The 134,434-nt window shown below is 42.5% G+C and overlaps 1 protein-coding gene, 1 long non-coding RNA gene and 1 other non-coding gene across 5 annotated transcripts in view; 2 read left to right on the top strand and 1 right to left on the bottom strand.

The window, feature by feature from the left end:
- The first annotated feature begins 13,141 nt into the window (after positions 1-13,141).
- On the top strand, positions 13,142-97,960 carry LOC137205296 (uncharacterized). 2 transcript variants are annotated; one of them, XR_010934087.1, is made up of 7 exons: positions 13,142-13,820; positions 14,106-14,311; positions 70,901-71,011; positions 71,894-71,989; positions 72,817-73,077; positions 88,574-88,643; positions 96,583-97,960. It is a non-coding gene; the product is annotated as an uncharacterized lncRNA (long non-coding RNA). The 2 variants fall into 2 exon arrangements; XR_010934088.1 differs by lacking the exon at positions 71,894-71,989.
- Positions 97,961-106,767: 8,807 nt separating this feature from the next.
- LOC137206293 (U5 spliceosomal RNA) lies at positions 106,768-106,883 on the bottom strand. The gene has a single exon (XR_010934607.1). It is a non-coding gene; the product is annotated as a U5 spliceosomal RNA (small nuclear RNA).
- A 4,254-nt stretch (positions 106,884-111,137) lies between these two features.
- The window catches only part of LTBP1 (latent transforming growth factor beta binding protein 1), a 424,099-nt gene continuing 400,802 nt past the window's right edge, over positions 111,138-134,434 (top strand). For both annotated transcript variants that reach the window (XM_067703302.1, XM_067703301.1), the window contains exons 1-2: positions 111,138-111,615; positions 112,674-112,744. In XM_067703302.1, the coding sequence (XP_067559403.1) occupies positions 111,146-111,615; positions 112,674-112,744 (541 nt within the window). In that variant the 5' untranslated portion in view covers positions 111,138-111,145. The remainder of the gene's footprint in view (positions 111,616-112,673; positions 112,745-134,434) is intronic.

Raw genomic sequence — 134,434 nt, 5'->3', positions numbered from 1 at the left:
CACCAGTAAACTAAAGAAAGAGAAATAGCCGGAATTCGAAGACCGCTGAAACCTGCATTCTTTGTACTTGCTATGTTGGGGCTAGAAAGAACTTCCAATGGTCAGCTGATTTCAGTCTTCTCTTTCCAACAATGGGATACCTGGAAAGATTGCCTTTCATTGTTTATAAAGTTTTTCAAGGAGAGAAATTCTGTGAAATCTCAGTTAACAATTGCCTGTGGTCTGTTAAGATTATTTAGGATTATTTGATCTTTATTTTAATAAATTCTTTGTTGGCCTTTTTCCAAAGAAGCAACATAGTAAATGGGGACCCTAACTGCAAAGGAGTTAAAATAAACCCAAATGGAATAAGAAATCACTTCCCTACACCCAAACCCAAAACTCAGGAAGCTTGGAGAGTTGATACTGAGTCTGGGAAGCAGCGCCATGGGGGGTGTGTTGAGGGGTCGTGAGTAGAGTGGTGAGGTTCAGAACTGCAGAATCCCAGAGTGGACTTTGAGGTTCCCATGTAGGGGTGGACAGCTTGGCCTTACCTCAGATGAAGCCTCAGTACAGTAATGAGGACCCCAAACATTGAAAGCACTGACTTATTTCACTTTGGTGTATTTTTTTTTTAGATTTCTTTTTGTGTTTGTGGACCATTTTTAAAGTCTTTATTGAATTTGTTACAGTATTGCTTCCGTTTTATGTTTTGGTTTTTTGGCCCCGAGGCATGTGGGATCTTAGCTCCCCGACCAGAGATCGAACCTGCACTCCCTGCATTGGAAGGCAGAATCTTAACCACTGGACCATGAGGGAAGTCCCCGACTTATTTAATGTTGTATCAAGGCTGTTCTCTTCATGCTGTACTTGTTTCTGTTGGACATCTATCAGTGTGCTTTCATAAGCAGAAATGTGAAGAAATGGTATCAAGTATGTGTAGTAAATTCACCTACTTTCCAGACTACATTCAAAGATTGTGACATAAGCAGAGGTATGGCCAAGTTTGGGCTATTTGTGACCATTTATCCAAATTATGGTAAGTCTACTAGGTTAAAACCCTAGGTGAGTCTGATGAAAAGTATTCTTTTTTCCTTTTTCTGTTTGTATAACATTCACATTCATCTAAGTTGGTGTTTAGATAAGGTAACTCTATTTGCCAAGAGTGAGGAATAAAACCTGTTAAGTGGGTGCAACACACTTCCTTTCTGCCCGTTCATTCAGCAGGCTCTATAGTGAAATGGCAAAGAGCCTTTATTGAAATGGTGGGCGCCATGCTGTGGTGATACAGATGGATTTTTCACAACGTGCAGAAGTGCTTATAAATAGATAGGTTTCAATCAACAAGCAGCTTATTCAGGCATGTGCTCAAATATAGTAGCTGCATTCATTAGATAGACATTTCCACTAATCCCAAGACTATACTAATAAAAGAGTAATCCTTTATGGGCTAAAGGTAGTGCTGGCTTGCTTTTAACTCTTAGAGAGTCTTTCACAGACCAAGGCCTAATAATAATTGTAGCTGCATTCGGTTTTCACCAAGTGGACTATAAAAGCTGAGCTTATCTTGAAATTTTTTCTTTTCTTATTTTTTAAAATTGCAGTAGCTTAGTGGACAAAGAGGTACTTTTTTACTCAGGATATGCAGCTCACAGCAAAGCCAATTTAGAAACCAATTTTGTGTGCATTTGTGTGTGTGTTCTCATTACTTTATTATAAAGTGCCTTCTCTTTCACCGTGGTTAATAAAGTGGTTAATAAAGAGTTCGCTTGAGCAGATTTTGTCTTTCCCTTTGACTTTAGGATAAATAACAAGTTAATGTCAATTTTGAGGAGATTTGCAAACTCTTAGTAGAGTGGTTGGACTTTCTATGTGGACCTTTTCGGGATTGGATTTGTCCAACAAGGTCTTCACTCCTCCCGCACTGTTCAGAGCTAGCTGTAATTAGTTCGCTTTGCACAACACTAAAATTTTTCTCTTGCCAGTGATGTCAGATCTGCCTTCCTTTTTATTATTCTGACTTTTTATAAACACAGTGACCTGTGAGTCAACCACACCATCTCTTGGCCGTGTGCCAACATTGTGATTTATGAAGAGGGACTCCCGCCAAGTACTGTGAGGCAGAAAGCTGCTATTATGAAAGTGGTCCTCTGAACGGTAAGTATCAGCCATTTTTGAATCTTTTGTGGTGTTGCCAGAAAGGGGTGGGGGGAGGTAAATCATGTTAATGTTGTTAAGGAGCTGACCCATGCATTGCTAACTTTTTCCAGACTGAGGGCTCAAATGAACATGAGCATCTATAGGCATACAGATATTATTACACAAAGCTGCTCACAGACAGAGAAATGCTTCTTGAAGACTCTATTACCATGGGACTTGAGGAAGTCCTTAGCCTCTCTGTAAACTGTCAGTGATCCATATGACAGAGATGTTATCACAAGATCAATTGGGAAGATGCATGTGGAAGTGCTTTGAAAGTAAAATTTAATAGAAATACAAATAAGAGTGTCTTAGAAACCACTTGGTAATAAGCATTGATACAGCCTTTTCTGTTCTCCATTGGGAGCTTAATGACATTTAGTGCTGCTGGACCATGATGCCAAAGTGTCGTGATTCTCAGCATTTTCATTCTGTTGCAAACTTTCCATGTTTCTGGGCTACAGGTGTGGATAGGGGAAGGGAAGAAGGAAAGACTGTGATAGATTTTTATAAAGTCAAGGAGAAACAAAACCAAGTTCCTATCATCAGGATTTCTTGGGTTGGTGCTAGGAAAAGGAAAGAGTAACAGTGATGAGGGAGAGTAGGCAGAACAAATGGTGAAATGGGGAATTGGCTGCCTAGGATAAACTCAGGGTTAGAAGACCTAGATTTAAGTCCCAGCTTCACCACTTCCTAGCTGTGACCACACCTGAGCATCTGAACCTCTTTGGGTCTCAATTCTCTCAACTATAAAATGCAAATAGCCTACAGACCAGACAGAATTGCTATAGGGGTCATATCAGATGATGTGTGCAAAGTGTTTTGTGAGCAACTGAGCACAATTAGTTCTTGTTATGATCAAGAGAAAGGGGCATTGTGGATGGTCTTTTGGGTCCCAGGGACTGGTGGAGTCCCTGGATGGGGGCATCCAGCAACTTGGCTCCAATTTCTGTAATCCCTGTGGGGTCATGACCCTAGAGCTTGAGAAACAATACTGCAGAATTGTTTCCAGTCTTCTGTGTGCCCTTTATCACTCTACTTACTGAAATCAGTTTGGCCTATAAGATGTCTGGTGCCAGGGTTGATAAAAGCTGTCTTGGTATTTTTACAGCCGTCTGGCCAGAAAACCTGTTTATGCCCCAACAGTTCTTTTTCACAAAAAAAATATGTAGCAGTAGCAGAGCTAGAGTGTGCTTCATATGCGCAGTTGGTGCCCTTGATCATAACCAGTAGGAAACAAGGTTATTTATTTTGAGGGGGTGGGTAGGCATGCCCTGATTAATGTTCACCTTCCTACTTTAATAAATTACACACGTGTTCCTTCCACGTTCATTGTCAAAAAGTTAACAAGCTAGAAGAAAAACACTAAATCACCCAAAATCGCACCCCCATACTAGATAACCATATTAACATTTTTCTGCATATTCTTCTAGACTGTTTCCTATGAATGTGCACATACACATCTGAGAGAGAGAGAGAGAGATAGGCTTTAAAATTTTTTTTAATTAATTAAGTTTATAATTAAGCACATGGAAGTAGGCCTGCCTTTAATATGGTGGGGCTTTGAGCCAGAGTACAAATGGAGGCCCACATACCATATGTCTAAATTATTTAAAAGTTATAAACCAAGCTAAGAAACTGTTAAATAAAATTTGTTTTGTTTTTTGATCTTGACAAATATTCCTTCATTCTGACTTGGAAGGGCATTTAAAATTTTTTTTTATTTATTATTAAAAATTTTTATTGAATGAAAGATTGTTTAAATTCTATAGTGCTTTACAGTTTCCAAATGTTTCACACACATGATTTCATACAATCCCATAATAACTCCTTTTTTTTCCCTACCCCTATATTGCCCCTCCCCACTTCAGTCTCCCCACTGGTCACCAGTAGTTTGTTTTCTATTGATATATCTGTGAGTCTCCTTCTTTTTTGTTTTATTCACTAGTTTATTGTATTTTTTAGGTTCCACATATAAGTGGATATCATACAGTATTTGTCTTTCTCTGACTTATTTCACTTAGCATAATGCCCTCCATGTCCATCCATGTTGTTGCAAATGACAAAATTTCATTCTTTCTTATGGCTGAGTAGTGTACCATTGTATATATATACCATGTCTTCTTTATCCATTTTTCTGCTGATGGACACTTGGCTTGTTTCCATACCTTGGCTATTGTAAATAATGCTACTATGAACATTGGGGTGCATGTATCTTTTCAAATTAGTGTTTTTGTTTTTTTCAGGTATATACCCAGGAGTGGAATTGCTGGGTCACATGGTAGCTCTATTTTTAGTTTTTTGAGGAAGCTCCATACAGTCTTCCACAGTGGCTGCACCAATTTACATTCCCACCAACAGCGTACAGGGCTCCCTTTTCTCCACATCTTCACCAACATTTGTTATTTGTGGTTTTTTTGATGATAACCATTCTGACAGGTGTGAAGTGATATCTCATTGTGGTTTTGGTTTGCATTTCCCTGATGATTAGTGATGTTGAGCATCTTTTCATGTGCTCAACATCTGATGAGCTGTTGGCCATCTGCATGTCCTGTTTGGAAAAATGTCTATTCAGTTCTTCTGCCCATTTTTTAATCAGGTTGTTTGTTTTTTTGATTTTGAGTTGTATGGGCTATTTATATATGTTGGATATTAACCCCTTATTGGTCATATCATTTGCAAATATCTTCTCCCATTCAATAGGTGTCTTTTTGTTTTTTCAGTTGTTTCCTTTGCTGTGCAAAAGCTTTTAAGTTTAACTAGGTCCCATTTGTTTATTTTTGCTTTTGTTTCCTTTGCTGTAGGAGATGGATCCAAAAATATATTGCTCTAGGTTATGTCAAAGAGTGTTCTGCCTATGTATTCCTTTAGTAGCTTTATAGTATCTGGTCTTTCATTTAGGTCTTTAATCCATTTTGAGTTTATTTTTGTATGTGGTGTTAGAGAATGTTCTAATTTCATTCTTATAAATATAGCTGCCCAGTTTTCACAGCACCACTTATTGAAGAGACTGCCTTTTCTCCATTGTATATTCTTGCCTCCTTTGTCGTAGATTAATTGACCATAAGTGCGTGGGTTTATTTCTGGGCTTTCTGTTCCCTTCCATTGATCTCTGTTTCTGTTTTTGTGCCAGTACTATACTGTTTGGCTTACTGTAGCTTTGTAGTATAGTCTGAAGCCAAGGATTGTGATTCCTCCAGCTCTGTTCTTCTTTCCCAAGATTGTTTTGGCTATTTGGGGTCTTTTGTGTTTCCATACAAATTTTTTAAGATTTTTTGTTCTGGTTGTGAAAAATGCCACTGGTAATTTGATCGGGATTGTATTGAATCTGTAGATTGCCTTAGGTGGTATGGTCATTTTAACAATATTAATTCTGGAAGGGCAGTTTTAAAAATTGAATGATAGTTGACTTACAATGGCGGGTCATATTTTAACTTAGAATATTCAAAACCTCAGAATTCCAGACCAGAAGAGGGTGGTGCAGGGATAGTCGGCCCTCCTTCAGTGCACCCTAGTCTTCTGGGGCCTCTTGTATACCAGTGTGCACACCCCAGCACACGTCTCAGGTCTATCATACCCCCCACAAACAGTTATAATGCTACCCCTCAGACCTAGGGGTGCAAGACCAGAGGCCACTCTACCCTTGGGAATATAGGCCTGGGAAAGAGGTCTACGCAGCTCTGTGATGCAGGCTTTGGGTGTTTGGGCAGGTGATTCTGGGGTCTCAGTTACCTAAGCATGGCCTAGAAGGTGCGGGTAGTACAGGCTTTAGGTAGGCATGTCCCTTTCTCTTGGTCCCATGAGTGAGGGGTGTCTGTAGAGGGACAGAGAGGGACCCGTCAAAGTGAAAGGTCAAGGCAGAGGCCCCTCTTGACTGGTTTTAAGGGAGGTACTGATAGGAAAATAGTGTCAGACATAGGAGGTGTTGAAAGGAACACCTATTCGCCAGTCATTAATTTTCCTTAAAAAGAAACAGAATTTCCTTCCACATTCTAGGAAGGAGAAGAACAGGAGGAATAATTTAGCATCTCTACTCTGTGTTTACTCCAGTGCAGGAGTGACTTAAGGAACTAGACAAGTTCGGCCCTCCCTCTCTTCCTCTCTTCTCCTTCCCCCTCCCTCCCTCCCCCGTTCCCCTCCTCACTTTCCTGCCAAAAGAGGTCGCATTCTCTTCCCACCCCTGCTCTCAATGGAAGCACAAAAAGTCAAGGCCCAGCCTTGTCTGAGAGTTAGCCCCCCTCTTAGTCTCCTTAATGGGGCAGTAATTCTGGGTTGAGGAATGTATCTGCTCTGTAGTCCCAAACTCTTCCTTTATGGATCAATCCAAGAACTAAACTTCAGAAGTATCAGGAGGCCCGAATGTGATAACACATCAAAATAATAAAACTGACATTTTAATTTCCATCTGTCTGAGTCCAGCATCATCAGTACGTTAATTAGTTTCAAAATCAGTTCAGAGAGGGGAGGGGGGAGTAATTAATTAGAGGCAGAATTCTTGGATTCAAGCCCTAGCTGTGTTCAGTGAGTTGTCTAGTGGATTTTTTTAAGCATGGTGAATTTTTAACCAGGGCTGTGAATCAGAACCACCTGAAGAATTTTACAAAAACCAAAACACAGGAAACAAAAAAATCCTAGATTCAAACCTAGGAGATTTAGATCCCCTAGCCCTGAGCAAATGTGTTTTTTTAAAGCTCCAAAGATGATTCTGATACTTGCCTGTGTTTGGGGATTGCTGAACATAATTAAGCTTTAGAAAATGAAAATAATTCCTGTATTGCTTCGTAACAGACTGTTGGTAAGGATTAAATGAAAAGAAAAGCACTGAATGCTAAAGGTCTCTCTCTCTATATATATAAAGTATTGTTACTTCTATTACGAATAATTATTTAGTATTACTAGTATTAATAATTATCTAGTATTATTAATTACTACAGCTATTAAGTAATGTACATTTGGAACAAAATATAGTAAAATAAATATCAATGTTAATTGCCAACAATATGATTAGACATCCAGAGAAACCCATACTTAAAAGAACTGAATATACTGGATAAAACATTTATTTAAAAATTCCTTTTAAAGGGATGGCTGAATTGGTGGGGAAATAGGGAAATTCTTGGTGGTCATAAAGCATGAATCAAGAGAAGTAAATAAATGCTAAAGGGGCTGTGTGCTCTGAAAGCATCTACTAATTCCTGGGGGGTAAACTTAGGTATTAATGGGCTGAGCGTGCTTGGAGACATGGGACAAAACCTAGGATCCATTTGAGTAAGAAGATTGGCTCAGGGATCCTCTGTATCCGGGACCATCCTCCACGAAAAGTGTAACAACAGTTACAACAAAAACTCACTCCATAGAGGGACATTGATGGAATATTTCTCTGTCTCAGACTTGGCTCTGGGTTAAGGGGGGAAAAAAATGAAAAATCTCTTCTCTGAAAATTCTCTGATAATTCCTAACAGCAAGGCTGCTTAATATTGGAATTCATACTCCCTGTGTGGGCCTAAAGACAAAAATTATATCTGGCCCACCCAGATTGATGTGCCACCAGATATTTGTGATAAAATAAACCTCTTTGGAGGCATGCATTTTGAACACAGACCTCAATGCATTATTCCAATAAGGTTCTAAGGAATAAGTATTCACAATAAAAAATAAGAAATGCAAATATGTAAATGATATCCAATAAGGGATTAATATCCAAAATGTATAAAGAACTCATATAATTCAACATAAAAATAAATCCCAATTTAAAAATGGGCAGAGGGGGACTTCCCTGGTGGCGAATCCTCCTGCCAATGTAGGGGACACGGGTTCGAGCCCTGGTCCAGGAAGATCCCACATGCCTCGGAGCAGCTAAGCCCGCGTGCCACAACTACTGAAGCCCGCATGCCTAGAGCCCATGCTCCGCAGCAGGAGAAACCACCGCAATGAGAAGCTCGCGCACTGCAACGAAGAGTAGCCCCCGCTCACTGCAACCAGAGAAAGCCCACATGCAGCAACGAAGACCCAATGCAGCCAAAAATAAATAATAAATAAATTTATAGAAAAAAATAGGCAGAGGATCTGACTAGACATTTTTCCAGAGAAGAGAGGTACATGAAAAGATGCTCAACATACTAACCACGGAAATGCAAATCAAAATCACGGTGAGATATCGCCTCACAACTGTCAGAATGGCTATCATCAAAAAGACCACAAATAACACATGTTGACGACAGTGTGGCAAGAAGGGAGCCCTTGTACGCTGTTGCTGGGAATGTAAATTGGTGCAGCCACTATGGAAAATAGTATGGAGTTTCCTCAAAAAAACAGAAATAGAACTACCATATGATCCAGTAATTCCACTCCTGGTATTTGAAGAAAATGAAAACACTAATTTGAAAAGATATTTGCACCCCTATGCTCATTGCAGCATTATTTACAATAACCAAGATATGGAAGCAACCTAGTGCCCATCAATAGATGAATGAATAAAGAAGGTGTGGTATAAATATACAATGGAATATGACTTAGCCATAAAAAAGAAGGAAATCTTACCATTTCATGGATGGACTTAGAGGGTATTATGCTAAGTGAAATAAGTGGGGAGGTAGTCAGTAACTATGTAATATCTTTGGTGACATAACTAGACCTATCATGGTGATCGTTTTGAAATGTATAGAAATAATGAATCACTACGTTGTGTAACAGGAATTAACAGTGTTGTGGTCAATTATACTTCAAAAACAAACAAACTTACAGAAAAAGAGATCAGACTGTGGTTACCAGTGATGGGTGGTAGGGGGAGGGGGAACTGGATGCAGCCAGTCGAAAGGTACAAACTTCCAGTTATAAGATAAGTACTAGGGACTTCCCTGGTGGCACAGTGGTTAAGAATCTGCCTGCCAATGCAGGGGACTCAGGTTTGAGCCCTGATCCTGGAAGATCCCACATGCCACAGAGCAACTAAGCCCGTGCACCACAACTACTGAGCCTACGCTCTAGAGCCTGTGAGCCACAACTGCTGAGCCCATGTGCCACAACTACTGAAGTCTGCACTCCTAGAGCCCATGCTCCACAACAAGAGAAGCCACCGCAATGAGAAGCCTGCATGCAGCAACGAAGACCCAATGCAGCCAAAAATAATAAATAAATTTTTAAAAAAAGATAAATACTAGGGATGTAATGTACAAAATGATAAATATTATTAACACTGCTATATGTTATATATGAAAGTGGTTAAGATAGTAAATCCTAGAAGTTCTTATCACAAGGAAAAATTTTTTTCTATTTAATTTTGTATCTATATGAGATGATAGATGCTTACTAAATTTATTGTGGTAATCATTTCATGATGTATGTAAGTCAAATCATTGTGCTGTACACCTTAAACTTATAAACTTATACAGTGCTGTATGTCAATTATATCTCAATAAAACTGGAAGAAAAATAATCAGAAATGCACCATGGGTAAGAATCAGTTGAAACAGCAGCAGAATAAGATTGAGAAAGACCACAGATGTCGGAATTACAGAATATACAAAAAGTACATTTTTTTATGTTTAAAGAAATAAAAGGGGAAATCAACTTTGAACTCAGAAGACTATCAGAATGTTTCAGAAAGATTTAAGAAGAACCATATTAAACTTTGGGAAATGAAAACTATGATAATTGAAATTAGAAATTCAGTAGATAGGTTAAACCAGGGTTTCTCAACCTGATGTTTTCAACATTTAGGCTGGATAATTCTTTCTTGTAGGGGGCTGTCCTGTGCATTGTAGGATGCTGACTAGCATCTTTGGCATCTATCCTCTAGATGCCAGTAGTATGCCCCTCCCAGTTGTGACAACCAAAAATGTTTCCACACACTGCTAAGCGTCTCCTGGAGGATAAAATCACCCTCTTTTGAGAACCACTGAGTTAAAATGGCAGGTTAGACAGAGCTGAAGAGAATTTGTGAAGAAAAGGATAGCTCTGGACATAATGCAGCACATTCATATCAGAAGGGAGAAAAATAAAAGAGAATTTAGGACACATGGAGAACAGATTTCCAGAAGGATGTTTCTAATCAAAATTTCAGAAGAATATTAAAGAGAATGGGAAAGAGGCATTTGAAGAGTTTATAAATGAAAATTCTTCAGAATTGATGAAAATTATTCTCAAATTCAGAATTTCCATATAGATTTAAAACTCAACTTCTCAATTTACACATATACACAACCTTCAGGGATTTTGAAAAGAAAAAACAATGATACCATTTGTAGTAGCATAAAATCAAATAATTAGGAATTAATCTTTTTAAAGATGGGAAATACCTCAACAGAAAACTAAACATTTTCAGAGAAATTTTAAAAGTCCTAACTAAATAAGTGGTAGGAGATACTATGTTCATGAATTAGAAAACTCAATATAGTAAAGGTGTTGTTTCTCCCCAAATTGATCTATAGATTTTGAAAATAGTCTTAATCAAAATTCCCATAGATTTTTTGGTAGAAAATAAAATTTTAATTTTAAAATGTATATGGAAAGTCAAGCACTGAGAATGCCAAAACAATCTTGAAGAACGAAGTTGAAGACTTACAGTACCAGATATTGATTTATTATAAAGCAGCAGTAATTAAGGCAGTGGAATATTGGTGCAAGGACAAATAGACCAATGAAGCAGAACAGAGTCCAGAAGTATACATATACAGACCCTTGATTTATGACAAAGGTGGCATTGCAAAAGAGTGGAGAAAAGATAATCTTTTCAATGAATGGCGCCAGGTGTTTAGATATCTATATAGAAAAAAGTTACTCTTGACCCTCCTACCTCACACCATACATTAAAAAATCAATTGTAAGTGAGTAGACCTAAATGTGAAACAATAGTGCTTCTAGAAGATAATATAGGAGAATATTTTCATGACATTGGGGGAGCTAAAGATTTTGTTAATGAGAAAAAAAAAGCACATTAAAAAAAATATATTGAACTACGTTAAAATTAGGAGCTTCTGTTCATCAAAAGACATGACAAGGGGAATCGAAGCTAAAAGGTGGGAGTAGATATTTGCAATACATATAACTGGAAAGGATGTATACTCAGAATATTAAAAATAAATAAATAAAAACCATAATAAGGAAAAAACCAACCCAAGTAAAAAAACTGAGTATTTCACAAATGAGGATAACCAAATGGCCAATAAATTCCAGAAATATGCTCAGACTCAGTCATCAGAGACTCAGTGATCAAATGCAAATTGAGGTCACAATGAGATGACCACATACCCAACAGAATGGCTAATACTGAAATGACTGCGCATACCTAGTGTTGGTGAGGGTGTGGAGTAACAGATGCTCTTAAACATTGCTGATAAGAGTATAAATTGATACAAATATTCTGGAAAACAGTTGAGCAGTGTCTACTAACTGAAGACATACATATGCTAGGATCCAACAAGTTTACTCCTAGGTGAATGCACATGCACAATACAAGTGCATACACACGTGCACCAAAACTCTCATTCAAAAATGTTTATAGCAGCATTATCCATAATAGCTCCAAATATCCACCAGCACTAAAAGGTATACACCCATGGGGGGGTAGCCATGCAATGGAATAGTATGCATCAATGAAAAAGAATTTATTACAGCTGCACCACAGCAACAACATGAGCGAATCTCTAAAACATGTGGAGCAAAGGAAGCCAGGCATGAAAAAAATGCATGCTGCATGTTTCCATGTACATAATATAAAGTTCAAAAAGCATCTGAGGACTTACCTGGTGGTGCAGTGGTTAAGAATCCGCCTGCCAATGCAGGGGACACGGGTTTGAGCCCTGGTCCAGGAAGATCCCACATGCCGTGGAGCAAATAAGCCTGCGAGCCACAACTACTGAGCCCGCATGCCCCAGCTACTGAAGCCTGTGTGCCTAGAGCTCATGCCCCGCAACAAGAGAAATCACCGCAGTGAGAAGCCCACACACCTCAATGAAGAGTAGCCCCTGCTCACTGCAACTAGAGAAAGCCCGTGCAGCAGTGAAGACCCAACACAGCCAAAAATAAATAAATTTATTTTAGAAAAAGAAAAGCAGCTGAAATTATAATACTTAATGATGCAGGCATGGGTGTCAAAACTGTAAAGGAATGCAAGGAAGTGATTACCACAAGAGACCGGACGGTGGTTACCCCTGTGGGTACACAGGGGTGATGGCTGGGAAGGTGTATGGAGGGCTCCTGGGGAGTTGGCAATATCATTTATCAGCTTAGGTCATGGTTAACGTGATTCTTTTGCCAAATCATTGAGTTATACATTTTTCTATATATTTTTATGAATGTGTGTTACAGTTCATAGTAAAAAACTTTAAAATATTAGAAACAGAACAGTCAGGCTTAATGTGAATCTGAGTGTCTGCTTTCCCTTCCGGATCTTTGCACTTTTCTACCTCTTTGGCCTTTCCTTCTTTTTTAGGAGACCTGACTCCTTTTACTTGCAAATCATAAAACTGACTTTGAGAAAGCATACTTCTTTTCGAGGTAAAATTTAGCATCACAAACCCAAACTTAACCCCATGTAACTTTAACTCTCCATCCACCCACCCCAGCCTCTCAAACACCTTAAACAAAATAAAACATTTTACAGCTAACTCTAAGGTGGTTTTACCCTAAGACCAAAATGTGGATAATTTTACAGTATACTCTAAAGTCTCTATTTCTTTTGTCTAACATAGTTTACATCCTATGCTTTCCACATTGCTGTCTGGCTAAGTAGCAGGGTACTAACCTAAGGGAACCTGGCCATCTTTGACTCATTGATAGAATGTGGCCATCTTGGTGACCAAAGCCAGCTTCTCACATTTCTTCTTGAAAAGCATGGTGTTGACATGTTTAATATCCTGTGGCATTTCCTCTGGGCTCCATAGTCTGATGAAAAAAGCCCCTGTTGTTGTCTGATGGCCAAGTTGAATAGCAAGGCCTCGAGACCCTCCACTCGACAGCTCTGGCTGGGGTGGCGATTTCCCTTGAAGTTGTACTAGGAATCCTGATGGTCATATTTGGCAGGATCCCTACACTGCCACCTTCAGGGAGAGCATTTCTGTGTGCCTGGATGGCTTTTGAACAAATAAACGTGAAATCTCACCCATAACTTCACAGGGAATGATAAATCAAACCCAGCACACCACAAAGAGAAAAAGATAACCCTAAGATTTTAAGCTTTTCTGGAAGAATTCCAAAAACACATATTTCAAGGGAATTTCTCAGGGCAGCCCTAAATAAACTGGCGACCTATAGATCAAAGACACTGTGTTTTATTAGCCATCTCCTGAGCCAGCCAATCCTACAGTCCTTCTCTGATCGTTACATGCATTCAGATAAACCGTCTCCGTCTTTCTTTTCCTCCTCTGAGAATCACAAGAATCACAAATCAGCCCTGACAACATTTGGTTTCTCATCTTCAGGAATGTAGCTGGTACATTCTTCAAGTGAAAGAGGCAATCCTAGGAAGGCATATGAACCAGACCAGACAGAATGAAGAGTATCTTATTTCATCTGCACAGAACAAAAGAGCGTCTTTCCTTTCCCAGCGCCTGTGCAAGTCTGAGGACTTGAATGAAAGCAGACTGGCCGAGCTTCGTCCTGAGGACAGAGTCACAGCTGGCCGGGGAGAGGGGCCCACTGAGGTAAGGGGGACCGCTTTCCCTGCTCCAAGACTGTTCTTACAATAGGGTTCTGACTTGCCAGGAAAAGTGATTGACACAGTTATTTCTCCTTGATTGTAACATTCCACCAAGATATATGCTTCCCGCACTGATCCCAAGTTCTATAGGTTCATTTAGAATATAATTATTAAAACATTATGAGTTTCTCATAAGTTTAATCTGGGCTAGGAAGTTAGTGACCTATATAGGCAGCTTGATGTCACTTCCCAGATTAGGTTACATAAGACAGTGACTTCTATCTTACAGGCGGACCTTCTCCCTTGCTGGCTTTGGTAAAATGGACCTGCCTGTTGGAGAGGCCCAGGTGGTCAGGAACTGAGGGTGGCCTCGGGCCAGTAGTCCGCCAAGCCCTAAAGGAAGCAAGGATCTGAGGTAGCCTTTCCGTCCAACAACCTTCAAGAAACTGAATTCTGCCAAAAATTACTTGTGCTTGGAAGCAGGTCCTTCCTCAGGTGAGCCTTCAGATAAGACCCTAGTCCTGGCCAACTCCTTGATTTTGGTTTGGTGAGAGACCCTGAAGTATAGGATCTGCCTCAGCTGGCCCTGGCCTCCTGTGTCCCGAAAATTGTGAGATAATAAATGTGTGCTTTAAGTTGCTAGGTTTACCCTAGCAATCTGTTAAATGGCAATAGGTAACTAACACAGTAGATTTCACCTGTCACCTTTCTTGCCATAACATAAATCCTTAAAATTCCTAACAATTACAAAATAGAACTTCTTTGGAAAACTTTTCCACTGTTATTTCTAAGACAGTAGACTGACACGAATTAAACTCAGTATGCTTTCACTGTATATGTTACTGTGTTGGGATCAGTCATCTCCTTAGAGAGTTATGTGTGAACTAACAGATGGTATAAGGGTAAGCATCAGGAGGGCTCTATGGTCTAAAATGTGGCTCTAGTTATGTCACCCCCCCCATCCCCCGCTTAAAGAGCTTCCAGAGTTCTCCATGAAATACAGACTCTGTTTGTGGCATTCGTAATGTGAGCACAAACCTCCTTCCCAGGCTTTCTCTCCGTGACACCACTCCCTGCCCCCTCCCCACGCTGGGGCCTGTCCCTCCCCGTGTGTGTCTCCCCCTGCCCTTCATAGCACTTTCCCCTCCGCCCACCATCTCATGTCTGCCAGTGGACGGCCCACCTCTTCCATGAGGTGTCTCCCTGATCCCATGGCCACCCCTGAGCCAGGTGCTCTGTCTCCCCCATTGTGCCCTCACACTGCTTTTGGCCTTGCTTGGAAACCTGTCATGTGCCGACCTTCATCCCGGTTTGACCTCTGCCTCTTCTCTGATTCCTCCTTCTCTCATCTCCCACGTGAGACCAAAAACTCCGCAAGGGGAGAGACTGTCCATCATTCTCCGTGTGGCCCTTCCCACACCCAGAACATCACCTCGGCACGGGGAGGAGGGGGTGACCCGATGTTTGTGGCATTGAATGTAATGCAGGGCAGATCCACATGTGGTGCAGCACTACCCAGAAGTTCTACTAGAGAAGTACCATGTGGCCCAAGGAGTTTGGGAAACAAGGTGTGCCCTGTCCCTTCAGGAAGAGTCCCCATGGACATTAGATGATGAAAGTTTCTAAGAAGTGCTGCCGTAGAGAAATGGGTGCCCCACCTTCGGGCTCTGGCTTTCTGTAACGCTGGGATTTGGGCAGGAGGTTTGGCAGCAGCCTAGTCATGTACCTACAGCGCCGCTGCCCATTTGGAACTCACAGTGGATGCCACGTGCTGGCTTTTTTCTTGGTCAGCCTGCGAGTTTATCATGCTAAATAGTCATTCATTCCCCTGGTTTACTCACAGGTGATGCCAGAATGGTTTCAAATCACGATGCTCTGAATGGATTCTCAACTCCTAAAAATACGCAGACCCTACTGTTAGAAACAAAGCCATCTATACTGTGTTTCAAGCCATGTTTGATAACTAGTTTGACCTGACCCTTGTTCTCCTGGGACTTTCTGCTGACGTTGCAGAGACTGTATTTAAAGATTTCAGATGTTAGAGACTCACCTTTTCACCAGCCTTTGCCAGAGTCAGTCCTACTTAATGGATGTTTAATAAGCATTTCCTGTGTGTCAGGCACTATGCTAGGTGCTTAGGGTACAAAACTTGATAGCCCTAAAGGATGTATAGTCTGACTCAGAACATAAGAGATCCTCTTGCTACAATTCTGTGAGCGCTAAAACCCTGTTATACATGGGGAACACAAGCAAGAGTTGGGGAGGAGTCATAGTCTAGAGAAGGCAGGCCGAGGATGCGAGTTAGCTGAAAGATGCCAAAAGCTTACTCTGGGATTAAAGGTAGAAAAAACTAGTCCAAATTCAACAGACTTTTTTTTTCTTTTTTTTTTTAAATTAATTTTTATTGGAGTACAGTTGCTTTACCATGTTGTGTTAGTTTCTGCTGTACAGCAAAGTGAATCAATTTTACGTATACATATATCCCCTCTTTTTTAGGTTCTCATTAGTTATCTGTTTTATACATAATAGTGTGTATATGTCAATCCCAATCTCCCAATTCATGCCATTTCCTTCCGCGCCCCCATACATACAGCTTTTTGTTTTAATCACACTAAATTACCAAAGACGCCCAAATCGCAGTGCTCTGTCACCTCCAGCCTCTTGCCTGTGTTGTCCCTTCTCTGGAAACACTCCCTTTTCTCTGCCTATCCGACTCCTGCTCAACTCCCAGTCAGACTTGTTTTTTTAACCCTCACTCTCTGCCAACAACTCTGTCTGCTAGGTCCTCATAGTTCTAAGATGAATGAGACACACTCTCTCCCGTCCAGGACTTTAGCTGGGGGTGATGGGGTCAGAGGTCAGGTGAGGGGCTGATTAATGGACACAGAGACTCCAAGGACTGCATGATGAATTGCCAGTAGAGGAACCTTCCATTTTAATTTAAGCAATCATTTCTTGCCTCTAATCTTTTTTTTTTTTTTTTAAAGAGCTAATATCATTCCTCTCAGTGTCTTGAGCCCATAAACGTAAAGACCTAATAGCTGTGAGCTTAAGAGTTTCTGTCTGGTCGCTGATCACACGCCCCCTGCCTTAAACACTGCTCCGCCTTCCTCTCTCTCCTCCTGCTTGGCTTCCATGAAGGGCAGTGGAAGGAAGGAAAAGGAGGAGGGCGTGCCTCCTTCTGTGGTCTTGATGACTCTTCTCCTGGGATTCATTCTGGAGAATCTATGGAAAAGTGACAGCAGCAACTAAATCTGGAATCTGTGTCCATGGCTGCAGCCAGGGAGACCCTGTGGTAGTTTTGACTCTGCCGCGCATTTATTCTGTCCTTGGGCGTGTTTCCTAAGTCTCTGTGCATGTTTACCTCATCTCTAAAATGGGGTAAAAAGTATACTTCACAGGGCTGTGTGTGGATTGGTATTCTGTGCTGAGCACGGTGTCTTCATAAAGGCTGTATTTGGTGCTTAATAAATACTAATTCTCTCCCTTGTTTTCCTTTTCTTTTAAATTTTTCTTTTATATATTTATTTTTGGCTGCGTTGGGTCTTTGTTGCTGCATGTGGGCTTTCTCTAGTTGCGGCGAGCTGGGGCTCCTCTTCCTTGCGGTGCGCAGGCTTCTCATTGTCGTGTCTTCTCTTGTTCTGGAGCATGGACTCTAGGTGCGCGGGCTTCAGTAGTGTGGCACACGGGCTCAGTAGTTGTGGCTCATGGGCTTCGTTGCTCTGTGGCATGTGGGATCTCCCCGGACCAGGGCTCGAACCCGTGTTCCCTGAATTGGCAGGTGGATTCTTAACCACTGTGCCACCAGGGAAGCCCTCCCTTGTTTTCTTTAAAGCAGGGTGTCACACATGTTCTGAGTGTATAAGAACATTTACCTTTCAGATCAGGAACTCAGCCATCAGGACCATTGATTGTAGCTTTCAAGGCTGGATTTTTATACGGTGACCCTGGTTACAAGTAGGCTGTTCTCTTCTCTTGGTAAGTGCAAGAGTTATACCTTTTCTATTGGAGTTGAGAAAATTTGGCCATTGTATTTGTACCTAAAACAGGTGATGTGGAAATTTTTGTTCCATTCTTGGAGAACTCCATCTCATTTTTCTTCAGGTTACTTGAGAAAGCCAAAGGAGTTGGTAGTTTATGTTGGCATGCAGGGTTGAGAGAGAACATAAAAATGGGTGGGACATATCTTCAGCGATGGATGGAGATGTGAACATTTTTGGCTTAAAAGTCAATTTTCCTTTGCTATTGTACTCAGGCCAAGAAAGCACCAATTACTTTAGGTCTTTCCTGCAGTAATTAATTCACCTGGAATGCCTTCCTCTCCTCCCTTCCTGTAGTCCTGTCCCCATGAATTATTTCTCTTTATTCTGGATGGACGCTGTCCTAGGGACAGAGCTGGAAGAAGCCAAGCCGGGCGGCAGAGGAGCGGGGGAGGCAGCGGAGACAGACACGCATGCGCTCACTGCCTCCACTCCTTGTCTTGAGTTTAAAGCATCTGGCCTTGCGGCTCTCAGTACCGGGAGAAAGAAGGGTGCCCTGGGACCTGAGGGTCCTGAGGGGATAACTAAACTCGGAGCAGGGGAGTAAGTGGACGCAGGCGCCACAGGACCCAGAGGGGAAGCAGCAGAACCAGGATGGGTGGTGGGTTTGGGGGCTCATGGGCGGCGCTTGAAGAAGCAGCACAGGTCAGCAGGGACGGCACGTGGAGGAGTAGCGAGAATGCCAGCGGTGCAAATGCAGCAGGCAAGGGCCCTCTCCTCTCACATCTCTGTGGGTCTGACCCCTTTCTGGATCATTTTAGCTACAGTTAATGAGCTGCCATCCCGTCGTTTAGGGAAGCATCCAGTGGGTCAGGCCCTGTTCTGGAAGTGGGGATACAAACAAAAGTGGGACGTGGTCCCAGCCCCCAAGGAGTTGCAGCCAGTTGCTGCTTTCCCAATCCTGGCTGTGTGAGAATCTCCCCAGAACTTTAGAGCACACACCAGCCAACGTTTCTGACTCCGGTGACTGGACCGGTCTGCCATTTCCCCACCTAGTGAGTGACTATGACCTGGAGGAGGAGGTCAGGGTCCCTTCTTTTCAGGCGCCACGCTAAGGGCCTCACATAAGCGGGGGTAAGATAAGTAAACAGTGGTGTGCTTGAGCGGCTCAGCTCAGCTCACAGGAGTCAATTATGCACATTTCTCAACTTGATACGCAGTGACATCACGCTGATACTTTGAAATCAGCCATGGAGGTATTATTTATGCAGTGGAAATCGGCAAATGATAAAAATCACTGGCATTTCCCTTTCTAGAAAGCCAGTTGTTAAACACTTCTGTGTGGTGTGTGTGTTGTGAATGTTCTCATTTAATTTAACCTTCACAATAAGCCCAGGTTTTATGTATGGAATAACACTTTACTGCTTTCAAATCACTTTTTTTTTTTTAATGTGGACCATTTTTAAAGTCTTTATTGAATTTGTTGCAACATTCCTTCCGTTTTATGTTTTGGTTTTTTGGCCACAAGGCATGTGGGATCTTAGCTCCCCAACCACACCCCCTGCATGGGAAGGCGAAGTCTTTAACCACTGGACTGCCAGGGAAGTCCCTCAAATCACTTTTAAATATGTTATCTTCCTCTCCCTATAATCCCATGAGAATAGGTAGGCAGGTGCATTATCCCCATTTTGAAGAAACAGTGGCTCAGAGGGGTTGCACAGCTAGGAGGGCCGTACCTGACATGGAGTCCAAGTTTGATTCCTGGCTGTACTTTTCCTACTCTGGCAGGCACTGCCCAGCGGTCAGATTTCTGGTTCTGAGTCAGTGTCCTGATCACAAGAGCTGGAGAGACCAGACCTGACCTCATTCTCAGATATCTGATAACCGGAAGTTTCCCCAACACTGGCAGGTGTCACTTAATAAATGACATTCCTGCTCTGTTTATTTTTATGCATTGCATCTTCTCCTGCTAGGTTCAGGGCCTAAATAGGCAGGCTTAACAGAGGCCTCCAATCCAGAGGGTTTATATTTTGAAAGGGTGTTGTGCTGTGCCAGGGAAGCCTGCTTTGGGCTGGCATGGAAAGAATAGAATCCAGAACATTAAAAAAAACCCACCCCAATAAGGTCTTGGCCAAGGCCGTGGGAATTTCCAGAGTTCACTTGTTCTAACTGAGGTAGCAATTAATATACTTCGCTAGTATGAAGCCTAGAGATTTATATCACCATGGAAAATCCCCAGCAGAGAAGGAGCTAGTTCTAAAGTGGTGAAAATAGTGGCAAACTCGCCGCTAATACTGCCTGCTGTGGAAACAAGAGTGTGTCCTGAAGAGGGGAGGAAAGAGAAAGTCCTAATTCCTAGGGTGTCACTCCCCACACTTCCGGTTTTGTCGAAACCTACCTGGTATCTCCCGGGAAAAACAACTGAGTGAAAAGCTGGTCACGTCATGGAAAAATCACAGTGAAAGACCTTTTTAAGATAGAATTTTCCATTCTGTCTGGTGTTTGGGTGCCTGGGATTGTTCCACTCCCGTGAGCAAACACTCCAGATGGCAACACTCATACTTCTCAGTGTGTCTCTTACACTCTCTGATCACGACCTGGAATTTCCACAGAGGGTGTCAGATGTCACTTCCTCTTTATGTCCTGAAGGGTGTCCTGTCTGAGGGATGGGCTTCCAGGTGGCACCGGACGGAAAACTTGGGAGGCTCGTGATTTGTATTGCTGTGGGTGGGAGAGGGGACATGAGGGCTGCAGAGATTCTCGAATGGATGGGTCCAGCACCCCCGGGGCCTGTTGGGGAGAGGCAGCTGACCCCTTCACCAGGCACCTTCCACAGCCCCCGCGCTCCCTGCCACCCCCAGTGCTCAGCCCCACAGTGAAAATTCGTTTTCTTTGGAATCCGTAAACACGAGGGTGCCCCAGAGGTGTCTCAGACCACGTGGATCCGCAGCAGTCCCCACGGTGTCTGCGCAGAGTGCCCCCAGGTTGGGGCTGTTGACGGGAACTCTGGGACTCATCCCTCCCGGGTGGACCCACCCGTACTGCAGCAGGGGAATTGGCCTCAGGAGCTCTGGTGCTTTGGGGAGCAATGTAGACGGACCCAGAGTTTCAGACTCAGGATCTGAGGGGAGACTGGAGGCAGCTTGTATAACCAAAGAGACAGCAGCAGGAAGGTGCAGGATAAAGCAGATTTGCTGGCCAACATTTTCAAAAACATTGCTGCAGTGTGGTTCCCAGAGAAGCAGCACCGGCCCTACTTGGAAACTTCCCTGGCGGTCCAGTGGCTAAGACTCTGCGCTTCCACTTCAGGGGGCACAGGTTCAATCCCTGGTTGGGGCACTAAGATCCCACATGCTGCACGGTGCGGCCAAAAAAACGAAAACAAAAAAAAGGAAACTTGTTAGAAATGCAGAGTTGCTGACCCCACGCCACCCACCTGCATCAGAATCTGCATGTTAACAAGAGCCCAGGGCATTCCTGTGCAGTTCCAGCTTGAGCAGCACAGTTCTGGATGAAGCCAGGCCTTTGTCAGCTCCCCATGACGCTACCCGCTGACCAAGACGAGGTCCAGGGCACATCCAGGTGCTGAACTATCTATTCTACTGTAAATATGTTCAAGTAGAGAGTTCAGTGGGGGAGATCTCCTCTCTCTCTCACACACATACATGTATATTATGTCATAAAGGACCCAGACTCAGAAGAGATTGAAGTTTCATGCTCGGTTTTGTCACCTAATCCTCGTGGAGCCTTGACCAAGTCCCTGACTTCTCTAACAGGTTTCCGTATCTCTAAAAAAAATGTAATCGATGACTCCACTGAGCTGGGCCCTCACAGGGAGCAAGCAGGAGACATTTCACGCGTGCTAACGCATTTAGTCCTCTGGACAGCCCATACGCACCAGCGCTACTGTTTCCCGCATTTGACAGGGGAAGAGCTGGAGGCAGAGTGCTAACCTACTTGCTGGGGACCACACGGCTCGTGCGTGGTGGAGTGGGTCTGGCGCCTGGCTGGTCTGCCTCTGGAGACCCTTGAAAAAGCAGCCCATCCCTCATCTCCATCCTGCCCTCCAAGAGGGGCAGAGTGTGCCACTTGCAGCAGAACTTAAGAAACTCTCTTAGGTTTGCCTTTCAGCACCGTCCCCACCCCAGGGACCAGAGCCCTGGGGAAGGGGGACTGTCCCTGTGTCTCCCTAGTTCCACTGCAGCCAAAATGAACACTCTGGAGAATAAGGCTTTCAGTGCATAAAGTAAGGGCATGGAAGAACGTACATATTAGAGACTCAGGGTTAATGACTTTCTAAGTGTGGAAAAGTTTCCTCCAAAGTGTTTCCAATTATAGAGAACTCACATAATAAATGATGAAGGTTCCTAGACTTTGGCGGCAGCAGTAGCAGAGGTCAGAGTGAGGAAGAAGAGGGAGTTCTCAATTCCCAGATCCCAGCATGCCACACAGTCTTCTGGGCTACTGTGCTACCAATGGTTTCACATCCACACCTACCTAGGGGCTCTTTAGATAAATAATCGAAGTGGGAAATCAAACGTACTACTTTTTTAAAAGGTCATTGACAAAGCCCCTAAAATAGATTTCATTTCTCCTCTCCTTTCTGGACTAGAAATGTTTGGGAGTTTGAGACTGGCACTGATCACATTGTTCTTTTCTTCTATGTCCCTAAAGGGGTTTGTTGTTGTAGGTTTTTTAATGGCAGTCAAATACACACATGCCTCAGTCATTTTTAACCTGCTAGTAGCTTGTTGGACCAAACAAACAAACCACCCCTGATTCTCTGCTGACTACTTTCACCAGAATTAGGTCCTGTAGTTATAGGACCTAATCACATTGCTGCCTAAGCCACAGTCTACTCCCAGCCTTCCTGGCTGAACCGTCTTTAGCTTCTTGACAGCTGTGAGCCCCCTCACCCCTATGGGTGCAGGAAACCAGTAAGGGTGCAACTGACGGAAGGATTGTGGACACCTACATCTCTTTCATGTGCCCAAACCTTCCTTTCCTGAAGCAGGGAAGGGCCTGGTCTTGGCACAGAAAGGATACTCAAAGATGTATCAAAAATGCTCAACCGGATGGAAATTATGAACTAACGTTCCTGGGATCACAGCTGCTTGAACAGGTCTATTCCAACTCTGGCTAGTCCCCAAAGAATGAGGAACCTGTCAGAAGCTCCCAGAACATCTCCTTAAAAATCAAAAGCCCTGAGGAGCCCTGGGCTTTTAGTGGGCCTCTAGAGGAATATACTAGACCAATCACTTGTCATAGCATGAGAGACATGAGTGCTGTACTGGATATGAACTCATGGCTGTGATGTCCATTTTATGAACAAGTTGGGACTCATCTCCTGAGAGATTGTCAGGGATTGCAGGGCACATGTTTTGACTCTGAAAGTCCTAGGGGAGTAGAGGGAAAGGTCACCATGTTATTTTAAACTCAAACTTGATCCTCGGATATATTAATGGCCTGGCATAATAACTTCATACAGCAGTTGAAAAATAACTCCCTGCTCCCCTTGCCACTGCTCAAGGCTTCACCACACATCATTTTGGGGTTTGGACTCTACATTCTGAGAAAGATAAAAGTATCTAAAGAGATTCCAAGAAGGTGGAAAAAAAATCAACATGAAAAGAAGGGATGGAATTAGGTCTTATGCAGAATGTTTAAACATTTTGGGAAGAAAGCCACAGGACAATGAAATTGCTGTGTTTAAGTAAAAGAAGGCTGATGATACAAACAGTGCCTGTTTCTATTGTCAGCTAATTAAATGATTTTATTGCCTGGCTCCCATGAGGTTCTATCTGGGGCAGCGTAGGCACTGAATAAGAGCATCTTCTAAGGGAAGACCGTGAGAGTTGTGTGGACGGAAACCGAGGAACAGATTCACCCTCCATGATCCATGCAAACAAGGGCCTGTCAGGTTTCAGTGGTTCTTCCTGAGCCTACCTGGTGACCTCAGGTGATTGATAGAGAATCAGGGATCCATTCTAGAGAGGAAGATTGAAAGACATGTAGATAAGAGACAAATAAGGAAATAAATAATTTAAAGGATATGAAAGAAAAAGTGGAGTTTCTTTCCATGGAGAGTCTTAAGTATGGTAGCCATCTTTGTTATTTTAAGGATACTCTTGCCTGGAGGCAGAGGGCTGTGTTGGATATCCTCTCAAAGGTCTACCTATTTTTATGAGTCTATGATGTATTAGGACTGTGAGGACGGAAACCCAACTCTGGCTAGCTTGGACAAAGGGGCAGACATAGGGCTTATATAACCAATCTCCAATGGGGCAAGTTTGTGGTTGGTCTGGGGGCCCCTGGAACCAGGGAATGGCGTGCCACCAACACTCTATTTCACCTCTTCCTTTCTCACAGAAGAAAACAGTCACCGAGAGGGCTGGCTTTGCGTCTCACTCTTCACTGTTAAAGGAGAGCTGCCTCTCTTTCTTTGGTCCCAGGCCAAAATATTCTAGAGAAGGGCAAGGTCAGGTGCACACCTCTGAAGGCAGGCAGCCCACCTCTCACTGGTTGGAGTGAAGGGAGGAGCAGATCTCAGGAAGAAGGACTGAGCAGACACACCATAGATATCCAGCATGGTACCTATCAAGATGCCAAATTCTAAGGATGTGTGAGCAGGGGCGGAGAAAAGAGAGAGAAGTAGGAAAAAATGTCTGGGTAGGGCTGGGAAGAGTGGGGCAAGCGGTCATTCTGTAGCATAAGCATGCTAATTGTAAGGACATTCAGTTCTGCTCTTGAACCAAGAGGCCTCAGGTCATACACATTTCTTGCCAATTTCCTTTCAACCTTAACTAATAACTTTTCCTCCTTAAATTCTGTCTGAGCTAGTTGGCAAAGTGTACAAACATTTTCTGTTTATTTGTGCTTGGTATGGCTAGAAAGATTCCCATGAAGTGTTTTGCCCTCATTGTTTTGTCTGTAAATTTCTACCCAACATGAACCTTTTCTTAATAGGTTACCTGGGAAATGGTGAGAGGTAGTAGTATTTGTCAGTAATTACATCTTTTTACTTGGTAGAATATATCTTCCAGTGATGAACTCTAGCTGTGAGTGTGATGGAAGCACGTTTGCCCTTGAAGCTGGACACAGAAGCAGGGTCTTAGCTTTCCCAGAATGCATCACCAGCCTGACAGTGGTGGTAACAGGGATGTGCAGTGGACACGACAGGACTTTGGAGCCAGAAAGACTAGGACTTGAATCCAGGTTGTAAAATAAGGACAGTAATGACTAAGGACTGATGGAGTCAGAGCTGTAACGGAGGATGTAGTGCACCATTCAGATCACCCTTCCCGACTAAGGCATTCATTCCCCCAACTACTAAGGGTATCGGGGGCTGATCCCTCACTGCCAAGTCCCTTCCAGGTGTTGCCATGGCCAAGGGACCAAAGTTATATCTCTCCCAGAGTGGCCTGGGCTGATTCAGGGGTTCAAAGGCCCAGCACTCTTACCTCAGCTCAAGGCAATTTTGAATGTGTCCCAGCTCTGTAATTCCCATGGGATCTGCTGTGGCCTTTTTTTGTGACTTCCTCAGTGTTCAGCCTCTCCCTCTGCCTCGTCCTGTCTCCTCACTTCCTAACAGGTGTTGCTTCAGAGAGCACTCCCCAAAGAAGCTTCCTACATGCAAATGTCCATCTCAACGTCTAAGACAGGCATTTGCCTCGTAGGACTTTTTCCATTGGGATTAAAGCCAATGTATGTCTTGAGCAGGTGCTTGTAACGTTATTTTAATGCTTTTAAAGCCATGACTTACGTGGTTCAGTCCTGGAGTTAAGCCACAGTTAGATAGAATACAGTTTGTTCAATCAGAATAATTTCAAAATAACTCAAGTCCTTTACTAGTTCTATTAGGAGCAAGACTTTTGGTTGCAAGTTATAGAAAACCCCACCAAGATTGTTTATGGAGAGGAAAAGTATATATGTGCTTCCATATGGTTTCTGGGGAAGATCATGTAACTATGAAGTCCAGGGGTAGATGTTCATGCACATTGCAACCAGGGACTTGGTGAGGTCATCAGGACCTAGTTTCTCTCTGTGTTGACCCCATTCTCAGGTAGTCTTTAACCGCCTGGTGGTAAGATGGCTGCCATTACCTGCATTGTCTACACCAAAGTTTCAACCCCGCAGCTCATGTCCAGTGGAAGAGAGGATGCCTCCTTTCTGAGTGCTCAAATAAAACAGGCATGTTGTATAGTGGTTAAGAGCATGGACTCTCCCCGCAGATTGCCCAGGTTCACATCCCAGCTCTGTCCCTTACCAGCTGTATGACCAGAGCTGAATTACTTATCCTCTCTGTACCATAGCTCCCTTATCAGTACAGTGGTTGATGGTAGCCTACGCTTTTGCACAGGATTACACATGCGAAATGTGTTAATATTTGTAATGTGTTTAGAACAGTGCCAAGCATATTGTAAACACTACATAAGAGTTTGTTAAAATTAAAAAATACATATCTGATTAACTTGACTTGGGTCACATTCCCACCTCTGAGTTTATAACTGTGGGCCAGAAGGAAACGATGCCCACCCCAGGAAGTGAGGGTAGAGTCAGCTCCACCGAAATACAGGGTCTGAGGCGGGAGGTTCTCTAAAAGCATTCAGGCATCCGTTACCAGATGAAGGGGAATAGGTGCTGGGCAGGAAAATAACAAATGGCCCCTCTATTTGTATTTTTAAAAATTATATACATGGGACACCCAATTGGTTAGCCATAGTTTTAAAAATCTTTTTTAAAAAATTAAGATATCTTTGTAATTAAGTGATCTGCTAGACACCAGATATTATCCAAGTGAATAAAAAGTTAGCATCACCTCAAATGAAACAAATTTTATGCTTCCTAATTTAACACAATGAGAAGATATTCTCCTTTATTATCTTCTAAAAGTTTCCTTAGGACTATCTGGAATTGTGTGTGATGTGAGTCTCCAAATTTATTTTTTTCCTATATGGATATCCAGTTCCCCTGGTATTATTTATTGTAAAATCCATCCTTTCCCCACTGTTCTGCTCTATCACTTCAATTATATTTCAACTGTTCATAAAATTACGAGTTTATTTCTGGCTTTCCATTCTGTTCCATTGGTCTATTTTATTTCTCTGCCAATAACACACTGTGTCCATTACTACACAGGCTAAAGCAAGAAGGTTTAACAGATAATAGAAGGTCCTAAAAAGAGAGTAGGAGAGTCAAGAAGGCAAATAAATCCTAAGTAAGATACATAAATATTAATAATAAATAATGTAAGTAGGGCTTCCCTGGTGGCACAGTGGTTGAGAGTCCGCCTGCCGATGCAGGGGACACGGGTTTGTGCCCTGGTCCGGGAAGATCCCACATGCCGCAGAGCGGCTGGGCCCGTGAGCCATGGCCGCTGAGCCTGCGCGTCTGGAGCCTATGCTCCGCGACGGGAGAGGCCACAACAGTGAGAGGCCCGCATACCACAAAAATTAAAAAAATAAAAAATAAAAAATGTAAGTAATAAGATGAATAAAAAAATGAAGCAAGAGAAAGCAATAACAACAATCAATTCACATGAAACACATCAACAGAACTAAAGAAAATAAAAAACAAATGGAAAGTCTTAAAAGAAGCTAGAGAAAAAAGACAGATTACTTATTAATGAGTGACACTTGACTTCAATGGAAACAATGGAAGCCAGAAAACAGTGAAATGATACCTATAATGTATTGAAAGAAACAATTGCCATCCGGGAATTCTGTACCCAGTGAAAATATTCTTCAAGAATGATGGTAAAATAAAGATATTTTTAGGTAAAAAGAGTAGTTTGCCACCAACAGAAAAGGAAAATTATTCTAAATGGAAAGTCTGAGATACAAGCAGTAAAGAGCAAAAAGCTCGGTAAATGTGGCTACAATTATAACGGTCATTTGTGATGGGGTTTTTTTTTTTTTCTTGGTTGTCTATTTTCGTATAACTTTCATTATCTATCATGATTCTGTGTGTTGACTGGACTCAGCTAGGCAGTTTCTGCTAGTTTCACTTGGAATGTCTCATGTGGTTTCCATTAGATGCTGTCTATAGCCAGAGTCATCTGGAGGCTCAACTGGTCCACCATCATATCTGGGCCTCTCTCACTCTCTGTTTGATGTCAGGGCCTCTTCTTCTCTTGTGGTCTCTCCAGCAAGCTAGCCGGATTTCTTATATGGTATCTCAGGACTCCTAAAAGTGCAAGAGGGAAAACTGCCAGGCTGTCTCAACCTTTGGTTGAGAATGTCACTTCCGTATTAGTCAGGGTTCTCCAGAGAAACTGAACCAATAGGGTATATATATATTTAAATATAGAGACTTATTAGAAGGAATTGGTTTATGTGATTATGGAGCCCAAGAAGTCCCAAGATCTGTAGTCGACAAGCTGGCAACCCAGGAGAGCCGATGATGTAGTTCTAGTCTGAGTCCAAAAGACTGAGAACCAGGAGAGCTGGTCACCTATGTTCCAGTCCAAAAGTTGGCAAGATCAAGACCCCAAAAGAGCCAGTGTTTCAGTTTGAGTCCAAAGACAGGAAAAGACCAATGTTGCAGCTCAAACAGGCAGAAGGAATTCTCTCTTTTTGTTCAGCCTTTTATTATTATTATTAATTTATTTACTTTTGGCTGTGTTGGGTCTTCATTGCTATGCGCAGGCTTTCTCTAGTTGCAGTGAGCAGGGGCTACCCGTCATTGCGGTGCATGGGCTTCTCATTGCGGTGGCTTTTTTTGTTGTGGAGTACGGGCTTCTAGGAGTGCGGGCTTCAGTAGTTGTGGCACATGGGCTCAGTAGTTGTGGCTCGTGGGCTCTAGAGCGCAGGCTCAGTAGTTGTGGTGCACGGGCTTAGTTGCTCCGTGGCATGTGGAATCTTCCTGGACCAGGGTTCGAACCCATGTCCCCTGCATTGGCAGACGGATTCTTAACCACTGCACTACCAGGGAAGTCCCTGTTCAGCCTTTTTGTTCCATTCAGGTCTTCTATTAAGTGGATGAGTCTCACCCACATTCGGGAGGGCAATTTGCTTTACTCAGTCTACTAATTCAAATGTTAATTTCATTATGAAACACCCTCACACACCCAGAATAACGGGTTTTTTTAATTTTTAATTTTATATTGGACTATAGTTGATTTGCAATGTTGTGTTAGTTTCAGGTGCACAGCAAAGTGATTCAGTTATACATACACATATATCTATTCTTTTTCAAATTCTTTTCCCAGTTAGGTTATTACAGAATATTGAGCAGAGTTTCCTGTGCTATACAGTAGGTTATCTATTTTAAATATAGTGATGTGTATATGACAATCCCAAACTCCCAATTTATCCTCCCCCTCCCCCACATCCCCTTTGGTAACCATAAGTTTGTTTTCTATGTCTGTGAGTCTGTTTCTGTTTTGTAAATAAGTACATTTGTATCATTTTTTTTTAGATTCCACATGTAAGTGATATTGTATTTGTCTTTCTCTGACTTACTTCACTTAGTATGATAGTCTCCAGCTCCATGTTGCTGCAAATGGCATTATTGCATTCTTTTTAATGGTTGAGTAATATTCCATTGTATATATGTACCACATATTCTTTATCCATTCATCATAACATTTTTCCAATTATCTGGGCACACTAAGGTCTAGTCAAATTGTTTTATAAAACTAACCATCACAGCTTCTATTGATTAAATCAAACCATGGGCCAGAACAATTAGACAGAAAACCACTGTGGAAATAGAAAACCTGAACTACATTATACACTTATTAGATTTCACATACATCTCTAGAATACTCCACCTAAAAAATAATGCATTCTTTTCAAGTGCACATGGAATATTCTCCAGAATAGAGCACATGCTAGACCATAAAACAATAAGTTCAAATGGAATGAAATCATACAACAATGGAATGAATTTAGAAATCAGTAACAGAAAGAAACTTGGGAAATTCACAAATGTAGGAAAATTAAACAACACACCCCTAAATAACCAGTGGGTCAAAAAGAAATCACAAGGGAAATTAGAGAATACTTTGAGATGAATGAAAGTGAAAACACAACATAGCAAAACCTAAGAGATGCAGCTAAGAGATGTAGTGGTAGTGCCTATAGGGAAAATTATAGCTATAAATGCCTATATTAAAAAAAAGAGGGACTTCCCTGGTGGCGCAGTGGTTAAGAATCCTTCTGCCAATGCAGGAGACACGGTTTGAGCCCTGGTCCAGGAAGATCCCACATGCTGCGGAGCCGCTAAGCCCATGAACCACAACTACTGAGCCCGCATGCCACAACTACTGAAGTCCGCACGCCTAGAGTCTGTGCTCCGCAGCAAGAGCCACCGCAATGAGAAGCCCGTGCACTGCAGTGAATAGTAGCCCCCACTCGCCACAACTAGAGAAAGCCTGTGTGCAGCAACGAAGACCCAACGCAGCCAAAAATAAATAAATAAAAAGAAAAATCTCAAATAATTAACTTAACATTCCACCTTAAAACACCGGGTGTAGGGGGGAAACACCGGGGGTGGGGGGTGGAAGCAAACTACATCTAAAGCAAACAGAGGGAAGAAAATGATAAGGACTAGAGTGGGAATTAATGAAATAGAAAATAATAAAGAAAATCAACAAACCCCAAAGCTGGCTCTTTGCAAAAATCAACAAAATGGACAAACTTTTAGCTAGACTGACCTAAGAAAAAAGAGAAAAGCAAAATTAATAAAATCAGAAATTAAAGAGGGGTTGTTACTATCAACCTTATATAAATAAAAACACTTATAAAGAAATACTATGAACAACTGTATAACAATAATTAAATAGATGAAATGAATAAATTCCTAGGCAGGAATTTATCAAACTGATTCAAATAGAAAGAGAAAATCTGAATAGACCTATAACAAGTAAAGAGATTGAATTAGTAATAATAATGTACCTTGCAAAATATACCATTTGCAAAATCTGCGTGTAGACCAAAAGAGCAGACAGTTTTCAGCATGTAGCTGGCTGCTTCCAGAAACTCCTTTTGCTGGAGCTTTTCTATGTGCAGGCTTTGAATCTCAGTAAATGCAAAAGTCCCTTGAAGAAGTTACACACTAAATTGGTTTCAGTCATTTACACCTTAGTACAAACCAAGGACTTGAGAGATGTGATCTTTAATAACGTGATAAAAGGAGATATTTCAAAGCCTTGAGACTCAAAGTAGAAAGAAAGGAACTTTACGGAAGGATGGGTGGATAAGTTGGATGCCAAGATCAGAGCCCAAAACTTACCTCACTCTTTAAATTTCCACAGTACCAGGCGTGCTTAAGTCCTTTGCAGATAATGATAGCCAAGTGTCTCTCCAACAGAGGATCGTAAATAGGAATCTCAGTGCAAAGCCATGAATCTATAATAGTACGGTTTTGGACACATACCAGCAGGAAGGTGATGGGTTTGGGAGCATCAGAGACTTCACAGAGCCCCTAAAATCACACATTAGGTTTGCAGTTAAGTCTGCTGGCAGCCTCCTAATGGATGTCCAAGCTACAATTACTGCAAAGATTCTAAACTTTTCCCTAAATATCATGCTTTTCTTAGAGACGGGAGGATATACGAATCTTTGAAAACTGCTGTATAAATATTGACATCATAGTTATTTTGACCTCAGTAACCCCAAGCTACCAGCAACGGCAGAGGAGCCAGAGGGTTCAATGTGATTAATCAGTCTGATAGTTTTTCTCTGATTTCAGAAGGCCACCGATTCCTTAAGTGTATTGGGAATGGAAACTGTAAACAAGAGACGTTGCTTTCCTCTTACGTGGTGGTTTCCCATCTGAGCCTCACATTGCAAGTCCTACCTGTACCTAGCACAGCCTTTGGCGTGAAATGCTTCCATGAATAAATTAATGCTTTTAAATGGCTTGCTTAACTCCGTTCTCCTGCACACATTCAGTGAGCTAATTCTATTAGCCCAGGCTGTTAATGGTCCGAGAAAAACTGAAGGAGTTCATTTTTGGCAGACTCCTCATTTATAATGTTAGTGGTTACCGCACCCAAGCCTTCCAACTTAATTGGAAACAGTGGAATGTAATTTAGTTGTGGCTGTTTCTCTAGCTGTTAATTTAGCTGATTTGAATGCCATTAAGGTTTTAATGGAAACAATTCCTCACTAATTAAGCAGAACCTCTATTTGCTGGTAGCTGGTTACAGGTAGGATATGCACCCAGGTTCACTCCTCTCTGCTTCTTAAAGCAAACTCTGCGAAGGCGCTCAGCCCCAGCTCTGGATACAATTGGCATCTAGAAACTCTGGTGTTTATAATCAAAACCAGAGTCTATTCAGTGACCAAACACTAAAACTGCTTGAGTTTTGCTTTTGTAGCTGAATTTCCAATGACAAAATATTGAAGGCGTTTTGTTTATTGCCTCTTTCCAGGAGATCTGCTACTAAGATAAGGCTAAAGCTTTATGACTTTGTTTAAAAAGAGAAGTTAGCATCTTAAGAATCGTCTTTTGAGAAAAAAAAAAAGGATAGAGCCAATACTTTCCACTTCATTATTTTATTAAGATTTTAGTGACTTTGAAATCTGATATTTTTGTCTGCTAACACTTGTGGACCAATTGTGGTTTTCTAAGTTTTCCACAGGAGTGTTCAAGCCGATCAGGCAGCCCCATGCTCTGAAATATTTACAAGACACGGACAGTGATCCTTCTCAGCCATTTCTCCAGGTCAGGAACCAGCCTCAGCTTAGTTCCAAGGGAAGAGACCTGAACCCCAGCTATTTCTGCTTTAGGCCAGTCTAGAAGCCTCCTTCCCCCTTATATAGGTAACTCTATGCCATGGAACCCCAACACAAAATTTCTTCTACAGGGTCATGGTAAAATATTATCACTTTTAAGTTGCAAAGGCAAATGTAGCCAGAAATAGAGAACTCTGTGGTTGCATTCCCTGCATCTGCACCATCCCCACTCCCCCAGCAGCTGAATCTTCCTCCTTCATCCATAAGAACTCGCTCAACTGCTTGTAAATTGCCTTAGTTTTCAGCGGCAGCTTAGATGTTGGCAGCGCTTTATTCAGTCTGGGAAAAGGAGTCTGCAGTCAGCGCATTCAGTTCTGAGGTCTGATGGGAATGTGTGTGACCACACAGCGACAACGTGATTCCACCAGCCCCGCAGGGATCAGCCTCGTTACTTCACAGTGATGTCACATGGGTCCTTGAGGGAGAAACTTCTCTTCTTAATTCCTGCTTTCATCAGGCCATTAGTTAAACTATATGCTTGTCTCATCTCAAAATTCACTGTTTAGCTTACCCAGACTGGAGACCTAAGGATGAACACATCACTTTACTGAGGGAAAATAATCTGTTCTCATTCATTCATTATTCAACAACCACTTATTGAATGTCTAATCAGGAATCGGATAATCTAGATTTTCCAAGATAGCCCCATTTAAAGAAATTTTGATATTTCCCATAAAGACAATTTGTTAACAGTATCTTAAATATGGTCATAATAGTTGAGGTTCCTTATAAGTATACAGATTAGGAAAACAAAGCGGGGTTGAATTATGTGTTCCACATTTGAGGTTTGACTGTCTGATCACTTCAGCTGTGTGTTAACATCTTCGTTAGAAGCAAAGATGAATAAGGCAGGATCCCTGCTTTAAATTGTTCACGTGTAACGGGATGGGAGGCGTGTATGTCAATAACTCTAAATAGAAGGTGGAAAGGGACAGGGGTGAGAAGAAATCACTGGGCGGCTTAGAGAAGATTGTGTTGTGCTGGAAAGGCCACCCAGAAGTGTTTTAGCCAGTGTGAGGGACACGGAGGTTTTGGATTAGCAGAGGTGTGGTGGAGGGTATTGAAGGCAGGCAGCAGCAATGTGCAAAGAAGGGGGAGGAGTTCAGGGCGTGGGGGGAGTGTAGTGAGAGGAAGAGGGCATGATAAACCCACCCGTAAAGCTCAGGCCAGGGAGACTGGACACCATGTAGTAGGCAGTGAGGGTGGGGTGAAGCTGAACGTTCAGGCGCGGGGCGGGGGTGGTGGGGCGTGATCAGAAGGCCGACATGACATCATGAGTAGAATGGGGGTGGGCAGGGGAGGCACGGGGGGAACAAGAGGAACACAGGGAACTAGGAAAGTGGGCGCACCTTCCATGGTGCGCAGGAAATGGTCAGCCTCCCATGCAGGAGGCAGAGGATTATCTGTGGAAATCTGCAGCCATGTGGGGTGGCAGGATGCGTTCTGACATCTGACAGTGTGCGTGGCCTCAGTCTGGCAAAATACTCTGACCAGGAGAAAAAAGACCTCTGGACGAGTTAGAGCAGCACTTCTCAGGATTTAATGTGTACACAAACCACTTGGGATCCTGTAAAAAGGTGGATACTGAATGTGTAGGTCTGGGTGGGGCCTGAGATCCTGCATTTCCAACAGGTGCCCACCTGAAGCCCATGCTGTTGGCCCAGGGACCACTCTGAGTAGCAAGGAGCTACAAAGACACACTTGGTAGTTTTAGGCAATGATTTATAGTGGCTGAAAATCTGAGAAAGTGACTCAGTTGTTTCTTAGTGTGTTCATTTCTTTAAAATCTCAGTTTCAATGTGTCAGGAAGCTGGCACGTGGCAAAATGTGTTTGCCTTTTGGTTCTAGCTTGACCCATGCAAAACTAGCCCTCTTCCCAGGAGCGTGTGTGAACTGGCGTTCTGAGTGGAGAGGTCACAAAGGAGACTCCACTTGGCTGTGAGCAACCCTTTGAGACAATGCACGTGGCTGCCCTGGGTTCAGGGAGGGGATCCCTCCTTTGTTCCAGAAGGCTCCCTTCTCTGAGATCTAAAGGGCTAGAAGGAAGGAAGAGGATTGTCCAGAGATGGCAGATCCTTGAATGTATCCTGACCCAGTGTTCTGAAGTCAGGTTGCAGCTTGGGAGGGGCTGGGGTGGGCCAGTGCCCCAGCAGGGGAGCAGGCTCTGCCACGTTTGTGGGGGCCCCATGGCACTGAGGGATGCTGCCGCCTTGGTCCCTGTTACAGTGTGAGGCTCTTCATTTATGGGGAGACCAGCTGCAGCTTTGTGACAACCCTCGAGCAGCAGAGACCCCTGGCCTCTGTGTGAATCAGAAGAGCTGGCTTCAAGCTTCTTCTCCTGGAGCTGGATGAGGGCGTTCATGTGTCCATTAATGCATTTTGAGCGATCCACTTATAAATATGGGGTCACTGTTTATCCCCCTTCATTATCTTAGGCCACAGAGAAGGTCGTATTTCTCTTAATAATCAAGTTAGTAGTATTCTGAACCACCATTCACTAACTTGGGCCATGTAAGTACATCCTTCTTTCCTCTCCTGGGACAGCCTTCTGGTCTCATCTCCGAAGTCAGAGCTCCAGCCGGACCCAGTGAGCCTGCAGAAGGGCTGGGCACTGCTATGGACCAGCCCAGGCCCAGTGCTGACTGGCCAGAGCATCATCCTGGAGGCTGGGAGCTGGGGGATCAGCCTTGCTGTCATGGGATTTTTGCAGAAGCCTGTGGCTTTGCATAGTGTGCCTGTGAGCCCCTGCTGCACAACAGCCGCTTCTCAGGGGTGGTGATGGGGGGTAGTAGATGGTTCCCCCCCAGGCCTGGGCCCAATGGTGCTGCAGCCATGTGATTTTCACCCATCTGGGTCCTTAATATCCAAGCCCAGACATACTGCTCAGAGGCCCCACCATAAGGATCCCCATCACAGTTCATGCCCGGACAGTCGAGGTCCTGGGATAGAACTGGGATCAGGGGTCACCTAGCTGTCTCCCCCTCTCTTAAAGTCAGTTCCTTCTGGTTGGGAGGGGTCCCTAGGTGTCATGTTCACCCACTGATCAGCACTTGGGCCCAAGTAATCATCAGTTACTCTAATAATTAGAGGTGCACACATGGAACTTCTGGAGTTGAACAAAAAGGGTTCAAATTCCGGTTTGCCATACATACATGGCCTGCCCGTCAGGCATGCACATTGGGGCCAGCTTGACTGGGATCTACGTTCCAAATCCTTGTCTTCCTTGTTGTTAGACCTTGGGCAGGTCATGTAGTCCTCGTGAGCCTGGGTTTTCCCGGCCATAAATGAGAGATAGTGATGCTCCCCTGCCTCCTGGGGTTGTGGGAGGAATGGAGTGATGAGATGCACAGGGAGCTCTTTCACACTTTGTGTGTACACGGGAAGCATCCAGTAAATATTAGCTATTACCGTGAAGTGCTGCTTATTCAATAAGTAAGGAGTTGTGGTTTTATTAGAAACAAAGTAGGTACATCCGCTTCTTAGTCCCTCATCCCTCTGGGAAGCCAGACCGTGAGCTCGTAAACGCATGGTGTCCACCTGGTGGCCGCATCCCCAAACCTCTCATCAAAAACCTTGGAGGAAATGAAAAGGCTTGTAATTTATAAACCAAGGCTTCTCAAAGGGGTGAGGGGAGTGGTGAGGAGGGTGGAGTGCACACTCTGGGGCTTGTGGAGGCTGCACAGGCAGCTTGAAAACAAAGCAGCACTTTGTCCTGTGACTTTGCTTTGTTTTTTGTCATAATATTTAATTAATTTTGAAATTTCAAATAACATTGAAGGAAGTGTGAGACACATCTACTCAAGAAGGGAGCCTGGGTTGAGAGCCCATCTACAACTTAGAAAACGCAGCCAAGCTCACAGGAAAGTGACAGCTACAGGGAGCTAGGGCGTTCCACACCTCTGCCCGGCCAGCCAGCCAAGGCCCACCCACCCCCAAGCTGGTAGTGAAGGAGTGGAGCCCGTGAGCCCTTGCAGTTGGCCTAATTGGAAAAAGCTGGCACCTGCACAGGGCGCTTCTGTGTCCTGGACCCTTGCTTTGGCTTTATAATGCTAATGAGTGAAACGTGAACAAACTTTCGTTAAAACCATTTGAAACACGATGCCCCTTCATCCTTAGGTTTTCACTATTATTCCAGTGATCCTTTAGGATTTGGGGCATAAATCCTTTATTCATCCTAAGAAGTCCATTCGCCACCCTGGCTAAATAAATCTTCTTTGTGGATCTTTTTTTTCCACCCAGTTCTAATTTTCTGTACACTAAAGACTTAATAGAAATTTAACAGTTCATAAAAGTGAAAAACTCACTGAAAGGTGCACAAGTGTGTGGCTTAATGAATTGTTATGAAGTGGATGGAACCAATCAAGAAACAGCATTACCATCCTCTCCACATGCCACGCCCCCCCCCCCCCCCCCCCCCGCCGCCTCAGTCTAGTCACTAACCACCCCCAGAAGGGTGAGCCCAATCCTGGCTTATAACAGCACAGAATTATTTGGCTCGTTTTTGAACTTTATATAACTGAAATCACACAGGATGTATTCTTTGGGGTCTGCCTTTGTCCAGCATTCTGTTAGGAAGACACGTTGTAGATCATTCCTTCTCAGTGCTGTCTAGTGTCCGTTGTGTTGTCCTTCATGATTGGAGACATCCCTGGAGGAGGTGGGTGTATGTCCCTGACAGCACTGGTCCCAGGGATGGACATGTGGCCTGGGTCCGCCAATTGGGATTTCCCAGACTGGAAGCAGATAGTATCTATCTTCCCCATGAGAAGTGGCCTGTCATAGCCGACCCTGGAGTCAGGCCATCTGTGCTCCATTCTGGCTGTGTCACTTACTAGCTGTGGAATCTGCTGTGAGTTATTTAACGTCTTCATTTCCCGTCTTCATTTCCTCTTCTGTAAAAGTAAATAATAATAATAGCATCAATGCCATAGAGTTGTTTCCAAGATTAAGTGAATGCTTAGAACCACGCCAGACGTATGTTAAATGCTCTTAGGTGGGTTTTTATTCTTGGATTATGAACTCTAAAGGTGTAAGGGCTGTGGTGGCCACTGAGTTGCCTGCAGTGTGAACACTGAGTTCTCCGAGTTTCTGTGTGCCACACGCCTGCCGTGCCTTTGCACGTGCTGTTCCCTTTGCCTAATCTCTCATCCTCCTTTGATTCTCACACAAAATTTCCATCCCTCTTGCATGTCTCAGCCCAAAAGGACCAGAGTACCTACTTTGTTTGTAATAAAACACCATCCCCATCGCTGCCCCGATCATCAGGCTATAATAGCTCTCAAAGTGTGGTCTGCAAACCCTGGGGAGTCCTCCTAAGACACTATTTCCCTTTCCTACTTTGGGATCACTTGCACTGATGGTACAAAAGCAACAGTGAGTGAAACTGAGGCTGCTTAACATGAATCAAGGCAGTGACACCAAACTGTACTACTGGACATTGGATCTTTCACCATCATGTGCTAGTTAAAAAAAAAAAAAAAAGCCAGTTTCACTTAAGAATGCCTTTGATTAGGGAGGAAAATTTGTTAATTTTTGACCCTTGAATGCATGTACTTTTAAATTTCTGAGATACCAACTAGGAAGTATGCATAAAGCATTTCTTAAGTACACAGAAGTAGGATGGCTGTCTCAAGGAAAAGCACTTGTACGAATGACTTACAAGCTGAATTAGCTGTTTTTTCCACGGAATACCATTTTAACTTGAAGGAACAAATGGCAGACAGGCAGACGGTGGTTATTCAGACTTGCGTGTCTGGCAGACATTTTCTTGAAAATGCGTAAAGAGAGCCTGTCATATCAAGGAGACTATCAGTTAGTATGTGTGGCCAAAGATAAAATCTGAACTTCAAGTAAAAATGGGAATTTTAGAAAACATGCCAGTGCCACCACAAGCGTGACAGCTTCCCACTACTTAAAGACTTTTCTGGTGAGATGGGAGGACATATTAACAAATGGGACTTGGCCAGCATATTACATCTGGTTCTTTACAGGCGCCTCCCCGTCTCCTTCCAATACTAATTCCATCCCACTCATCGTCTTCCTCCATCTACTGACTTGTACTTCATCCTTCACATCTCAGTGCCACCATAGATGTGATGGACTAGTTCACCCCGGGAGGGGCTGGGCTGACCCCAGGACACCTGCCCGTGGATGACTGCCTTGCGGGGACAATGCTGGTGGTGCGGTGATCCCTTTGTTCAGGGGTCCAGGAGGGATTTGGATTCTCATGGTGGGAGGCTAAAGCCAGCTGAGTGCAGGGAAGCTGGCTCCCTGGAGGGCTGACTCGACCCTCAGTGAATCATAGAAAAATTTAAATTACGTTCTTATTTGATAACTGATTAATATTACTCCTTAGCAATTATTGTGAGATACCTTTTAAAGTCCCTTTTGAGGAATATTTCTCTTAGGACATCAGAATCTCTTATGTCGCATTCCTTTATTTGCTTTAGAAAAATTTTAACATTATTTGGAAATAATTCTGTAATCAAAACTAGGTGCAAAATAGTACAGTGAGTAAGTTCCTCTATACCCGTCACCCAGCTTCCCCCAGTGATAATGTTTTCCTAATCATAGTCCGTTATGAATACTGGGAAACTGACATTTGTGCTATTGTCACTACACTACAGACCTTACTTATTCTGTTGCCACAAAGAAACTCCTTTGTGCTACTCCTTTATAGTTATACTCTATTCACCTTTAAAATATAGTTTTTATTTTAATGAAAATTACACTTCATAAAAATATCTCTGATTGGAAACACTAGTGCCAAGCATAGGGCCATGAATTTAGTACATTATGTGGTATTTAAGCTTGAAAGCCTGGCTATAAACATTGACCTGTGGCTCACTTGCTGTGTGATTTTAGGGAAGGAACATAACCTCTCTGAGCCTTGGTTTTATAACCTACAGAATGAAAATAATAAAACCCACTTGGTAGAGATGCTGCACAGGCTAGATACAAAGTATATGAAGTGCCTGACACGTCCGTCACAGGCACCGTGTTGTGGTCAGTGTCTTAGGTCCAGTTATCCAGGAAGCGGAGAGATGGAGATCTGCATGCGGTTGTTTACAGGGAGCACTCAAGGGATCCACACTTATGAGCTAGTGTGGGCACCAGTCGCTGTATGGGGCTGCTCTGAGGGAGGGGTGTAACTCTGGGCAGGGTGGCTCCCTGCAGCCAAGGGTAAGGCCTGAGGACAGACTCAGCTGTGAGCCTCTGCACTGCCGGGGAATCTGATCAGTGCTATCACAGCATTTACTGTGCTCACTATTACTATTACGGCTCTGAGGAAGGGGGACATCAAAAGCAGAGTCATTCGTAGGTTTCTCATCCGCCCCACGTGTGAACCACATCAAACGCAGGCAAATGCGAATGGCTTGATAGCCCTAGAAAAAGCTGTTTCCTTTTCTGTGTTAGGCCATTGAAGGGGATCTGTTTACGTCTTCAGGAATTGCTATTTTGGGAGGAAGGAAAAAAAAAAGGCAACGGATTCTACTCCTCCTTATAGCTGCTAAAGGGAATTTCCTAAAATTCTCTTTGCCAGCCCCATAAAAGAACTCCATCTTGTGCTATCCTGCCCCTGAAGTGAGATTTGGAGGCAGACTTTTAATAATAACTTTTCGAGAAAGCCCTTCGCAGTGTGCCAAGGACAAGTTGGTATCAGTGACATTATCAGTAGTTGTGTTTGTTTAGTAATAGCTGGAAACCTACTGGAAGGCTGACACTGAGCTAAGGCCGGTGGAGGACACCAAAGAGGAGGTACTGAGTCTCCCACTCAAAGGATCCCACTTCGTGCCTTCTCCCCATGAACAGCTACTCAGAGATAGAATAAATAGTGGAATTTTGAAAGTACCAACCTAAGAAGCACAGTATTGTTCTGATTACTCAGTGGATGTGGATTAAGATCCTGATGATTCATATCTAAACTTGATTAGTGTAGTTTGGTCTATAAATATTATGATATCGTGTCTCCTTTCAGAAGGTAAAGATCATATGTGTTAAAGGGAAGCACACCTGTTCTGGGCAACATCCTGAGTTTTGGGGTGAACAGTTGAAATAAGTGTTCCTGACTTGTTAAGTCTCTGGAAAAAATTTCTTTGGCCAGTTATCCAAGCAACTATTTGACTTTATTTGTTTATAAATAAAGATACAGGTCCATTGTACACAATGATAAAGAAATGATAACAAGAAGAATTTTCATAAATTAAGGAGATTTTTCTGCCAGAAAGCTTGATACACACTTTCTGCCTTTTTCAAACATCCATGCTCAGTATTTGGGGGAGGTGTCTGCACTAACACATGGTAGAGATTGACCTAGAAACTTCCACATCTGTGACAAGGGTACAAGCCCTCATACTCTTCAGAGCTGGGAAGGGTTAAACTCAACCCCACTGGTCACTGTCCTCCAGTACTCTGTCTCTCTCCAGACACACAGACAGCTGTGGCCTTCTCAGGATGGGAGGACAGAGTGGGGTAGGTCACTGCCCTGGAAGGCCAAAGGATGAAACTCTGCCAGGGGAGTGCCCTTGCAGGATGAAGGGAGGTGAAAGCACGTCACCCCAGGGGTCTTAAATCACACATGTTCCCCCTTTCCTCCTCACTTGAGGGAAAGGGCCGGGGGGAAGGAGCCAGATCAGATTCCCTTTGTATCTCCACAGGGCCTTGCACGGATAGAGTTGGTGATTAATAAATGTTGGGTTGCTTCCATGTCCTGGCTATTGTAAATAGAGCTGCAATGAACATTGTGGTACATGACTGTTTTTGAATTATGGTTTTCTCAGGGTCTATGCCCAGTAGTGGGATTGCTGGGTCGTATGGTAGTTCTATTTGTAGTTTTTTAAGGCAAGCTAAGTGTCCATCAACAGATGAATGGATAAAGAAGATGTGGCACATATATACAATGGAATATTACTCAGCCATAAAAAGAAACGAAATTGAGTTATTTGTAGTGAGGTGGATGGACCTAGAGTCTGTCATACAGAGTGAAGTAAGTCAGAAAGAGAAAAACAAATACCCTATGCTAACACATATATATGGAATCTAAGAAAAAAAAAAAGGTCATAAAGAACCTAGGGGTAAGACAGGAATAAAGACACGGACCTACTAGAGCATGGACTTGAGGATATGGGGAGGGGGAAGGGTAAGCTGTGACAAAGTGAGAGAGTGGCATGGACATATATACACTACCAAATGTAAGGTAGATATCTAGTGGGAAGCAGCCACATAGCACAGGGGGATCAGCTCGGTGCTTTGTGACCACCTAGAGGGGTGGGATAGGGAGGGTGGGAGGGAGACGCAAGAGGGTGGGGATATGGGGATATATGTATATGTATAGATGATTCACTTTGTTATAAAGCAGAAACTAACACACCATTGTAAAGCAATTATACTCCAATAAAGATGTTAAATAAATAAATGTTGGGGACTGAATGGAGTTTTCTGTTACCTTATTAACTGCCAGAAAGTGACAGTATGAGTTAAGCAGCAGTGATCAACACCACAAATTAGTCATCCTTAGAGGCAGCAGGGTTTTGACTGTTATATCAGAGATCTTGGGTTCGTGCCTGGAAACTTCCTTGGACAAGTGTCCTTTTAAAATTAGAATCTGTGATGAACTCATCTAATGGATGGTTCACACTCGTCTGGGAGTCAGAGGAGGCCTGGGCTCAGGTCCTTTCCCAGCTATGTGACCTTGGAGAAGTGGCCAAACCACCTTAAGGCACAGTTTCCTCAGTGGTTAAATTGGTTGATGCAGTGCTGCCTCTTACAGGCCTGTTTTACAGGTCTGATGAGCTCATGCCTGCAAAGCATCAGGCTCACCCCAAGTGCTTAATAAATGGTGGCCAGTATTATCATTACTAGGATAAGCATATGTCATGCAAATCAAGATACTTTGACAGCAGAAAGGGGCATAAAACAATTAGAATGATAACTTTTTCTGAAAGATTTACTACCTGACCCACAAATTGTCTTATATTGGTGGACCAATAAAATGGTTCTATTCAGGAGCTATGTTCAATTGTAAAATTCCTTTGAAGAAATTAAACATCTATCTCTGTACATTAAAGAAAATTTGAAAACTTTCTTAATGTTGATGATGTGATCATTAAAAAATATTTTTCTTGATATATATATATATATATATTTTTTTTTTTTTGCGGTACGCGGGCCTCTCACTGTTGTGCCCTCTCCCGTTGCGGAGCACAGGCTCCGGACACGCAGGCTCAGAGGCCATGGCTCACGGACTTAGTTGCTCCGCGGCATGTGGGATCTTCCTGGACCGGGGCACGAACCCGTATCCCCTGCATCGGCAGGTGGACTCTCAACCACTGCGCCACCAGGGAAGCCCTTGATATATTTTTTTAACACCTTTATTGGAGTACAATTGCTTTATAATGGTGTGTTAGTTTCTGCTTTATAACAAAGTGAATCAGCTATACATATAATCCCATATCTCCTCCCTCTTGCGTCTCCCTCCCACCCTCCCTATCCCACCCCTCTAAGTGGTTACAAAGCACTGAGCTGATCTCCCTGTGCTATGCGGCTGCTTCCCACTAGCTATCTGTTTTACATTTGGTAGTGTATATATGTCCATGCCACTCTCTCACTTCGTCCCAGCTTACCCTTCCCCCTCCCTGTGTTCTCAAGTCCATTCTCTATGTCTGTGTCTTTATTCCTGTCTTAACCTAGGCTCTTCAGAAACTTTTTTTTTTTTTAGATTCCCTATATATGTGTTAGCATACGGTATTTGTTTTTCTCTTTCTGACTTCAGTATGCATGACAGACTCTAGGTCCATCCACCTCACTACAAATAACTCAATTTCGTTTCCTTTTATGGCTGAGTAATATTCCATTGTATATATGTGCCACATCTTCTTTATCCATTCATATGTTGATGGACACTTAGTTGCTTCCATGTCCTGGCTATTGTAAATAGAGCTGCAATGAACATTTTGGTACATGACTCTTTTTGAATTATGATTTGCTCAGGGTATATGCCCAGTAGTGGGATTGCTAGGTCGTATGGTAGTTCTATTTGTAATTTTTTTTTTTTTTTTTTAAGTACGTGGGCCTCTCACTGTTGTGGCCTCTCCTGTCGTGGAGCACAGGCTCCGGACGCGCAGGCTCAGCGGCCATGGCTCACGGGCCTAGCTGCTCCGCGGCATGTGGGATCTTCCTGGACCGGGGCACAAACCCATGTCCCCAGTATCGGCAGGCGGACTCTCAACCACTGTGCCACCAGGGAAGCCCTATTTTTAGTTTTTTAAGGAACCTTCATAATGTTCTCCATAGTGGCTGTATCAATTTACCTTCCCACCAACAGTGCAAGAGGATTCCCTTTTCTCCACACCCTCTCCAGCATTTTTTGTTTGTAGATTTTTTGATGATGGCCATTCTGACTGGTGTGAGGTGATAACCTCATTGTAGTTTTGATTTGCATTTCTCTAATGATTAGTGATGTTGAGCATCTTTCATGGATTTGTTGACAATCTGTATATCTTCTTTGGAGAAACGTCTATTTAGGTCTTCTGCATTGAGCTGCATGAGCTGCTTGTATATTTTGGAGATTAATCCTTTGTCAGTTGCTTCATTTGCAAATATTTTCTCCCATTCTGAGGGTTGTCTTTTCATCTTGTTTATGGTTTCCTTTGCTGTGGAAAAGCTTTTAATTTTCATTAGGTCCCATGTATTTATTTTTGTTTGTATTTCCATTTCTCTAGGAGGTGGGTCAAAAAGGATCTTGCTGTGATTTGTGTCATAGAGTGTTCTGCCTATGTTTTCCTCTAAGAGTTTGATAGTGTCTGGCCTTACATTTAGGTCTTTCATCCATTATGAGTTTATTTTTGTGTATGGTGTTAGGGAGTGTTCTAATTTCATTCTTTTACATGTAGCTGTCCAGTTTTCCCAGCACCACTTATTGAAGAGATTGTCTTTTCTCCATTGTATACTCTTGCCTCCTTTATCAAAAAGGTGGCCATATGTGCATGGGTTTATCTCTGGGTGTTCTATCCTGTTCCACTGATCTATGTTTCTGTTTTTGTGCCAGTACCATACTGTCATGATTACTGTAGCTTTCTAGTATAGTTTAAAGTCTGGGAGCCTGATTCCTCCAGCTCTGTTTTTCTTTCTCAAGATTGCTTTGGCTATTTGGGGTCTTTTGTGTTTCCATACAAATTATGAAATTTTTTGTTCTAGTTCTGTGAAAAATGCCATTGGTAGTTTGATAGGGGTTGCACTGAATCTGTAGATTGCTTTGGGTAGTAGAGTCATTTTCACAATGTTGATTCTTCCAATCCAAGAACATGGTATATCTCTCCATCTGTTTGTATCATCTTTAATTTCTTTCATCAGTGTCTCATAGTTTTCTGCATACAGGTCTTTTGTCTCCTTAGGTAGGTTTATTCCTAGGTATTTTATTCTTTTTGTTGCCATGGTAGATGGGAGTGTTTCCTTAATTTCTCTTTCAGATTTTTCATCATTAGTGTATAGGAATGCAAGAGATTTCTGTGCATTAATTTTGTATCCTGCTACTTTACCAGATTCATTGATTAGCTCTTGTAGTTTTCTGGTAGCATCTTTAGGATACCCTATGTATACTATCATGTCATCTGCAAACAGTGGCAGCTTTATTTTTTCTTTTCTGATTTGGATTCCTTTTATTTCTTTTTCTTCTCTGATTGCTGTGGCTAAAACTTCCAAAAATATGTTGAATAATAGTGGTGAGAGTGGACAACCTTGTTTCCTGATCTTAGAGGAAACGGTTTCAGTCTTTCACCATTCTGAACGATGTTGGCTTGTGGGTATGTCATGTATGGGCTTTATTATGTTGAGGTAAGGTCCCTCTATGCCTACCTTCTGGAGGGTTTTTATCACAAATGGGTGTTGAATTTTGACGAAAGCTTTTTCTGAATCTATGAGATGATCATATGGTTTCTCTCCTTCAGTTTGTTAATATGGTGTATCACATTGATTGATTTATATATATTGAAGACTCCTTGCATTCCTGGGATAAACCCCACTTGATTATGGTGTATGATCCTTTTAATGTGCTGTTGGATTCTGTTTGCTAGTATTTTGTTGACGATTTTTGCATCTATGTTCATCAGTGATACTGGCCTGTAGTTTTCTTTCTTTGTGACATCTTTGTCTGGTTTTGGTATCAGGGTGATGGTGGCCTCGTAGAATGAGATTGGGAGTGTTCCTCCCTCAGCTATATTTTGGATGAGTTTGTGAAAGATAGGTGTTAGCTCTTCTCTAAATGTTTGATAGAATTTGCCTGTGAAGCCACCTGCTCCTGAGCTATTGTTTGTTGGAAGATTTTTTAATCACAGTTTCAATTTCAGTGCTTGTGATTGTTCTGTTTATATTTTCTCTTTCTTCCTGGTTTAGTCTCGGAACGTTGTGCTTTTCTAACAATTTGTCCATTTCTTCCAGGTTGTCCATTTTATTTGCATATAGTTGCTTGTAGTAATCTCTCATGATCCTTTGTATTTCTGCAGTGTCAGTTGTTACTTCTTCTTTTTCATTTCTAATTCTATTGATTTGAGCCTTCTCCCTTTTTTTCTTAATGAGTCTGGCTAATGGTTTATGAATTTTGTTTATCTTCTCAAAGAACCAACTTTTAGTTGTTTTTATTGTTATTATTTTTTCTTTTTCCAACTTTTAGTTTTATTGATCTTTGCTTTTAGTTTTATTGATCTATCATTTCCTTCATTTCTTTTTCACTTATTTCTGGTCTGATCTTTATGATTTCTCTCCTTCTCCTAATTTTGGGTGTGTTTTGTTCTTTCTCTAATTGCTTTAGGTGTAAGCTTAGGTTGTTTATTTGAGATGTTTCTTGTTTCTTAAGGTAGGATTGTATTGCTATAAACTTCCCTCTTAGAACTGATTTTGCTGCACCCCATAGGTTTTGGGTCATTATGTTTTCATTGTCATTTGTTTCTAGGTGTTTTTTGATTTCCTTTTTGATTTCTTCAGTGATCTCTTGGTTATTTAGTAGTATATTGTTTAGCCTCCACGTGTTTGTGTGTTTTATGGATTTTTTCCTGTAATTAATATCCAGTTTCATAGCGTTGTGGTTGGAAAAGATACTTGATAAGATTTCAGTTTTCTTAAATTTGCCAAGGTTTGATTTGTGACCCAAGATATGGTCTATCCTGTGGAATGTTCCATGAGCACTTGAAAACAAAGTGTATTCTGTTGTTTTTGGATGGAATGTCCTATAAATATCAATTAAGTCCATCTTGTTTAATGTATCATTTAAGCTTGTGTTTCCTTACTTATTTTCATTTTGGATGATTTGTCCATTGGTGAAAGTGGGGTGTTAAAGTCCCCTACTATGATTGTGTTACTGTTGATTTCCCCTTTTATGGCTGTTAGCATTTGCCTTATTTATTGAGGTGCTCCTATGTTGGGTGCATAGATATTTACAATTGTTATATTTTCTTCTTGGATTGATCCCTTGAGCATTTTGTCGTGTCCTTCTTTGTCTCTTATAATAGTCTTATTTTAAAGTCTATTTTGTCTGATATGAGAATTGCTACTCCAGCTTTCTTTTGATCTCCATTTGCATGGAATATCTTTTTCCATCCCATTACTTTCAGTCTGTATATGTCCCTAGGTCTGAAGTGTATCTCTTGTAGACAGCATATATACTGGTCTTGTTGTTGTATCCATTCACCCAGTCTCTGTCTTTTCATGGGAGCATTTAATCCATTTACATTTAAGGTAGTTATCGATATGTATGTTCCTATTACCATTTTCTTAACTGTTTTGCGTTTGGCATTGTAGGACTTTTCCTTCTCTTGTGTTTCCTGACTAGAGCAGTTCCTATAGCATTTGTTGTAAAGCTGATTTGGCGGTGCTGAATTCTCTTAGCTTTTGCTTGTCTGTAAAGGTTTTAATTTCTCTGTTGAATCTCAGTCAGATCTTTGCTGGGTAGAGTAATCTTGGTTGTAGGTTTTTCCCTTTCATCACTTTAAATATGTCCTGCCGCTTCCTTCTGGCTTGCAGAGTTTCTGCTGAAAGATCAGCTGTTAGCCTTGAGGGAGTCCCTTCTTTGTTATTTTTCCCTTGCAGCTTTTCATATTTTTTCTTTGTATTTAATTTTTCATAGTTTTATTAATATGTGTCTTGGCGTGTTTCTCCTTGGATTTATCCTGTATGGGACTCTCTGTGCTTCCTGGACTTTATTGACTCTTTTCTTTCCCATATTAAGGAAGTTTTCAACTATAATCTCTTCAAATATTTTCTCAGTCCCTTTCTTTTTCTCTTCTTCTTCTGGGTCCCCTATAATTCAAATGTTGGTGCATTTAATGTTGTCTCAGAGGTCTCTGAGACTGTCCTCAATTCTTTTCATTCTTTTTTCTTTATTCTGCTCTGCAGTAGTTGTTTCCACTATTTTGTCTTCCAGGTAACTTATCCATTCTTCTCCCTCAGTTATTCTGCTATTGATTCCTTCTAGAGAATTTTTAATATCATTGTGTGTTGTTCATCATTGTTTGTTTGTTCTTTAATTCTTCTAGGTCCTTGTTAAACGTTTCTTGTATTTTCTCCATTCTATTTCCACAATTTTGGATCATCTTTACTGTCATTACTCTGAATTCTTTCTCAGGTAGACTGCCTATTTCCTCTTCATTTGTTTGGTCTGGTGGGTTTTTACCTTGCTCCTTCATCTGCTGTGTGTTTCTCTGTCTTCTCATTTTGCTTAACTTTCTGTGTTTGGGGTCTCCTTTTTGCAGGATGCAGGTTCATAGTTTCCATTGCTTTTGGTGTCTGCCCCCTGTGGGTGAGGTTAGTTCAGTGGGTTGTGTAGGTTTCCTGGTGGAGGAGACTGGTGCCTGTGTTCTAGTGGATGAGGCTGGATCTTGTCTTTCTGGTGGGCAGGACCACATCTGGTGGTGTGTTTTGGGGTGTTTGTGACCTTAGTATGATTTTAGGCAGCCTGTCTGCTAATGGGTTGTGTTGTGTTCCCGTCTTTCTAGTTGTTTGGCATAGGGTGTCCAGCACTGTATCTTGCTGGTCGTTGGGTGGAGCTGGGTCTTAGCATTGAGATGGAGATCTCTGGGAGAGCTTTCGCTGTTTGATATTACGTGGAGCCAGGATGTCTCTGGTGGACCAGTGTCTTGAATTTGTCTTTGTCACCTAGAGACACAGGCCTGACACCTGGCTGGAGCACCAAGACCCTGTCAGCCACATGGCTCAGAAGAAAAGAAAGAAAAAATAAAGACAGAGAGAAAAATATATAAAATAAAATAGTTATTAGAATAAAAGTTATTAAAAATGAAGAAAAAATTAAAAAGTAATTTAAAAAAAGAAGGAAAGAAAGAAGAGAGGAACCAAACCAAAAAATAAATCCAGCAATGACAATAAGTGCTAAAAAACTATACTGAAAAAGCATACAAACAAACGAACCGAAAACGGACAGGCAGAACCCTAGGACAAATGGTAAAAGCAAAGCTATACCGACAAAATCACACAAAGTCCACCGCCTCAATTTTGGGATGATTCATTGTCTAAGCAGGTATTCCACAGATGCAGGGTACATCAAATTGATTGTGGAGATTTAATCTGCTGCTCCTGAGGCTGCTGGGAGAAATTTCCCTTTCTCTTCTTTGTTCGCACAGCTCCCGGGGTTCAGGTTTGGATTTGGCCCTGCCTCTGCATGTAGGTGGCCTGAGGTCGTCTGTTCTTTGCTCAGACAGGACGGGGTTAAAGTAGCAGCTGATTAAGGGCTCTGGCTCACTGAGGCTGGGAGGAGGGAGGGGTATGGAATGTGGGGCGAGCCTGTGATGGCAGAGGCCAGCATGACGTTGCCACAGCCTGAGGCACGCCATGTGTTCTCCCGGGAAAGTTGTCCCTGGATCATGGGACCCTGACAGTGGCGGGGTGCACAGGCCCCCGGGACGGGAGGTGTGGATAGTGACCTGTGCTTGCACACAAGCTTTTTGGTGGCTACCGCAGCAGCCTTAGTGTTTCATGCTCGTCTCTAGTGTCCACGCTGATAGCTGTGGCTTGCGCCTGTCTCTGGAGCTCGTTTAGGCGGTGCTCTGAATTCTCTCTCCTCTTGCACCCTGAAACAATGGTTCTTGCCTCTTCGGCAGTTCCAGACTTTTTTCTGGACTCCCTCCCAGCTAGCTGTGGTGCACTAGCCCACTTCAGGCTGTGTTCATGCAGCCAACGCCAGTCCTCTCCCTGGGATCTGACCTCTGAAGCTGGAGCCTCAGCTCCCAGCCCCCACCCGCCCTGGCAGGTGAACAGACAAGCCTCTCAGGCTGGTGAGTGCTGGTCAGCACTGATCCACCCTGTGGGAATCTCTCCACTTTGCTCTCTGCACCCCTGTTGCTGTGCTCTCCTCTGTGGGTCCTAAGCTTCCCTCCCACTACCCCCCACCACGTCTCCGCCCACAAAGGGCCTTCCTAGTATGTGGAAACTATTCCTCCTTCACGGCTCCCTCCCACTGGTGCAGGTCCTGTCCCTATTCTTTTTTCTCTGTTTTTTTTTTTTTTCTTTTGCCCTACCCAGGTACATGGGGAATTTCTTGCGTTTTGGGAAGTCTGAGGTCTTCTGCCAGCATTCAGTAGGTGTTCTGTAGGAGTTGTTCCACATGTAGATGTATTTCTGATGTATTTGTGGGGAGGAAGGTGATCTCCATGTCTTACTCTTCCACCATCTTTAAGGTCTCCATTAAAAAATATTTAAGCAGAATAATTATTCTTGTTAGGTACTTAGGTAGTTTAATCAATTTCTTTGCCTACCTGTCATCATATTCTTCTGCAGAATATAGTTTTCAATAGTTTTATAATTTTTAACTTTTTCCACAAAATTCCCTGCATTTTAAGTTTAATAAATTTGAAAATGCTGTTACTTCAATTGACTTCTCTACAGAGCACTATATATTTCATTGAGAAAATAATCTTTACCAGTGATGAAGTACCTGGTAAGCCAAGAGCAATTCTGCTAAATAAAGGCTATTCTTAATTCTAATTTAAAAAAATTTTGAAATGTAGAAATAATTCAGTCCAAATATTTTCTCAGGTAATTTTGTCCTCTATTCAGAGTACCTTTTTTTGACAACTATTTTAATGACACAGCTTGTCAAGTAAGTTGTGTCTGTTTATGATTCTTTTGAATGGTTCCCCAAATTTAGAGGATTCAAGATTGTATGCCTTCTCAATTACATCCTGTTCTAGGACAGAAGCTAAATTTATCCAAATAAAAATAGGAGCTCCATCCAAATATTCCTCTCACAGGTTGAGATCATCCCGGGCACAATTATAGAGTTTCAAAATTAAATCTTATACTTCATTAGAGGGCTCATGGTACCCATCCCCCTCTTTGCAAGATATATTTCAATGCCTTCCTGTTCACAGGGCTGGCTTTGTGGGCTTGTGACTTCCGTGCAGTGCTTAGAAAGACTCCACACTCTGTTTATGGACCCCCTGTCGCCATCTTGAAATTCTTAATTTTTTACCAAGGGATTCTGCGTTTTCATCTTGCACTGGGCCCCAGAAATTATGTAGCTGTTCCTGCCTGTTTGTCAGCTTGGTTTTCAATAATTGTATCTTTCTAAAAGATTCAAGCTCAAAAGCTGAATTTAAAAAGCAAACCAAGGCTTCCCTGGTGGCGCAGTGGTTGAGAGTCCGCCTGCTGATGCAGGGGACACAGATTCGTGCCCCGGTCCGGGAAGATCCCACACGCCGCGGAGCGGCTGGGCCCGTGAGCTATGGCCACTGAGCCTGCGCGTCCAGAGCCTGTGCTCCGCAACGGGAGAGGCCACAACAGTGAGAGGCCCGCATACCGCAAAAAAAAAAAAAAAAAAAAGGCAAACCGAAACAACTCCATTCACTCCACACTTTGAAGACTTCCAAATGATTGTGAACAAAATAAAACCAAAATTCAGAGCATTGTACGGCACTCAGGTTGATTTTAACAAGGTAGTTTATCATGAGGACTCAAATTTTGTAAATCAGTTGATAGGCAGAGAGGAGAATTTTGTGATCCAGTTACTGTGTGTGTATTTGTGTATGTGTGTATAAAACTTGACAGCTCAGCTTCTTTTTCTGTTGGTAGACCATCACAGCTTGTTTGGACAAATGCACTAATTACATACATACATATCACTTCCCAGTCCAAGTAAGTTTCTGCTCTACAGGTTCTTAATTTAGCAAAAATAGTTCTTCTATCAGGATTCCAACCATCAAAATTTATTACCCCCCAGGCCTTCCCTGGTGGTGCAGTGGTTGAGAGTCTGCCTGCCGATGCAGGGGACACGGGTTCGTGCCCCGGTCTGGGAAGATTCCACATGCTGCGGAGCGGCTAGGCCCGTGAGCCATGGCTGCTGAGCCTGTGCGTCCAGAGCCTGTGCTCCACAACGGGAGAGGCCACAACAGTGAGAGGCCCGTGTACCGCAAAAAAAAAAAAAAAAAAAAAAAATTATTACCCCCCAAAGAAAGTTTCTCTTCTCTTCAATGATGAACTTTTAAACTGGATTTATAATATCAATCAGAATAATGTCAAATTTTTCACCTTTGACGGAATGAACTTTCTGAAGGTTTAATTTTATTTCCTGAATTTGGTTTTGAAAAACGTGAACCCTTATTAGAATTAACAAATTTCTCATTTGAACCGTCTGATGACCCTGATGTAAAAATTGTGTCATTTCAATGTTTACATGGTTCTACATCTGCTAAAGGAGACACATTAGCAGCTACTACTTCATTTTTCAGACATGCACAAGAAAATTTGTAATTGAAAATGAGTGACATTAGTTTAGGAGACAGGTCTTTGCATCTAAATGAAAAATTAAGCTTCACAGAGTGATATGGAAACATACCTTGTGCAGGTGCTCCTGTTAAATCATCTTTGAGCATGGGCTACTTAAGTAACAAACTTTTGAAGGAAGTGCTGATGCTTCTTCAGCAAATTTGTGTTTTCTGGTTTTCATGTGGCCAGCAGTAGCATTATGATATCCTTATAGTGTAAGCAAGATGGCCACAAATATTTTATGAAGTTATACATTCATCTACAATTTTAATTTTTTTTTCTAAAAATGTACTTTGATCCTTTGAAGCTGATTGCTCCGCAAAGAGTTTATTGTCAAAGAAAAAATATTACCCAACAGTGCAATAAATACTAGTTGGAGATACACTTTGAGGTAAATGACAAAACCACTGTAAGCAAGTATATTCAAACTATAGTCCAGGGACTTCCCTGGTGGCGCAGTGGTTAAGAATCCACCTGCCAATGCAGGGGACTCAGGTTTGAGCCCTGGTCCAGGAAGATCCCACATGCCGCAGAGCAACTAAGCCCGTGAGCCACAACTACTGAGCCTGCGCTCTAGATCCGTGAGCCACAACTGCTGGGCCCTTGCATCACAACTACTGAAGCCCGCGTGCCTGGAGCCCGTGCTCTGCAACAAGAGAAGCCACTGCAATGAGAAGCCTGCACACCACAATGAAGAGTAGCCCCGACTCACTGCAACTACAGAAAGCCTGCGCGCAGCAACGAAGACCCAATGCAGCCAAACGTAAATAACTAAAATAAATAAATTTTTAAAAATAGGCAGACTGAATTATACCGTTTTAAAAAACAAAAATCTCTCCATACACTCTATGACGGGGCTCCTTAGCCCTCACTTCCTGAACATATTTCACCTACAACTACCCTACACTTTCCCACTGACCTTGCTGACATGTGGCCAGGCAGCTTCATGGACCTCCCTGGCCACAGCAGGGACAAGGGGGAGGTGACAGGCAGCAGGATCTGTCACCACCACTGAGTCCCTAGGAACTGGTGGTTAGGCACCAGTATTTTATCATGTGGTCCTTCAGAGACGGTGTCAGTTGTACCTCGTCAGGGAACAGTTGGGAAAAGAGAGAAGGTTGTTGCTGGTCATCCTTCAGATTTTATTACGAGGAAAAGTGAGACCTCTTTACTGCACCTGTGTCTCCACACTACTGCTCAAGACTGGCAAAGGCTGAGAATCCCAAGAGGAGGTCTACTAAACCCCTACCAGGTTGTTGAATTCCACAATTATTAATAATGTTTTGTTTTAAAAATGGAGCATGAGGAGGACCTTCAAGACGGCAGAGTTGTAAGATGTGGAGATCACCTTCCTCCCCACAAATACATCAGAAATACATCTACATGTGGAACAACTCCTACAGGACACCTACCGAACGCTGGCAGAAGACCTCAAACTTCCAATAAGGCAAGAAACTCCCTTTGTACATGGGTAGGGCAAAAGAAAAAAGAAAAAACAGAAAAAAGAATAGGGACAGGACCTGCACCAGTGGGAGGGAGCTGTGAAGGAGGAAAGGTTTCCACACACTAGGAAGCCCATTCACGGGCTGAGATGGCAGGAGGCGGCGGGGGGGAAGCTTTGGAGCCATGAAGGAGAGCACAGCAACAGGGGTGCAGAGTGCAAAGCAGAGATTCCCGCACAGAGGATTGGTGCCGACCAGCACTCACCAGCCCAAGAGGATTGTCCGCTCACCCGCCAGGGCAGGTGGGGGCTGGGAGCTGAGGCTTCAGCTTCAGAGGTCAGATCCTAGGAGTGAACACAGCCAGAAGGGGGCTAGTGCGCCAAAGCTAGCCAGGAGGGAGTCCGGGAAAAAGTCTGGAACTGCCAAAGAGGCAAGAGACATTTGTTTTGGGGTGTGTGAGGAGAGGAGATTCAGAGCACCACTTAAATGAGCTCCAGAGATGGGTGTGAGCTGCAGCTATCAGCGTGGACACCAGAGACGGGCATTAAATGCTAAGGCTGCTGCTGCCACCAAGAAGCCTGTGTGCAAGCACAGGTCACTGTACACACCTCCCATCCCGGGAGCCTGTGCAGCCCACCATTGTCACGGTCCTGTGATCCAGGGACCACTTCCCTGGGAGAACACACGGCGCGCCTCAGGCTGTTGCAAAGTCATGCTGGCCTCTGCTGCCACAGGCTTGCCCTGCATTCTGTACCCCTCCATCCCCCTGGCCTGTGTGAGCCAGAGCCCCCTTATAAGCTGCTACTTTAACCCTATCCTATCTGGGAGGGGAACAAATGCCCTCAGGCAACGTACAAGCGGGGGGGGGGGGGGGCAAATCCAAAGCTGAATCCCAGGAGCTGTGTGAACAAAGAAAAAGGGAAATTTCTCCCAGCAGCCTCAGGAGCAGTGGATTAAATCTCCACAATCAACTTGATGTGCCCTGCATCTGTGGAATACCTGAATAGACAATGTATCATCCCAAAATTGAGGTGGTGGACTTTGGGGGCAACTTTTTTAGACTTGGGGTTTGCTTTCTGCATCTAATTTGTTTCTGGTTTTGTTTACCTTAGTTTACTATTTGCAGCTTATTATCATTGGTGGATTTGTTTACTGGTTTGGTTACTCTCTTCTTTCATTTTTTAAAATTACTTTTTAATTTTTAATAATATTTTTTTATTTTAATAACTATATTTTATTTTATTATTTCCTTCTTTTTTTTCCCTCCCTTTTCTTCTGAGCCATGTGGCTGACAGGGTCTTGGTGCTCTGGCGAGGTGTCAGGCCTGAGCCACTGAGGTGGGAGAGCCGAGTTCAGGACACAGGTCGATCAGAGACCTCCCAGCTCCACATAATATCAAATGGAGAGACTTCTCCCAGAGATCTCCATCTCATTACTAAGATCCAGCTCCACTCAATGACCAGCAAGCTACAGTGCTGGACACCCCAAACCAAACAACTAGCAAGACAGGAACACAACCCAACCTATTAGCAGAGAGGCTGCCTAAAATCATAAGTTCACAGACACCCCAAAACACATGACTGGACGCATTCCTGCCCACCAGAAAGACAAGATCCAGCCTCATCCACCAGAACACAGGCACCAGTCCCCTCCACCAGGAAGCCTATAAAACCCACTGAACAAACCTTACACACTGGGGGCAGACACCAAAGACAACAGGAACTATGAACCTGCAACCTGCAAAATGGAGACCCCAAACACAGTAAGTTAAGCAGAATAAGAAGACAGAGAAATACACAGCAGATGAAGGAGCAAGGTAAAACCCCACCAGACCAAACAAATGAAGAGGAAATAGGCAGTCTGCCCAAAAAAATTCAGAGTCATGATAGTGAAGATGATCCAAAATCTTGGAAATAGAACGGAGAAAATACAAGAAACATTTAACAAGGACGTAGAAGAACTAAAGAGCAAACAATGATGACAACACAATAAATGAAATTAAAAATTCTCTAGAAGGAATCAATAGCAGAATAACTGAGGCAGAATAACAGATAAGTGACCTGGAAGATAAAATAGTGGAAATAACTACTGCAGAGCAGAATAAAGAAAAAAGAATGAAAAGAATTGAGGACAGTCTCAGAGACCTCTGGGACAACCACCAATATTCGAATTATACGGGCCCCAGAAGTAGAAGAGGAAAAGAAACGGACTAAGAAAATATTTGAAGAGATTATAGTCGAAAAATTCCCTAATATGGGAAACGAAATAGTCAATCAAATCCAGGAAGCACAGAGTCTCATACAGGGTAAATCCAAGGAGAAACATGCCAAGACACATATTAATCAAACTATGAAAAATTAAATACAAAGAAAAAATACGAAAACCCGCAAGGGAAAAACAACAAATAACATACAAGGGAATCCTTTAAGGTTAACAGCTGATTTATCAGCAGAAACTCTGCAAGCCAGAAGGGTGTGACAGGACATATTTAAAGTGATGAAAGGGAAAAACCTACAACCAAGATTACTCTACCCAGCAAGGATCTCATTGAGATTCAACGGAGAAATTAAAACCTTTACAGACAAGCAAAAGCTAAGAGAATTCAGCACTGCCAAACCAGCTTTGCAACAAATGCTATAGGAACTGCTCTAGTCAGGAAACACAAGAGAAGGAAAAGTCCTACAATGCCAAACCCAAAACAATTAAGAAAATGGTAATAGGAACATACATATTGATAATAACCTTAAATGTAAGTGGATTAAACGCTCCAACCAAAGACATACACTGGCTGAATGGATACAACAACAAGAACTGTGTATATGCTGTCTACAAAAGACCCACTTCATACCTAGGGACACATAGAGACTGAAAGTGAGGGGATGGAAAAAGATATTCCATGCAAATGGAAATCAAGCTAAAGCTGGAGTAGCAATTCTCATATCAAACAAAATAGACTTTAAAATAAAGACTATTACAAGAGACAAAGAAGGACATGACATAATGATCAAGGGATCAATCCAAGAAGAAGATATAACAATTGTAAATATCTATACACCCAACATAGGAGCACCTCAGTACATAAGGCAAATGCTAAAAGCCATAAAAGGGGAAATCAACAGTAACACAATCATAGTAGGGGACTTTAACACCCCACTTTCACCAATGGACACATCATCCAAAATGAAAATAAATAAGGAAACACAAGCTTTAAATGACAATTAAACTGAATGGACTTAATTGGTATTTATAGGACATTCCATCCAAAAACAACAAAATACACTTTCTTCTCAAGTGCTCATTGAACATTCCCTAGGATAGATCATATCTTGGGTCACATATCAAGCCTTGGTAAATTTAAGAAAATTGAAATCATATCAAGTATCCTTTCCAACCACGACGCTCTGAGACTAGATATCAATTACGGGAAAAAAAATCTGTAAAACATACGAACACATGGAGGCTAAGCAATACACTACTAAATAACCAAGAGATCACTGAAGAAATCCAAGAGGAAATCAAAAAATACCTAGAAACAAATGACAATGAAAACACGACAAACCAAAACCTATGGGATGCAGCAAAAGCAGTTCTGAGAGGGAAGTTTATACCAAACAATCCTACCTCAAGAAACATGTCAAAAAAAGAATTTAACCTTACACGTAAAGCAATTAGAGAAAGAAGAATTAAAAAACCCCAAAGTTAGCAGAAGGAAAGAAATCATAAAGATCAGATCAGAAGTAAATGAGAAAGACTACCAAACGTAAAAGAGATAGCTAGTGGGAAGCAGCTGCATAGCACAGGGAGATCAACTCGGTGCTTTGTGACCACTTAGATGGTCGGGATACAGAGGGTGGGAGGGAGGGTGACGCAAGAGGGAAGAGAAATGGGGACATATGTATATGTATAACTGATTCACTTTGTTATAAAGCAGAAACTAACGAACCATTGTAAAGCAATTATACTCCAATAAAGTTGTTAAAAAACAAAAAAGAAAGAAATGAAAAAGAAATGAAGGAAATGATAGCAAAGATCAATAAAACTAAAAGTTGGTTCTTGGAGAAGATAAAATTGATAAACCACTAGCCAGACTCATCAAGAAAAAAAGGGAGAAGACTCAAAGCAATAGAATTAGAAATGAAAAAGGAGAAGTAACAACTGACACTGCAGAAGTACAAAGGATCATGAGAGATTACTACAAGCAACTATATGCCAATAAAATGGACAACCTGGAAGAAATGGACAAATTCTTAGAAAAGCACAACCTTCCGAGACTGAACCAGGAAGAAATATAAAATATAAGCAGACCAGTCACAAGCACTGAAATTGAAACTGTGATTAAAAATCTTCCAACAAACAAAATCCGAGGACCAGGTGGCTTCACAGGCGAATTCTGTCAAACATTTAGAGAAGAGCTTACACCTATCCTTCTCAAACTCTTCCAAAATATAGCAGAGGGAGGAACACTCCCAAACTCATTCTATGAGGCCACCATCACCCTGATACCAAAACCAGACAAGATGTCACAAAGAAAGAAAACTACAGGCTAATATCACTGATGAATATAGATGCAAAAATCGTCAACAAAATACTAGCAAACACAATCCAACAGCACATTAAAAGGATCATGCACCCCGATCAAGTGGTATTTATCCCCGGAATGGATGGATTCTTCAATATACGCAAATCAATCAATGTGATAAACCGTATTAACAAACTGAAGGAGAAAAACCGTATGATCATCTCAATAGATGCAGAAAAAGCTTTTGAAAAATTCAACACGCATTTATGATAAAAGTTCTCCAGAGAGTAGGCATAGAGGGAATTTACCTCAACATAATAAAGGCCATATATAACAAACCCACAGCCAACATCGTCCTCAATGGTGAAAAACTGAAACCATTTCCTCTAAGATCAGGAACAAGACAAGGTGCCCAATCTCACCACTCTTATTCAACACATATTTGGAAGTTTTAGCCACAGCAATCAGAGAAAAAAAGAAATAAAAGAAATCCAAATCAGAAAAGAAGAAGTAAAGCTGTCACTGTTTGCAGATGACATGATACTACACATCGAGTATCCTAAAGATGCTGCCAGAAAACTACAAGAGCTAGTCAATGAATTTGGTAAAGTAGCAGTATACAAAATTAATGCACAGAAATCTCTGGCAGTCCTATACACTAATGTTGAAAAATCTGAAAGAGAAATTAAGGGAACACTCCCAATTACCATTGCAACAAAAAGAATAAAATTCCTAAGAGTAGATCTACCGAAGCAGACAAAAGACCTTTATGCAGAAAACTATAAGACACTGATGAAAGGAATTAAAGATAATACAAACAGATGGAGAGACATACCATGTACCTGGATTGGAAGATTCAACATTGTGAAAATGACTCTACTACCCAAAGCAATCTACAGATTAATGAAATCCCTATCAAACTATTAATGGCATTTTTCACAGAACTAGAACAAAAAATTTCACAATTTGTATGGAAACATGAAAGACCCTGAATAACCAAAGCAATCTTGAGAAAGAGAAGCGGAGCTGGTGGAATCAGGCTCCCTCACTTCAGACTATACTACAAAGCTACAGTAATCAGGATAGTATGGTACTGTCACAAAAACAGAAATATAGATCAATGGAACAGGTTAGAAAGCCCAGAGGTAAACCCACACACATATGGTCACCTTATCTTTCATAAAGGAGGCAGGAATGTACAGTGGAGAAAGGACAGCCTCTTCAATAAGTGGTGCTGGGAAAACTGGACAACTACATATGAAAGAACAAAACTAAAACACTCCCTAACACAAAAATAAACTCAAAGTGGATTAGAGACCTAAATGTAAGGCCAGACACTGTAAAACTCTTAGAGGAAAACATAGACAGAACACTCTATGACATAAATCACAGCAAGATACTTTTTGACCCACCTCCTAGAAAAATGGAAATAAAAACAAAATAAACACATGGGACCTAATGAAACTTCAAAGTTTTGCACAGCAAAGGAAACCATAAACAAGACAAAAGACAGCCCTTAGAATGGGAGGAGATATTTGCAAGCAAAGCAACTGACAAAGGATTAATCTCCAAAATATACAAGCTGCTCTTGCAGCTCAATATCAAAAAAGCAAACAACCCAATCCAAAAATGATCAGAAGACCTAAATAGACATTTCTCCAGAGAAGATATACAGATTGCCAACAACACATGAAAGGATGCTCAACATCACTAATCATTAGAGAAATGCAAATCAGAACTACAATGAGGTATCACCTCACACCAGTTAGAATGGCCATCATCAAAAAATCTACAAACAATAAATGCTGGAGAGGGTGTGGTGAAAAGGGAACCCTCTTGCACTGCTAGTGGAAATGTAAATTGATACAACCACTATGGAGAACAGTATGGAGCTTCCTTAAAAAACTAAAAATAGGGCTTCCCTGGTTGCGCAGCAGTTGAGAGTCCACCTGCCAATGCAGGGGACACGGGTTCGTGCCCCGGTCTGGGAGGATCCCACATGCCGCGGAGCAGCTGGGCCCGTGAGCCATGGCCGCTGGGCCTACGCGTCCGGAGCCTGTGCTCCACAGCAGGAGAGGCCACAACAGTGAGAGGCCCGCGTACCGCCAAAAAAAAAAAACAAACTAAAAATAGAACTACCATATGACCCAGCAATCCCACTACTGGGCATATACTCTATGAAAACTGTAATTCAAGAAGAGACATGTACATTGCAGCTCTATTTACAATAGCCAGGACATGGAATCAACCTAAGTGTCCATTGAGAGATGAATGGATAAAGAAGATGTGGCACATAGATACAATGGAATATTAGCCATAAAAAGAAGTGAAATTGATTTATTTGTAGTGAGGTGCATGGACCTAGAGACTGTCATAGAGTGAAGTAAGTCACAAAGTGAAAAATACCGTACGCTAACAGATATGTATGGAATCTAAAGAGAAAATAAAACATTTTCTGAAGAACCTAGGGGCAGTACAGGAATAAACACGCAGACATAGAGAACGGACTTGATGACACACAGAGGGGGAAGGGTATGCTGGGAGGAATTCAGAGAGTGGCGTGGACATATATACACTACCAAATGTAAAATAGATAGCTAGTGGGAAGCAACCGCATAGCACAGCGAGATATGCTCGGTGCTCTATGTCTACCTAGAAGGGTGGGAGGGAGATGCTAGAGGGAGGAGATATGGGGATATATGTATATGTATAGCTGATTCACTTTGTTATACAGCAGAGACTAACACACCATTGTAAAGCAATTATACACTAATAAAGATGTTTAAAAAAATATGAAGCACCTGATATATGTTAAATTGCCTGAGGCTGTCCTAGGAAAACCTGAAAGTATAGTCAACCAGATTATCATCCCTTGCTTTGGTTTTCCTATAACCTCCTGATGAAGGGTAATCTAGGACTAATTTTACAAACAACTTGTATGTAATAAAAATGACCTTTTGTTTAAATGAGAAGGAGAATGAAGTTGGTGCAGTCTGGAATGGGATAATGTAAAACTAAAAGATAAGGCAACTTGGGCTCATTCAGACATCATGACTTACCTCTCCTGGAAGCTAAATCCCAGGGGCAATTTCTGATCATTTTCTTACCGGTCCAGAGTGATTTCCAGTTAAAGCAGGCTGAGTTCTCAAGGGGTGGGGGAAAACTGGGTAATTTATCTTACTCTTGCTTCATAAGCCCAGGGCCTGCATAAATGCGAGCCTACAGCACTGAAATCCCCTTTTAACTGTGCCCCAAGTGGAGTGTCAGGAAATCGCTCCTTTTTTTCTTTTCTTTCTTTGAGGAGGTGGCGTTAGAAGTCCAAAGTTGTATTGGAGACCAGCTGTATACAAGTTGTGTAAACTTTATTGTCTGAGGGCTTCATCACCTGTAAAAGGTCCTTCATAGCATGGGCTGCCAACACATCTGGGTCACAACAGCTGGGAACAATTTTCAATTGGAAAAATAACTTATGTGGAAAAGGAGAATAAACTTTCATCATATACTGGCTGGTTGTAAACTAAGGCCATGTCAGAGATAAGTTCTAATGGCTTGTTTTTCTGTTGGGTTGTAGTCAGATATTTTGGGGGCATATAAGGCACACATTTCCCAGGTGATGAAACATTATAATAAAATGAAGTGGATCACCTTTTTACCTTTTTTGAGTCGTTTACTAGTGGATTCTGGGAAACAGATGCTGAATGTCTAACAAAATTTTTATATTACTTTGTTAGGGCTTTTTCACAGTAACCTGATCAACACATTGTAGAGCAAACACATCAAAGTAAAAAAGCATATCAAAGTATATAAGTATGACCTAACACAGATTAAAATTGAATTTTTAAAAATATCAAATAATGCTATGTGGACTTGGGTGATCAGATGCCTGTGACTAGAGAGTCCAGGTAGGAGAAAACAGAAGCGAGGGTCCTGTCCAGAAGCAGAGTAAAACCATATTTCAAATTTGGAATCTGTTATAGTTTTAATCATCAGATATCCTGTTCTTTTTCTGGTTTAGGAAGCAAAAAGCATGAGTGGACCTCAATCCACAGAGTGTTTCAGAAATAGAAGTACACGTAGTACTTGTAAATTCTACCTAGATTTGTATCTTGTCAACTCTAAAAGTCTTTCTGTTTGCCCAAAAGTCATGATAAAAGGTTAGTTTTTTCACAATTTCATTTGATGTATTTTTCAACTATTATTTATTTTATAATTTCTAATTTTAAAAATTTGTTGTAGTAGAACATAACATTTACCATTTTAATAATTTTTTAAGTGTACAATTCAGTGGCATTAAGTACTTTCACAATGTTGTGTAACCATCATCCCTATCTATTTCCAGAACTGGATTTCTAATTTTTTAAGCTTCTTCAAGTTATGAGACTTTAGTGTTAAAGAGGGAAAACTGCATGATTTTGCTTTAAAGTGAGATCAGTAAGCAGCTGTTTGCTTTCTTCCTGCCTGGGGATGTAGATTATCACTGAGACAGTTCTTGTTAGGTATGTCTGTAATTGTCAATTTACTGTGCTTAACCCTTTTTTGAACTCTGCTTTTATTCTGGGATGGTTGTAAACCAGGAAAGAGCTACAAAAACCTATACATGCTCTGAAAAGAAATTTCAGCAGGACTATATGGCTGGTGTGGGAGCCGAGGGGAAGTTTATTATGTTCATATATGGAAGAAAGGGAAGTCATTCAAGACTCACAATGGTTAGATGTGACTATGTGTGTTAACTAAATAGGGGGACAGATAGGAGTTTAGTTTCTAAACTTCTGCAATTCAGATTGTGTATGGATGTTATGTCAAATGAAGATGCTTGTAAAATGAAATCTCGGAGTATGTATGTGTTAAAGGAAATCAACAAAGCATAGACCTGAGTAACTTTAGACTCGAAGCTCCCCGAAGCTCCTGATCATCAGATCTAGCCATTTGGGTGTTTACAGAACGTTTAATCTCTCCTAAATGTCCCATGTTAATATCCCCTGCAGACTCCCTCACTGGCAATAGCCCATCTCTAGGTAGCAGTGAAACCCTGCTGAAGTCCCATTTGGAATATTTATGGTCTATTTCTGAACCCATGTCTCTTCTGTTTTGAAATCATGGTTGCAAAAGGCTCAGAATTGAAAGGTTTCATTGTAAATGTCCCTTAAAGAGAAAAATGGAAATGGGACTCTTGGCTTAATTTACTTCATGAGTCAAGTAGGGATATCCATCATTATAATTGGTTTTGACAGAAATATGGCAAAATGTTAGCGTTTGTTAAATCATTATGGCTACTATATGGATGTTGGTTTTAGTACTCTCTATACTTTTCTGGATCTACTAGGACAAAAATGAATATATACAATTTATAGAATTGACAAAGCAGGGGGCATTATCCTTCTGGGGTAGGCAAGGAAAATTTCACCTTTATGTTAATTTGGAATTTACTGGGCTCCCTAGAATAAAGTTGCTTCCAAACTCCCAAGCAATCTTATCTGCACATCTTTTGAAAAAGACTTCATTGTTGCATTCATCCCATTGCTTCAGGGGCGGTACAGCTTACAGTGAAAGAACAATTTCAACAAGTACTAAAGATTGTCCCTATGTTGGCTGGTTTGGAAACTGGTAAGTGAATTCAGAAAATAAATCGTTCTGATTCTTTAGAGCTTTGAGGCTTTGAACAAAATAATGAATACCCCTTAGTAATTAACATGCTTTGTTTGGTTTTGGTTCTTTTGAAAGCAATCAAGGAAAGGGATGGAAAGGAAAGAAGTGCTCAGAAAGCCCCCCAAAGCACTTTGGCACTCCCAAAGCAACCAGATGATGAATTACGCAGTGGGGGTATATGGCTAAGTGGGTCCTATTTTTGTGTTATTCAATAACACTAGGAAACATGCTTTAGTTCACAGCATTGTTTCTCTTCTAGTGTCTCCAATCAGCAACACGTAGCTTTTGGTATTGCTAGAGTGATTTCAGTGTACCAAGTGTCTTTGAGTAGATGTCTAAGGGGATAAAGCTAAGGAAAAGAAGAGGGTAGACAGAGGGCATTTGACCACAAAGACTGAGAATTTCATTCATTTGTGGAAGAATTCCTTGGCTAGTACCTCTGGGAAATAGGATGGTTTATAGCAAAGATTCCCAGGCATACATGTTCTCAGTAACAAAGAGGCTTTGGGATGCTGTGTTGGTGAGGGTGCTTTTAGCTTCAAGAAACCTCGGACCCAATTCAGGATGGCTTGAGCCATGAGGGGATTCATTATCTTGCATGACAAGTCCTAAAGTAGGCATGCTCCACTCAGGCCACACCAGGGCACTGGCACCACTTCTCCGTGGCTTTCTGGATTTGTCCTCTTCTCCGTGTTGGCATTATTTTGCAGCAGCTCTGAACACAACGGTGTTTTGTGGTCTTTTTCGCACCGGTCTTGCTGGACAAGTTCATATTCACTAGGGAGTCCCAGGAGCTGACTCTTCTTCTTCTCTTTTTTTTTTTTTTGAAGTGTAATTGATTCACAATATTGTGTTAGTTTCAGGTATACGACAAAATGATTCAGATACACACACACACACACACATACTTTTTTTCAATAGGTTATTACAAGATATTGAATATAGTTCCCTGTGCTGACGCTTCTTAATGAGGAGGTGCTGGAACCAGCTACCACTGAGGACAGCTGAGATTGGAAAGACGGAGGTGCTACAAAAGTAAGAAAGGAATAATTTTAAGTAGATCACCCCCAATTCTTGAGGAGGACACACCCACCTTCAGTTACTGTTTTCTGACTTCTGGGATAAAACAACCAGCAAAATCAAGTGAAAATGATGCTGTGCTCCATAGGTCACTGCTCATTCTTACTCTAAAAATGAAAACAGTGTGCCTTTAAATCTGTCTCTTAACAGGATTTAAGTCTGTATGCCTAAATTTGTAAATGCAATTTTCTCATTTTCTTTATTTTCTAAATACATTGTGATTGTGGTTTTCATTTCCTCTTTGACCAGCTAGTTATTTAGGAGCAGAATCTTCAATTTATAGGAATTTGGTTTGTCGTTGATGTTATCTAAACTTCTATAAGTTCTATAACTTTTTTCTTTCTACTAAACAATGTGGTGGTCTTAATTTTTCTTAAAAACCTATTTATTTATTATTTTTGGCTGCGTTGGCTCTTTGTTACTGTGCACAGTCTTTCTCTAGTTGCAGTGAGTGGGGGCTACTCTTCATTGCGGTGCGCGGGCTTCTCATTGCGGTGGCTTCTCTTGTTGTGGAGCATGCGCTCTAGAGCGCAGGCTCAATAGTTGCGGTGCACGGGCTTAGTTGCTCTGCAGCGTGTGGGATCTTCCTGGACCAGGGCTCGAACCTGTGTCCCCTGCATTGGCAGGTGGATTCTTAACCACTGCACCACCAGGGAAGTCCAAACAATTTAAACAAACGTGTACGTGGAAACAGACACGGCCTAAAATTCCAAAGGCCAGGCAGTTACGCCATTTTGTATGGTATGGATTTCATGTTGGGCCGTGGCTCTTTAGTGAACCAACTGGAGGCATAATTAGCTTAGGGAAACAAGAATATCTTCAGAGACGTGTCCGTTTGTTTAGGCAGGCTTGTATAACTCTTTAGAGAATCTCTGAAGAGGAGTAGTAACTATGGAGAATGCCTAGCTTTACTATGTCCCAATCAATCCTTAGGTTTCATGGTCTGGAATAAATACTAAGAACCAAAGAATTAACTGACATATTATGTGGCTCTAATAATAAGTAAGGACTCTAATTTTTTTTCAATTTTTATTTTATATTGAAGTATAGTTGATTAACAATGTGTTAATTTCAGGTGTACAGCAAAGTGGTTCAGTTATACATATACATGTATCTATTCATTTTAAAGTTCTTTTCCCATTTAGGTTATTACAAAATATTGAGCAGAGTTCCCTGTGCTATACGGTAGGTCCTTGTTGGTTGTCTGTTTTAAATATAGCAATGTGTACATGTCAATCCCAAACTTCCGATCTATCCCTCCCCCAACCCTTCCCCCCGGTAATCATAAGTTTGTTCTCTAAGTCTGTGGGTCTGTTTCTGTCTTGTAAATAAGTTCATTTGTATCATTTTTTAAGGTTCTGCATATAAGTGATATCATATGATATTTGTCTTTCTCTGTCTGAATTATTTCACTTAGTATGATATCTCCAGGTCCATCCATTTTGCTGCAAATGGCATTATTTCGTTCTTTTTAATGGCTGAGTAATATCCCATTGTATATATGTTCCACACCTTCTTTATCCATTCGTCTGTCAGTGGACATTTAGGTTGCTTCCATGTCTTGGCTATTGTAAACAACACTGCAATGAACATTCAGGTACATGAGAACTCTAATTTTTAAACAAACATACCAGAAATTGTGCATTCAAATGAGTGCTGTCCTCTTCAACATGGTATAATGCAAAAGGACAAATTAGTTGAGTACCCCAACTTCACTGGTTTGGTTCCTTAAATAGCTATGTTGGGGATTCTGAGGCTGAATCTTGCTCAGCAGAAAAGAGTACCTTGATCTACTGTAAAATCTACCCTGCTCCTGGGTTGGGAGGGTGGAAACACAAGTGCTATATAATTGTCCTTCCTGGTCTCATGGTAAGACCCCTGGATTTGGGGGTTTGAAGACCTGCGCTTGATGGCTCTGTCATTTACCAGCTGTGAGATCTTGTGAAAACACATGCTGTGCACCTCAGCTTCTTTAATTTAATGGTAATTAGTCATAAAAATATTTCCACTTTCTATTTCATAGATATGTATGTGATAGCCCCCTTCATAACCTATAACGCACTAATTGTTATGTTATTCTTCAAGATGGTCACTCTGGTAGGCTGTGATCTTATTTGCAATTATTTGGTCATTGTACATGCTACTAAATGGGAGTACATTTACATTTTGAGCAACTTGGGAAAAGCACTTTTATATGTACCTTGTTTTCTTAATTCAGTTAGATTACCTACAAATTAATTGATCATGACCTTTGGATCTGAATGACATGACTCTTCCCCCCAATTAAATTCACTATCAATAGGTGAAGATTTGTCACCACTGGGTTATTAAATAGAGTATGCCACAGGTGTTTGAAGGTTCTTCCCAAAGAGGAATTCCAAAAAATGATTTGTGCAATGGCAGTCTCATTAGTACTAGAGTATGGTCTTCTGAGGATACTATATTGAAGGCCAAAACTCACTTGCATGTATAACTTTCTGTTAGCTTGTTTATAAATCAGTCATTTTGCATTAGAATCTCATGGGCTGTATAGCAATATTCCCATGTGTTGAATCAGAATGATGTTCCTAGGCTGATCCTGCAGTAATTTCTAGGAATGCACAGTTATGTAAACAAGGAGCCCAGATGAATTCTCAGCTCCTGATAGAAAGGGAATTGGAGATTTCTGGTGTTTACTGATAATATGTCAATCTCCAAGCAACCAAATGTTGGTGACTCCAGAATTGCAAAATATGGATTTAATACAGCTGTGAAAAACCTGTCTGTCCATAAGCACTACTAAGGTGAGGGGGAGGCAAGAATTATTGGCAGGAAAGCAAATGAATGGAGGAGAGTCTTTCAGCATTGGAGAGTGGGCTTTCTGAAGGGAATGTTGGCATAGTTCTAATCCTAAGCTATGATGGGGGTGCAGTACCTCTCGGGGGTGAGGGGCCTCTGCCCCAGGCCCTGAGCTTTCAAAGGTCATTCTCTGGCCTTCCTCTCACCATGAAAAGAAGAGTCCACAGGGCCACAGGATGTAACCATCTTCAGTCCACTGTGGTAGGAAGAATTCTAAGATGCCACCTACGATTCCCACCCCCTGTATCTTCCCCTCTCCCTGTGGTGGGACCTAATAATATAATGGATGTCACTCCTGTGATCAGATTATGTTATATGGCAAAGGCATTTGGAAGAGATCATTATAGTTCCTGGTCAGTTGACTGTAAGCTAATCGGAAAAGAGATTGTTTCTGTTCGGCCTCATTTGATTAGGTCCAGTTCTTTAAAAGGGGGACTGAGTCTTTCCTGACAAGAGAGATTCTCCTACTGGCCTTAAAGAAGCAAGTTGCTAATAGTTCTACAGCCACAAGGAATGGAATTCTGCCGACAGCCAGTGACCTTGGAAGAGGGCCCTGAGCCTCAGATAAGACCCCAGCTCTGGCTAACACCTCGACTGCAGCCTGTTGAGACCCAGAGCAGAAGACCAAGGTAAACCATGCCTGGACTCTTGACCCCTGGAAACTCCAGATAATAAATATCTGTTGCTGTAAGCCACTAAGTTTGTGGTGATCTGAAGCAGCGTAGAGCACCTATGTTCATCTTCTCATCCAGTGGTATGCAGAGTGTGGTCTGTTTGCTACTGGTCCACGATGAGCTAAATAAGAGTCAGTGTTCAGTGCTTTCTATAGCAGTTTGACACTTCTCAAACATTTAAGTTGTATTTTATAAAAGTATTGATCCGTAGTGGAGAGGACATTTTAAAAACACGACAAAAAATAGTTCTTGCCCAGAGAAGCATGGTCCCAGTTCATGAGCTGGGTATCTGTAACCCTGACATCCCTGCACAAATGACCCAAAGCCAGGGCCTGCACAGTCCTCTTTCTCTGTTTGCTCATCTAAGGGCAGGTAGTCCTGCTGAGGAAATGACCCTGGGCCTGAGGGCAGCCAATGGGCAGCTTTTTATGGGGAAGTGGGGACGGAGCTTAGGAGGTGTGGGTTGGAGTGTCCGCAGGTGATGTGTGCGCCCCTCAAAGTGCTTGTGGGAGGTGAGAAGAGAAGGCGCTGGAGGCTGTGGCGATCTCTCTACATGCCCCCTCAGGGTTTCCTGACAAAACATGGGAAGGCCAAATTTCCTAAATTCAAGTATGGCTTTCATGTCATTGTGAAGCTTTATTGGACAATGTAGGAGGAGAGAACACATTTTACTTAATGTAATCTTGATTTGTATTTTTTAATATTCTAGACACATGCTATGTGGGCTTCCACTTGTACTTTTGCACTGGGCTTGCACGTGTTAGGAGTGAGCCTGGAGTGTGGTCTTTGCTTGTGGGACTGTTCCAAGTTCTTCTCGTGATGCCTGCAAACCTAGACCCCTGGTATGCTTAAATGGAGGTTTTCGTTTCTTTGTTTTGTTTTTAGTGAGGCCCTACTGTAATCAACACTGAAGGGCTTTCTGCCCTGATTATGCTTAGATTTTTACTCCTTTTTTCTCAGTTATAAAATAGTGGGTTATCCTGGATTTGTAATATGCAGCAGGAACCCAGGGAAGCAGCACCTTTCTTGAACAGCATTTCAGATACATAGCAAATGCATTTGCCAATGTGGTAGGCTGAATAATGGCCCCCAAAGATATCTCGGTCCTAATCTCTGAAATTTATGAAAGTTACCTTTTGTGTGAAAAGAGACTTTGCAGATATGATCCAATTGAGGAGACTGAGATGAGGAATTTATCCTGGATTACCAGGGTGGCGTCTATATGCTATCACGAGCATCCTTATAAGAGGGAAACACAGAGAGATTTGACTCAGTAGAGGAAGGAAATATGACCTTGAACTATGATGTGACACTGCTGGCTTTGAAGATGGAACAAGGGACCACAAGCCAAAGAATGCAGCTCTAGAAACTGGAAAAGGCAAGGAAAAGAATTCTCCCCTAGAGCCTCCAGAGGGAGTGCAGTCTGACGGACACCTTGATTTTGGCCCAGTGAACTGATTTTAGGTTCTGACCTTTCAGCCGCCAGGTTTGTGATAACTTGTTACAGTAGCCATAGGAAACTAATACACCAAAAATTGAGGCTCTTTCTTTCAATCTGAATTAAAAGTCTGGGGGGTTTGGTGCGTATGTGCAACCACTGTCACTTTTCTAGATGCTTTCACTATCAGTTTTCTAGAAGCAAGCTTTCTGGTATAGGCAGAGTACATGAGAGTGAGGAAGAGAGTAACACAGGCCCAAAGGACACGCTTCCAAAGCTATGTGGAAGGCTGGGTCCCAGCTGGTACAGTACTTTAGAACAAAAGAGTGTTTCCTTAAAATAACTGACGGAATGCGGGAAAGGACTATATACGTGTTCAGTTTTATGAATGGCCCACAGTTGACATTTATGATGTATCAGTCCCTGTTAATAGCTTGACTGACAGACAATTAAGGGATGCATAAGACTTCCATCCGTAAATAGTCCTGAGCACGCCCGAGAAGGAGCATGGTTTAGGGCAGCCTCTGGGGACTAGATGGAAATTGAAAAGTGAAACCAAGCGAAGGAAAACTCAGGGAAAAACTTAGGGAACAAAATTTCTGACCAAGATGTCTGAGCCTGGAGTCACCTTTTGATCAGCAGGAAATGGTGAGAAGCCCCCTATCTAAAATGACTGGGACGTGAAAGGATTTGTGGCAGGATAACGGGGAGTCTTCTCCATCTCTCACTTCACTGGTCTCCGCTGAAGCCCTGAGTTAGTCCCGAGGACTGTGGATACCCTTGAGGCCAAGAGAGCGCCAAGTAGCGGAGCAGATGAGCTGAACTTTCATTCCTGTCTTCCCTGGGGCTCAGAGGAAAGACTATTTTGCAAGCAGCTGCTGCACTTCTCCCAAAAGGCCCTTCTTTGTTCCCTTCGGCTCCCAGCCTTTGAACACGTTCTCTGTTTTTCTGTTATGCAGGTGTATGCTTGGGTCCAGCCTGGAAAACATCGCTGAAAGTTACTTGTGTAGCACCTCGTGCGTCTGTGAGGAGTTTGCTGCTGCTGACTTTCACCTCTGCTTGCCAAACAGGTTTTAAAAATTTTTTTTTAATTTTTTGAATCAGACCTTCTGGCCATAATGTTGTCCAAACAGCTGCAAAATCGTCTTGCTCAACTAGTCTAAATTTGGATTTGATTTACATCAGAAGAAAAAACTGTAGAAAAGAGAGCTTACCACCCCAAATCCACTACCTCCTCTGGCTTCCCAAGAGGTCAGTGTTTGCTGGTTGTGAATGACGGTGATCTGCATGGTGAGAAGAAAGATCTTCCCCAGAAATACTTTGTTTGTTTTCTTTGGTATTTAACACATTCCACCTGAGATTTATTGCTATGTGTGCTTTTATCCCTCCTGGGACACAGGGAGATCCTCAAGGCCATGGAGCACATCTTTCTTGTTTTCCTATTCCTTTCTCTTGCCCACTGCCCTTGGCTGTCCAATAACACTCCAGCAACTGCTGCAATTCCACACTTAATATGCAGCCCATTGAATGAAGAGAAACCTTTGCACATTAGTTATTTAACAAATTGGTAACAAAAGTACCTTGAATGTGCACAGCACCTAACCATTTTGACATGTTTTTTAATCTAATGTCTCATTTTATCTCTACAACATCCCTGAGGACTCTAGTATAACTAGTATAGTATAACTAGTATTAATAGTTCCACTGAACAGTTCAGAACATTGAAGTCTGGGAAAGTTGTGACTTAAAAAAGGTCACGCTGCAAATTATTGGCAGGGTTCATGTTAGGATCAGTTTCTTATTCTGCATCCTTGCCATGAGAGCAACAACGTGATGCTTTAGTCCATCTAGTTGACCCACAGTGAAGTATAAAACTTCTCATTTTTGCAAGTTGGGAGGAAACGGGGACCCAGTCATCTGAGTTTTGACCTGGCTGTAAATTGTGCCAATAGGGCTGGAACTGTGGTCTCCCAGATTGGAGAGTGTCAATCAAACCTTCACTCTATGGATAACCCACAGGACAGCCTCGTAGTTCTGAACCACAGCAGGTAAACCATAATATCAACTCTGTCCATTTTCTTAATGTACCCTCTTAATTAAGTCAAGTTATTTTGTTGGGAGTGACTGTGGGAGGCTCCAGGTATGGTGATTTCCAGAAAGAAAATCTTATAGCTGCTTTTGAAGACTCGGAACCCAGAGGATGATACAGATTCTTGCTTCCTTTCCCATCAGGGCACTGCCTGTCCATATTGGAGCCCACCCTGGAGGCTAACTAGGATTTCCTTGCGCACCCACAGTCCCCTCTGCCCTTGGACCGCCCTTCCCAGGGCCCTCTCAGCTGAGTGCTTTCAGTCTGAAGGGGCAGCAGTAGATTCTCTAGGTTTTCCCCAGAGAAACCAAACCCCCCAACTCAAATCACACTTATCTTGAAACGTTAATCACTTTTCACAGCATAGCATCCACGAGTTACTCTGCTAACCGAGCATCAGTCTGCTTCATCTTACAAAAGATATTTTCCCAGCAAATATCTGGGAAGTGAAGGCAAGAGAAGAGTGAGAAGGGAAGCAAACCCCAGCCTGTCCCACTTAGAGTTTCGAGTGTGATCATATGTCCTACTCTCTCCCACTCATTCATTCAACAAACGTTTATTGAGGATCTGCCTTGTGGCAGGAATTACATTATGGGATATAAATATGAATAGGACATGGTCCTTGACTTGAGGGAGTTCATGGTTTAGAAAAGGAAACGGGTTTATTTTAAAGGGAGGTAGAATTACAGGGTTAGAGAAATGCCCAGCATAGCAGGAATGAGGAGCATTCCTGAAAGAGGTGAGGCTTCCTGGAGAAGAGAGTACTTGAATTGCCCCGTTTTGCAGGTGAGGTAATTGAGACTCGGCAGAGAATCTGTGGCCAAATGACAGACTGCAACGCCGGGAAGAGCGTTGCGTCCACTTCAGCATGATCGTGGCATGAAGAAAAGTCTGGCTTCACCACAGTAAGAGCCTGGGGATCGTCGGAGTGGACCTGGGAACAGCACAGCCCAGGGAGACTGAGGAGAGCCTCCAGGAACAGGAAGAGGATCCCCAAGAGGTAGCCAGGAGGAACTTCTATGACCCCTTAGGTGTTCACAAGATGAGGTATGAGGGCTTTGGGGTTCCAGAAAATTTACCCAGCGTCGGGTGGGGTGAGGTGGGGCAGCAGTAGGGGAGGAAGGTTGAGAAAAACTAGGATTTTCTTAGAATTTTATAAAACATCTCTCTTTGCTTTTCCCTGCATTCACGTGCAGCCTTGCAGCACCTAATAATGGTTAATAAGCTCAGCCTCTGAATATGTCATTTCATTCCCACAACAGCCCTGCAAGGAAGAGTCTTTCATTATCTCTCTCTTTAAAAATAGATGAAAAACTGTGGTTTCAGAGGTTTAGCAGTGCATTCCAGACTGCACCTGGAGTTTGAACCCTGGTACTTGGACTTCGGGGGTTCTTAGTTCCCACACTAACTCAAAGACCAGAGGCAGCCTTGACATGAGACTAAATCCATAAATATCAGGTATTAGAGCAGTACAAAAGGGGGCTGGGGAGTGCGCTAGCTGATATTTATCTCACCTATTAAGAGGTTTGTCTTATTAATCCTCACAACATCTCTATGAGAACAGCCCAGTTATTGCTCCATTTTACAGGTGAGAAAATTGAGGAGCAGAGATGTTAAGTTACTTTCTCCAGGTGACACAGCTAGTAATGTGTGGGCCAGGATTTGATTCCAGATGTGTTGGATTCTGAAGTCCATATACTCGCAGCTATAATATGTAAGTTGTGAAAATAAGCTAATGCCACAAATGTTTTGATATTCTAAATCAGTGATTCTCAACTGGGGCATTTTTACCTTTTAGGGGATATTTGGCAATGTCTGGAGAAGTTTTGATTGTTGCATCTGGGAGGGGCATGCTATTGGCATCTAGGGGGTACAGGCCAGAGATTCTGCTAAACATCCTACAATGCACAGGACAGCCCCATGACAAGGAATTATCAACATGTCAGGAGTGCGGAGGTTGAGAAACCCTGTTCTAAATTTAAATAAATTCTAACACATTTTGAAGAAATAGCATATTTTTCTCTACACTATGAATTCCTAGATTAAAGGTCAGAGGATCCTGATTCCAACTTCCTTCCAACTTTACTCTGCTTGTTCCAGAACCTTTTGGGCCATGGGACCACTGGCTCTGTTTGCAGTCCCTGTGAGGATAGATGATGTGAGTGCCAATCTCACCCTAGCCCTGAGACCTGGATGAGAACACAGGAGCATACCTCAGCAGGCTCCAGGTCTAAAGCAGGGACACTGACTCACGACCATGACAAGGGCAGGGCTCCTGGGAAGCGGAGCATCATATCTTACTTGATAGTCATTGGGTATAAAAACAACAACAACAACAACAGAAACACAGTTGACCTAAAGTTGAGAGTTATGTTTTATTTAGGGAACTTGCTGAGGACTATAGCCCAGGAGACAGCCTCTCAGATAGCTCTGAGGGACAGTTCCAAAGAGGTAAGGAAGGAGCCAGGATATAGAGGAGTTTTTGCTGGAAAAAAAAAAAAAAATGTAGTCAAACATCAAAAGATTACTGCTAATCACAAAAACCAGACATCTCAAGATAATGATTTTAGTGCTTTTCTATGTATGGGAAGATGCAAGAGTCTGGGCTTATTGGAATTTTTTGTTTGAGAAGCATTTTAACTATCTAGGGCCAGTATTCTGTTTTTCTCCATCCTAAAATACCCTCAGGGCACAACACTGGGGCAGCTACAGTGGCTGATGGCTTGATGCTGGGCAACATTCATTGTTTAAATAAATGCTGGAGAGGGTGTGGAGAACAGGGAACCCTCTTGCACTGTTGGTGGGAATGTAAATTGATACAGCCACTATGGGGAACAGTATGGAGGTTCCTTAAAAAACTAAAAATAGACCTACCATACGACCCAGCAATCCCACTACTGGGCATATAGCCTGAGAAAACCACAATGCAAGAAGAGACATGTACCCCACAATGTTCATTGCAGCTCTATTTACAATAGCCAGGACATGGAAGCAACCTAAGTGTCCATCAACAGATGAATGGATAAAGAAGATGTGGCACATATATACAATGGAATATTACTCAGCCATAAAAGAAACTGAGTTATTTGTAGTGAGGTGGATGGACCTAGATTCTGTCATACAGAGTGAAGTAAGTCAGAAAGAGAAAAACAAATACCGTATGCTAACACATATATATGGAATCTAAAAAAAAAAACAAGTTCTGAAGAATGTAGGATCAAGACAGGAATAAAGACGCAGACGTAGTGATTGGTTCAAGATGGTGGAGTAGAAAGACGTGCGCTCACTCCCTCTTGCGAGAGCACCAGAATCACAGCTAACTGCTGAACAGGCATCGACAGGAAGACACTGGAACTCACCAAAAAAGATAGCCCACATCCAAAGACAAAGGAGAAGCCACAATGAGATGGTAGGAAGGACGCAATCACAATAAAATCAAAGCCCATAACTGCTGGTGGGTGACTCACAAACTGGAGAATAAATATCCACAGAAGTCCACGCACTGAAATGAAGGTTCTGAGCCCCACCTCAGGCTTCCCAACCAGGGGGTCTGGCAACAGGAGGAGGAATTCCTAGAGAATCACTTTGAAGGCTAGCGGGATTTGATTGCAGGACTTTGACAGGACTGGGGGAAACAGAGGGCGCACACAAAGTAGTGTGTGCATTGGGACCCAGGGGAAGGAGCAATTACCCCATGGGAGACTGAACCAGACCTACTGCTAGTGTTGAAGGTTCTCCTGCAGAGGTGGGGGGTGGCTGTGGCGCACCGTGAGGACAAGGACACTGGCAGCAGAAGTTCTGGGAAGTACTCCTTGGCATGAGCCTTCCCAGAGTCCACCACCTTTAGACCCACCAAAGAGCCGGGTAGTCTCCAGTATTAGGTCGCCTCAGGCCAAACAACCAACAGGGAGGGAACCCAGCCTCACCCATCAGCAGACAAGAGGATTAAAGTTTTACTGAGCTCTGCCTACCAGAGCACCAGCCAGCTCTACCCATCACCAGTCCCTCGCATCAGGAAACTTGCACAAGCCGCTTAGACAGCCTCATCCACCAGAGGGCAGACAGAAGAAGCAAGAAGAACTACAGTCCTGCAGCCTGTGGAACAAAAACGACATTCACAGAAAGATAGACAAGGTGAAAGGGCAGAGGGCTATGTAACAGATGAAGGAACGAGATAAAACCCCAGAAAAACAAGTAAATGAAGTGGAGATAGGCAACATTCCAGAAAAAGAATTCAGAATAATGATAGTGAAGATGATCCAGGACCTTGGATAAAGAATGGAGGCAAAGATGGAGAAGACGCAAGAAATGTTTAACAAAGACCTAGAAGAATTAAAGAACAAACAAACAGAGATAAACAATACAATAACTGAAATGAAAAATACACTAGAAGCAATCAATAGCAGAATAACTGAGACAGAAGAATGGATAAGTGATCTGGGAGACAGGGGGAATTCACTGCCACAGAACAGAATAAAGAAAAAAGAATGAAAAGAAATGATGATAGCCTAAGAGACCTCTGGGACAACAATAAACAGAACAACATTCGCATTATAGGGGTCCCAGAGGAGAAGAGAGAGAGAAAGGACCTGAGAAAATATTTGAAGAGATTATAGTCAAAAACTTCCCTAACATGGGAAAGGAAATAGCCACCCAAGTTCAGAAAGCGCAGAGAGTCCCAGGCAGTATAAACCCAAGGAGAAACACGCCGAGACACATAGTAATCAAATTGACAAAAATTAAAGACAAAAATTATTGAAAGCAACAAGGGAAAAATAACAAATAACATACAAGGGAACTCCCATAACGTTAACAGCTGATTCCTCAGTAGAAACTCTACAAGCCAGAAGTGAGTGGCATGATTGATGAAAGGGAAAAACCTACAACCAAGATTACTCTACCCAGCAAGGATCTCATTCAGATTCGACAGAGAAATCAAAAGCTTTACAGACAAGCAAAAGCTAAGAGAATTCAGCACCACCAAACCAGCTCTACAACAAATGCTAAAGGAACTTCTCTAAGTGGGAAACACAGAGAAGAAAAGGACCTACAAAAACAAACCCATAATAATTAAGAAAATGGTCATAGGAACATACATATTGATAATTACCTTAAGCGTGAATGGATTAAATGCTCCAACCAAAACACACAGGCCTGCTGAATGGATACAAAAACAAAACCCATATATATGCTGTCTACAAGAGAGCCACTTCATACCTAGGGACACATAGAGACTGAAAGTGAGGGGATGGGAAAAGATATTCCATGCAAATGGAAATCAAAAGAGAGCTGGAGTAGCAATACTCATATCAGATAACATAGACTTTAAAATAAGAATATTACAAGAGACAGGGCTTCCCTGGTGGCGCAGTGGTTGAGAGTCTGCCTGCTGTTGCAGGGGACGCGGGTTCATGCCCTGGTCCGGGAGGATCCCACATGCCACGGAGCGTCTGGGCCCGTGAGCCATGGCCACTGGGCCTGCGCGTCCGGAGCCTGTGCTCTGCAACAGGAGAGGCCACAACAGTGAGAGGCCCGCGTACCGCAAAAAATAATAATAATAAAAAAGAGAATGTTACAAGAGACAAGGAAGGACACTACATAATGATCAAGGGATCAATCCAAGAAGATATAACAATTATAAATATATATGTGCCCAACATAGAAGCACCTCAGTACATAAGACAACTGCTAACAGCTATAAAAGAGGATATCGACAGTAACACAATAATAGTGGGGGACTTTAACACCTCACTTACACCAATGGACAGATCATCCAGACAGAAAATTAATAAGGAAACACAAGCTTTTAATGACACAATAGACCAGATAGATTTAATTGATATTTATAGGACATTCCATCCAAAAACAGCAGATTACACTTTCTTCTCAAGTGCACACAGAACATTCTCCAGGATATATCACATCTTGGGTCACAAATCAAGCTTCAGTAAAATTAAGAAAATTGAAATCATATCAAGCATCTTTTCTGGCCACAACACTATGAGATTAGAAATCAATTACAGGGGAAAAAACGTAAAAAACACAAACATATTGGAGGTTAAACAATACATTATTAAATAACCAAGAGATCACTGAAGAAATCAAAGATGAAATCAGAAAATACCTAGAGACAAATGACAATGAAAACACGACGATCCAAAACCTATGGGATGCAGCAAAAGCAGTTCTAAGAGGGAAGTTTACAGCAATACAAGCCTACCTCAAGAAACAAGAAAAATCTCAAATAAACAATCTAACCTTACACCTAAAGGAACTAGAGAAAGAAGAACAAGCAAAACCCAAAGTTAGTAGAAGGAAAGAAATCATAAAGATCAGAGCAGAAATAAATGAAATAGAAACAAAGAAAACAATAGCAAAGATCAATAAAACTAAAAGCTGGTTCTTTGAGAAGATAAACAAAATTGGTAAACCATTAGCCAGACTCATTAAGAAAGAGAGGGAGAGGACTCAAATCAATAAAATTAGAAATGAAAAAGGAGAAGTTACAACAGACACCGCAGAAATACAAAGCATCCTAAGAGACTACTACAGGCAACTCTATGCCAATGAAATGGACAACCTGGAAGAAATGGACAGATTCTTAGAAAAGTATAACCTTCCAAGACTGAACCAGGAAGAAATAGAAAACATGAACAGACCAATCACAAGTAATGAAATTGAAACTGTGATTAAAAATCTTCCAACAGGGCTTCCCTGGTGGCGCAGTGGTTGAGAGTTTGCCTGCCGATGGAGGGGACATGGGTTCGTGCCCCGGTCTGGGAGGATCCCACATGCCGTGGAGCGGCTGGGCCCGTGAGCCAGGGCTGCTGAGCCTGTGCGTCCGGAGCCTGTGCTCCGCGACGGGAGAGGCCACAGCAGTGAGAGGCCCGCGTACCGCAAAAAAAAATCTTCCAACAAACAAAAGTTCAGGACCAGATGGTTTCACAGGTGAATTCTATCAAACATTTAGAGAAGAGCTAACACCCATCCTTCTCAAGCTTCCAAAAATTGCAGAGGAAGGAACACTCCCAAACGCATTCTATGAGGCCACCATCACCCTGATACCAAAACGAGACAAAGACACTACAAAAAAAGAAAATTACAGACCAATATCACTGGTGAATATAGATGCAAAAATCCTCAGCAAAATACTAGCAAACAGAATCCAACAGCACATTAAAAGGATCATACGCCATGATCAAGTGGGATTTATCCCAGGGATGCAAGGATTCTTCAATATACGCAAATCAATCAATGTGATACACCATATTAACAAATTAAAGAATAAAAACCATATGATCATCTAAATGAAGAAAAAGGTTTTGACAAAATTCAACACCTATTTATGATAAAAACTCTCCAGAAAGTGGGCATAGAGGGAATCTACCTCAACATAATATAGGCCATATACGACAAACCCACAGCAAACATCATTCTCAGTGGTGAAAAACTGAAAGCATTTCCTCTAAGATCAGGAACAAGACAAGGATGTCCACTCTCACCACTGTTGTTCAACATAGTTTTGGAAGTCCTAGCCACGGCAATCAGAGCAGAAAAAGAAGTAAAAGGAATACAAATTGGAAAAGAAGAAGTAAAACTGTCACTGTTTGCAGATGACATGATACTATACATAGAGAATCCTAAAGATGCCACCAGAAAACTGCTAGAGCTAATCAATGAATTTGGTAAAGTTGCAGGATACAAAATAAATGCACAGAAATCTCTTGCATTCCTATACACTAATGAAAAATCTGACAGAGAAATTAAGGAAACACTCCCATTTACCTTTGCAACAAAAACAATAAAATACCTAGGAATAAACCTACCTAGGGAGACAAAAGACCTGTATGCAGAAAACTGTAAGACACTGATAAAAGAAATTAAAGATGATACCAACAGATGGAGAGATATACCATGTTCTTGGATTGGAAGAATCAATATTGTGAAAATGACTATACTATCCTAAGCAATCTAAAGATTCAACGCAATCCCTGTCAAATTACCAATGGCATTTTTTACAGAACTAGAACAAAAAATATTAACATTTTAATGGAGACATAAAAGACCCTGAATAGCCAAAGCAGTCTTGAGGGAAATAAAACAGAGCTGGAGGAATCAGACTCCCTGACTTCAGACTACAGTACAAAGCTACAGTAATCAAGACAAGATGGTACTGGCACAAAAATAGAAATATAGATCAGTGGAACAGGATAGAAAGCCCAGAGATAAACCCACGCACCTATGGTCAACTAATCTATGACAAAGGAGGCAAGGATATACAATGGAGAAAAGACAGGCTCTTCAATAATTGGTGCTGGGAAAACTGGACAGCTACATGTAAAAGAATGAAATTAGAACATTCCCTAACACCATACACAAAAATAAACTCAAAATGGATTAGAGACCTAAATGTAAACCGGATACTATAAAACTCTTAGAGGAAAACATAGTAAGAACACTCTTTGACATAAATCACTGCAAGATCTTTTTTGATTCACCTCCTAGAGTAATGGAAATAGAAACAAAAATAAACAAATGGGACCTAATGGAACTTAAAATCTTTTGCAAAGCAAAGGAAACTACAAACAAGAGGAAAAGACATCCCTCATAATGGGAGAAAATATTTGCAAACGCATCAACGGACAAAGGATTAATCTCCAAAATATATAAACAGCTCATGCAGCTCAATATTAAAAAAACAAACAACCCAATCCAAAAATGGGCAGAAGAACTAAATAGACATTTCTCCTAAGAAGACATACAGATGGCCAAGAAGCACATGAAAAGCTGCTCAACATCACTAATTATTAGAGAAATGCAAATCAAAACTACAATTAGGTATCACCTCACACCAGTTAGAATGGGCGTCATCAGAAAATCTACAAACAACAAATGCTGGAGAGGGTGTGGAGAAAAGGGTACCCTCATGCACTGTTGGTGCGAATGTAAATTGAAACAGCCACTATGGAGAACAGAATGGAGGTTCCTTAAAAAACTAAGAATTACCATATGACCCAGCAACCGCACTACTGGACATTACCCAGAGAAAACCATAATTCATAAAGACACATGCACCCCAGAGTTCATTGCAGCACTATTTACAATAGCCAGGTCATGGAAGCAACCTAAATGCCCATCCATAGACGAATGGATAAAGAAGATGTGGTACATATATACAATGGAATATTCCTCAGCCATAAATAGGAACGGAACTGAGTCATTTGTAGAGATGTGGATGGATCTAGAGACTGTCATGGAGAGTGAAGTAAGTCAGAAAGAGAAAAACAAATATCGTATATTAAGGCATATATGTGGAACCTGGAAAAATGGTAAAGATGAACCTGTATGCAGGGCAGAAATAGAGACACAGATGTAGAGAACAAACGTATGGACACCAAGGCTGGAAAGTGGCGGGGAACGTGGTGGTGTGATGAATTGGGAGATTGGGGTTGACATATATACACTAATATGTATAAAATGGATAACTAATAAGAACCTGCTGTATAAAAATATAAAATAAAATTCAAAAAAATAAATTTAAAAATCACACACACACACAAAAAGATGCGGACGTAGAGAATGGACTTGAGGACACGGGGAGGAGGGAGGGTAAGCTGGGATGAAGTGAGAGAGTGGTATTGACATATATACACTACCAAATGCAAAATAGCTAGTGGGAAGCAGTTGCATAGCACAGGGAGATCAGCTTGATGTTTTGTCTCCACCTAGAGGGGTGGGATAGGGAGGGTGGGAGGGAGACACAAGAGGGAGGAGATATGGGGATATATGTATATGTACAGCTGATTCACTTTGTTATAAAGCAGAAACTAACACACCATCGCAAAGGAATTATACTCCAATAACAATGTTAAAAAATAATAATAATTTGCAGTATGCTTTAGAGGTCTTCTCCCTCTCGTGGGCCATTGATGTTTTCATGCTTTTGCAGAGTATTCACTCTCTGTTAAGTTTTTATAATACTTAAATCACCTTATATTCATCTGCAAGATACAGTGTGTCTCATGATTTGCTGTGGAGATTAGTGCATTACTGATACTTTTCCTTTCATATGCCTTCTAAAGAAAAAAGCAAAAGAAGCATGGATGCAAAAAAAAAAAAAAAATTCATTGTTTACTGAAATGGGAGGCAACATTTTTTGTCCACAGCATTCTCCAGGATACAAATTTAGCCTTTTCAGTTCGAAGAACTTTTTGAATATCAGAATATATCAGGACTGCAGTGTATTGTTGTGCAGGTCACACCCTTGGGGATGAGCTGGGGCTGAAATCCCTGGTTTGCCTTGCTCTAATTTGCACAAAGGCACCAAACGAGCTAGCAAAGACCCAACGCTTCAGGTGTGCATAGCTGACTTTAGAGCCTTTTGACTGAGAGAATATATGATAACCCCTCAACTACTATGAATTTGCTAACATGTTAAAGTGAATTTGTATTTTATTAATCATGGCATCGCCTACACTTTTGAAAGACTGTAGTGCCAGTATAGGCCAGAGGTTATTTATTCAATCTACAGACACTGCTTGGCCCACATGGATTTGTGGACTCTTTGCAATAGCTCCAAGTTCTCCCAAGAGCTTGGGGCTGTAGGTCAGACAGTCCTATCCTGGACCATTGTACACAAAGTCCTTCTATTCCCTAGCTTAAGAATTTATTTTAGGGGCAGAGGGCCAGTTGGCAATATATGAAAAGTTTTAAACATTAATGTTACACAATAAAAAATGCAAACTTTAAACATTTTCCGTTTCCCCATTTGAAAGAAATTATCCTTGGATAAAAACCAAAGAAATAATGGCATTGTAACCCACTGCCAATCCCCTCTCCTTCCTGGATCTGCCACAGCTTTGTCGTTCTGTGTTCGAAGACCTCACTTGTCCTATAGACAAGCTCTATCCAATTATAATGCAAGCCACATATATATGGTAAAACTTTCTAGTAGCCACATTAAGAAAGAAAAAGAAAGAGATAAAATTAATTTTGACAATATATTTTATTTAGCCCAATATATCAAAAATCTTATTTCAATATGTAACTGATGTGTTAAAAATTATTAATATAGACTAGAATTAATATATGTGCTGACATGCACTGTGATGCTAATATCTTCCATGATCTAACAGTTAAAGTCAAGAGTAGTCCAACTGAAACAATAAAGTTGTGTCTAACAGAAAAAGATTTTATACCACGTTCCATTTTAAAATTTGAATTACTTGAAATTATATAAAATTTAAAATTCAGTCCCTCAGTGACCCTGGACACATTTCAAGTGTTCACCAGCCACAGGTGGCATGGCTATTGTATTGGACGGCATAGCTCTGGACCTTCCATGTGTTTTAACAGACCTGTATCTAAACCTCATAGGCCCCTTTACCATATGTCAGTGGTTTGGGGAGAAGTTCTAGAATCTTCTCTGTGAAATATTAGAGCAGATCTGTGGTTGTTGTTAGGATGCTCTTGGTTTATGTTGAACTTAAAACCTTCCTGTAGTGTTAGTCCGTTTCAGGCTGATGTTCCCCTGTGGAGATGAAGAATACTCTGCTATTCTGGGTCCTGTAGCGACTGCCATCCACAGTCGAAAGCCATTCCCAAGCAGAATGGTTTTCAGGGAGTCGTGTGCCTTTCACCTTGTCTCCAGGAGTGTGGTTTTCTAAAGGATGAAGAAAGGTAGGATCCTGAGGAAAATTTTCATGGGTGAAGGTCAGGCTGAAGCAGAGGAGGGGAGAGGACTAAGGATGGAGCGGCTCCCACCTCTGAGGGAAATCCACCCCCCACTAGAAGGAAGCCCTGTGGTGTGGTCAAAGCTGGGAGGAAAAAAGAGGATCTCGAAAAAAAAATTCAGGCAGAAAAGTTTACGTGGACCCAGAGCAGCAAACCCAAGGTCTACACAGCTACTGTGAAACAGTACATGGTCAGGACCTCTACTGACCTCTCGGCTACTCCAGAGTAGTTCAGTAATTAGACACACCCCAAACATGTTTAGCATCACACCACCCGCTGCTTCTCATGGTCAGCATTATTTGTCATACAATTTGATCCCAGTGTTTGCTGTATTATTAGATATCCTATGAAACAGAATCTAATAATACACTTCTTTCTTTCTCTAAATGAGTCCTAACCTTGCAACTGGGGTTGCAACTATAACATTGTTGCCTTTATTTTTTTTTTCCCCACTTTCAAGGATTAGGTAATAATACTAAACTCCCTATCTCATGCTACTCTCTGCTATTTGCACTTGGCTTGGTGCTTGAAGAATGTATTTCTAAATTAAAGCTGTGCTACTTTTTATCTCATGCAATTATCCCACACAGTATGGGTTTATAGATTTGCCGTATCTCCGAATGTTTTCTGTCAAGCTGAATACATCCAGTCACTACCAATTGAAGTTCCTCAGCTGAAATTATTTTCATCTCTGAGAATTTCTTCAGAGCTGTTTCTGTTATGGAGGATAAAAGGGATAAAGGATTCATAGATGCCCTGAGTCCGTGCCTCTTTAAATACAGGCCTTGCATCCAGAGTTTGATTTCTTCCTTTTATGGGGGAGAAGTCCTGCTGTCTAGGATGGAAGGATTTAGGGAGTAGTTGAGGTAGCAGGTTTGCCTGGGCTGGTGTTCTGCTCTTGTGTGGCTGCTGAGGACCTTCTGGCATGTTCTAAGAAAGCCAGTTAAAGCAGAAAAGGCCCTTAGGACCAAATCTATTGCCCCCAATATAGCTGTTAAACTTATAACTTTTCGGTGAGCTGCTGGTGCTTCTTGTGCCCCTATAGCAGCCCATCTATGCTGCCTTATGCTTTTCTGTAGCCTTCTTGAAAACCCTTGTTAAATTTAGTTTAGTGAAATGTATTCATCAGAAACAAAAACCACTGGAGTATTGACTGCAAAATCAGTTCACAGAGTGAAACACACATTTCTATATCTTCGTATTCTTCTAAGCACCTATTCAAATACACAATTGTTTCCAGGGTCTATGACCACACAACATTTTGTCTGTGAAGGGTAGATAGTTTAAGAAATTTATTTCTGTTTGATTTCAAATAGAAAAGAGGCAGCATTTTTTTTTTCCAGAAAGGTACATTGCCTCTGACTCTTAAAATAGATTTTCTTCTTGTTCTCACTTTGTAACTGCTGTACGTACGCTATTTGTTTTAATTCTCTAGAAAGAGTTAAACGTCTTAAGGATGTTAACCGCAAATGGAAATAATTGGTCCCTAAACTAAACTTGCTCTTTATGCGAAATATAAGACTCTAAGGGATTCTAGCCTTTTAGAATCATCTCAGAATTTGCCCAGGAAGTATGACATTGGCAGAAAGGGGATATAGGTGCCTTTTCCCATGTTTATATGGACATGGATTCTGGGTTTTACAAATAGAGAAATACGGTACAAGTCTATGGAGATAGTGGAGTGAAATGTAGAGAGAGAAGGAGAAAGATCTTTTTGTATTTTAAAATGAAATAGTTTAACCAAGTCAGAGAAAAGAGAGTATAAAGGTAAAGCTATTTTGACATTGTTTGCTCTCTTTAGTTCTCTGTATGGGGCATCTCAGAGAGAGAACACAGTGTCACAGCATGGATGGAAAGTGTAGGAAACATTTTTAATCTAGAATAGCCAGAACAACCTTGAAAAAGAACAAAGTTAGAGACTCATATTTCCCATTTCAAAACTTACTACAAAGCTACAGTAATCAAGATAGCGTATTGGGTTGGCCAGAAGGGTCGGTTGGTTTTTTCCATAAGATGGCTCTAGTAGCGCTTAGTTGTCTTTAACTTCATTTGAAACAATTTTCTTAGATTGTATTGTGACAGCTGTCATATCAGCGTGCATTTAAAAAAAACTTATTAGAATTGGTGAACTTTTGTGTAGCCATTTTAATAGTGAAGGTGGAAGGAAAAAGCAACATTTTCAGCATATTATGCTTTATTATTTCAAGGAAGGTAAAAACGCAAAAAAAGATTTGTGCGGTGTGTAGAGAAGGTGCTGTGACTGATCGAATGTGTCAAAAGTGGTTTGTGAAGTTTCATGCTGGAGATTTCTCTCTGGACCATGCTCCATGGTCGGGTAGACCAGCTGAAGTTGATAGCCATCAAATCAAAACAATAACTGAGAACAGTCAACGTTATACCATGTGAAAGATAGCCGACATCCTCAAAATATCCAAATCAAATGCTGAAAATCATTTGCACCAACTTGGTTATGTTAATCGCTTTGATGTTTGGATTCCACATAAGTTAAGGGGAAAGAACCTTCTTGACCATATTTCCGCATGAGATTCTCTATTTAAACGTAATGAAAACGTTCCATTTTTAAAACAAATTGTGGTGGACGATGAAAAGTGGATACTGTACAATAATGTGGAACAGAAGAGATCGTGGGGCAAGTGAAATGAACCACCACCAACCACACCAAAGGCTGGTCTTCATCCAAAGAAGGTGATGTTGTGTACATGGTGGGATTGGTGTTCTCCTTCCAGAAAACCAAACGATTAATTCCAACAAATACTGCTCCCAGTTAGACCAACTGAGAACAGCACTCGACAAAAAGTGTCTGGAATTAGTCACCAGAAAACGCATAATCTTCCATCAGGATAACGCAAGACTGCATGTTTCTTTGATGACCAGGCAAAAACTGTTACAGCTTGGCTGGGAAGTTCTTAATGGAAAAAATTTCAATTCCCTGGAAGACTGTAAAAGGCACCTGGAACAGTTCTTTGCTCAAAAAGATAAAAAGTTTTGGGAAGATGGAATTATGAAGTTGCCTGAAAAATGGCAGAAGATAGGGGAACAAAACGGTGAATATGTTGTTCAATAAAGTTCATGGTGAAAATGAAAAATGTCTTTTATTTTTACTTAAAGACTGAAGGCACTTTTTTGGCCAACCCAATAGTATGGGCATAGGATAAACATGTGGACCAATGGAATCCAAAGAGTCCAGAAAAAAACCCATACATCTATGGCCAGTTGTTTTTCAACCCATGTGTCAAGACTACTCAATGGGGGAAAAATAGTTTTTTCAACAAACTATTGCAACAAACTATTGCTTATAAACTAAGTGCTTATCCACTTGAAGCCAATGAATCTTACCCAGAGTGAGCCATCATCTTGCAAGAATCTGGGAGGGGAGTGCTCCCGTGGAGAAGACGACACTTCCCAGAGTAGGACTGGAGAGGGGAATAGGCCTCTCCTACCTCCCCCACACCATCCTCTTTCTCAGTCACTTGCTGTGGTACTTGAAATTCCACCAGCAGCCAATTCCCTGGGTTAATGAAGGGCTCACAAGTGGAAAGGCCTGTGAGAGCCAGAGGGTGCTGGGAGAGAGCGAAATGGGTGGGCTGGCAAGCTGGGAAGCACATCCCACATGAGAGTGCTCAGGACAGAAGCTGCAGGAGCTGTGTACATGAAAGAGCTTGAGAGCTTGGAGTCAAGCAACAAGTGGCTTCTCGGCCCAGTCTACGAGATTTGGAACGTGGGCCATGCTAGCCTCCCTGATCCATGGACTAGCTCTGGCATCCCGGGGGCTCAGAGATGTCACTGCAGAGGCGAGCCAGGCCTTGCAGGGTGGGCTCTCTTCATGAGCATCAGCACCTCACAGTGGCCTGAGACTTGAGCCAGTGAGTGAGGGTGGGCTTGTTCCTGAGCCATGGGGCTCTGCCACCCAAGCACCCTTTTGTTAACCTTTTAGGAGGTGATGGCTAAGAGCCATCCATATGGGGGCTAAGAGCCATCATAACTTGGGCCATAATACTGCACTCAAGGGCCAGCAAGGCTGGGGTAACTTAGGATTCATTTCTAAAACAATATTCTCTGTTCCGCAGCACATAGAATATTTTATAATCCAAATGGGCCGATGGCCTCTTGGCTTGCATTAGTGCAATGCTATTATCTCAATAAGTGTAAATCTCCACTCTGTTTGTTTTGGACAAGTTTTGGGGCCTCAGATTGCTGTTCTTTGGTCTTGCTCTGAGCTTTGCTAGGAACATACAAATGTGCAGACGACAAGAACAGATGTCAGAGCCCCTAGAAGATCAAAGTGTCGGCACTGCCTTAGAAAATCTGCCTAGGCCACGTAATTCTCTGAATCTGCAGGAAGACTGTCATAAATATTCAATACAGATCTGCTCAATTGAATCAACTCTAAAGCAGGCCTATTCTTCACCACTCTTCACTGAGGCTGGTGCATCGGCGGTCGTGACTGAAAGCCAGTCGTGGGGTGGGACTCCTGGCAACATTTGTCACTGCTGGTGCCCTTCCCCCTAGCATTTGTCCCTTTCCCCAATATCCTAATTAATTTGGTGCAAAGAAAATTTTCTCTCTCCTGCACTAAAATTACCCTAAAATTGTTTTCGTGGTTGTTTGTCTTTTCAAAACGGAAAATAAGAACATACTGTTTCTAGTGTTGTGGACAGTGATTCCAGACAAGGGGAAACCAGAAGGGTTTTATGATTCAGGAAAAGAGAGTTCCCAGAGGGGCCCAAGCTATTTTTCTTCTGTCTTTCCCTATTGCTATTCTCTAAATCTCTTTTTGATTATTTTTCAGAGTTTCTCAACTTGCCACTCCACACGCCAGCCCTCTCTTTTCTGCCGTCCACTGCTTCACCAGGTTTCAGGTACAGATTTCTGCCAGGGCTTCTCTCTCACATTTATGCAAAAGCTCAAAATTATTATTATTTTGGATAAAGATGAGCAGAATTCCAGTAGGATGATTTATAAAAGGAGAAGCTCCCCCGCATGCCCGCTCCTGACTGCGCTGAATCCTTCTTATGGGAGCATGCTTAATTGACGCTGCATTGTTTGCAAGGTTTCATTCAACTGGCTGACTCTGTTATCTTTTAAATTGTGTACTTTTCTACAAAGACGTTTCACTAGTACAGCTGGATAAAACAAATGTCAAATGGAAAAAAAATCAAAAGTTGATATTTTTAAGACCTATCCTTAACCTCATTAAGGTTATCTATGCCAAAACCAGCATCTGGTAGTAAAATCTGTCTTTTTCAAACATTGTTTTCTCCAAAGAACCATCCAAAAGTTGCTACTGTGTGAAAGCTCTTTAGCCATTTATACGTTGCGGCTTTTAACAGCCACGTCTTCCTGGCTGACTTTTCCTGGTCAAGGTTATCACCCAGGACTCAATAGACACAGAGTTCTGACGAGATCATGACGTGCCGTCTAAGAAATTACCTGCCACCGAGGATGATAATTGACAAGAGTCTCGCCTTTGCCATATGGTCTGAGCTATCTCTGTCCCCAAATATGCAACTCTCATGGTGTGACAAATTGTTTGTGGGACAACACATGTTATAGCTCAGACAGTTAGACAAAACACCCCATTGGGTGTTGAAACCACAGCCTAGGCCCTTGATTAAGAAACATGCAAAATCACACCTGCTGGCCAGCATTGCCCCTTGTGTTTTCCTCCTCTCTCTCTTTTTCCTTTCCAACAAAGAACACTAAATGTCAAATGAATTTAATGTTGAGAAAAGGACCCAGGGTTAGGTTCCCACATAAACGTCATTCCATCAGTATTTTAGGTGGCCCAACTATGGATAGCTGTAGTAGTGTGGCTGAGGTCACGCCGTTTGTGATCTGGAGTTTAAAGCCTGATGTTTGATTGATGCCAGACAGATGTGACATAGATGGCTGACAACACAACAGATCTAGTCTTAACGGTTATCTGTGGTTTAGGCCTGGTTATCTTTTAAAGATTGACATATTCCAGCAAAGAACTCTTTTGCCACAGTTATATTCTCATGTGCATGGCCGTTAGCACCCGATATTGATGAGAGGATTCATTTGGCTCATCTATTCTGATATGAGAAAGCCTGAAGTCTTAAATTTCAAAAACTTCTCTTTACAAGAGAGAGTTTCTCCGGGTGACATAGCAAGATGAGAATGTTGTGCTGTCTTTAGTAAAATTTGTGGTATTTGTGTCTGTTGGGTATTAATGTATATTATGTGCATTGAAAGCATGAGTGCCTTCTCTATTTTAAGCTATGAGCAAGGGACTGCAGTTTTATAAGCCATATGTATATACAATATATAGTATATATAATAATATAAAATGTATTTATAATATACATATAACAAAGTATATATGCAACTTTGCTAATTTTCTTGTTGTTTTCACTGGGAGCACTGTGAGTTTCCATAGAAACATGCTTGTGACAAAGTTTATAACCGTTTGCAGTTTAAGAATTGTGCCAAACCAAAAGCCTCTTTTCTGGAGCTTTTGGTAGACCCACAGCATGAAATGGGAGCTTGACATGTGTTTTCATGAGTTCTGTTGTCATCACTGAATCAAATGCAACCTCAGTCTTTCCAGTCCATCCTGCCAGCCCAGTTCCAGGTCCCATTTTGCAGGGTCCACTCAGGTGGCCATTCAATACCTGCCACCCAAGTCAAGTTTTATATCATTCTAGCCATTTTCCCCCTATCCCTCAAATTCCGTATTCAATTTGTCAGTAAATTCTATGTTACTTTAAAACAAAATTCAAATGAACTTCTCTCCAACTTGACTGCACACCCTCCATGCACACTTCAGCCTCATCTGAATACTACAGTAGCCTCCTAAAGACCCTCCCTGCATCCCCCCAGCCCCACACGGATCCATTTACCACAGAGCAGCTGGAATAACTATCAAAACACACACATCAATCAGATCGTGTGACTTTCCTGCTCAAAACGATCAACGGCTTCCCATACCTCTTGGCACACATTCTACATTCCTTAGGATGGCAACATCTTGGTCCCTGATTCCTGTCTGTCTCTTCAACCTTATCTCACAACCTCCCATCTTCCCCTCTCTTGCTCACCAAGTTTACTTTCCTGGCTCCTTTCAGTTCTGGGAAGAAGTCAAGCTCTTCCAGTCTCAGGGCCTTTGCACTTGCTGTTCTCTTTGCCCCAAAGTGTTCACACAACTCTACCCTTGTCATCATATAGGTCTCAGCACAAGTGGCATCTCCTCAGAAAAGTTTTCCCTGAAACCATCTTTAGATAGATACTCACTGTTATTCTCTCTTTCCCCTGTTCCTTCCTTCCGGGCTTTGCTATAATCTGTGATTATGTTCCTTGTTTACTTGTTTATTGTTTTCCTTCACAAGACTAAGTCCAATGAAGGTGGGAACCGTATTTATCATGTATCCTCAGTGCTTAGCACAGTATCTGGCACAAAGTAGGTGCTCAAGGGAATTCCCTGGCAGTCCAGTGGTTAGGGCTCCACGCTCTCACTGCGGACGGTCTGGGTATGATCCCTGGTCGGGAAACTAAAATCCCACAAGCCGCGTAGTGTGGCCACAAAAGGAAAAAAAAGTAGGTGCTCAATAAACACTTGTTGAATGAATGAACAGAAAATACTTTCAAATATTAAAGAAAAATCTGCCTATTTAAAATTTCTACTGTTGATTCTAGTTCTGTTTTTGAAGGCAACATAAAATGACTCTACGGCTTTTTATACAGACATTTCAAATCTTTGATACCCTTCTTAGTCATCTGATTTCTGTGCTATACACACCTCTGAACCTTCCCTTGTCGGGCGTGGCTTCCAACTTTCTCATCACAGTGTTCATTCTTTGTTGGAAGATACCAGTTTCACAACATCCCTCATTGAAAAAGCAGATGTGTTCTGACCACCACAGTGTCCAGTAGGACTCACCTTCTTTGATGAGAATCATATCCAGCTTATGGAGCTTTAGTTTTCAGGATCTGTTGTTTTTCCCCCCAATATATTGCAAAATAGAACATTTCCCAGGGTTTCTGGCACCTTTCCCTTTCTTTATGGTTTCTCAAACTCACTGCTATGAGATTATATCTGCAAATTCTTTTCGTGCTCTGTAATATAATTTGTCTGGATCTGGAGGTTTGAAATAATCTGTATGCCTAGATTTTTCTTATTCCCTGAATTATTGTGGACTCCACTTTCCTCTTTTCATGGTCTCCTTTGCTGCACAATTAGAATTCAAAATCTATTCTCCTTGCTTCAGAAGACGGAATTGGAGTATTTGGCAACTTGGACATTTAGTTGCCTGTTAACATGACACTTTCTTCCTGGATGTGTCACTTCCTTGTTCTCCTCTTCCTCATTCTCTTCCTCCTTCTTCCTTTCTTTTTTTGTGTTCTTTTATCTTATGTTCTCTCCCTTCCTCCTTTCCTCCTTCCTCTCCCTCCATCCCTCCCTTCCTCCCTCCTCCCCCACCCCATTCTCTCTCTCTGAACTGAATTTTTCACAGAAGACCTTTTTAATCACTCGTGTTTCTTAGATTTCCCATTAGCTGAGGCTTTAGCCTTCCTGAAAACCATCATTTTTTGTATTGGTTCTTGACTGTATGTCCCTCATGATCTCTCATGAACTGGTCCTTTAAAAAATATGAGTTCATGAGAAAGTTTTCCGTGTGGCTGGCTTACGAGTTTACTTTTCCTTTTCACTGGAATTCTTCATTATTACGTTGCCTTAGAATGTATGTAATCCTCCCCTTCCTTGCTATTATAGACTCCCAAAAGACATGGTCATGTTCTCCCAAGGTCCCTGTAATTTCTGTACGGAAACCAGTTCTTTCTCATTGGTTAAAATTATATCCAGGGCTTCCCTGGTGGCGCAGTGGTTGAGAGTCCGCCTGCCGATGCAGGGGACACGGGTTCGTGCCCCAGTCCAGGAAGATCCCACATGCCGCGGAGCGGCTGGGACCGTGAGCCATGTCCGCTGAGCCTGTGCACCCGGAGCCTGTGCTCCGCAACGGGAGAGGCCACAACAGTGAGAGGCCCGCGTACCACAAAAAAAAAAAAAAAAAAAAATTATATCCAGAATGGCAGTTCCTCCTTCTGTCTGAGAGCTGAAATTGTTAGCTAGGAATGTTAAAAATTTTTATAAGCAACTCTATTTTAGCAAACTGTGAATTCCAGCAGACATAAAGATAGCTCAAGTCCCCATCCCCGTGACTGCTCGCTTGTAGTTATGTGGTCTGCCTTCAGAAAGCCTCATCCCTGCTTCGGCCATCCATGGTAAAGGCTCACCGCAGAAGGACCCTTGTTTGTATTTATCCTGTAATTCTATCCTGCTTCCACTCTTCCTGAGTGGCTTTCTGAAAGCCACAGGACCGTGGCATCTTTTGCATCTCTTTTTCACATATAAGGCTATTTCTTCCTGCTTCTTTTGAACCTGCTGCTTCCTTTTCCTGCTGCATTTCAGGCAGGTGACTCATCTCACCTGCGTGAGAATGGCCATGCTTATGTTAACATTCCAAGTTCTCTTTCTTTACATCCTGTCCTCTGTGAATCGAAGTCAGAAATCTTTTAGCAGGTAAGGGTTTTTCCTGATGAGTTTCTCTCATTTTCAACTAAGGATTAGGTATGAGGTACCACCTGTAGTGTTCCATTCATTTCTCCAGTTTGTCCCATTCTTCTCACCCTTGATTCCCATTCTCCTTCATCCCTTCAGAAGACTTTCCCTATGGGTTCCCTAGTCTTTTTTGGCTAATACTCTTTTGTATGGAAAGGTGTTCCTCCAGGAACTCTGTTGGTTAGGGTGATTAACTTTGGAGTCAGATTAAGTTTGAGAGCTGGTTCTGCCACTAACTAGCTGTGTGATGTGGGGCAAGATACTTAACCTAAGCCTCATTTTCCCCAGCTATAAAATGGGAACAATTATAGAACTTACCATTTAGGGTTGTCATGACTAAATGAGATAATCCACGCAAAGCATCCAACCCAGCACTTGATGCTTAGCGAGGGCTTCCAAAGTTGTTGTTACTATTACTGGTGACATTGGTAATTTTGTTCACCCTGTTGCCCTCTGCAGCCCTGGGTCAGGAGAGAATTTGGTTCCCTGGTGAGGGAAGAGAGGAGGAAAATGAGCAGAAGACCCCAGAAGGCATGAGAGAGATTCAAGCCCTTGGGAGGAAGGGAGAATAGATGGAAGGAGCAGCTGGAAAGGACAAGCTCAGAGAGGATATGGGTTTAGTCGGATGAGCACCTGGCACTCCGTTGCTTTTATTCTTGTCTTATGCCTTTTCCATCATTTTTATGGGCTGGTGTGTAGACATTTGCTGAAAGGGCTATCCCACCTGGATCTCATTGAAATCATGCAGCCTTTTCCTTCGCTGAACGTTTTTCTATCCCAGTGACTATATAAATGTTCCATTTGTGATGTAATTGTTCTGTTTCAGATTTTCTTTCCTAAACTAAAAACGAGAGTTATCCAAAACATTCGAGACAATGGCTTGAATGTAACGCTTTGTATGACAAACTCTTTGTTTCCTGAGGTTTGCATATCTTTTTCCTATTTAGTCGTCTACCTCTGGCTCAAGGTGGAGGCTCCAAAGGTCGGGGGTTGCACTGTGAAGAGGACGGAAAGATGAAGGGAATTACTTCTGTTGTAAAATTTCCACTTCCTAGAGAGTAGGGGGAAGCATGAGCTAAACAGGCAGCTTTCACTTGTTTGGAAATACAAATCCCAACCCTTGTTTTGGTTGCTTAAAATGTCTGCAGAAAACAGCCAGGTTCTGCCAAAATTATTTTTCTAAAGAAAATATTCTGTTGCTTTAGCTGCCTATGGCAGTGACTTTTTCTTGGAGTCAGTGAACCTTCCTTCCGTTTCATGATTCTGCCATATATCCACGCATGGAAAGAGGAGGGAGGAAGGAGGAATGGACCAGAATTTAGCTTTGACCTTTTTAAAGGTAGAAAATGGAACAGATCTTGTTCAGTGAGGAAATGAGGTAGGGCATGAATTATTTAGTTGTGGTAAAGTGGAAGGAGGAGTTTCAACGTTAAAGACCTGGACTCACTCTAGGAGGGAGACCTCCCTTCCCTCGTGCTCAGGTTCTCTAGGGCTCCTTAACTGTCTTCCTCTGTCCACCCACCTGCAGCCCGCAACCTTGACCTGTGCTCTTACGGAGGCATCATGGAGAGGTTATCCGACCACAGAGGAGAGCGCCCTTAATCCTGACTGAAGATTTGGGAAAAGGCTTCTCAGAGAAGATGACACTTGATATGGACTTTGCAGGGGGCTGAGCAATTCGAGAGGCAGAGTAGTGGGAGAATGGCATCCAGGCAGGTGGAGAAATGTGAGCAGTCACGGAGGTGGCAGGACTTCATCTCCCATGAAGACGGAGAGGAGCCTTTGTGTGCTTGGGTTTTATTCTGAAGGCAATGGGAAACATCAGGAGTTTTTGAGCAAAATGGGAACATGATGAGTTGTCTGGTTTGGAAAATAAATCCAGCAGCCATGAGAGGTGCAGATTCAAAGTAAGGAAACCCCACAGGGTTTGGTGATGATGTTGGTGAGAAGTGGAACTCAGGCAGTGGGAATGGAATAGAAAAGAGGGACACAATTCCATAGACTCATCAGGGACGGTTGGAGCAGAGTAAAAGGCTTCTCTGAGCTTACATCTGGAATGTTGAGGGGATGGTGGTGATGTTAAGTGAGTTGGAGCTCAAGGCGGAAGCATGACTGAGAGGAAGATGATGCGTTATGGATGAGAATAAGAAGTGTCTGTAGGTCCAGCTGAAAGCAATTGGAAATACAGATGAGGAAAAAAGATGAAGTTGAGTTGAAAAGTTGGGCTCATTTTCATATGCATGTTAGCTAAAACAAAAGGAGGAGAGATCGTCCAGGGGAAACATAAAGAAGGAAAAGAAAAAGCAATTGAGCATGGAATCTTGAAGAATGACTGTACTTAAGGATGAGTAGATGAAGAGGAACCCCCAGTAAAGACTGAGAATGAGCCTCCGTTCGTTCATTCATTCATTCAGTCAACAAATATTTATTGGTCACCCACCATGGGCAGGTCCTGGGCATCAAGGGTACAGTGGGAAAAGAAGCCCGCCTCCCACGGCTTGTGGTGTTGGAGGTGCTGGAAGAGTGCAGCACCCTATGGAAGCCCAGCAAAAAGGGAGGTGGTGGCTGGAGGGTGGAGGATGCGGGCGGGCAGGAAGAGCTGGGTCTGATGATGCTGACTGCACTGGAGGCTAAGAAGTAGAGAGGAGAGGTGGCAAAGGGGGCGGGGAGGAAAGAGGGACCGATGGGAAAGGAGACAAGGCAGAGGCCCAAAGTGGGGATTTGTCGCACTCGCCAAGCCCGACCTTCTTTTTCCTGCCTCACCTGGGGGAAAGTGAACACCGGCCCAATCAGCTTTACCTCGTAGCCATAGCAACCGCTGGGAGTGGCTTTGTTGCACATTCTTGAAACTTTTAAGAGAGGAAGCTGCTTTTTTTTTTTTACATCTTTATTGGAGTATAATTGCTTTACAATGGTGTGTTAGTTTCTGCTTTATAACAAAGAATCAGTTATACATATATATATATGTTCCCATATCTCTTCCCTCTTGCGTCTCCCTCCCTCCCACCCTCCTATCCCACCCCTCCAGGCAGTCACAAAGCACCGAGCTGATCTCCCTGTGCTATGCGGCTGCTTCCCACGAGCTATCTACCTTAAGTTTGGTGGTGTATATATGTCCATGCCTCTCTTGCGCTTTGTCACAGCTTACCCTTCCCCTCCCCATATCCTCAAGTCCGTTCTCTAGTAGGTCTATGTCTTTATTCCTGTCTTACCCCTAGGTTCTTCATGACAACCTAAGTGTCTATCATCGGATGAATGGATAAAGAAGATGTGGCACATATATACAATGGAATATTACTCAGCCATAAAAAGAAACGAAATTGAGCTATTTGTAATGAGGTGGATAGACCTAGAGTCTGTCATACAGAGTGAAGTAAGTCAGAAAGAGAAAGACAAATACCGTATGCTAACACATATATATGGAATTTAAGAAAAAAAAATGTCAGGAAGCTGCTTTATATTGAGTTACACAGTAATTAGAAATACAGCACCGTTCCTGTCTCTTAAGATGTTCTCTTAAAGGCTTGCCCCGTTGTCTCTTTCCAGAATTCATTTTCCCCGTACTATTTCATTCACAGAGATTCTGGGCCATAATATACATAAACTAACAAAATATTAAAGATATAATATAAAATTATGCTACTATCTGATTATAAAAGTTCTCATTGCAAAAACTTGGAAAATAGAATGCAAAGTAGAAAATACAAATTATTCATTTCCCTTTTTCTTACTATTCTTTTGTTTTTCTTCCTAATCCTGTTTCTAGACACATTTTACTACATTTAAATGTTTGTGATCATTTTGTATTTACAGTTTCATGTATTATTTTGTTTACTAATTATATCATAGGTATTTCCTCATGTCACTAAAATATCTATAAAAACATTTCATTCTACACATGCGTTACACTTTATCCATTCCTGTGTTATTTATTTAGGTTCTTTCTAATCTTTCTCTATTTTAATGCAGCAATTATCCACCTTTATACATAATTTTTTGTCCCTGACTCTTCAAATCCACTTGTACTTCAAAATGATTTCTGATATATTTTCCCCTAGAATCCTTATGTTTAAATGAATGTCTCATTAATACAATGAAAAGTGATTTCACCATCCTTTGTCTCAAAATGCAAGTTATTTTGAAATGTTATCTGATTATTTTGTAAACTCCATTTTTAAGTCAAGAAATTTGACCAAAATTGCGATAATGATAAATTGTATTTATTTTTGGCTCACTATTAAGCCCCAAGTTTCTACCCATGCTTGCTTGAATTCCATAGGTATAGCAAAAGGGGAACTATTTTTCCATGTTTTTAGGTTTGTCAGAGAATATTAATTTTGAACCCAGGTCATCTCTCATTCCTCCCTTCATATTCAGTTTTTCTCTTTGCTCTATTATAACACATCACTTTGTATGCGGATTGAAAGGCTACTCCAGAAAGCAAATAGAATGTATTTTTGTTTGCTGGAAAAATTAATCTGCCTTATAGAGCTTTTTGGATTATCTTACCCTCAAACATTTGGTGTACTTCTGTTTTAAGTGTTTCTTATAAGAAGAATAAAGCTGGATTTCAAAAAAATGAACTTTTAACTGGCAAGTTTAATTCATTATTTTTTGTGATCATTGATATATTTCAATTTATTTTTACTATTTTTTCATGCTTTCTATTTGTCCTGTAAACTTCTTTACTTATTTCACTTTTTTTGCTCCTCTAGTAGTTTGAAATTTATAGATTATCTTTCTAAATTTTTAATAGTTAGTTTTTAATTATGGCAATGGGAAGTGTCTTCCTAAAACTTAGAGGGCTTTAACTCTTTCAGCTTATAGGCTATTGTTACCCAGTATTTTACTTCTATTAAAAATGTTTTGCAAAACCTATGATATATAGAAAAGAATACAGCACACACACACACACACACACACACACACACACACACTCATGAATACTTATGTACCTACTATTTTTTTGTACCTACTATTTTAAGAGACAGAATATTACCTCTATTTATGTGCCCCCTCCCCCAATTTTTTTTTACTTCACAAATTAGATGTATTAGTGTTGATGTTTATTTAGATTTATCCACGTGATAAATGCACTTTCTTTGCTCACCTGGTTACCATCCTTCTTACATCTCAAATCTCTCTTCTGTGGTGCTTTTCCTTCTTCCTATAGGATATATTTTTAAGAAGTTCCTTTATTTCTTCTGTATTTTAAATCTAAAGAGGATCTGTTGATAATAAATTATCTTAGCTTTTGTTTGTATAAAACATCTCTATTTCATCCTCATTCTTTAAATTTTGTTGGATATACAATTATAGATCGACAATTATGTCCTTTCAGCACTTTGAAGACATCATCTTACAGTATTTTGATATCTGCTGTTGTTCATAAGAAATCAGATATAAAGCAGGTAAGCTGTCTTTTGGTGTGGAGGGGGACAGTTTTTAAGCCATTCAATTTGTCTTACATGTTCTGCAATTTCACCAGGACGAGTTTGGGTGTAAGTATTGTTTGGAATATTTTGTAGTTCCTAAATATTAGTATCCATGAAAATTCTTGACTATTATGTCTCTCCCATTCTTTCTACTCACTCCTTCTGGAACTCTGATTAGATGAATGTTAGAACTCCTCACTCAAACTTCATGTCTACTAACCTCTCTTTCATATTTTCCTCCTCTATCTCTTTGTACTGTATTCTAAGTAGTTTTGTCATATCCAACTTTCAACTTGCTAATTATGCTTTTCAGTTGTTCTAATCTGCTAGTTAACTCATATGTTGAATCCTAAGATTTCAACTATACCTTTTACTTGCAGAAGTTAAGAATCTGCCTGGATATTAATGATAGTATTTCATTCCTTGTTCATATACTGAATTCTTTAAATATTGAAAACATACTTATTTTACAAACTATGGCCTGCCAGCCAAATCTAGCACACAAAAAAATTTGTATTTAATTAATTTATTAATTTATTTATTTGGCTGCATCAGGTCTTCGTTGTGGCAAGTGGGCTCTTCCTTGCGGCCCGCGGGCTTCTCTCTAGTTGTGGCGCGCGGACTTAGTTGCCCTGCGGCGTGTGGGATCTTAGTTCCCCGACCAGGGATCGAACCCACATCCCCTGTGTCGGAAGGCGGATTCTTAATCACTGGACCACCAGGGAAGTCCAACACACTCCTTATTTTTGTAAAAAAGGTTTATTGGAACACAGCTAAGCCCATTAATTTACATACTGCTTGTGTCTGCTTTCACTGTAGAATGGTAAAGTTGAATCTTTTTGATACTGACTGCATAGCTTGCAAAGCCTAAAATATATACTACCTGGGCCTTTAGAGAAAAAATTTGTCAAGTCCTGCTACATGGGATAACTCTGCTAAAGAAATTGTGTGTCTGATTCTGCTATTTCATGTTTCTGCTCTGTCCCATGATGTCTTGCTCTGTGAGTGGTCTTGTGATTTTTCACTGTGAGCTCATTTTTGTTGGGGCATTATCTGTGAGAATTTTAGGAGGCAACTTGAGAGAATATTCCCTTTATTTGTGTTTACTTTGCCCAAGTGCCTAGGGAGCTAAAAGTCTAGAACTATTTTAAAATAGTTTCTTTGGTTTAAAATAGTTTCAGAATAGGCAAGTAGAGTGAATTTGAACCCCAGGCTTCAAGTCTGGGGTATGGTTATTTCTTCTGGTTGGCAGATGGGTACCTTTTCTTCCCTTGCAACCCAAATCAGAGCTGAGACACAGAATTTTTTTGATGTCTCCTTTTGCAGGGCAAATATTTTCCAGTCCATTCTTTCACTGGAAATTTGGGCCTTCAGGGACTCATTCCAAAGTCTCTATGCTGACACTCTCCTGCCTTGTCATGTCCCCCCCCCAACAGTGGCAAATGCCATTAGGGGTCCACTACCTGCTTGAGTGAGCATTTACCATGCTAAATCTGGCTTCTGACTTCTACTTCATTTTTAGCCCCTGAGTATTTACCTTAATTTTTTGCCAAGTCAGCTATTCATTTTATTCAGAATTTTACAGGTTTTTTTTTAGGGGAGGATTTTCATGATAGGGAGTCTGTCATAATGCTGGAAATAAATGTCATGAAAATTTTAAATTAAAAAATGTACAGTTAGGATAATGGAAATGGGAAAGTTTTATGATACCCCTACAGGCTCCAAGCCTACCTAGTATTTACTTATATCTGAATTATGAGCTGCATCTCTGGAGTTTGGAACCAGGCCTTGTGTAGAGTGCGGGGAGAGAGGGAGAGTGGGCAAACGTTTTCTGAAAAGGTCCAGATGGTAAGTATTTTCAGCTTTGCAGGCCATATGCAACTACTCAACTCTGCCACAGTATCATGAAAGCAGCCATAATTACATACTGTGTAATGAATGGGCATGGCTGTGTTCCAATAAAACTTTATTTACAAAAACAGGCAGTGAGCTGGATCTGGCCTGCCGGTTATAGTTTGCAGACCTCTGGCCTCATGCAAATTAATAAACGTCTATAAGCGTAAGTTTCCTAATCTCTAAAATGAGGGTAATAATAGCTGTGTTATACATAGGTTGTTATGAGCATGAAATTAGAAAATTCATGTAAATGCTGGTGTTAGCTATGATGATGCTGGCAATGAGGATGGTGGTGTCAAACCAGTTTCCTGATTTTGTAAGATTATCAGGTGTGTCTTCACTTCAGCACCTTCAAATACATCCCGTGCAGCAGCTGAGGACTCATAATAGAAAGCTGACAATACTGCAGGAACAAACAACTTTAAAATCTCAATGGCTTTAAAGAACTCAGATTTCGGTCTTGCTCACATTAGGTTTCCAGTACAATTGATAGGAAACTCTCTTCCCTGTTGTCCCTCTGGGACCCAGGCCGACGGAGCAGCCGCCATCTTGAAATTGCTGGTTACCAGAGGGAAGGAGCTGTGGAGGGTCTTGCAGCAACAATTAAATGCTTGGTTTGCAAATGCCACGTGTTATTTCTGTGCACCATTCATGGTCAGAATGGGTCACGTCTTCCCCTCCTGCCCCTGTCACCCCAGTTGCTGGGCATGCTGTCAGCAGACGATCCCCCCCGTCAGCCCCTCCAGGAGTGCGTGCGCTGCAGAGCTGCCCCCCTTCCCAGGGCAGCCCACATCCAGTGACTGCTCCAGGTGGGGCACCAAGGCCCAGCCACTCTGACCCAATGCGGGACAACTCGAATGGCCATTTTAGCTTCAGAGATCCTCGTGGGTTCGGCTCAGTCTGCTGTTGGGCAAACTCGACTTCTCCCTCTGCCCAGTCCTTCTTCCTTCTCCTTCTTTCTACAGGATTACTCCCAAGGACAGTCCTAAAATAAACATCCTATACACTAAACTCCATCTCAGGGTCCTTCCCAGAAAACCCAATCTGTGACATCCTCCATATGCCCAAGATGGGGAGGGCTAGGAATATCTCCCAGGGAGACCTGAGGACTACCTCATTCACTAGGGTGAGCACACACATGGGAGAGTCTAAAATCAGAGCAATGATAATAGCAAATAGTTATTGAGTGCTGATCTGCTGCATGCTGTACAAGAATATGTTGCTTGGATTAGTTTATTTAATCCTCTTAACACCTTACATATTATCCCAGGGGATTAGACCAGATGACGGCAAGCTATGGCCTGCGGACCAAATCTGCCCATTCATTTCTGTATTGTCTAGGCAACTTTCATGCTACAATGGCAAAACTGAGTAGTTGTAACAGAGACAGTGTGGCGTGCAAAGTTGAAAATACCTACTGTCTGTCCCTTTTCAGAAAAGCTTGCTAAACCTTGTGTTAGGTATTATTCCCATTTCACAGATAAGCTTCAAGAGGTGCATGGTTTATTAAATCATGGAATGCCATTTTTTGGTTGCAAAGGTAAATGTCCATCGCGTGGCCCCCTTCAGTGATGGCAGGTGTAGAAACCCCTGTGCCATTTATGGGTCTTTATGAGTGCTCAGCAAATGAACGTGAACGATTCTCTTCCCTTCCCTTCCTCCCACCATCTCCCTTTGTAAAATCAAGGTCTCCTCTCCCATCTCTGTGCTTAATCTCACAGAAGACTCATCAGTTTTTGGTGTCTTTGACTCTAAAACCCCTGGAGGAAGCTCCATTTTCCCAGAAATGGCTACTGGAAGAGTTAGGGCAGTAAGTGTGTAGAGGCTGAGCTGGCTATCAGGAAACACTTCATGATCACTAAGAAATTATTCTGTGTGCTGAACCATACAGTGATCAAAAAAAAAAAAAAAAGCAGGCTTGACAGATCTAAGGCTGAGATTATCTAAGCGGTTCCCAGGGCAGAACTGAGTAACCCAAAAACATTCCCTCATAAAAGTGATTGTTCGAGGGGGATTCAAGAACTTAGCTCCTTAATGCCCAGTCAGCTTCTTCCCAGATTCATCCAGAGCATAGGCCGAGGCACACAAGTTTATTCGCAAACTCAGGAGCAGAGCTAAGAACTGAGCCCAGGTTGTTTGACACCAAAGTTTGTGCTCTTAACCATATATTCTACTCCTTCCCGGCAAGCAAATATCCAGAATCATGTCCTTACATCCTACAGATGCTGTTCTACATGCTCATAGATTTTCCGCCGATGATTTTTCTAGCAATTAGCTACAAGAGGACTGTGGGAAGAGATTCCATTTATCCATCTCTTTATCCCATGCCTTCTAAAGAAAACTTCCCCAGCTTTCAGAGAGAATCCTTGCATCTATTCAGGCCTATTAGATCACTAAACAAAAATTTCTAAAACCCATTCTCCATTCTTAGTTAATTAGAAAACAATTGGGGGAATTCCCTGGTGGTCCAGTGGTTAGGACTCTGTACTTTCACTGCCGAGGGCGCAGGTTCCATCCCTGGTCAGGGAACTAAGATACTGCAAGCTGTGTGGCGTGGTAACAAAAAAAAAAAAAAAGAAAACAATTGGCTCTCAAAAATGGCTAGTGAATGAATAAATGAATCCGTGAATGAATGAATGAATCAGTCTCCAGACCCCTGACAACTTAAGGATCTTGGGCAACGTTTTTTGCTTATGATGAAGAAAAGATAGGGACTTCCTTGTGGCGCAGTGGTTAAGAATCTGCCTGCCAATGCAGGGGACACGGGTTCCAGCCCTGGTCTGGGAAGATTCCCACATGCAGTGGAGCAATTAGGCCCGTGCGCCACAACTACTGAGCCTGCGCTCTAGAGCCTGAAAGCCACAACCACTGAGCCTATGTGCTCTGGAGCCCGTGCACCACAACTACTGAGCCCGTGTGCCTCAACTACTGAAGCCCGAGCTCTCTAGGGCCCACGTGCCGCAACTACTGAGCCTCCGTGCTGTAACCGCTGAAGCCCATGCGCCTAGAGCCTGTGCTCCACAATAAGAGGAGCCACCCAATGAGAAGCCCGCGCACCGCAACAAAGAGTAGCCCCCGCTCGTCACACCTAGAGAAAGCCCGTGCACAGCAATGAAAACCCAACACAGCCAAAAAAAAAAAAAAAAAGAAGGAAAGATATTTGGAGGTTTCTTGTCGTGGACTGCTCATAGCAGTTAGGTGTCCAAAAGGATAGTCATTCACTCAACAAACACCATGCGTTTACTTACAACAAACATTTACTATGATTTGCAAACTGTGTTAGGCACTGGGAACATGATACACCAGGTGTCTGCCCTCAACACAGGCCTCTAGTGATGAGGTGGAGGCCGGGAAGTCAGGTAGGTTCATGGGGGTGGGGTGGCATTGAGGGTTGGCCGGGTACTTGTATATAAATATAAAGATGGAAGATGCTCTTCGAAGTGAAATGGAAGTGTAACATCCAGGTTGTGGATTGAAAAGGGTTAAGTGGAAAGTTCTGGAGCAGCTGGCAAATGTAACCTGATCCCTCTCAGCAGTAGCTTGGGCTTTAAAACCAGGAAACCTGGAGGAATCAACAGAGACTGGGCTGGTTTTACTGATCTCCCCTCACTGTTTAGAAAGCCAGGCCTCTCCTGGTGGAGCTAGTGTTTCTCTGGTGGTGTGAGTTACTTCTGTATATTGCTCCGTTCATCCATATTATGTGGATTTTTACTAGATCCATTCTCAGAATATGTCCTGGCCTCCCATAACAGGGTAAGCTGAGAGGGCAACAAAAAAGAGATGCTATAAAAGCCTTCACTACTTTAATGGTATTACTGGGAATGTAACAGTTTTCAGACAGAAATACGACAAAATTCTTTCTACAGAACTTTTCAAACTGTCAGTTCAGAGGGAGAAAACTTTTTTTTTTTCCTACAGAGAGCCACTGCTTGATTCAACTTAATTTAGGTTTGGGGGGAAATTTGGGCAAACCCCATTGTTCAGCAGAACCCTGCCTTCAAAGAGCTAAAGACAAGTCACTTTGTCATCTGTTGTCATTGTAACCAAACCTCAACTATTATTAACCATGACTTGCCTTAGTTCTGGTTTATCTTAGTAAGACCAAGAAGAAAAAATGTCTTCAGCTGCAAAAGTATTCTATGTCTACTACCAAGCATGTATTCTGTGCTTAATGCCAGAGATGGATGAGAAATGCTCTAAGAGTTAGGAAGAGAGAGTAAACTGAGGTTTAGGGTGGTCCAAAGAGCTTCATGGAAGTAAAGGATCTTGAATTCTATTTTGAAGGAGGAGTAGGACTTAGTTGAAGAGATGATGGTATGTCAGGAGAATGATGTAAGGTGAGACTAGAGGCAGGAATATGGGTGTCCTTTTTTTGCAGATTAGTGGCTGGCCAGCCTTTTTTTTCTTTTTCTTTCAAAGAGAAAGAAGAAAAATGGGTAGATAAATGTAGTTGAAACAGAGGTTCATTTGGGAGAGTAGCCCAAGATGAGGTTAAAAGAGTGAGAAGGAAGCAATCTTTGAAGGGCCTTGGGTCTTAGAAGACCAGACAGGCTGTCTAGGAATTGATATGTAGAGGTGGTACAGTAACTTCCCTCATTTTCTTCTTTTTTCTAGGCTGCTTTATTCACTGTATGATATTTTAATCAATTTTATGGGAGGCAGAGAGAATATTTTTGGAAAAAAATAATTAGAATCAAGCGTTAAACTCAGGCAGCATCACATACTTGTGCCATTGGGTGAAAATTCTAATGTAGACAAGAGAAATAACAATGACTAATGTCCTGAAATTTACACAAAGAAGCAATTCCATCAACTCAACAACCCGGGAAGCATAGGGGCTGACACAAAGCGGAAGGTTCCTCTTAAAATTGGATCATGACTTGTCAGTACCTGCATTTGAGGGAAGAGAGCGTTACTCTGCTTGCCTACCAGGCACTCAACCAACCTTGCAGGTGTCTGGGCATCTCTGAACTTAAATTTAAGCAGGGAAACTAGGTGAATGTCCATTGACTGAATGGAAGATCAGAGTGTTTATAACTGAGGCACCAAAGTGAACTGCATTTCATTGGGGGCTGTTTTGTGATCAAAAGTCATGTGTTTCATAGAGTTGAAGGGCATCTCAGTTTAGTGTACATCCAAGTATTTCCCAAGATGCAAACTCTTTGAGACAAAGAACACATTTCCTTTGTGCCCTCTTGAATGTTGACCAGCCAATGACCCAGTGAAGTTTGGAGGAAGTGAATGAAAAGTATAAATAAAATTGTATTGATAGCTACTTAATTATTATGTAGTTTCATGTTTAATATTCAAAAATTTGACTAAATGGGTATGAAAAGCCTCAATGAAAGTAAATTAATGAACAGATTTTGGTTCCCTGAAGACAGAGGCATTTCATTGTCTTTGGCAGCTGCCACTGTGTGATACTTATCCTTGATTATACTCAAGGTAAGTAAGAAACGACCAAAATAATCAGAAAGGGAAATTTAGTGTACATAAAACGTTACTTTTGGTGAATTTCCTTTTGTGGATGGGCTCTTCAAAATTTGTAGAAAACTAGTCCATAACCCTGACACTTTTCCTTTTATGGGTTTCATTTCCCACAGTCCTTTTTTCAATACTCACCACACATGTAATTACTTGTTCCAGGTCTGTTTACCTCATTAGACTCCACGTGGACAGGGTCTGTATTGCCATGGCCAGGCACTCAGGGTCAGCACAAAGGCACTCGCTGGGGATTGCAATCCAGCCAGGCATTATTTAAACTTCTCCACCTGAAATGGAAGTTTGTTTTGATTTTGCTGTGTGGGTTTACGTAGGCTAGCTGGGGGCCCTGGGGTCAACACACATTTGTTGAGTGACAACTAAGGATGCTTAGATTTCAGACCTGAAGCTTTAAAGGGAAGGAAAGCCCTGGCGTAAACCTTGGTTCCACTTGTTGCTCAGTTCCAGGGGCACCTCATCTTTCTCTGCACATCAGCTCTGTTGCCATCTTGCTGACACATCTTGGCAGAAACACTGATACCTCCATGGGTTGAGTCTCAGCTTTACTTCTTTTTTTTCTTTTTTTTAATTGGCCTTGCAAACGCAAGACCTCAAAAAATTGGGTAAAAACTCAGAATTGTTCCTCTCCACGGATATCTTTAGTAAAAGGCGAATGATTTATATGATCTGAAGAGAAACCAGAGTATGAGCTTTACCTCTTCATTGGTAAAGCTCCGTGTGATTTTTCATGGAAGCTGAGTTAAACGTGGAGGAACTCACACATTTCTAATCTCTTTCATCTCTGCTCTTTTGATGAAATGGTTGAAAGAACAAGGGAGAGGACCACAAGAGTAAATGTAGTACCTCCTTGCAGGCATCTCGAGCTGAAGCTGCGGTCTTTGGCCACCAGCTTGTGTGAGAGAACACAGGACGTCCTGTGTCTCCCGCTTCGCATGTGGTGTAGGGCAGCCAGCCAGCCACCTTGCTAGCACCTTCCAAGGTCACAGGTTTAATTCTAGCCCAAACCTGGACAAGCTGATGTTCAGGTCAGAACCCACCGAGGTTCAGAAATGGCTGCCAGGGTCCTGGTGAGCAGCCTGAGAAGATTAGCCCGTGGATGCCGGGTATAATTCTCCTCTCCCTATGTTTCCTTTTCCCCTCCTCCTACCTGTTTGCTCCTCTTCTCATTCATTGATTTCTCCTTCATTTTGCACTTCTCCAATCCATCCTCTTCCTGGCTTCCCTCCACCCACCTCTTTTTGTCCCTCCTTCCACTGCATCACCTCTCTGTCTTCACACTTTCTCTCCTGTTTTCCCGTCCCTTTCTTTTCCATTCCTCAATCTCCCTCTCTCTCTTGCTTTTACTCTCCTTTCTCTTCCTTTTGTCTACAACTCACTGAATTCCTATTTCTCTCTGTCTCTTCTCCCCTCTCTTTCTAAGAATTTCTTGATGCAATTAGAACTAAGAGGGGCTCCATGAAATCCTTGGCTGGAAGAAAAGATGGGCGGAAGGGATTCTGATCGTAGGCAGCCACAGAAGTTGATTTGTAGCTGATCTTAAATGTGGGAAAAGATTTTCAGTTACAAAACTCATAAAATGTAAGGATGAGGGAAACTGGCTGCATTTAGAATTTGACTAATGGTTTCAAAGTGCTTTAAAAAGTTTGGCATTTGCCAGCCTTCCTTTCTTCCCCTAATCCTCAAACCCATGAGTTTTTATGGGAAATATAATCCTTTTTTCTGATTCATTTACACTTAGCTCATCTGAGTATTGTTTTGTAAAAACCATCTGAAGTCCAAGAAGTTTTATGAGATCTTTAAAGACTTGTGTCTTGAACCAGGAAGTTGTGTACTGCCCATATAAACGGACCTTGAAACCTAGGGGTCTTGGCATTAAACAGGGTCTAAACTTGGCAAAGACTGGTCCCCATGCCTGAAAGAAACTCGGCTTTCATTTTCAGATTAATAGCGAGTTCAGTGTTTTAGATGAGTGACCATCTCATATGATAGTACATAGGTTGCACAACACATTTTTCAAGGATTATCTTACTAGTTATGTAGACAGCAAGAGACTGATGTGGAAAAACTATGACTTTGCTGGAGTTTCTCAACTAGAGGGGCTGCTTGCTTATGTGTATATTACCACATTCATGGTTGTATATAAACACACATGCATACAAATGTATATGATCATTCACGGATGAGATTAACATTTACGCTAGAGATTCTTCCCGTGGTTACGTTTCAGAGATTATCTGATTGTAACGTATCCAAATCTGTCATAAGGCAGGTCGTAATCAGATTGAAGACTGGGGTGAGATACCCACCTCTGCTTTGCTGTGGGTCAAGAGAAAGAAAGATTGCGTTGTATCTTTTGAAACATTTTTTTTCTGCAGTCATAGAGCGTGGTTGAGCTCACTGCTGTCCCCAAATGTGAGGACCTTGGGTTGATCTCCAGGCCCTCTGGAAACAGGCTCTCAGGTGAAATGACTTGCTCAGGTTCCCGTGGGAAGCGAAGCAGCCACACTGCTCCAGCCCAGCCCTCTGGATCCCTGTCCAGGCTCTGCCCTCTGCAGGCAGCTGCCTCTCATTGACCAAAACAGGCTTTGATGTATGCCGTCCATCTGAGTCCTGCAGTGCCTAACAAGAAGAGCTCACCCACCACCACAGACTGCAGTCTGGTCCTTTGGTGATGCTGTCCATCACTATTTCCTGAGCTTTCACCTGTCTGACACGTCTTCTTTCCAGCCTAGGCTCTTCAGCATGGAGTTATTGCTTCTAGACACCCCCTGGCCCCATCCACTTCAACTGTTGCTCATAATCCCTACCTGAGAGAGAAAATCTCTGTAGACTGATTTGAGCTGCGGGTAGGAAATGTTTTCCCTACATGTTGTGAATTTTGCATGAGATGACAAAGAATTGTGGGTTGTCCAGTGACGTTGCCCTCTCACAAATCAGATACCGCCTTGGGAGAGTTCGGTTATTATCTCAAACTGTTGCTTTATTTATCTTTTTAAAAAGCTTTTGTTTATTTACATTTTTTCTCTCTAACCAGATAGGAAGATTCTCCAGAACAAAAAGGTTGTGCCTGTGATACTTTGTTTCTGCAAAGGGTCAGCCTCTCTGCTTGCCTCAGAGCAGCACTTGGTGAATATTTATTAGCTTGTGCGCTGTCCTTTCTACAGAATCCCAGCCTGGGAGGCATTTTCTTCACCCACCCTCCTTCCTCAGTCTTCTCAGCTGGTTCCCTTTGGCCTGGCTCAGAGACTGACCTTGAGTGACCTCTCATCTTGTCCACAGGGATGTTCTTAGAGCCACAGACTCTTAGGGCTGAAAGGAATTTTTAATCCAACTTCTCTGTTGGATTATAGAGGAGGAAGTCAAGGTTCAGAGAGGAGAGGTGAACTGCCTGTGGTCTTTCAGCTACTTAGCGGCAGTGTTAGGACTGAACTGAGGTCTCTCCCTCTGGTCAAATGCTGTTTATTCTGTGCCTGGCTCTCAGAGTGTGTTCTCACATGAAACTGGTGGTCAGACAGATGGACTGAGACCCTCTCCTGCCAAATCAAATATTGGAGGTCTTTCTCCAATGTACAGAAAAAATAGATTAAGGGATTAAGTTTCTTCAACTTTAAATCATTTCTATTAATTCTTTTTAAACCATTGTCACCTGCTACCAACTGTCCACTAGCCAATGCGGGGTTTTCTATTGCATTCATGTAATAAAAGCGTGAATGCTGCTGGAGACACCGTTTTAAATTCAAATGCTAGAAGTAAATATGTTACTATTTCATGGTTTCCACCCAAAAGCACCCTGACCCCAGGGACTCTGTCCCCTGGGACATTCTGCATCTCCCTTAATGTGATTTTGTGTCATCTCCGGTGAGTGATCCTTTCCTTTCGGATAGGGGTCCAGGGAACTGATCTGACTTTAAAAAGAGACTAATAATGGCTTGGCGTTATCATGGATCCTAAGCCCTGTATTCCTGTCATACAGGCCTTTTCACCAGGAGCAGGGCTGCCTGCGGGGTCGATTCCTGTTGCGGTTTTCCCAGTCTACGCGGGCGCCCCCTGCTGCCCACCCTGGTACATGCCAAGAGAGGAGTAGGGTACCAGAAGCTGCACACTCAGAAACAGTCACGCGGAGTTTACAATCCCAAAGGGAACCATCTAAACACTTTCGATGGACACTCCGCGCACCCCGAGCAGTCCTTTCTGGGGCCCGATCTAGTATTTTAATCCAATACCCACAGCAAGTATCCGAGCAAACACGGATAAGAAAATGACTGGAAATGCCTTCCAGACAGTATCAAATGAGTCCTGTGGGGCTTCTAGAAGGAAAGGACCGTTCAGTGACTTTGCCGAGTCCTTTGTCCTTTCCCGGGAGACGGGATCGAGGAGCGGGGACCTCTGCCTTGCCGACCCATAGGAACAATCGATGTGGATGTGGAGAGTGGCGGCGTGTTCTCGGGCTCATCTCACGCTTTCCCCAATTAGGATTTACTGCCTGACGTCACGTCTGCCGGAGATTGGCTGTTCAGATCTGACACTCGGTTCCACGGCGAGAGAAACTTTTTAAAGACTTTGCAGCCCGGGCTGCCGCTGAGCGTTCCGCGCGCTCACACCCGCCCTCGCCCACTCTCGCCGGGTCCCGGGCGCGGCAGCCCCTGCGCCGGCGGCGGGGCGAGCGGACCCTCACCTTGCGCGGCCCGCGCCCCTCGCCCCTCCCCTCCCGGGCCCCGCGTTCCCCACCCCCACCCCGCCCCCTCCTCCCCGCCGCTTTCGGCTGGGGTCTGGGGCCGTTCAGCAGCCCGCAGAACTTCCTCTCCTGCAACCGAGTTTTCCTCCTCCCCGCCTTTCCCGGGCTCGCGGTTGTTCTCGGGGGAGCCTGAGTGCGCGTGGGCGGCCGCACCGGGCGAGCGGCGCGGCCGGGGGCGGGGGCCGGGGCCGGGGGCGCCGGCTGGGGCCCGCGATGGCGGGGGCCTGGCTCAGGTGGGGGCTCCTGCTCTGGGCAGGGTTGCTCGCGTCCTCGGTGCACTGCCGGGTGCGGAGGATCACGTACGTGGTGCGCCCGGGCCCCGGCCTGGCGGCGGGCGCCTTGCCCCTGGGCGGGCCCCGGCGCCCGCGGACCTTCAACGTCGCGCTCAACGCCAGGTACAGCCGTAGCTCGGCGGGCGCCGGGACCCCCTCGGAGCGGACTCGGCGCACCAGCCCGCCCGGCGGCGCGGCCCTGCAGGGGCTCCGGCCACCGCCACCGCCACCGCCGGAGCCGGCGCGTCCCGGGGGCTCCGGCGGGCAGCTCCACCCCAAGCCTGGCGGTCACCCGGCGGCCGCGCCGTTCGCCAAACAAGGCAGGCAAGCGGTGCGCTCCAAAGTGCCGCAGGAGACCCAGAGCGGCGGGGGCTCGAGGCTGCAGGTTCACCAGAAGCAGCAGCTGCAGGGGTAAGCCCACACCCTCCCTCCTTCCTCGCGCGCGCCGCCCGCGCGGGTACCCGGGGAGACGCGGCTCCTGGGAGCCCAGCGGCGGCCGTGGGCGTAGTGCGCCGTCGGTGGGTTGTCTCCTCCCCGCCCGCCTCTGCCTGCCTCGCTTGCAGCGCGGCGGGAAGAGCGGAGTGCGGGGAAGCCGGGGAACTTTGAGGATAAACTCCGATCGCATTGTTACTGAGCTGCGGGTAAACACAAAAGGCATTTCTGCCTGGGGCGTAACCTCCTGTGCGCGAACCAAACTACTCCTAGAAGATGGGCGTAAACATGAAGTCACTACAGCTTAATCCCTCAGCATCAATTAAACTTCTCTTTGCAGCTCAGTTTAATTTTTTTTCTTGAGCTAATGGAAAAAAAAAAGTTTGGAGGAGGGCTGCCTGTAAAGATCCACTTCCTGTTTTGTGACCTGGAATTTTCAGCATCCTACTAATTGTGAGCTTGGCTTCCCTGCACCTGTGGGGTCTGTTTTCCTGGGGCGGCGTGTCTTAGCATTGACAGGAGTTTCGGTTGGATAGTTTGTTACTGGGCGTTCATAAACGTCCTCCTTGCCCCTCCTCCTCATTAATCACAGGTTGAGAGTGTGGGGGAAGACTTGTTTTGCTTATTTGTTGTTGTTGTTTTCTTCAGGGGTGGTTCCAAGCGTTGTGATTTCACTCCTGTTTGGACGCCTCTCTCTGAAACTCAGGTTCAATTTAAAACGTGGGTGCAGATAATACACAAAATACATTTGGCTCTACTTTACTTTTGGAGTTAAGAAAACCGTTTATTTGGACCTTGTTCTCCCCTCCTGTATAGTTCTAGGTTATGCAGGTTTTGGTTCTTCCATCCTTCCCTGATACACTGTCCTTACCCTTCTGCTTGGGCAGCTTTGGGTTGGACATCCTGGGTCCCTGTTTCGAAGCCAGAGGAATGTGGAAGCAGGAGGCTGGGCTTGCAGGAGCACCCTGGAGGCTTGGGTTCTCTGGAAGGGAGTGTCGCTACTACTGGACTCAGGGGTCTTGCTTTGTTTGTTTCAGGGTCAATGTCTGTGGAGGGCAGTGCTGCCATGGCTGGAGTAAGGCCCCTGGCTCCCAGAGATGCACCAAACGTAAGTTTCCAGGTTCACAGCAGCCCTGCACAGTAGGTGAAGTGGGTCTGTCCACACGAGGCATCCCACAGGGGTCACTTGAAGAGGCTATGCAATGTCTGTGATGCAGTCTACCCCGTTATCTGAAGCCTTCATCACCACCCAGGAAGGGCTGGGCCAGGGTAATGATGGTATCAAGGCCAGCAGTGATTCATTGTACAAAACTGTGCCGTGCATCCAAGATTCCCTTGCACCCAACCGTGGTATTAATTACTCTGTTACCACCGTGAATCAGGGGCTAGGAAAAGAAATTCCCATTGGAGGATGTGCCGTATGGCAGAACCAGTGCAATTAATTTAACCATGGATATCGACAAACGAAAAACATTCTTTAAGTTGATGGTAGGAGGGGAATGGGAAGTAGGACGCCCTGCTCTGGAACAAAACATCAGTAGTGTTAAAGCTTTCTGAAAACAGCACTCAGAATCTGCCGTCCTTGTGGCCTGTTTCCTAGGAGGTAACCACTCTACTGTTCTTCAGAACTGACAAGTGGGTTTTCCTGCATTGTTTCTCCAGCTAATACACAGGCTTAGGAGTGTTTTGAAACATATATTAATGATGCATATAGATTTGAGAACATCAGAAAATACTTCCCTCTGCATTGTGAAATTAAGGATTAAGGTAAAATATTCTTTGAGGGTCCTCTTGACGAGTTGATTCTGTCTGGTGCTACCTGGACATAAAGAATTCTTACTTCCATTCAGGAGTAGTTAAGCATTCTTATGTGTTCTCTGCATAGAGTTTGAACCATAAACATGTGGATTAGAATCGTTCAAAATTTTAGCTGCTTTTTGGTATTCAGTATAATAAGTAAAATTTAGCAATTTGTCTTGTATACGGTTTGGATTTTAAAATGCTGGTGAATTAATTAAAAATTTTTTCTATTATGGTCATTTCTATTACAGTCATTCTGGTGAACTTGCTTGTTGGAAGATGCCTTCAATCCTTGAAAGAAACAGGACTTTGGCATAGTGCCTTTAGTTTTATAAAAAGCAGTGTCCAGGTGGGTTATGATTTGGCTGTGATCAAGGAGTAGTGGCAGACATGAACTCACTAATCAGCCTCCTTGATATTGAACTCAAACCGCTAGGTCAGAAATACTCAGGGTTGTAGGCATTTTATTTTTAATTTTAAATTTATTTTATTTATTTATTTTTGGCTGTGTTGGGTCTTTGTTGCTGCTCGCATGCTTTCTCTAGTTGTGACGAGTGGGGGCTACTCTTCGTTGCGGTGCGCGGGCTTCTCTTGTTGTGGAGCACAGGCTCTAGGTGCGCGGGCTTCAGTAGTCGTGGCATGCGGGCTCAGTAGTTGTGGCTCGTGGGCTCTAGAGTGCAGGCTCAGTAGTTGTGGCACACAGGCTTAGTTACTCCGCGGCATGTGGGATCTTCCCGGACCACGGCTCGAACCCGTGGCCCCTGCATCGGCAGGCAGATTCTTAACCACTGTGCCACCAGGGAAGCCCCAGGCATTTTAGATTGTCGTAATTCTTCACATCTTCTTAGATTACACTTGACAATAGCGCACCAGCATTTTCCTGAATTTACAATTGCTTGGGTCCAATTACATACCCTCTCCTCCCTTCGGTAACTCCTGCTATGATGTTGTTTGCCTGTTATGTGCAGACAGCTCATCCATGACAGCAGCATTGCTGTGCAAAGTGGGTATTGCTGTGTAAAGATTAAAGATACAGAGCAGGTTGTTATAGGTGATGGTTGTTATAGGTGATGGTGTTATAGTGCTCCTTGGTGCCCATTAGAGAGAATGTGTTAAGACTTTCAAAGAAGTTTACTTGGCAAATGATGCCGTTGAGTGCCCTCTCTGAAAAGAGAGTAGTACCCCATTCTTAGGTTGTCTGATTGCAGGTCCAAAGAAGATGCTCTAGAAGGAGAACATCCGATCTTGAGGAATCACCTCATGGCTTCCTGCTTCTCCAGATGAGGGAGGCAAGGGCACAAGTGTGCCTCGGTTTAGCCAGGTTTGCCCTCTGGTGACCCAGAAAGAGAAAGGCTGCAAAAGGCTACCCGTCAGAAACGTTAGGGTTGCACAGTTACTGTATACAGTGTTCCAGAGGAAGTTGCTCCGTTGGCTTAGTCTCACGATACCAATAACAAATGCTTCCGGCTTTTGGTTTAAGTTATCCTTCCAGCTTCTAGAAGGTAGCCCTTGGACAGCACCGGGACCTAAGCAATCAGTGTAACATTAGCCTTCCAGTACTGCCCAATCTGACAAATTAATTCAGGCCCAAATGGTGGAAGCTTAAATCACAACTTCTTTCAAGAACAGTTGTGTTTTTAAAAATGATGCTGGGTTAGGTCAGTGCTCAATCCAAAGTAATATACGCTCGATGGATATGTTTCAATGGGGGGGTCTTTTGTTTGTCTCCCTGTGCAGAGCCAGGGAGATGAGGGAGCCTTATACCTTCACATGGGACAACTGGGGTTACCACTGATGCGGCAAAACTTGTGTCCATGGCTAAGCAGTGTGACACCAGGAAAGACCCCTGGCCTTGGGTTCAGGAAACCTGAGTTTAAACCCTCAAGCGTTCACTAGCTGTGTGGCCTTGGGGAATTCATTTGACCTCTCTGACCCTTATATTTTCCCATCCTGAAACGACTGTGCTAAAAACTTGACTACTGGGACTTCCCTGGCGGTCCAGTGGATAAGACTCCACGTTTCCACTGCAGGGGGTGTGGGTTTAATCCCTGGTTGGGGAACTAAGATCCCACGTGCCATACGGCATGGCCAAAAAAACAAAACAAAACAAAACAAACCCCAAATTTGACTACTTTCTAGGATTGTTACAGGTATCAAGGTGAAATAGAATGATGGATGTGAAAGCCTTGATGAAACCAGAAGGAGTCTTAGAGTTTATTATTGAATCAAGCCAAGTAAATCCTGTCTCATTTATCCATTGTTTGGTTTTCTTTCTTCCCTATGTATGTTTCTCGTCATCTTCTTTTCAAAGAATGTACATGTGGATCCCTTTTTATATTACAGCTTTAAAGTAGTTTAGGGCTGGGGGAGGGGGAAATAGGGAGATATTGGTCAAGCGGTACAAAGTTTCAGTCCCTCAGGATGAATAAGTTCTGGAGATCTAATACACAGCGGTGTGACTATAGTTAACAGTACTGTGTTATATACTTGAAATTTCTTCAGAGGGTAGATCTTAGCGCGTTCCCACCACACACACACACACACACACACACACACACGTTAACTGTGTGGTGATGGGTACGTTTATCAGCTTGACTGTGGTGCTTATTTTACAATGTGTGCGTATATCAAAACATTGTTATACACTTTAAATACATACAATTTTTATTTGTCAATTATACCTCAATATAGATGAATAAAAAAAGGAATAAATGAAAACGCCAGTCACTTCCATCCTGCCTGGCTTTGATTACTGAGAAAAAAGAAATAAAGTAGGCTGGGTTGTTCTGTATCCCAGAATGATTTATTTTAAAAGAACTTTGAAAGAGACTAAATATTAGATTATTTGTGTATCTCTAGTTCTCTTTGTGTAAAGCTTGCTGTTTAGATGGAAAATACTCCCCTAAGGTATTCATAAATCGAATGGAAAAAATTCTGACACCAATTTTCGTGACTACAACTACTTTGGTAAATACTAGTGAAATTTAGACTGCAAAAGCAATTGCTTTGTGGTCTCTTTCCTCTCTCACTTCCTCATTATGCTGAGATTGAACAATTGCACTTGGATATGGTTTATTACATTTAACAAATACAAAAACCAATGGCATGTCAACATGAATTTCCTTATTACGATAGTAATCATCATATACATAATTAACACAACATTGTAAAACAACTATACTTCAAATTAAAAAAAGGTAGTAGTTATCATACAATGTGTATGCACATTTAAATGTGCACATTAAATTTAAATCAACAGCAAGGATGCCTTGTAATTGTCAGTTCTATTTTGAGGATAATTGAAAGGGTTTAGCTGAAGAATTTCAGTTTGTAGAGACTGTTTTCCAGTTGATGCAAAAAATATTTCTGCATAAGAGTTGGGATGTGTTTCTGTTGTTCAGTTTGCTTAATCCTGTGAGGAAAACAAGGTGCCCCTTCGAGGCAGACTGGATTGTTTTTAGTTGATTGAAACTTAATTTAAATGGGCCATAGGCAAATGCTTCTGAAGACTGAAGATTTAGCAAACCTGAAATTGCCAATCAGAGAGATGTGAAACAAATGGCAGCAGACCCACACGGGCGGAGAGAATGGATGTGGGTGTCCGCAGTGGCAGCCCCGAGGGCTTTAGCCACCCAGTCTCTACGTAGAGATGCCCAGTTGCATGTTAATGCTTCTTTTCCAGACACCCTCTGTATGTGTGTCTCTAGGAATTGAAATCACAGCTCGGGATATGGCATTTTAGTTATTAATGTGGAACGACTGCTGATAGCGATGTCCATTTTGGGCAAAGGAGAAGGCACTGCATCTGTTCCCTTTCCAAGGGGTTCACATTTATTGGGAGGGTGTTAACTTTTTTTGGCCTATCCCCATTTTTGCATTTTGTTCCCTCTGTCTAAACTGAACCCGCCCCCTCTTGGTTGTTCCAATCTTATTGTGCCCCTCTCAGGGTAAGCGCAGGCCAGAGAGAGACATTGCCAGTGGGCTCAGCTTTAAGGAGGAGACTGGACCTGGGAACAGACCACACAAAAGAATAAAGGGGAGATGAGGGTGAGGCCGGGTTGGCAGGATGAGGTGGATGGAACAGGAAAGATGGCAGATCTGAATCCAAAGCGGGTGCCTGGCACATGGCAGGCCCTCCCTAAATGCATGGATGGTTCTTTCATTTCTTTAACGGATATCTGTTTAGCTTTTACCATGTGCCAGGGTCTGTGAATAGAGGAGAAACGCAGCCAGCTGTAGAGAGTGCGGGGTCTGTTTTTACTCACTTAACTCATGGCACATCAAATGACTTGTTCTCTCCTTAGCAAGAAACAGAAAATCGATATTCCATTGCTTTTCCACTGGCATTCAGCCCACAGTGCTTTGGGGGAAAAAAACCCCAAAAGCCAACCCTAGACATTTTCCTTAATTATATACAGAAGAGACATAGTCACGTCTACCCTTGGTGCTTAGAGTTGCCGCAGTCGAGGGCATCGTCCATGAGTGTGGGGTGTGGCTGGAGTTGCAGGTGACAGAGGCCTTTCAGGCCGTCTCCTGTCCCTCTGGGCTTGGCGTCGTGCTAGCTGAGCTCGGGAGTTGGGCCCGGAGTGATCACACAGCTTTCGTCTGCCCGCTGTGGCCATTGACAGCTGCTTCGCCAATAGATCCACAGTGAGGTTTATTGTGGCAGCTGCTGGGAGCACCGCCCCGGCCCCAGTGCTGGGAGCAGGGGTGGGAGGGTCGGCTGGAAAATCTTGTCGTGCGGCACAGACCTCCTGGTGAAGGGAGAAGGACCCAGAGGTCAAGTTCACACTGGGTCAAATATGTGTTCTCAGCACTGGTTAAAACAAACATTTAGGAACCATAAATCCTGGACTGCGATCATACTTAAACCTTCATTGTGAAACCCTGCAGCCCCTGGGCCAACCTGAACACCCCGCCCTCCCGCCCCTGCCCGGCCTGCTTTAGTGAAGTGTTTCTCTGCCCGGTGAACCCTTGGCCCTTAGGAAGCCTGCCTTGTTCAGAGGACCTTTGGCCACCACGGGAGTCTGCTGTTTCTGAGCCTGTTATTTGTTGTCTTGGATATTCCAAACATACTCAAACGTGTTTGGGAGCTCAAATAAGTTTTCCTAAAATGCAGATTTTGCTTCCAAGTTCTTCCTAGCAATGAACAGGGCAACTAGGAGTGCTAGGGCGGTGTCGCCACTCTTGTAACACTGACCAAGATCAGAGCAGAAGATGTGAGGAACTGGCCACTGGTGATTTTGGTTGTACCTCTGGGCATTTCCACTTGTTCTGCTTTAAAGAGATTCTATGGTGCCTCTTAAACATGAATGTGCAGCTGGTCGCTGGAGGAGTTTGTTAAACTGCTTTCTTGAATCAGAGTCTCTGGGATTTTTATTTAATGAGCACATCAGGTGATGCTGATGGAGGTGGCCCACCTTTTGAGAAACAGTGATCCAGAAGGAACCCTGTCCTGGGCAATATTTATGACACTTTGTGTGGGAATCTGAAGGCCAAGCCTAACACTTAGCAATTTAGAAACTTGTCAAGGCAGGAGCCCTCTACACATTGCTTTAGGTCAGCTTTAAATAGTACGTACAAAGATGGCTGCATACAGGGTTATTACACCCAGTTTTTCTTTTGTTAGTTGAATGATAAATACATACATTTTTACAAGAGTTGGACACTTGCAAAATTGTTAATGATACATAGGTGGTTAAATAAAGTGGTTTTAAAAAAGGTTGAAACACTTTGGAACACATTGGGCGCTTTTTCCACTAAATATTTTATTTTTAATTATAAAATATTTTAAATACACAAAAATGCAGAAAATAATACATTCAGCTGCTCATGTTTTTAAAACCACCCTGATATGATAATTAAGCACAATAATTTACAGATAAGGGAGAAACTATGATCTTACCTTGCTCTTTTTTTTTTTTTGGCTGTGTTGGGTCTTCATTGCTGCACACGGGCTTTCTCTAGTTGTGGTGAGCGGGGGCTACTCTTCATGGCGGTGCACAGGCTTCTCATTGTGGTGGCTTCTGTTGGTGGAGTACGGGCTCTGGGCGCGCGGGCTTCAGTAGTTGTGGCATGCGGGCTCAGTAGTTGCAGTGCGCATACTCTAGAGCATGGGCTCAGTAGTTGTGGCACACAGGCTTAGTTGCTCCGTGACATGTGGGATCTAACCCGTGTCCCTTGCACTGGCAGGTGGATTCTTAACCGCTGTGCCACCAGGATTATCTCGCTCTAACTGCATGTTTTACTAATGATGTTTCCTATCTTCCTAGGGGAGAGAAAATAGTACATAATTTGTTGGTGTGGCACAAAGTGGTTGTTTTGGTACTTATGGAAAAATACATCAGAGCTGTATTTGTATAAGCTCACGTGCACCTATTAATTGGCCTAGCTTATTATTAAGGACTGAACATTACATGTAAGCACAGTCCCTTGGGCACCAAGAATCTGTGTGCACGGTGTCATTTAGACCCAAGACAATGTGGTTACAAGAAGGAAATGCTGCCTGTTACTGTCCCACCTGACCCGCCTTTCTTGCTTTCCTCCTCTTTCTCTCTGTCCTTTCTAGGCCTCAGTTTTGCGTGCCGTGAACTAGAGGCAGTATAGGTCCATGGTTAGAAGTTCGGTCTTTGGGGTTAGAATACAAGGCACCTAACTTGATGTTAACACTTTGTCAACACATCCTCACTATGTGACCTTGGACTGTGAGAGCTGGGGCAAGGCTAAGTTACCCCATTCACAGGACAGGTGTGATGATGGTTTGTGCTATCATTCAGAGGCTTGTTGGGGGACCGCATGAAGTAATATACACAGAGTTCTTGGAGAGCAGCTGTCCCCCTGCCCCCCGCACAACAGTATTTGACAGATGTGAGCTCTCAGGGGTTCCTGTTTACTTGCTTAGACCCTCTCCCTCCTGGGCGCCTCAGCTTTTTACACACCCCTCTTGGTGTTTCTCAGATCCCCTGGTGAAAATCATGGCTCTCTCTCCCCCTCTCTGGGAGCACTCTGTTTTCACTCTTACTTTGCTCTGGGTATGGCTGGACCAGGGGAGAGGGGCATCTGCCTCCCCATCAACGTGGAGCTCCTGGGGAGTGGCATTTTCTTTCTTTCTTTTTTTTTAAAAACACTTTTTAAAAATAAATTTATTTATTTATTTATTTTGGGCTGCGTTGGGTCTTCATTGCTGCACACAAGCTTTCTCTAGCTGCGGAGAGCGGAGGCTACTCTTCGTTGCGGAGCACGGGCTCTAGGGTGCTCGGGCTTCAGTAGTTGTGGTACGTGGGCTTATTTGTCCGCGGGATGTGGGATCTTCCCAGACCAGGGATCCAACCTGTGTTGGTCCATTCATCGGCAGGCGGATTCTTAACCACTGTGCCACCAGAGAAGTCCTGCAGGATTTTCTTTGTGTCATTTTAAGTACCCAGGCTCTGTTCCTTGCCATAGTACAAATGCTAACTGAATCGAGTAGAATTGAATTGAACCAGCATCTCTGATTTTGCTGTGTTGTAAATACTATCCTCTAAATGCTACCTAAAGAATTCTACTTCCTTTTTTGTTTCCTCTCACCTTTGGGCAATAATTCTCCTTTGGTTTTCTTTCTACTATTTTTTCTGTGTGCTTATCCCTTGCCTGACAGACATTGCTTATTATGACAGCTTTTCAAGGACACACCACCTTATTCCATTTCCTCCTACTTCTCTGAAGGCTACCCTGGCATGGCCCAAACTTTAAGACAGCTTTTCCGTTCTCACTGCCAATTTTAGAATCTTTCAGCTAAACATCATCTGATAGAGATTTGGGACTAAGTAAAATGAATGTTGTATGATTTTCCCTGTAATTTTAGATCCCCAAATACTTCTCTTGGCCAACTACACTATTCCCTGTGGTTTTTTCACTCCACTACATTTGAGTAATATTGTTGGCATGGACCTAAGTAAACAGTTTGCAAAATGTCGTGTTTTGTAAATTAGGAGATGGATGGGCTGGTTTTTTAATACATGCTCTTGGTTCTGCTGGACCAGAGGAAGGATGAGTTTGGTCAGTGGATGGGAAGACAAATTGGAGGAAAGTTTGTTTTTATTTTAAAAATTTGTTTTATTTATTTATTTTTGGCTGCATTGGGTCTTTGTTGCTGCATGCGGGCTTTCTGCAGTTGTGGGGAGCAGGGGCTACTCTTCGTTGCGGCGCGTGGGCTTCTCGATGCGGTGGCTTCTCTTGTTGCAGAGCACGGGCTGTAGGCGCGTGGGCTTCAGTAGTTGTGGCACTTGGGCTCAGTAGTTGTGGCTCGCGGGCTCTAGAGCACAGGCTTGGTAGTTGTGGTGCACAGGCTTAGTTGTTCCGCGGCATGTGAGATCTTCCAGTACCAGGGCTCGAACCCGTGTCCCCTGCATTGGCAGGTGGATTCTCAACCACTGTGCCACCAGGGAAGTCCCTGGAGGGAGGTGTTTTTAACTGAAGTTGATGTGGTCAATTTACTCATCAGTTATTTAAAGGTGAGAACTAAATGGTTGGAGGGGAACCTTCAGAAGTATATTTTGGTAATGAATTAAGGGAGAATCTTCACAGGGGAAAGAAGATGTAACCAGCAAAAAGCCACTGGAGGAAAAGAGGATCATAAAATAAGGAATATATAATAATAGGGATCCTTTGTCTTTGTTCACTTTAAAATGTTTGTATTTCTTATAGGATTACCAAGCAATTCCAATCTCCCTTTCAATCTTGTAGGAACTTCAGTTTATTATTGTTACTATAAAATAAGAGTAGAATCTCTATCCTTTCACCCATATGTGTTACATTTAACACCATATCAAGTGGGCAGTTAACAATTAACATCTTCAACATGTTTCATTGTAAAAGCCATTTAAATCGGCTAAGAGGTACCACCTCACCTTGATGAATCATTTGCTACATTGGTTCAAGAGTGGGAGTGCTTCTGTCTCTGCCATTAGCTGTGAAGTTTCAAGCAGATCAATTAATTAACTCCTAAGATTTTTTTTCAAGCTGAATGAAATCAATGGGGATAGGGCCATTCATCACCCAACCTAATTCAAGTCATTCTTGTGAATTTTGGGCATACAAATCCTCTTCTGTCTTAACTTTTTTTTTAAATTGGGGTATAATTGCTTCACAATGTTGTGTTAGTTTGTGCTGTACACGAAGTGAATCAGCCATATGTATACATATATCTCCTCCCTCTTGGACCAACCCCCCCCCCGCCCCAAATCCCACCCATCTGGGTCACCACAGAGCACCAAGCTGAGCTTCCTGTGCTATACAGCGGGTTCCCACTAGCTGTCTATTTTACACATTTTTCACATTGTATCACTTTCGTGTGTGTGCACTTGTGGGTGTGTGCTTCCCGGCTTGATGTGAGTTCTGTCTGTGAGGGTAGTGATCAATACCATAACCATCTTTTTATCTTCAGACCTAGTAAGCACATAGACTTTTATGGAATGAATGAATGAATGAATGATTAAATGGATGAATGAATTCATTTGTTGTACTTTCACTGAGTCCCTGTGTGCTAGGTACTGGCACACGGAAGGTGTTAAGATTTATTTTCTATGAAGAAAATAAAACAGGGCGAGAGGATAGAGAGTGATGGGGGCCGGGGGAAGGGGGATAGAGTAAGGAAAGGTCACTGTAAGGAAGTGGTTTATGAGACCTATGTGATATGAAAGGGTCTGGTGGAAGAGCCTTTTTGGACAAGAGAACAGCTAGAACAAAGACTCTGGGGTGGGAATAGGCCTGGCCCTGTACAGGGACGCAGAAGTGAGTTTTGTTGGGTTGTTAGTATGGGCTAGAGTAATAGGTGATAAGGGAGACAGGGCTGGATCGCCAGTCAGGTCTTGTAGCTATGGAAAGCCATAAATAGGGGACTTACAGCTTACAAATGCAAGTAGATTTTATTATTAATGAATAAACACAATACAGGATTTGGTATTTAACAGCACTACTTTTCTATGTCTGTGAGTCTGTTTCTGTTTTGTAAATAAGTTCATTTGTATCATATTTTAGATTCCACGTATAAAGTGGAAGTAAGTAAGTGGACTTAATTCACTTAGTATGACACTCTCTAGGTCCATCCATGTTGCTGCAAATGGCATTATTTTATTCTTTTTTATGGCTGAGTAGTATTCCTTGTATATATATGCCACATCTTCTTTATCCATTCATCCATTGATGGACATTTAGGTTGCTTCCATGTCTTGGCTATTGTAAATAGTGTTGCTATAAACATTGGGGTTCATGTTTCTTTTTGAATTATAGTTTTCCCTAGATATATGGCCAGGAGTGGGATTGCTGGATCATATGGCAACTCTAGTTTTGGTTTTTAAAGAAACCTCCATACTGTTTTCCATAGTGGCTGCACCAATTTACATTTTCACCGATAGTGTAGGTGTTTTCTCCACACCCTGTCCAGCATTTGTTATTTGTAGATTTTCTGATGATGCCCATTCCAACTGGTGTGAGGTAATACCTCATTGTAGTTTTGATTTGCATTTCTCTAATAATTAGTGATGTTGAACATCTCTTCTTGTGCCTATTGGCCATCTGTATGTCTTCTTTGGGGAAATGTCTATTTAGGTCTTCTGCCTATTTTTTGATTGGGTTGTTGTTTTTGTTGAGTTGTGTGAGCTGTTTGTACATCTTGGAAATTAAGCCCTTGTTGGTCACATTGTTTACAAATATTTTCTCCCATTCCATAGGTTGTCTTTTCATTTTGTTTATGGTTTCCTTTGCTGTGCAAAAGCTTATAAGTTTGATTAGGTCCCATTTGTTTATTTTTGCCTTTCTTTCTATTGCCTTGGGAGACTGACCTAAGAAAACATTGCTATGATTTATGTCAGAGAATGTTTTGTGTATGTTCTTTTCTAGGAGTTTTATGGTGTCATGTCTTATATTTAAGTCTTTAAGCCATTTTGAGTTTATTTTTGTGTATGGTGTGAGGGTGTATTCTAACTTCATTGATTTCTATGCAGCTGTCCAGTTTTCCCAACACCACTTGCTGAAGAGACTGTCTTTTCCTCATTGTATATTCTTGTCCATTGTATATTCTTGCCTCTTTTGTCAAAGATTAATTGACTGTATGTGTGTGGTTTTATTTCTGGGCTTTCTATTCTGTTCCATTGATCCATATGTCAGTTTTTGTGCCAGTACCATGCTGTTTTGATTACTGTAGCTTTGTAGTATTATCTGAAGTCTGGGAGGGTTATGCCTCCAGCTTTGTTCTTTTTCTTCTGGATTACTTTGCAATTCTGGGTCTTTCATGGTTCCATATAAGTTTTAGGATTATTTGTTCTAGTTCTGTGAAAAATGTCATAGGTATTTGATAAGGGATTGCATTAAATCTGCAGATTGCTTTGGGCAGTATGGCCATTTTAAGTGTACTAATTCTTCCAATTCAATGTTTCATTGTTCTTAATGTATAAGTCTTTCACCTACTTAGGTTTATTCCTAAGTATTTTTTTTTGGATGTGATTTTAAAAGGGGTTGCTTTATTACTTTCCCTTTCTGATATTTCATTGTTAGTGTAAAGACATGCAACAGATTTCTGAATGTTAATTGAAAAATAATGTTTTAAATAGAAAGTTGAATCACCTTTATTGTTAATTTTTTTTTTTTGCGGTACGCGGGCCTCTCACTGCTGTGGCCTCTCCTGTCATGGAGCACAGGCTCCGGACGTGCAGGCTCAGCGGCCATGGCCCACGGGCCCAGCCGCTCCGCGGCATGTGGGATCCTCCTGGACCAGGGCACGAACCCGTGCCCCCTGCATTGGCAGGCGGACCCTCAACCACTGCGCCACCCGGGGAAGCCCCCTATTGTTAATTTTTATTGATGAGAAAAGCTGCATATAGAATAGTGAAGTACCCAAGGCCATACACAAATTACTGTTGCAGTCTAACTTCCTGCATTGTACCCAGATCGCCAGCCCAGCCCTATGCTGATTGGACCTCTGTGCCTTTGCTGAGCTCTGGCAGAAGGTGACACTCTCACCAGAGCCATGAGGCCAAGACTTAGGATGGAAGTTTGAGGATCAAAAAAAAAAAAAGTCTCTGGTCACTGCTGTGTTGAAAAGCAAACTAGGGGGGATCTTCACATGGTACTAAATAAAAAATAAAACGTTAAATCCTTTAAAAAAACTTTAAACATAAAAATCCCAATCTTGTGCTTGTAGAAAATTCACAGAGAGCAGTTAGGATGTGTTAAAGTAAGAGTGTAAAATTTTTGGAATACATTTGAATTCTGTTCTGAAGTTTTCTTCAATGCCTCCGCCCCATCCAACTTATTGTTGGTGGGGTGAGCCCGAGATAGGTGCAAAGGTAGCCTCTGCTGGGAGATTTGTAAATGAGGTTAATACCACCCTCTGCAGTTAAGATCGGATGAAATGAGGCTCATGAACATGCGTCACAGGAGAGCCCTATAAACATAAGGTGATATTATTAATAAAGTTTTTCTGGCTGTTTTGTGAAAACTTTTCAATTGCTGGTGAAAATTTTTTTTCTATAATGTGTTAGTATACTTCTTTTCTTGAAAATTAGAATGCTTGGGACTTCCCTGGTGATCTAGCAGTTAAGACTCCGCACTCCCAGTGCAGGGGGCCTGGGTTTGATCCCTGGTCAGGGAACTGGATCCCGCACGCATGCCGCAACTAAGAGCCCACATGCTGCAACTAAAGATCCTGCACGCGGCAATGAAGATGCGCGTGACGCAACTAAGACCTGGTGCAGCCAAATAAATAAATATTAAAAAAAATATACATATATATTAAAGAAAATTAGAATGCTTAATGTATTTCAGTCAGTTTTGGGGGTCATAGATCTTGTGTATCACACCTTTACATTGATCATCCCATTTATGGTCTCTGGGGGCACATCCTGGAAGTTGGCTTGAAAATAAGCAAAAATACCTAAATCTCCGCGTTAGTTCCCCGTCCACATGCACGAGTGATTCACTTTATTCTCCTAAAAGTAGAGTGCAGGCAAAGACGAAGATTTCTTCTTTTGAGAAAGCTCCGTTTCTTTCTTACTGTGATAGTGAAAAGGTTATGTTTTTAGTCCAAAATTTCTCAGTAATTGGAGGTGAAATAATACAGATGATAAATTAAAGTCAGGGACCCTGTTTTTGTTTTACTTCGTATCCTTTGGGAAGCCGGCCTACCCAGTGGTTCTGCATATACAATAGACCCTTAGTTGCTTGATTAATAAGCATTACAAGTCACATTTGTTTTGAGGGAAAGACCAGCTGAAATTCATTTAACTCAGTGGCTACCGAGATTATGTCAGTAAGCTGTTCCTTTTGTTATGAGAGAACGTATATTGCAACAAGCCTCCCTGGGTGACAGTTTTTAATGCTCAATGTTGAGTGCTAGATGCTCTTTCTCTGGTAAAACTGCCCCATTCCTTCCTGTAATACAGACTGCTTGAGTGGCACTTCATAGACCTAGGGATTCTCAAAGCATGGTCCCTGGACCAGGGGCAGCAGCATCGCCTGGGAACTCATTAGAAATGCAGATTCTCAGGCCCCACCCTGGACTCGCTGAAGCAGAAACTCTGAGGTTGGGGCCCAGCACTCTGTGTTTTAACGTGCCCTCCAGGGGGTGCCGTTATAGTTGTGGTTTGAGAACCACTACTCTCGCTAAACCCATCTCCTCCTCCCTTTCTGTGTCCCCCCTGCACCCCTCCTTGATCATCCAACGGGGAGAAGGAGTACAGGGAAATTGGCTCCTTTGGCCTCCATGCCTTGGGGACTAGAGGCGTGTGTTTTCTCCCCTTCCCAACGGCACGGAGCGATTCCCTTGTCTCAGGTGGGAATTCTGGACCTGAGCAGATGCAGCCGTGCACATTGACACACAGTCTGTTCTGCACAGTGACTGAGGAGACTTGGAGAAGCCGTTTTGCCATCCAGAGAACGTGGGTTTTGTGCCTTTGGGCCTTCCTGGTTCTGTTCTTTACTGTGGACAATGCTGAAATCCCTTCTTCATGTTCTTCAGAGCTGCAGTTATCAGCTTTGTGTGGTACATGGATCCCCTCTGTCTCACAGCCCCCTGTGGGATGTATAAGAAATGCAAGTTGTGGGAATGAACTTATTTAGGAGACAGAAACAGACTCACAGACATAGAAAACAAACTTACGGTTACCAAAGAGGAAAGAGGGTGGGAAAAGGATAAATTAGGAGTTTGGGATTGGCAGATACAAACACTATATATAAAATATCAATAGATAAATCACAAGGTTCTACTATATAGCACAGGGAACTGTATTCAGTGTCCTCTAATAAACCATAATGGAAAAGAATATGAAAAGGAATATATATATATATATACACACACACACACACACACATACTGAAAAACTTTGCTGTACACCAGAAACTAACACAACATTGTAAACCGAGTATACTTCAGTTAAAAAAAAAGAAATGCAGGTTATGGGGCCCCACCCCAGACCTACCACAGTGGAACCCCCAGGGGTGACCCTCGTTTTCACAAGCACCCTGCCGACTGATCCACATGGAAGCTTGAGGACCCTGGGATTAAAGTGGGTATACTGAAATAAAAGATGTCACAGGCAAGGAATGACGAGAAAGGTATTACACAATAAATAAAAGGAACAGGAGTGAACGTGACATCTTGTTTTGGAGGCAGGTGCTGTTACTCGTTTCCAAGATAGTTTAGAAGTGAAATGAAGAGCAAACTGTGGTCCAGAACATGCCCTCGGCATTGGCAGGGACAAAGCTTTCTTGTGTGAAGATGAGGAAGTTCAGACGGAGAATGGACAAGGCAGAGTTGCTTGGCCATTCCTTGGGGTCCTGCTGACTCATTCCTGGTAGTCACTGTAGGAAGGCATCAGATCTTTGGAAACTGACCAGTTGAGAATTTCAGCAATGACACACACTTTTGAATGTGTATTTAGGAAAAGAATTGCCTATAATAAGACTAGGAACCTTTGTAGAAAAAGAGTGAATGAGGAGTTGCTTTGCTTGTCCTGTGAAATAGGGACTGTTTTTCCCCATCACATATCTTTTTTTTTTTCCTGCAAAATAATGAATGCAAAAACACTTTATCTGCATATGGAAGAAAAATTACGTTTTTAAAAAATATTTATTTCTTCTCCAAGTAGAAAGTTTTTTTGGGGGGGAAGGTAGCTTATTTAAATCATCAGTTACTGTGGTAATAGTTATATGTGGTTAAAAGTAAATATTTTATCTTTTCTTCACAAACATGTAGTTATTTCCAAATACCTACATGTTACTTTTGATAAAACATTCAAATGTTTGAATACCATGTAGACAAGACCATAATACTAGAAAATGGTGCTAAAATTTTGAAAAGACCCAAATTTCAGGAATGGCTTAAAATATGAATTTAAAAAAAATTAGTTTTCACTCCTGCTGTCTTAGTATGGGTAAACATTTTTTTTTTTTTTTTTTTTTTTTTGCAGTACACGGGCCTCTCACTGTTGTGGCCTCTCCCACTGCGGAGCAGAGGCTCTGGAAGCTCAGGCTCAGCAGCCACGGCTCAAGGGCCCAGCCGTTCCACGGCATGTGGGATCCTCCCGGACCGGGGCACGAACCCGTGTCCCCTGCATCGGCAGGCAGACTCTCAACCACTGCGCCACCAGGGAAACACTTTTTTTTTAAACAACTGTTAACATTTTTATAGCTGAGTTATCTCTCTGTATATGTCCTTAGAGGCCTATATCTCACATTTGCTTATTAACCTTTCATTTTAATTCACTAAACTTCTTATAACTTATCTACTATATAGAAGGCCTTGTGTTATGGGCTAAGAGGACCCTGCTCTGTGGAGCTGACAGTCTAGTGGAAAGGACAAGATGACCATAATACTAGGAGTGTGGCAGACACACCCTAAGATAACCCCTGATGGGTGACACCCTTGTATAATTCCCTCCTCTTGAGTGTGAGAAGAACCTGTGACTTGCTTCAAGTCAATAGAATATGCGAAAGGTGACGGAATGTCATTTCCTTGACTTTGTTGTGTTATATACGACTCCATCTTAGCCAACTGGAGTGAGAGACCTCCTGCTGGCTTGGAAAAAGCATGCTGCCCTGTTGGGCTTGTGGCTTGCCGATGCAGAGGACCATGTGGCAGGAAGCTGTGGGCTGTCTCTAGCTGGTAGCCAGTATGAACCTGGAGTGCTTAGTCCGACAGACACAAGGAAATGAAGTCTGCCAAAAACCTGAATGGTCTTGGAAGTAGATTCTTCCCCACTTGAGCCTCAGATGAGACTGCAGCCCCACTGACACCTTGATTATAGCCTTGTGAAGAACTAGGTCCTGAAGCAGAGGACTGGGTTCATCTGTGCAGATAATAAATGTGTATTGTTCTAAGCCTTTGAAATGGTGATACTTCGTTAGGTACCACTAGAAAATTGATACAAGGAAGAATGTGCAGGTGCCGGAAGAGCAGCCCAGCCCCAAGTCATCTAACGAGCACCTAGTGAATACATTCTCTGTGTCATCCACTTTCCCAGCACTGGAAATGCAAACATGAATAAAACATGGTTATACCTTCAAGTAGCTCCCAGTCTGGAGTCGTGGGGCTTTGAGGGAAGGACGTTGCTCTCCCTTGGGGGAATATTAGAGTAGAAATTGTTTGAAATGGCTTTTGAGGATAGAGAGAACCTGGACTTGGGGAGTCTGTTGGTGGGAAAACCTCTCGCTCAGGTAATGGATGGTGCTGACTTTACAGTTTGGCTGGAAAGGGGGTTTTCACTTTTGGAGGGTTTGGATTTGCTTTAACCATAAGTCTTTATTGAAGAGGAAGAATACCATTGCAGGAGATGAATAAGTCACCCTCATAGCTTAAAGGGGTAAGCTCTATGGCCAAAGTGGACAGCATAACATTTTATTTTAAAAACAATAAAATTACAAATCATAAGGGCTCCGAAGCGTCCTCTGATAATCTTTCCCTTTCATTCAAGTCCTATGTTGGATCACTGAATCATAAAACCAGATTGTCAAAATAGTCCTGAATAATTTTCTTCTAAGCCAGTTTTTTTTTCTTATGGAGGGGGACTTGTGGGTCATAAAGACAGCAGCTTCCATTTGTTATGTTTTTAGCCTTTAGCTGAGGGCACTCAAATGAGGTCCTCTAAGGACCCCTTCCAAGGATGCTGTTTACAGAAGGTACCTACCGTGCTGCAAGGTGGTGTCCATAACAGGACGGCCTCACCCACAGCTCTGAGTTCCTAAATATGTCAGTCCAAAGAGGACCACTGTGTATCTTCTTTCCAGTGTGTACCCGGACAAGCACAAGACTGTTGGCTTCTGCTTTATGGCCGGCGATCATCTCATAATAGTGCTGATATTAGAAGTGCTTTGGCCAAGCCTCTTTTTTTGGATCTGAATACATTTCAGGTTCCCCTTCATCTCTCCTGATCACTCAGCTTGGTGGTATAACACATGGCTTTGAAGGGCTTCTCTGATATTGTGATCTTATGAAATCTCCTTTCCTGATTGTTTTTCGAAAACAGGAGAGCAGTTTCTCTGGCCTGTTTTAACTCAGGTGTACCTGTAGAGTGGGCTTGGTTTGTGGGCCTGTGGGGCCAGGATGTGAGAATGGAAATCAAATTCTCTTCTTCTCTAGGCTCCAGGCCCCAGTGGGGTGGCAGAGGTCCTGTAGGCAGGTCTGGGGATGTTGAGGGGTGAGAATGCGGACATTCAGGGGTGGATGGTGCCCTGTGTAACCCTCCAGGGGCACTTCTTGGTTTCTTCTGGAAACAGCAGGGAAGACCAGAGTGTTCCCTTTTCCATCCCTTCCATATCTGGCTTTGGATCCGCTTTTTTCCCTTTCCCACACCTTTAAGATTCTCTGCCCATCTATTCCTGAAGGAAGGTCACAGATAATTTGAAACCTTCTGAGAGTGTTTTCTGCTATCAGTTGCAGGTGACGGAAGGTTTCTTTTCTATTCTTGTGCCTAGTACATGGTAGACACTCAAAAAATATTTTTGGGGCTTCCCTGGGGGCGCAGTGGTTAGGAATCCGCCTGCCGATGCAGGGGACACGGGTTCGTGCCCCGGCCCGGGAAGATCCCACATGCTGCGGAGCGACTGGGCCCGTGAGCCATGGCCGCTGAGCCTGCGCGTCCGGGGCCTGTGCTCCGCAACGGGAGAGGCCACAACAGTGAGAGGCCCGCGTACTGCAAAAATAAAATAAAATAAAAATTTTGAATGAATGAATCTTTCACATCTTTCTGACCCTGTTGGCACAATTGAGTCTTATACACACAGAAGATTGAATTTGATTCATCTATATTTCTGAGGGAAGTCTAGACTCTCAGGGCAGGGGATCAGCTAGGACTTTTAGGATGATGTTGGTGAGCACATCGATTGACTGGAGGATAAAGCAGAAGCAGCTGGAGCCAAGTGGAGTGGGCGTCTGCAGGGTGTGGTGCGAGAGAGGGTGGACTCTGAGGCAGAGTTAAGCAGGACCCTGTGGTCGTAAGTGGAAGTTACACAGACTGGCCGAAGGAAAAGAGGCTCTTGATTGCCAGGTAACTGGGAGGCCTAAGGTTGATGCTGGCTTTAGGTCTTGCTGGATCTAAGGGTTTGAATGGTCATAACAGGACCAAATTGGCTACATAATCTGCAGCGCTCAGTGCAAAATGAAAATGTGGGAACCCTTTTTAAAAACCATTTACCTAGCAGTAGGTTAAGTGTTAGCTATTGTTAATTTCCAAGCAGGAATAGCAATAACCAAGTGTAAGTCCTGCATTTTACCATTTTGGGAGCTGCTTGATCCGATGCTTATTATGCCCACCGATATTCTGTGTCTATGCAGTTTGCAGAGGTTTCAGGCCAATTAGCTTACAATCTCTTCAGGTCTCCTGGGTATTACCATGATCTCTGGGTGTTCTGCCAGCCTGAAGTGCTTCTGGAGCTCACATTTAATTTTCAGATTTCAACCCAGTGATGACTATTTTTATCAGATCATATGGAGACAAACTATAGAGGAGGTAAAAAAAATAATTTTTAGTGTGAGTTTAGCATGAGTAACTTTTCCATCAAGTTCTAATGGAGTTCCAGTTTAAAAATTTCAATTAGAAACACATGGAGTGAGTTTCCCACAGCTTAACACTGTCGGTTTGGACTCATATTATTCTTTACTATTTGCTGATATTGTTTACATGAAGACTGGTATCTGAGTCACTAACCACATTTTCATGAATTTGGGTGCTTTTCGTCTAGGTTTCTTGAATACCGTCTTTGATGACTGTTTTATAAACTGCTAAATAAATGAACGTGTGTGTGGGAGGGTTCTTCAGATACCCTGTCTGATTCATAGCACAGCACTGCAGAGCAGCCGTGTGGCGAAAAGTCCTAACGTTCCCATAGTCATCTTTATGACTCAGGTTGGTATTAGGATTCTACCTGTCTGTGCAGCGTTTTCATCTGAGACAAATTAACTAAGCTTTTGGGTGCCACGTAAAGGAAGGTAAATGTCAGAGTTTTCCACGAAGAGATTAGTCACCTCTTTAACTGTGTAAGGCGGTTGAGGGGCATCCTTTCTCTTGGGAAGCACCGGCATTTGTTCATTGCTCACGGTGGACAGTTCATTGCTCACAGATAAACAGTTTACTTTCAGAGATTATAATAGCTACTACCCCTGGCTCCAAGTAGGATTACGCAGTTGATAGAGATAGCTGTGGCAGATTTTTGTAAGTATGATGACAAAACTTTGACTTAAGAAGAGAGTGCTTATTTTCTTTTGCTTGAATTTGTTACTCATTTTGCTTTTTATCTCCTATCACAGAACTTGTTACTCAAAGTTACAAAACAAAATATGATCTCATACTTGCTTACCTTTCTTTTTATATATTTGCCCACAAAAATACATGTAACTATAGAGAATTTAAGCCAACACATTTTTTTTAAAACATCTTTATTGGAGTATAATTGCTTTACAACGGTGTGTTTCTGCAAGCCAACACATTTTTTTTTTTTTAAACATCTTTACTAGAGTATAATTGCATTACAATGTAGGGTTAGTTTCTGCTGTATAACAAAGTGAATCACCTATACATATACATATATCCCCATATCTCCTCCCTGTTGCGTCTCCCCCCCATCCTCCCTATCCCACCCCTCTAGGTGGTCACAGAACATGGAGCTGATCTCCCTGTGTTATGCGGCTGCTTCCCACCAGCTATCTATTTTACTTTGGAAGTATATATAAGTTGATGCCACTCTCTCACTTCGTCCCAGCTTACCCTTCCCCATCCCCGTGTCCTCGAGTTCATCCTCTACGTCTGCCTCTTTATTCCTGTCCTGTTCCTAGGTTCTTCATAACCTTTTTTTTTTTTTTAGACTCCATATATGTGTTAGGATACAGTGTTTGTTTTTATCTTTCTGACTTACTTCACTCTGTATGACAGTCTTTAGGTCCATCCACCTCACTACAAATAACTCAATTTCATTCCTTTTTAAGGCTGAGTAATATTCCATTGTGTATATGTGCCACATCTTCTTTATCCATTCGTCTGTCAGTGGGCATTTAGGTTGCTTCCATGACCTGGCTATTGTAAATAGTGCTGTAATGAACACTGGGGTGCATGTGTCTTTTTGAATTTTGGTTTTCTCTGGGTATATGCCCACTAGTGGGGTTGCTGGATCGTATGGTAATTCTGTTTTTAGTTTTTTAAGGAACGTCCATATTGTTCTCCATAGTGGCTGTATCAATTTACATTTCCACCAACAGTGCAAGGGGTTCCCTTTTCTCCACACCCTCTCCAGCATTTAGTGTTTGTAGATGGTTTGATGATGGCCATTCTGATGATGGCCACTGGTGTGAGGTGATACCTCACTGTAGTCTTGATTTATGTTTCTCTAATGATTAGTGATGTTGAGCATTCTTTCATGTGTTTGTTGGCAATCTGTATATCTTCTTTGGAGAAATGTCTATTTAGGTCTCCTGCCCATTTTTCTATTGGGTTGTTTGTTTTTTTGATATTGAGCTGCATGAGCTTCTTGTAAA

Source organism: Pseudorca crassidens, chromosome 14, assembly GCF_039906515.1.
Source record: "Pseudorca crassidens isolate mPseCra1 chromosome 14, mPseCra1.hap1, whole genome shotgun sequence".
Lineage (NCBI taxonomy): Eukaryota > Metazoa > Chordata > Mammalia > Artiodactyla > Delphinidae > Pseudorca > Pseudorca crassidens.
The sequence above is the reverse complement of the archived record's forward strand: the minus strand, read 5'-3'. Positions and strand labels throughout refer to the sequence as shown.